At 39.3% G+C, this 144,179-nt stretch overlaps 3 protein-coding genes and 2 non-coding genes across 6 annotated transcripts in view; 3 read left to right on the forward strand and 2 right to left on the reverse strand.

Moving 5' to 3' along the window:
• The first annotated feature begins 26,830 nt into the window (after nt 1-26,830).
• On the forward strand, nt 26,831-60,719 carry LOC133782749 (uncharacterized). The gene is made up of 20 exons (XM_062222117.1): nt 26,831-27,901; nt 28,393-28,867; nt 29,580-29,667; nt 29,809-29,990; nt 30,094-30,230; nt 31,340-31,406; nt 31,488-31,656; nt 31,770-31,878; nt 32,348-32,423; nt 32,503-32,685; nt 44,408-44,568; nt 57,155-57,260; nt 57,685-57,889; nt 57,997-58,283; nt 58,404-58,525; nt 58,870-59,014; nt 59,086-59,178; nt 59,545-59,618; nt 59,764-59,817; nt 59,897-60,719. Exons 1-20 carry the CDS (start codon nt 26,883-26,885, stop codon nt 60,189-60,191), a joined length of 4,047 nt encoding a protein of 1,348 aa, XP_062078101.1. The 5' UTR covers nt 26,831-26,882; the 3' UTR covers nt 60,192-60,719.
• An 84-nt stretch (nt 60,720-60,803) lies between these two features.
• On the reverse strand, nt 60,804-63,197 carry LOC133782750 (actin-related protein 6). Of its 2 annotated transcripts, XM_062222118.1 has the most exons (7): nt 62,396-63,196; nt 62,089-62,305; nt 61,931-61,994; nt 61,751-61,835; nt 61,597-61,647; nt 61,440-61,502; nt 60,804-61,355 (listed from the first exon to the last, which is right to left on the reverse strand). In XM_062222118.1, the coding sequence occupies exons 1-7, from the start codon at nt 63,103-63,105 to the stop codon at nt 61,226-61,228; spliced, it is 1,320 nt and encodes a 439-aa protein (XP_062078102.1). In that variant the 5' UTR covers nt 63,106-63,196; the 3' UTR covers nt 60,804-61,225. The 2 variants fall into 2 exon arrangements, with proteins under 2 accessions (XP_062078102.1, XP_062078103.1); XM_062222119.1 differs by lacking the exon at nt 61,931-61,994 and having other exon boundaries at nt 61,751-61,878; nt 62,396-63,197.
• A 19,710-nt stretch (nt 63,198-82,907) lies between these two features.
• LOC133787659 (small nucleolar RNA R71) lies at nt 82,908-83,014 on the forward strand. Its single transcript, XR_009872665.1, has one exon. It is a non-coding gene; the product is annotated as a small nucleolar RNA R71 (small nucleolar RNA).
• A 20,064-nt stretch (nt 83,015-103,078) lies between these two features.
• On the forward strand, nt 103,079-103,185 carry LOC133787418 (small nucleolar RNA R71). The gene has a single exon (XR_009872442.1). It is a non-coding gene; the product is annotated as a small nucleolar RNA R71 (small nucleolar RNA).
• A 38,919-nt stretch (nt 103,186-142,104) lies between these two features.
• The window catches only part of LOC133785690 (uncharacterized), a 4,799-nt gene continuing 2,724 nt past the window's right edge, over nt 142,105-144,179 (reverse strand). The window contains exons 3-6 of the mRNA XM_062224908.1: nt 143,181-143,345; nt 143,004-143,102; nt 142,781-142,858; nt 142,105-142,699 (exon numbers count right to left, since the gene is read on the reverse strand). Coding sequence (XP_062080892.1) covers nt 142,511-142,699; nt 142,781-142,858; nt 143,004-143,102; nt 143,181-143,345 — 531 coding nt within the window. The 3' untranslated portion in view covers nt 142,105-142,510. The remainder of the gene's footprint in view (nt 142,700-142,780; nt 142,859-143,003; nt 143,103-143,180; nt 143,346-144,179) is intronic.

Consider the following 144,179-nt stretch of genomic DNA (forward strand, 5'->3'; position numbering starts at 1 on the left):
GCCAGTAAGGTTTTAGATGGGTGCATAAGGAATCGTTGAGTACGCTACGGAATTAAGGTATGGATATAATCGGTATCAAGGACATCATGAAGAATGATATTAGCTCAAGAGAAAGAATTAATGATCGAGTTGAAGAAGTATTTGATCCGAGGATTGATCAGATGGAGCATCTCGTCATGGGACACGTCGACACCGCTTGTTAAGAATGAAGGGTTCAATCACTCGGTTGCAAGATAGGACAATGTTCTCAGGAATTGACCTTCAATCTGGTTATTGCTAGCACAGGGTCAAGGAAAGAGACATTTTAGGAATTACTTCTTGCACCAAGTAGGATGTGATGGACTATTAGTGAAGGTTCTTAATTGACTAATGCTCCAACGACATAGGTAAGTTTGATAACCAGAGAGAGTACAGGAATGACATGGACAAGCCATATTTGGATTGATTAAGGATGTGTTGGTTTACTCCCAATTAGAAGCAGAATGTGAATGACCACTTCATTGATAATACTAAGACTAATGAGGCAGGGTTACAGGTAAAGCTCCAGAAAGAGTAAGCTTTGATTTCTTCAAGGGTATTCAAGGTCACGTTATGGGAAGTGATGGGATCATGTATGAAGTAATTAATTTAGAAGCCACAAAGAAATTACTAAAGGAACACCTGAGGGGTGAGAGGTACAGTGAGATCGGTAAGACATATCGGCTACTACTTGAAGCATCTTCGAAGACAGCCACACCCAAGATTGAGGTAATACAAGAACCTAAAGTTTGTCTGAATGGATAGTTTTGTACCAAATTTTCAAAGGATAGAATAAGGATTGGTTAGCACAATATGGTATCAGAATGTGTATGTAGTGGACTGATACAGGAGGACGGCATGATGGATACTATCCTTGCTTAAGACATGAAACTATAGGGTGGTGCGTCGAAGACTAAGTGTACAGATTGAAAAGAATGGTTGTTCGTGCTTCACGGTAGATGAAGGGATAAGAACACAAATGTTCTACACAGGGTGTTAGGTTGACGGTAATGCCAGATAGCCACGGTTAGAGTGCGGTGACGGCACCTATGGAATAGTAGTGCGTGCACTAGTATAAAGAGTTAAAGCGTTTGGTCACCCATAGAGGAATAACCTTGAGACCAAGGCCCTAGTGGGAACTAATGGGTGATTCACATTGGAAATTCTTGATTGCATAGAGAAAATTAACATGGAAGCTGACATCTTGAATTGGAAAGGTCTGTGCCAGTTGGATAAGATGACACGGATTACAGTAAAGTCAGATGAGGTAACGACCAAGATTGGTATAGTATCTGCAGTTGATAGTTGGCAGATATATCTCTATGGACAATGAAATTCAGGGAGAATATCTTGTGGGAATGGTTAAGAATCCTACTATTCTAGTATGAATGGGTTAAGATATGAAAATCGGATGAATGATCCAATGAAACTTGGTGTTGAGGTGGAGATTCTAGATGAGTATTGTACTACCTCCTTATGAATATTGTATCCAAGAATTTGAATGGATGTTAGGATCGAAATTTGTGTATTGGAAGGAAAAAGGGTATAGTAGTGGATCGTAAGAGTGGACTACGTTAGACTGCAAGTAAGATGATTGGATATGAAAAGTTTTGACTCAATAGATTGAGTTAACACACCTCAGCTCGTGTGAAAGGGTATCACAATAATGCGTATTGTAATATCCGTTTTCCTGACAGGGCAATTTTGTAATTTTCCCACTGTGTTCATCCTTGTCATTTTTTTTTCTTTTCCTTTGATGGAATATTAGATATGTATGATTTCCAATGGAAATAAAATTCATGGTTTCTCATGTTTGATTTTTTGTGGAATCACAACATGAGAATAATGTCAAGTGAATAAATAACGGCTCGGGCTAAATTGTTATTTATTTAATTAAAAATTATTATTATTATTATTATGAGCATAATAGTAATAATAATATGCTTGAAATTATTTTATCATATTATGTGTAATTTTTTGCTTGCCATAATATTAACTAATTGAATTTGCAAAAAGACCATAATACCCTCAAGTTTGGGATTGGTTCAAGGGGCATTTTAGAGACTTTATTTCTTCTGATTTAACATGATTAAATATTCAGAGAATGGATCAAATTTTTTAAATTTAACTGATGATATCAGTTGTGGAACCTTGGTTATTTTTTTTAAAAAGAAAAATATAAAGAATTCCTTGAAAGAGGATCTTACCACTTCAAACGCTAACTTATTTTTTAAACCTATTCTAAAACGTGTTTACTATGATAATCTGAAGGAAAGAAATCATGGAAATAGTGAGGGAAGCAAAGGATCGAAGAGAGAGAGGGTAGTTATTGTTTTTATTTTAAAAAAGAGAAGAAATTTTTGAGTTCTTGCACTTGGAAAAATCTAGGCAGTATTGAACATTGTAGAGTCATTCTAGGGTAGGAAATAAACCTTTTGAGTGTGCGAAATACAATTATAAAGTTCTGAATTGTGATTCACCATTTTTATCCAAGAAAATGTATATTCTTGGATAATTTTGGATTTAAGTGTGTTCAAGAGTGTATGGTGTACGTGGCTAGTGACAAACAAGCTTAGGGGACTCCAAGAATCGGTTTTAACGTGAAGAAACAGGCTGAAATAGTCCAGAGCAAGAAAAACCAATTTTGAGCTCCATTGTTGGCGGTACACCAGTGTTGGAGAAAAAGACTTCGACCAAGGCGGATGTGGCGTGATTCTTTGTGTCTTAGGGTCGTTTTGGACTGCTGGAACACGTGTGGGAAGTTTCCAAGTGGTTTGGAACGTTGGGGTAGCCGAAAACGAAAGAAACAACCTCGCCGGCGCCAAAGAAGACGACAACTCCGGCGAGAGCTCTGGCGAACCCAATCTGGGTGTTTCCTGAGGTGTTTTTGTTTTTGTTTTTCAATCTTAAAAATTAGTACATTAATTTTAGAGCATTTTCCAATTGGTTTGATATTTTTTTTATTTTTCTTTGTATTATTATGATTTATTGAAGTTTAAATAAAGATTAATTATGAAAAATATTTTTGTATGATTAATTATGGTTTCATATTTTTGCTGTTCAGAAAAATATGAGCTTCTGTTTGAATGATGTATGTATGATTTAGAATGGCTTTGTATGTTTAGATTTAAGTTTTGAGCGTATTTAATTATTTTCCTTTAAATATGTGATATAAGAAAATAAATATGGAAAAGTTATTTAAAGTATTCTAAAAATTCTGGGAATTTTTGGATATGTTTAAAATGAGATTCTAAGGGTCTCTATAATTTTATTTCGAATTTTCATCATTTATGTAATTTTCATGATTTATTTGGCTTATTTTAAATATGAAAAATATTAAAGCTACTGTTCTGAACCCTAGGTAATTTGTGTGTGTTACTGTAGGATGTAGAAACCGATTTGTAGAGTTAGATTCTATTTTTAATCAATTATGAATTTTTCTTGAATTAATTGTTTTTCTATTAAATTAATTAAGAAAAATAGTTATTTTGCCTAGAAAATTCTAAAATAATTTTTATAAGTTTATTTTGGATTTTTGAACAGTTTTGTATGTTAGTTTGATTTTTGGGCTGGTTGTATATTGATTTTGATTATTTTGGTTTTATTTGGGAAATTGAGGAAAAAATAATTTATAAATGTTAAAAATTATTTTGCTGGTCTTATATGAGTCTTTGCTTATTATTTAGGGTTTTGGAAAGTTGGTTGTTAAATTTTGTTGTCATATGATAATCTTTAGAAATTATTGAGTCTTTTATGTATTTATGATATTAAAGGGCATTTTGGTAATTTTTTACATAAAAAGTATTTATATGAATTCATGCGAAACGTTAGAAACATCATTGTTTATGTATGTGACATGATGGTTTGAACCTTTTGTGAAAAATAATTTTTAATTTACGTGCCATGCACGTTAAAATTTCATGGTTAAATTATTTCAATAATTAGGGTTTTGAAATCAAAACCCTCATGCCTATTTTTATTTTTTTTCCTGAATTTTCATTGTGTAATTGGACGTCTAGGAGCTAGCGGTCGTCGAGGTGATACAACAACTGGTTCGGGACACGTCAGCGGACAACGCACTGCTTAAGGTAAGAAGAGTGGACATTTGCGCACAAGGTGTACGTTATGCGTACAACCTTGTTTTCTTATTTGTTTAATTATGTAATTATATTGTGACTCAAATTGTTGCATTAGGTTGACTAGCATGAGGATAGTGCTAGAGATTTTAGTTAGTAGACATGCTTAGATGATAGAGTAGGCGTGCTACTAGATTTTAGATTCTTGTGTGAGTATAGCACTTGCAGGAATTATCTTGGGTGTGTATAACTCAGGATAATAGGATGCCACCACGGAATTGCCGAGTGTGAGTACAGCGCAGGGAGGGCAACGATGTCTCAAGCGAACGACCGAGTGTGAGTACAGCGCAGGCTAGACTAGGTTCCACCGTGGGAATGCCAAGTGTGAGTACAACGCAGGAATGGCAGAGTACATTTCATGTTCCATCAACATGACTTGTTAGTATTTATGTGTGTGAGTATAACACATAATATGTTAGTGTGATATTCTGTTTATGCATCACACGATGATTATTATGTTTATGATGCTTTTTTTTTCTAGTTTGGGGAGTTATGTCCTACATAGCTCTTCTTACTGGGCGTTAGCTCACGGGTACTTTGTGTGCAGGTAAAGGCAAAACAAAGCAGTGGGTGGTGCGGGCTCGAGGCATGGACGGAACATGTTAGAGGTTGGGCTCTAGTTATTTTATGTTTTTTTAAATAAATGTTATGTTTTTAATTTTTCAGACTTGAATGGTTTTTTTTTTTATGTTGTGTTATTAAACTTAGCATCTAACATTTTTATATTTAAATAATGAGATCGCATTGTCTCTTTAAATTTTAAATAAATATTTTCTCTCAGTTTCTTAAAGTATTTATTGTTTATTATTTTTAAATGGACTCCCTAAGTAACATTTCAGGAAATCGGGGCGTTACGTTATGGTATTAGAGCAAAATGGTCCTAAAGAATCTGTGGTAAGCCCTAACATGTAAAGTTCATCGCTAAGGACGAGCTCAACTCACTGTAAGCGGTTAAAGATTACTTGTGAATTTTTGCTTTTTGATAATGCACATTTACATACTTAGCGTTCTCTTATAATGATCTCTTTACTGCAATAATTCCTCTTTAATTATAAGTTATTTACGTGTGTAGTTTAGGAAATTGAGAATGCGCCCTCGTAGATCAGTCAGAGTAGAACGTGGTCGAGGTAGGGGAAGAGCAGCAGTGAATGTAGCACAGCCCGAACCGCCACAAGGATGGGAAGAACATTTTGCAAGAATGGAAAAGACCATTCAAAGACAGAACGCAGAGATCAATCAATTGAGGCAGCAAGCTGGGCCACCTGTAAGGTCTGAAGCACCAATGGTTAGGCAGCCACCTGCCATTGTAGGGTTACCGGTTGTGGAGAATCGTATGGAGCCCTTGTTTGAAAGGTTCTGAAAGCAACACCTGCCAGTGTTTGAAGGTAGCATCGATCCGATCCAGGCAGAGGAGTGGATCAGTGGGATGGATAGGGGTGGAGAATATTTGGATATGCAGTTCCAAGATCATTTAACTAAACTTGGGATTTTATCACAACTTACTACCCCAGGTACTCCGCAACAAAATGGTGTAGCAGAACGCCGGAACAGAACTTTATTGGAAATGGTTAGATGCATGCTTAGTTACTCAAATCTACCAACTTCATTCTGGGGACATGCAATTGAAACTGCGAATGACATTCTCAATGTCGTGCCGTCTAAATCAATCCCCAAAATACCTTTAGAATGTTGGAATGGTCGTGAACCTAGTTTACGCCATTATAGAATCTGGGGGTGTCCCGCCCACGTCCTGAGAAAAAAGGAGGAAAAGCTAGAACCACGAACTGAAGTTTGCATGTTTGTTGGGTATCCTAAAGGTACTCGGGGTGGACTTTTCTATAGTCATTCAGAAAAGAAAGTGTTTACTTCTACAAATGCTACTTTTCTAGAAAATGACTATGTCTAGAACTTTAAACCTCGCAGCAAAGTAGTTTTAGAGGAGATGGTTAAAGAATTGACTCCAACCAATGTTCCATCGTCATCAACGTAAGTTGATGATGAAATTCCCACTCTTCATGTCCAACCGACGCAAGTCGATTTAAATGAAGAAAGTACAACTGTTCCCGAGCAAACAGTCACGGAGCCTCGTCGTAGTAGGAGGGTTTCTAGGAACCCAATTCGTTATGGTTTGGATGGTGAAACCAATATGGTTTTTGGTGACACTAGTGATGATGATTTGTTGTCTTTCAAACAGGCAATGGCTAGCCCTGAAAAGGAACTATGGCTCAAAGCCATGAAATAGGAAATGGAGTCCATGTACTCAAATTCCGTCTGGGATCTTGTGGAAGCACCTAGTGACTTTAGGGCCATTGGGTGCAAGTGGATCTACAAGAAGAAACGAGGTGTTGATGGAAATATCGAGACTTATAAAGCTCGATTAGTGGCAACGGGTTATACCCAAAGAGAAGGCGTGGACTATGAGGAAACTTTTAGTCCGATAGCCATGCTCAAATTCATTCGCATCCTCCTATCCATAGTAGAAAGCTCTCGACTATGAGATATAGCAAATGGACTTCAAGACAGCTTTTCTTAATGGAAAGCTTGACGAAGTCATTTATATGGATCAGCCATAAGGATTTAAAGTAGCTGGACAAGAAGGAAAAGTTTGCAAGTTGAATAGGTCCATCTATGGACTTAAGCAAGCTTCTCGTTCCTGGAATCTTAGGTTTAATGAAATAATCAAAACCTATGGCTTTGAACAAAATATTGATGAGCCTTGTGTTTACCAACTAAAGGCAAATCAAATAGTGGTATTTCTGGTTCTTTATGTAGATGATATCTTGCTCATTGGAAACAATGTTAAGAAATTATCAGATGAGAAGAATTGGCTGAGCACTCAATTCCAGATGAAGGATTTGGGTGAAGCAAGTTATGTTCTAGGTATCCAAATCATCAGGGATAGAAAGAACAGACTCTTAGCTCTATCTCAAGCAGCTTACATTGATAAAGTGCTTGAGCGTTTCTCAATGACAAATTCCAAGAAAGGGCGTCTACCATCCCACCATGGAATTCATCTTTCAAAGAAGCAGTCTCCCTAGACTCCTGAAAAGGAAGATGCAATGAGAAAAGTTCCTTACGCATCTGCAGTTGGAAGTCTGATGTATGCCATGTTGTATACTAGACCAGATATCTGCTATGCAGTGGGACTAGTGAACAGGTATCAGTCAAACCCAGGACCGGAACATTGGATAGCAGTTAAGCATATCCTATGTCGATGAAAGGAAGTCTACTTCTGGAATGGTGTTTACTCTTGGGGGTGGAGCTATGATTTGGAGAAGTGTAAAGCAGTCTGCAATCTCAGATTCCACCATGGAGGTTGAGTACATAACCGCGTCAGAAGCAGCTAATGAAATAGTCTGGCTAAAGAAGTTCTATTCGGATCTTGGTGTTATTCCAGAAATGGATAAACCGCTTGTGTTGTTTTGTGACAATACAGGAGCGATAGCCAACTCGAAAGAACCTCGAAGTCACAAGAGGAGTAAGCCTATAGAAAGGAAGTATCACATTATTCGAGAATATGTGGCCGGGGGACATGTGAAGGTTATGAAGATTGCAACTGAAGACAATCTTGCGGATCCGTTTACAAAGACACTACCAGAAGCTACATTTGATAAGCATATCAAGGAAATGAGATTAGTAGAATTGATGCATTAGTTTCAATTAGTGCAAGTGGGAGTTTGTTGGGGTTTTATGCCCTAATTAAAACCCAAATTCTCTCTAATCTCATTTTATTATCAATAAAAGAATATAAATCATTTTTTGACTTGGTCAATCACTTTGCTCACATGTTTTATTTTCATGATTATTTGTTTAATATAAACTTCTATTAAATCCGGAGCATATAACTAATCTTATTTATAGTGACGTAATTTCATTGGAATATAAGTATGATTATATGTTCAAAATAAGTTAGTCATAAGATTAGTCAGTGCACAGGATTTACACTGACTTGCTAATCTACGATATGATCTGCTTACACATCACAGTGTTATGTTCTTTCCAGAACATTAGCAATAGATAAGATCGGATGTATTTGTTTCATCGGACAGGACCGATATTGACAGTTGATAAGATAAGTAAACATACCGTTATTATCTATTCTAGTCATATCATATAGTTGACCATAGGTCAATTCAATCTCAATTTAGAGTGGTTAGTATTCTAACTGATTGTATTATTTGAGTTATTTGACTTGTTCGTTACCAGCTTACCCTACGGACTAGCCCATACTTACATCTTGGGAACTCGGTAGTATAATTGAGTGGGAGTGTTAATCATAGATATGAACATCTATAGCTTCTGATGAAGAAGTGAAATGATGGTTTCCTTTTAGTTTGGTTCAAGGTGTTAAATGATAGATGTTGACTGTGTTTTTAGCCAATGACGTGAGAACGTCAGTAACGGCAAACCTTCAAGAGAATTTAAACGACACAGATAGTTTAATCAAGAAAAGTAAATAACACACAAGATTTTATAGTGGTTCAGTCCCGTTCAGTCGGTAATAGCCTAATCCACTTAGAGATTTTATTACTTTATCTACACTCAAGATCAGATGAACCAGTGTCAACTGAGTTTCTTCAGTGTAAATTTTCAGGAATACAAAAAGGGTTCTCTCTCAAGGAAAACGCACTTTCTCTCTCTAGAACTCAGACCAAATCTCAAATTGCCAAAAGTCCTTTTCTGATCCCATCAACCCTCTATTTATATGCTTGGGATCCTAAACTGATATCCCCCTAGGATCGGGATATTTTATTTCTCATATTATATTTAAATTACACAAAATATTCAAAATACAACAGATTCCTCAATTCGAGTGAGGAATGAGAGATTCCCGCGATGCCCAGACCGATTCTTGCTGAAGCCGTTTCTGGGAATTTGACGTAGTTTGGTCCATTTGTTTGATGAATATCTTCTTCTGGTCGAACACATGCATGCTGGACACCTGCATACGGACCATACCCCTTAGACTCTCTTCGAACAAAAATCCGACCAGTCACCTGTTGGGCTCACCTCGGACCACATCCTTGGGGTCTCCTCGGACCAAGGTCCGAACACCTCTCTTGGCTCTCCTCGGACTAAGGTCCGAGCCACACTTCATGGGGCTTCTCCTCGGACCACGGTCCGAGCCACCCTCCTTGGCTCTCCTCGGATCAAGGTCCGAACACATGCATGGGGCTTCTCCTCGGACATGGTCCGACCGGACCTCTTGGAGTGCCTTCCTCGGACCAAGGTCCGAGCACATCACTTGCGCCCCTCCTCAGACCAAGGTCCGACCGGACCTCTTGTGGCCTCTCCTCGGACTAGGGTCCGAGCCCATCACTTGGACTCCTCGGACTAAGGTACGACCGGACCTCTTGGAATGCTATCCTTGGACCAAGGTCCGACCGGGCACACCTTAGCCCAATTATTCTCCTCGGGTGCACTTGGCTTGGTTATGACATCTCTAAGCAGTCCAAACTCTTCACTGATGTACTGGGCTACTGCTAAGCCAGATCACCCAACTATTCCATGCCACTTGTCAATTCTATTGCCACATCATCATTTTCAAATTTTTGGATAACATTTGCCCCCCAAGTTTATTATATGATACTCTCACATAATAAACTTTTTTCTCCACAGTTGACGGCATTATGCAAAAAATAACTGTTCATCTTCTCGCCATGCAGCACAACTTATAGGCCACGATTACTGCAAAAAATTGTCCATGATCGTGGGGAGAAAAAATAGCCCCGGAATGCCAAGGGTCCAAAAATAAATAATAACTCCCACTTTTTTCCCTTTAAATAACCCCACATTTACACATTTTTCTTCACACAAGCAAATCACATTTAAAAAAAAAAACCCTCCTTTTTCTTTCTTCTCTCTTGGCCGAACCCCTAAGCTTCTCTTCTCTTTGGCTGAATCTTCAAGGACTTCAAGGGAGGCTCTCCATTTCTTCAAGAAATTTCCAAGCAAGTCAAAGGTTCTTCAACCTTGAGTAAGTCTTCTTCTCCATGCTTGTTATTTTTTTAAAAAAATTTCATGAAAATCCCATGCCATGGCCGAAACCCCCTTGATAACTTTTTTTTCTTGAGTTAGTTCATGAATCTCATAAGAATGCTTGTATAATGTGTTGGTTTGTTGGGTTTTGAGGATGTTTGTGCTATGGGTAACCCAACATTACCTTTAATTTCATAGGAATTTCAAGAAAAATAGGTTAATTTGCTATAAATCATGAGCATGGGTTTTGGGGTTTTTGATAGCATAGAAAATTTCAAGAACATGAAAAAACCTTTCCACTTCCATGTTTTGATCTTGTATTTGCATGTTTGGATGAAGAAATGTGTTTATGTTAGGGAACCTAGGGCCTTGCTTTTTTGGATTGGGTTTTATGGTTAGGGTTGGAGTATGAAAAATTGGGTATTTTTAGGGAAGTGGCCGATCGGCCACTGAATTTTCTGGGTAAAAATGTGGTCCGATCGGACCACACGGATTCACCTCCTCGGACACCCATGTCCGATCGGACATCTTGGGCGGTTGATGCTGGGCTCCTTGGACGCATTCGGCTCGGATGGAAGGCGTGGCACGCCTCTCCTCGGACGTACTTCTCCTCGGACGCAAGGCACGCCACTTCCCGAACTTCCTCGGACGTCTTTCCGCTCGGACGTAGGGCACTAGGCGCACCACTCCACGTTAGGCATCCCTTGGCTTCTCCTCGGTCACATGGCATCCGATCGGATGCCTAATGACCCTTTGCATATATGCCGGCCAAGTATCTCCTAGGACACGCCCTTAGCCCAAGTTCACATTTGTATGCATGCGGATGGGCACACCTCTCCTCGGGCCTTTGGTGTCCCGTAGGATGCACAAGCCTTCATTGGCATTAGGTAATTTTAACCACTTAGGAAATTTCAAATATTTTTAGGTACCTTTAAGTACTAAAAATCTTTTTTCCATGCATGCTATATTTTTACCACTTAGATAAATTTTTCTAAGTATAAAAATAAATTTTGTTCTTGTTGAATTTTCTCTGTATGGTTACTCACCTCCCCATTTTTTATTTATTTTTGTAGATGAATCGCTCTGATTATAGGGGAGGTGACAACCATACGGACTCCGATACATCCATCCCGCAATCAATAGAGACTCCTCAAAATAGCGATTCCTCATCACACTCTTCCACCAGTTGCACTCCCGAGGATCGCTTCCGTCGCTTCAAGCGGATCCTTCCCCTCTCAGCCTTGTACCTTCTCCACAAGGAACAGTTTCTTCAACAAGCTTCACAGTCGACGATGAGGGTGAAGAAATCTAACAGACTTCCCCAGGATCAAGATCCACAAGTTGCCCGCAGAGCGGTGCAGAAGGTGGTGGAGCGCAGTCACGCCCGCACTGCAGCAACTTCAGGAGAACCCTCTCAGAAGTTTGCCACCGTGATTCAGAACTTGGCCACTCAAAAGCCACGGAAGGGGAGAGAAAAAGAACCTTCCTGGTTCACTGCCGAAGCTTCAAAGCTTAATCCCGGGTCGTTCCACAAACACATCGAGGCTTTGGGTTTGAGTGGGGCGAACGTGATATGCCTGGGCTCTCATCAGAGAGCCAATAGGCCTGGTGGAACATACTGTGCTTGGTCCAGGCATCATGTCCACGCAGGAGCGACACTTCCATTACATCCCTACTTCCGATCTATAGCAGATTATTTCAATGTCTCCCCATTCCAGATCGCACTGAATGGTATCCAGGCATTGTCTGCCCTATATATTCTCTACTTCCTGCATGGTTGGGACGAGCCCACCCCTCACGAGGTGCACTACCTATTTGACTTCAGGACTTATCCCACCCACAACAACACGAGCTTCTTTCACCTCTACCACAGGCAAAGGGGGACTACATACCTTAGTGGTATCTCTCACAAGTCGAACCCCGGGAAGTATTACAAAGAATATTTCCTTACATCGGACATCAAGGCCAACAACTTGGCCTTTACACATGCAGGTCCATTCCAGCGACCCTTGCCTACTGAAGGGATGTTCAAACGAGCAGAGACATTGGCTAGCATGAGTCCTGGGGAGAAAGATGTGAAAAAATTGGTCACTGTAGACTACCTTCAGATGGTGGGCCTGATACCGTGTGACCAAGATATGGCGGTGGAAAGTACCACCGGGGAGAACAACACAACTGATCAGTCCAATGCGGGCACGGAGATAGTGACTGACCAGTTTTCTCCTGGACCCTCTCCGCTTTCTCATAGACCTGGTGACCTTGTCTTTAGGGAGCCTCAGCCTCAGCGCAGACCTGCTATTCCCGCTCAGTCTGGGAAAGGAAAAGCCATCCAGATTGAGGGAGAACTCAGCTCATCTTCGGACGACGAGGACATGTTCATTGACCAGATTCTCAACTCAGGTCTAGTAACCATAGGAATACGTTTAATAACTTGGTGATTCGAGATTAAAAAAGTTGTAGTAGTAATATACTTATCTACATTTTATTATGTTTATATCTCTAACAATTTTGTGTTTTCCTCTTTTGCAGATCCAGATATGTTCAGGCAGTGCATCGCTTCTTCTGCTCCAAAGAGGAAAGCTGGCGATGGAAGTGGCTCCACGCCCCCGTGGAAGATTCTGAAGGCAGTGCCGCCCAGCCGAGGGAGACAACCCGAGGGGTCAACTACACTCCCACCGTTAACTCCTTCGTCACTTCCTCCATCAGTGAGCCTAACTCCCCCAGGCCCGTCTGGCCCGAGCGAGGCACTCCGAGCTACTGATACCAAGCTCAGGGGGGCAGCTGATCAGACCCTCCATGACTCATCAACGATTCAAGGCTTTGAATCTCTTCCTCGACTCAAAGTTGATGCTATCTTAGATAGAGGGATTGCTCATCTGACAAATGTAAGTACTTTACCACAAGATAGATTGTTACTTACGTTAATGCTTTGTAGTAACTTTTTGTTTTTCATGCAGATGCTTATGACCTTCTATCACGCCCAGCAACGGTCAGTTGATTACAAGGAGTTGATCAAGGTACTAAATGATCAACTGGTGGAGGCCCAAGCTAAAGTAGAGACTCTAACTGCCTCGGAAAAAGACTCCAAATCCAAGTTGGAGCAGGCAGAGAAGATCGTGACTGAATGGGATGAGTCTCTTAGGAGACTATCTGATGAGAATCAGCAGCAAGTTTAAACCAACCAGTCCTTGACCGCTCAACTGGAGAAGCTGACCCTTGAGAATAAGGAGTTAGCTCGTGAGAATGAGGGACTAATCAGCGAGAATGAAGAGTTGAAACAAGAGAAGGAGGCTAATTTAACCCGCTACGAGGAGGCTAGCTTCGACTGCTTTTATCAGGTATGGAAACTGAATAAACCTCTCAAGCTCGATTTTTTCACCGAGGAGGTTCAAGTAGAGGAGCTTACTAGATGCGAAGCAAGGGCTGCTAAGGAAGCTACCAATCTTCCTGGCCCTACACCCGCCTCCTCTACATTATCATTCCGAGCGAGAGGAGCAGCTGAAGCCGAGGAGGGGGTTGATCAACCCACCAGAGAAGCACGCCAATGACTCCTCATCCTGCTAGAGCACACCTGCATGACTAGTTGTAGTCTTACTAGTTTTTATCATAGTTTGCTTTATTTTGTATACTTTTGCTCGTGTGATTGAGCATTTTGACACTTGCACTTTACTTTTCTTTTTTTGACTAGCTCTAAACTTGTAAGTCTTTATTGTGAATAGTAAAGTTCCTATATGCCTAAAATTTCACATGAGTATTTAGTTTTCTAACTTAGAAATTCTAAACATTTCATAAGTCCATACTAAATATACTTCCTCATGCTCTTATTGCTCTAACTTTTTATGAGCATAACTTATATTATTACACGAATATCTATTTCTAACTTAAATTTTTTAAAAATTCTAAGTTACTTAAGCTTTGTCAAACAAGTTAGCTTAATGGCCTTTTTAGACTTCCAAATTTACAAGTCAGCCCAAAAACAGATATCTTTGCTCGTGCTCTTATTGCCTGTGTTGAAGTACACACCAGTATACTCTATGTGCCCCCCAAGTGATTGAGGGTTGAAAAATCCTTGATCACTTGCTACTTGACCGAATTTGTCCGAGCAGTTACTACTCGTGAAACACATAAAATATACCAACATATTTCAGTAGTTAACCACTACAAAAACATGCAATTATTTAAACGTTGGTCATTCATCTCATGATACCGACCAGTTGAACACTGTCCGGTATATATTTACACTTAGTTTTAGAAGACCTATTTTGTTTAAATCATAATGACAGTTGAACACTGCCAAGCAAGAATAATCAACACATATGCAAAATTTGAAGCAAGATTCGACCACGCTGCGCGTGATCTCTTTTATTACTCGTAATAATAAATGACAAAACGTGTCTAACAACGAGTTCCAAACAAAATAACATTGTTCAAAATAATGTGACTGGGTAGCAAATAACCAGTTCACAAACAAAAAACTTAAATAACAAGTTAAGCACTTGATACAAAGCTACTACTCTGGAAGCAGTAATTATTGATAATATTTCCTCAAGTGCTCGCCATTCCAGTAGTTCCTGATCAGCTCGCCATTTAACCGAGCAAGCTTGTAGGTACCGGGTGGCAAGACTTGCTCAATTTGATACGGTCCTTCCCAGTTTGGTCCTAGCACACCAGCTGCTGGGTCTCTAACAAACACCTTTCTGAGGACCAAATCTCCGACCTGGAACTTTCAGTCTCGGACTTTGGAATTGAAGTAGCGCGCCACTTTTTGCTGGTGAGCAGCAACTCTCAGGTTTGCCTCCTCTCTTCTCTCCTCGAGGAAGTCCAAGGATTCTGCTAGCAACTGATGATTCTCCTCTTGGTCGTACATGGTCCTTCTATGAGATGGAGGGTGTATCTCCACAGGTATCATGGCCTCATACCCATATGCCAAAGAAAATGGGGTATGGCCAGTTGCTGTCCAAGCAGTAGTCCTGTACGACCAAAGGACTTCTGGTAATTCTTCTGCCCAAGCACCCTTAGCTCGCTCCAGGCGCTTTTTCAGAGTGTCCTTCAATGTCTTGTTTACTGCTTCAACCTGCCCATTGGCTTGTAGATGGGCTACCGAGGAGAAACTTTTTATGATGCCATGCTGAGTGCAAAAATCGGTAAATATGTCGCTATCAAACTGGGTGCCGTTGTCAGACACTATCTTCTTAGGCAGACCATAGCGACATATTATGTTCTTAACCACAAAGTCCAATACTTTCTTCGATGTGATCTTGGCTAATGGTTCGGCTTCAGTCCATTTAGTGAAATAATCTACTGCAACCACCGCAAACTGTACTCCTCATTTTCCTTTGGGCAACTTCCCGATCAGATCAATACCCCACACTGCAAAAGGCCATGGACTTTGCATTTGCTTCAAGACATTTGGGGGCGCTCTGGGCACCTTAGAAAATCTTTGGCATTTGTCACACCTCTTCACGTATTCCATAGAGTCCTCGTTCATGGTAGGCCAGAAAAATCCTTGCCTCAAGATCTTTTTAGATAGACTCTGCCCCCCAGCATGATCTCCACAAAACCTTTCATGCACCTCAGCTAATAGATTCTTTGACTGGTCGGGTGTTATGCACCTGAGTAGAGGTAAGGAATACCCTCTCCTATACAACACCCCATCCATCATGGTGTACCTAGCAGCTTGCCTCATAACCTTCCTTGCTTTATTACGGTCATCTGGGAGGGTCCCTTGCTCAAGGTAAGCAATGATGGGAGTCATCCAGGTGTCGGCTATCGTGATCGGCATGGCCTCTTGTTTATCAATGCTCGGCTCCGCCAAGTATTCTACCGGTACTATATTCAGAGTTTCGGCATCTTTTGCACTAGCAAGCTTTGCTAGCGCATCTGCATTAGAGTTCTGCTCCCATGGTACTAGCTTGATGGTATACTCCTCGAACTGTGCTAGCAGATCTTTGGTCTTGTTTAAGTATGCCACCATGCGTAGGCCCCTTGCCTGGTATTCCCCCAATACTTGGTAGACCACCAATTGGGAATCGCTATTTATTTCCACCGACCGGGCACGTACATCTCTAGCCAGTCGCAAGCCTGCTAGGAGGGCCTCATATTCCGCCTCATTGTTAGAAGCATTAAATCCGAATCTCAGTGTACAATGAATCCGGTGCTTCTCTGGTGTGACTAATATAATCCCAGCTCCTGAATGATGCTCATTCGAAGACCCATCAACAAAAAGTTGCCAAGTAGGAATTTCTTCTTTCTGCCCAGTAACACTCTCTCGCTGGTCGGGTACATCAGCGATTCCGGTACATTCAGCGATGAAATCTGCCAATGCTTGACCTTTAATAGCAGTTCTCGGCTGGTACTTGATTTCAAATTGGCCTAACTCAACTGTCCATTTAAGTAGCCGACCAGACGACTCCGGCTTCTGTAAGACTTGGCGTAGAGGCTGGTCAGTAAGGACCTTAATGGGGTGTGCTTGGAAGTATGGCCGCAACTTTCGTGATGCAAGTACCAAGCAGTAAGCCAACTTCTCGATCACGGGATACCGAGACTCTGCTCCTATCAATCGCTTGCTAACATAATACACTGGGTGCTGCACTCTATCTTCCTCTCGTACTAAGGCAGCACTAACAGCATGCTCCGTGACTGCTAGGTACAGAAATAGGTCTTCTCCATCAACTGGCTTGGAAAGAACAGGAGGTTGGGCCAAATGCTCCTTTATGGCCTGGAAAGCTTGTTCACATTTTGCGGTCCACTCAAACTTCTTGCCTCCTCTAAGCAGGTTAAAAAATGGGACGCACTTGTCCGTTGATTTCGAAACGAACCTGCTTAGAGCTGCAATCCGCCCAGTCAAGTTTTGCACATCCTTTATTTTAGCTGGAGACTTCATTTCAACGAGGGCCTTGATCTTCTCTGGGTTTGCCTCTATTCCTCGGGAGTTCACAATAAACCCAAGAAATTTTCCAGAACCCACTCCAAATGAACACTTGAGGGGGTTTAACTTCATGTTGTACTTCCTCAGTATTGCGAAGCACTCCTCTAAGTCTCGCACGTGCCCTTCCGCTTCCTTTGACTTCACCAGCATATCGTCTACGTACACCTCCATGCTTTTGCCGATTAAGTCACGAAACATACCATTCACCAAGCGCTGATAGGTAGCTCCTGCATTCTTCAATCAGAAGGGCATGACCCTATAGCAGTATAGCCCTATATCTGTTCGGAAGCTGGTGTGCTCTTCATCAGGAGGATGCATGCTGATCTGGTTGTACCCCAAATATGCATCCATAAAGGACAAGGTCTCATGACCAGAGGTTGCATCTACCAACTGGTCTATTCTCGGTAAAGGAAAGCAATCCTTCGGGCATGCTTTGTTTAGATCAGTAAAATCTACACAAGTCCTCCACTTTCCATTGGGTTTGGGCACCAACACTGGGTTTGAAACCCAAGCAGGGTAGTATGCCTCTCTGCTAAACCCATTCTCCTTTAATCGCTCTACCTCCTCCTTAAGAGCTTTTGCTCGATCCTTGTCTAGCAATCTCCTCTTCTGCTGCACTGCTGGATAGCTTTCATCCACGTTGAGCACATGGCTAATCACAGTTGGTGAGATACCCACCATATCCTTGTGAGACCAGGCAAAGACATCTTGATTTCTTCGCAAGAATTCTATCAGGTGTGCTCTCACCTCTGCTTTCAACTTTTTCCCAATTTTGACTCCTCTCGTCGGGTCATTCTCATCTATAAGGACCTCCTCTAACTCCTCGGACGGTCCCACATCACTTTCATAATCCCCAAAGCGAGGATCAAAGTCCCTTCCCTCGCTTTGGGCAACACCCTATTTGGTGACTTCATCACCGGATGGGGTCTTCTGCTCTTCTAAACCAAGAGTGCTCTCCTGGCCAAACTCCTCCAACATCTCTTCATCGGTTACAACTGCAAGACTCTAGTCGACATCCATCTTGTCCACCTCCTCTCTCTCAACACATATAATCATGTTGTTCTCCTTGGATCCTTTCTTTGCCTTAGCTACCGAGGCATTGTAGCACTCCCTAGCTTCCCTTTGGTCTCCTTGGACACAGCCTATGCCAGCACTGGTCGGGAATTTCATGGAAAGGTGCCAGATTGAAACTACCGCATGCAAGTTGGTGAGTAGTGGTCGACCAATAACCACATTGTAGGCGAACGGGCAGTCAACAATCAAAAACTCAGTCATTAAGGTTTCATGCTTGGGAGCTTCCCCCGTCGTGACTGGTAACTTAATTGTCCCAGCTGGTGACAATCCTTCTCCAGTAAAACCATAAATGACTTGAGAGCACGGCTTCAAGTCATTGACAGATAGCTTCACTTTCTCGAAGGAGGACTTATAAATAATGTTTACAGAGCTCCCTGTATCGACTAGACACCTCTTCACCTTCATATTAGCAATTTGGATTGTCACAACAAGAGGGTCATTGTGAGGATACCTCACGTGTTTAGCATCTTCTTCAGTGAAAGTGAGGGACTCACTTTCATATCTTGGGTTCTTCGTTGGCCGTTCCTCCACCGTCATAACTTCAGAGGTGGATGCCGCGCCCAACTCATGACGAAGGGTGCGAGCATACCTCTCCCTCGCCTTGTTGCTGTCTCCAGCAAGATGTGGTCCTCCACATATAGTATCTAGTGTGAAGTCCATAGGTTCGGGTTGCAAAGGTGGGGACCGTTGCCGCTTGAACCCAGGATTATTGTTGCTCCCCTCTCCTTGGGTCTTCTCCGCTCGGTACTTTTTTAGCTTCCCCGACCGGAGGAGAAACTCTATCTCATCTTTGAGATGATTACACTCATTCGTGTCATGACCATAGTCTCCATGGAAGCGACAGAATTTGTTCATATCTCTCTTACTCATCTCCTTCTTGATTGGTGGGGGTTTCCGGTAAGGGACCTCTTGATGACTAGCCAAATAGATCTCCGCTCGGCTCGCCGATAGAGTGGTGTAGTTGGTAAATCGAGGTTCATACTTCGTTGGCTTGTCGTTTGGTCCCGACTTAGCCTTCTTCTCATTGTGGCGATCAGACCCATTATTCCCACGTTTCTTACCGCCATTCTGATCATTCCCACCATTCTTGGGGGGATCATTTGACTCGCTTGGATTGTTCAATCCATTTTCTCCCTTCTCAATTGCATCGTCCAACTTCATATACTTATCTGCCCGGTCTAAAAATTGTTGTAATGTTGAAATTGGATGACGATGGATACTGTCCCACAAAGGACTTCGATAGATAATACCGGAAGAGATTGCCACCATCTTCCCCTCATCTACAACCGTAGTAGCTCGGTTAGCTTCTCTCATGAACCTTTGAATGTAGTTCTTGAGGGACTCATATTTACCCTGCCTAATATCCACCAAGTGATTGGCATAAACAGGAGGGGTTCGGGCAATACTAAACTGCCTACAAAACTCCTTCCTAAAACTCTCCCAAGAGGTGATGGAGTCTGGTTTGAATTTCCAGTACCACTCCTGGGCAGTGTCTGACAATGTGGTGGGGAAGACTCTGCAGCGGTAGTCATCACTCACCCCGAGTAGCTCCATCTGATCTTCAAACTTCCCAACGTGTCTTACCAGGTCTGCCTTTTCTGTATAAACTGGCAGTACCGGTGCTTTATATTTCTTTGGTGGTTGAGCTGCTCTAATTCGAGCACAAAAAGGGCTGCCACTTCTGTGGTCTACCGGATCAATAGCAGCTGGTTGTTTTGACAAACTCTGGACTGCCGTCGTCAAAGCATCAAGCTGGGCTTGGATGCCTGGGGCCACTACCGGGGACTCACTCTCGGGACCGCCTGGTCGGGCACTCCTATTCGGAAAACCATCATCGAGTATTTCTACTCGACTGGTACGACGGATTGGCTCTTGCCCTTTGACCAGGACGGTTCTCCTTCTATCATCAATGACGTCCCTCAGGTCCTTCTGAGCAGTGTGCTTTCCCAACCGATCAAACACCGTACTCCGAGTCTTCTCGGATGGTTTGCTGGGTGGAACGTGCTCCTTGCCATTGCACTGGTTGGGATGCCGTGGTGGCCTTCCTGTCTGAGCTGGTCGATCCTCCCCTCCTTAGTGGTTATTATTATTCTTCTCCTTCGAATGGTTAGTGTGATGACTGTCAGCTTCATCACGCCCATACCCATCTTTGAAGTGGGAAGTCTCATTGCCACGAGGAGCTCTATTGTGCTCCTGCTCAGAAGGTGTTTTCTTACTGCCTGACTTATGACTCCCTGACCTGGAAGTCTCTGATCGGTGGCTCTTTGAGGGGGTTTTGGAGTTCCCCCTTTGAGTTGAGGCAGTGTGCGATTGGACTCCATCCTCCTCATGACCAGGTGGGTTATTACCACCCCTGCCTGGTCTATCAGTTTTCTTACGACCAGCTTCTGTGGTCCTTGCCTCTGGGGTGGCTGCCACTCCAGGTGCCGCCTGGGCATTGGCTCGGATCAGTTGCGTAGCTGCCTCCAGAGCGAGTGCAGCTTCGCGATGTCGCCTATCGGCCTCCTCCTGCTGTCGACGGATCTCCTCACTCCTAGCGTCCATCTCCCGTTTCTGCTGCTCGAATGCGGCATTCTGCCTAGCCATTTCCTCAGCGAATGCCTCCTGCCTGGCGTTGAACTGAGCCATCTCCTCCTGGAATGCGCTCATGGCTTCCTGGAGCTCTTCAACTTCTGGAGCTACGTCCTCGAGCACGACTCTAGGCTCAGTTTCACGATCTTGAACGCTGGGACCCTCTGATCTAGCATGCTCCTTAAAGGAGCCCGTCTTCTTGGAGGCGGCAGTGGTGTTCTTAGGCGCCATATTGCTTCAGGGACTGTCTGTTCTTCTCTTCAGGCTCTCAATGAAAGCACCAAAATGTTGACTGTGTTTTTAGCCAACGACGTGAGAACGTCAATAACGACAAACCTTCAAGAGAATTTAAACGACACAGACAGTTTAATCAAGAAAAGTAAATAACACACGAGATTTTATAGTGGTTCATCCCCGTTCAGATGACCGATGACAAGTCAGTGGAAGCCCAATCTCATGAACTTCAGAAAATCGCTCATGAAATAATTTCTGAAGGTATGTCTTTAGATGAACAATTTCAAGTTGCTGTGATTATTGACAAACTGCCCCCTGCGTGGAAAGATTTTAAAAAATTTCTCAGGCACAAAACAAAAGAATTTTCACTAGAAAGTCTGATCACTCACCTTCGTATTGAGGAGGAAGATTGTAAACAGGACCAGAAAGAAGAAGTGCTTATTGTATCCAGCAACAACAACACTAACAAAAGGTCCACTGCGGTTCTGAAACCCAATGGGAAAATTTTTCAAGAATCAGAATCGAAAGCAAAATTCAAACCGCAACAATCAACCTCAGAACAATAATCAGAATTGGAACCATCAAAGGAACCAAAACAGACAACAGCAAAACCCCCCTAATAATAAGAATGAACCTGCTCCATTTCTGTGCTTTGTTTGCAACAGACCAGGTCATATTGCACGCAAGTGCAGGAACAGGCCAAGCTCTGCTCTGCAGGCTAACCTGACAACTGAAGAGCCTTTCACGGCTATGATATATGAGATCAACCTTGTTGGTGGATCAGAAGGCTGGTGGGTAGACACTGGCGCTTCTCGCCATGTTTGCTATGATCGGAATATGTTTAAGACATATACTGCTGCTACTGAGGATAAGAAAGTGTTGCTGGGAGATTCGCACACTACGATTGTTGCTGGTATTGGAGATGTGGAATTAAAGTTTACCTCTGGAAGAACTGTGATTCTTAAGGAAGTCATGCACACTCCAGAGATGAGAAACAATCTGGTCTCGGGCTACCTTCTCAACAAGGCGGGGTTTACACAGACTATAGGGGCTGATTTGTTTACTTTAACTAAGAATGGGATATTTGTAGGGAAAGGGTATGCAACTGAGGGAATGTTTAAATTGAATGTTGATGTCAATAAAGTGAATGCTTCTGCTTATATGTTGTGTAGTTTTAATACTTGGCATGCTAGACTCTGTCACGTTAACAAGCGCATAATCAAGAATATGAGTAGTTTAGGCTTAATTCCTAAATTATCTTTAAATGATTTTGAAAAATGTGACTATTGTAGCCAAGCTAAGATCACAAAAACACCCCATAAATCTGTGACTAGAGAAACTGAGCCTCTAGATTTAATTCATTCTGATATCTGTGAACTTGATGGGACGTTGACCAGAAATGGAAAACGTTATTTTATCACTTTTATAGATGACTGTTCTGATTTTACATATGTGTACTTGATGAAAAATAAAAGTGATGCTCTTGATATGTTTAAATCTTTTGTGACTGAAATTGAAAATCAATTTAATAGAAAGATAAAGAGATTTCGTAGTGATAGAGGCACTGAATATGATTCGAGCATGTTTATTGATTTTTATAACTCACATGGAATTATACATGAAGAACTGCACCATACTCACCTGAAATGAATGGCAAAGCCGAAAGGAAGAATAGAACATTTACTGAATCAATTGTTGCTATTTTGCTTAATTCTGGTGCTGCATCTTATTGGTGGGGAGAAATATTATTGACTGTTTGCTATGTGCTTAATAGAGTTCCAAAATCAAAAAGCAAAATTTCTCCTTATGAGATCTTGAAAAATAAACAACCAAACATCTCTTATTTTAAAACTTGGGGTTGTTTAGCATATGTTAGAATTCCTGATCCTAAAATGATAAAATTGGCTAGTAGAGCATATGAATGTGTGTTTATTGGCTATGCTGTTAATAGTAAAGCATATCGATTTTTTGATTTGAAAGACCATGTTATTTTATAATCAAATGACGCTGATTTTTATGAACATAGATTTCCATTTAAATTGAGAAATAGTGGGGGTGCATCATCTAGTAACATGCCTGTGATTAGGGACATTGAGCATCATGAGGGGAATGAAACTGAACCTAGAAGAAGTAAAAGAGCTAGAGTCTCTAAAGACTTTGGTTCTGATTTTTGTGCATATACTTTAGAGGAGGATCCTTCGAACCTCCAAGAAGCTATGACCTCATTAGATGCTGACCTGTGGCAAGAAGCCATTAATGATGAAATGGACTCTCTTGAGTCTAACAAAACCTGGCATTTAGTTGATTTACCTCCAGGATGTAAGAAAATAGGTTGCAAATGGATTCTAAAAAAGAAATTGAAACCTGATGGTACTGTTGATAAGTACAAGGCACGTCTTGTTGCCAAAGGTTTTAGACAGAGAGAAAATGTAGATTTCTTTGACACATACTCACCTGTCACAAGGATAACATCTATTCGTGTGCTTATTGCTTTAGCTTCTTTACATGATCTTGTTGTGCACCAAATGGATGTTAAAACTGCTTTTTTAAATGGTGAATTAGAAGAAGAGATTTACATGGACCAACCTGAGGGATTTGTGATCCATGGTCAAGAACATAAAGTGTGCAAATTAGATAAATCTTTGTATGGTTTGAAACAGGCACCTAAGCAATGGCATGAAAAGTTTGACAATCTAGTTATCTCACATGGTTTTAAAGTGAATGAAAGTGACAAATGCATTTATTATAAATCTGAGAATGACATTTGCACCATCATATGTTTATATGTAGATGACTTGCTTATTTTTGGTTCGAACTTACATGTCATAAATGATGTAAAATCTGTGCTATGTGAAAACTTTGACATGAAATATCTAGGAGAAGCGAATGTGATCCTTGGTATAAAGATCACTAGGTCTGAAAAGGGAATTTCTTTGGATCAATCTCATTACATTGAGAAGATTTTAAAGAAATACAATTACTTTAACTGTAAACCTGCGTGTACACCCTATGATCCCAGTGTAAAGCTATTTAAGAACACTGGTGATGGTGTAAGACAAACAGAGTATGCGAGCATCATTGGCAGTCTTAGGTATGCCACTGATTGTACTAGACTCGACATTGCTTATGTTGTGGTACTATTGTGCAGGTTTACTAGTAGACCCAGTGTTGAGCACTGGCATGCTATAGAAAGGGTCATGAGGTACCTTAAGAGAACTATGAACCTTGGATTGCATTATCAAAAGTTTCCCGCTATCCTTGAAGAATATAGCGATGCTGACTGGAACACCTTGTCAGATGACTCCAAGGCAACCAGCGGCTATATTTTTAGCATAGCTGGTGGAGCTGTTTCATGGAAGTCTAAAAAACAGACTATTCTGGCTCAATCTACAATGGAGTCAGAAATGATAGCACTAGCTACTGCTAGTGAAGAAGCAGGATGGTTGAGAGGCCTACTAGCTGAGATCCCTTTATGGGAAAAACCGATACCAGCTGTGTTGATCCATTGTGATAGTACCGCGGCTATTGCAAAAATTTAGAACCGTTATTACAACGGTAAAAGACGTCAAATACGACGTAAGCACAGTACTGTTAGAGAGTTCCTCTCTACTGGAGCTGTGAGAGTGGATCATATACGCACTGATGAAAATTTAGCTGATCCTTTGACGAAAGGATTAGCTAGAGAGAAAGTCCTTAAAACATCAAAAGGAATGGGACTATTGCCCTTAGAATGATGAATCACACATGATGGTAACCCGACCTATAGACTGGAGATCCCAAGAAATAGGTTCAATGGGTAATAACAAGTTATGATGTGATATGAGATAGATCTTGCTATTACTTAAAGTTAACTTGAAGCATGAATTCCTGAAGCGACATAAGGATGAGTTAATCGAAACTCTTAATGAGATCTATACTCTATGTGGAGTGGAGTACCGAGCTACAGGAGTACTCTTGATAGACTCACCTACGTGAATGTGGAAGTGGGGCCGCTTCCTATGAAATTTTAGGGCAAATTTCTAGAGCGTTCACTATACTGGGATAGACGTGCATGGGCTTTTGGACTACACCCTAGAAAGATTGTGCGTGGTGCAATGTTACAGATAGAGTTCAAGACTACGTGTCACTCTAGTATATTCTAAATTGCATTCACTATGCAAAGGTTCAAGTCGAAAGATACCTTTGTTTATGCTCAATCTTATTGTTCTTAGGTTACTGCTCGATGAAAAATATTTTTAAATAATTCAAGTGGGGGATTGTTGGAACTTGTAATATATAATAGTATGAATTATTAAAAATAGAAAAGGTGCTTTGATGACTCCCTAGAGGAAGAGTCCCACATTGATTTAGAATACTCTCTTGTAAGGGTATATAGAGTGTGGACTTCAGCCTTGAGGTTGTGCCCCAAGGAGTACCCACTTTTGTGGGAGAGGGAGGAGTCACACAAAGGCTCACCTGTCCACCACACATGCGCGCGCGCCGCCGCCGCCGTCCGACCGAGCGAGCTGAGCTGGGCTGGTTGGTGTGGTGTGCACCTTATTATTTTTTCTAAAAAAATTATTTATTAAATATTTTTTTATTTAATAAAAACGTGGTTAATAAGTGGTAAACTGAAGACTCAATCTCTTGAGATTTTTCAGGATTCCAACTGCCATGCCTCTCCCACGTTTTAATAAAACGTCTTTATTCCCGTTAATTAAGATCGAATTTTTCTTTAAAAAGAGCGATTACTTTCAGAACGACATATCTCTTTTCAGAAAAAAAATAACTCTCTTCAACATTTTTACGATTAAAAAAATCCGAGCAGTATCATAAGGGTGTGGTATACGACGGTTCTCTACAGTGCAGTGGAGGTCCGATCACAGTTGGGACTGGGCTGTTTTATCCTGGGGACGACGGGGCTGATAGTCTGCTTGCACGAATTCTGGGCAGTGCCGCGAACGTCTTAAAGAGAGCGACCTAGTCCGCGACTCAACCCAGACAATCATTCGGTAATTTCGTTCCTTTTATTTCTGCAGCAACTTTTCACAACATAACCAAACTATTATTTCATTCTCAATTCCATGGTCTCTTGTCCAAGATCAAGATGAGTGTAACAACTTTATACACTTCATCTTAATGGGAGTCTTAGAATTAGTTGTTTAACTAATAACAAAATCTGTTAAACACTCTTATGATTGGTTAAATTTGTTCATTAAGTTAGTTTTTGTTTTTTCCAATTTTACCCTTGTATTCCAACACACACATATATATAAATAAGCTGAATTGTAATTTTCATTCAGAGTATAGAATACAATTTCTTCAAATAAAGAAAAAGGGTTTTACTTCTATTATATATGTCTTCTATAGAATCATTCTTACATTAATTAACTTTGATCTTCACATGTGTTTAATATCCAAAAAAAGATTGTATACAAAATGAACAAGTAAAATATTAAAAATTGCCTCTTTCAAAAAAAAAATTAAAAATTGCGTACCATACTTAATTGTTTAATACCTGTAACTGAAATACTTTCATTTTATATAGGTTTTAAGATGAAAATATTAATATTTATTTTCTCAAAATTATTATTATTATTATTATTATTATTATCATCATCATCTAGCGTAATGAATAATGCGTTATAGTCAACTTTAAAGTGCCAAAACTCAAGTTTAGACCAAGATACCGAAGTTATTGACCCGGTATAGACAAATATTCGGGCTGATTTTTCAACTTCACCAAAAACCGAACCGAACCTAACCGAACCGTTCCTCTTACTCTTACTTACGGATCTTACTTCCCCGCCAGAGTTTCGCGGCAGAAGAAGAAAACAAATTCCACAGTACACACAAGAATTAAAATTAAATAATTAAAAGTCAAGAAAGTAAAATCTTAGACACCAAAAACACGTAAAAATTAACCAAAAAAAAAAAACAGACCTTGAGCTTTCAGATCTCTAATGGGGACTCCGAGACCGGCGACGTCGCCCACGACGACGGCGGTGGCCACGGCAGCACCGCCACTTCCTCATGACTCCTGGGACTGCATGCTCCCTGGTCCACCGAGCCGAAGCAACTTTGGATCCGCTGATTTGAGCTCTTCCGGTCTCATTGCCTTCGCCGCCGGAAGCTCCATCTCCGTCGTTGACTCTCGATCTATGCAGCTCGTTGCCACTGTCCCAATGCCTCCTCCGGCTTCCAATTCTTCTTCTTCGCTCTCCCCGTTCGTTACATCCATACGATGGACCCCAATGCCTCTTCGGCGCGACCTTCTCACTACTGAGCCCTCCAGTTCTCACCTTTTCCTCGCTGCTGCCGATCGCCAGGGTCGAATTGCTCTCATCGATCTTAGACTCAGGTCGCCGGTTCTCTGGTTTGAATCGGACACCGCTCGGCTTAGCGTCCAGGATCTATGTTGGGTTCAGGCGCGACCCGAATCATATCTTCTCGCTGCTATCTCTGGTCCATCGTCCCTCTCTCTATACAACACCACCACCGGTCGTTGCGTCTGGAAGTACGATGCCAGCCCTGAATTTCTGTCCTGCATTCGCCGTGATCCTTTTGATGCTCGCCGTTTTTGCGTTATGGGACTCAAAGGGTTCCTCTTGTCGGTCAAGGTTCTTGGGGAGACCGAAAACGATGTCGTTATAAAGGAGTTTCAGATTCGGACTGATTGTACGGAATTACAGAAGCTGGAGAGGGATGCGGCTAATGGGGGAACGTCGTCTTCGTCACCTGCCTCGGCGCTTTTTCCACTGTATATGGTGAAGTTCGCTTTTTCGCCTCAATGTAGGCACATTGTGTTCGTGACGTTTCCAAAAGAATTGGTGGTGTTTGATTTGCAGTACGAGACTGTGCTATTTTCAACTGCCTTGCCTCGTGGTTGTGGCAAGTTTCTGGATGTGTTGCCCGATCCGAATAATGGGTTTCTCTATTGTGCTCACCTTGATGGGAAGCTCAGTACCTGGCGGCGAAAAGAGTAAGCCATAATTGCAAATATAATTAATTTTTGTTCTTCTTAGTTTTATGATATTGAAATGCTGCTAGAGCCTTGGGCTAAATTTGTACTTTATGAGCTTGAAGAATTAGTCTAGTGTGGAGTCAGAACTGAAAGTATTCTCTTCAATTCAAATTTTTAATCCGTTAGTCAAACCATAACAAAATATTTTCATGAATGCTTTATAATTCAATAACTATAAGTAGCTTGTCTGGTTTGATTTTGGACATGGGAACTCATATTTTGGACATGGGAATTCAATAACAGAAAATTTTCACACACACCAGTAGTGTTAGTAACCACATATTTTGAGATGTGCTCTTCATCGAGCTTACTTCTGGTCAGCATTTGCTAGGTTTTCGGGAATTATCGAAGTTTCAAGTTTAATGCTTCTTACATATGCTACTGGCTTTTCTTATTATAACGAATTTGGTTCTTTCCCGAAGAATATGATTAAGATAGACATTTTACAGAGAAGAACAGGTACACATAATGTGTGCAATGGAAGAGTTGATGCCGTCATTAGGCACCTCTGTCCCTTCTCCTTCACTTCTTGCTGCCATCATCTGCCAGTCAGATTCCACCCTTCAAAAAGTTGGGAAAATTTATTCTGAAATACGTAATTCTCAGGATTTTGATAGTCCGTTTGATTTTTGTGATGAACCTCCACCTGTTTCTAAGACCTGTTTGGTCTCTATTTCTGATGATGGAAAAATATGGAACTGGCTACTGACTATTGAAGGAGTGGAGGATGCTCAGAAGGAAGACAGTAGCATGGGCGTGGTTGCTGATGTAAGTGAAGTGCCATTCTTAGTGGAAAATACTAATGATACAGTTTCATCTGTTAAAGGATCTGCTAGGGAAGCAGGAAAGCAAAAAGAGTATGCGGCTGGTAACAGAAGCCGCCATGCTAAGTCTACCAGCAAGCAAATAGATGTGTCATTTAAGGTATGGTATGTCTTTCTGGAAATTATTTATCACATTTGATTTTGGAAAAGTTTTTATACTTATGATACAAAATCACCCAAGGAGAAGCCTGAAGTTAATACACCAGTAATTATTCAGGGATTCACAATGCTTAGTATATTATACCCTTTTACCTGATTGCAATGTTATCACTAACGTGGTAAAGTGTTTCAAAATTCCAACTGTGAGCTTGTTATCCAACTTATTTTGGGTTTCAAATTAAACAAAAGAGATGCAATAAATTAGATTATGGCCCCATTTGGCTAAGCTTATTTTAAGCTGTTTTTAGCTTTGGATTTAAACAAAACACTGTTGGAAGTGTTTGGGTAAAAATTAAAATATAAAAAAAATCCTTTTTTTAATTCAATATAGGTCCCCTAGCTTTTCCCAAAAGACCATTTGAGAAGCTATTTTCTAAATTAGAATAATTTTTATAATACTTAATTTACTCATATTTTTTTTAATATCCATCCAAACACTTTGAAATGCTGTATCATTAAAAAAAGATCTTTATAGTAATTTAAAAAGAAAAAAAAAATGCTAAAACTTTTACTTGTCTTGTGCTTTTCTACTTAACTGCTCACTTTCTGTGTCGGTGATTTATCTTGAACTGTGAGACCACCATTTAGCATTATATCCCTTTGTACATCTTTAGGCTATTTATGCATACTTACCTGCCAAATAACTAATGCAGATTAGCTTAGTTGGCCAGCTTCAGCTTCTTTCTTCACAAGTGACCATGCTGGCTGTACCATCGCCTTCTTTAACAGCTACCTTGGCTCGTTAGTTCATCTTCTTGCCAATCTGTTTACAAGTTGATTTTATTTTCCCCCCTAATTATTAGTATTCTTTTGTAAAAGCATTAGAACTTGTCAGTAGTTTTGTTGGAAATTATAATGCTGTGTAACTTGATTAATTTGAAGGTGGGGGAATATATCCAGCTGTAGCTGTTCCATTGGTAGCTTTGGGAACTCAAAATGGGACAATTGATGTCATTGATGTTTCAGCTAATGCTGTTGCTGCAAGTTTCTCTGTTCATCATGGTATGGTTAGGGGATTACGATGGCTTGGAAATTCAAGGGTTGTTTCATTTTCATTTAGCCAGGTATATTGAATGCATTTTACCTAGTTTGCAAGGTGAACTATAGACCCTGAATCAATTTTATTAGACTTGCTAGTAATATGTTTTGTAAAATTTGTTGGATTAGGTGAATGAGAAATCTGGAGGTTATATCAACAAGCTTGTTGTGACCTGTCTTAGAAGTGGCCTTAATAGACCATTCCGGGTACTACAAAAGCCAGAACGTGCACCCATAAGAGCTCTAAGGGCCTCTTCCTCCGGCAGGTTAACTTCAGAAACTTTCTAGGTGTCATTTTTCCTCGTTCATTGAATTCTTTAAGTTGTATCTCATAATATTGTTTGTCTTGTGTTTGTGAATGCTCCTTCAGAATGCTATGTTTTCTCATGTGTAATACAAATTCAACATATCATAAACTTGCTGTTGGCATTGGTATTAGTGCAGCTTGGACATTCTCAGATTTTATTTGTATGCTTAAACTAATTCGTTTTAAGACTTTGATTTCTGTTACTTCAGAAGTTTTTTAGTTTGAGGACATTTGGTGCTATTAACTTTTTCCTGTGGAAGTAAGACGTCCATTTAAACTTTGCTAGTAGAAACTATTAAGTCTGTTCTTTCAATACTCCTTAGCTTTAAGATTTGAATGATTCTTGAAGTGGATAATGGAGTTAAATTAGGTAATTTTATCGTAGTGATGTATATGAGGAGAACATAACTATTGAGTGCTTCATGTTTTGGCTTTGTTTTATCTAAAAATAGTCAACCGATCACTGCACCAAATGGGGAGACAAATAATAATGAAATAAATTTGTTAGAGTAATGTTTGAAGAGCTTTAGACAAAATTTCAAACTCATTCCCAACAACAGGGACATTTTTAAGTTGTCTTTGGTGAACATAAATATCATGAGCCATGTTCTGCATTCTTTTCTCCTGACTTGTAAATATTAGCAGGATTATTCTACTTAGGTCAACTTATATCTAGTACATCCTTTCTTCCCCATCATTGCAAAAGTTTATGTGAAATTCAAACATTCACTTCCTCAGCTCGACTTTGTTTTTATTGTTGCTGTGGAAAATATATTCTGATATATTATTTATTTGAGAGCACTGCCATTTAAATAGGCACTTTACAAACTATAGACTAATTTGGTATTAAATACCAAATATTCTAGGGTAATTACAATGGTACTAAATCAACCTAAAATCCTCCAAAAAAGGAAAAAATATATTGTGTACAGATTGGCTTCCCATTCTTGAGGGATACCGAATTAATTAAAATAATAACAGAAAATAAAAACAATATTTTCTACAGTTGCATATTTGAGGTGTATACAAGACATACATATAGTACTTATAGTGTTAACAATTTGGCAGGTACCTTCTAATTTTGTTTCGTGATGCGCCGGTAGAAGTTTGGGCAATGACTAAAAGTCCTATAATGGTAAATTGGTACACTTTTATATTCCATATTTGTACTACACTATTTTATTATTGGTGTTTATTATGCTTGTATCCCATGTAGCTTAGATCATTAGCACTTCCATTTACGGTATTGGAATGGACCCTCCCAACAGCTCCACGGCCTAGTCAAACTGGACCTGCTAAGACATCGTCATTATCCTCCAAAGATCGTGCATCTAGAGAAACAGATGGGGCATCTTCCCCAACAAAGGCTTCTTCAAGTGATTACAGTGAGCTTGTTTACTTGACATGCTTGTATAATTTAGACTGATTGCTTACCCATATGAAGTGGTACTATTTGGATTTTCTACTTGAATTATTGAATGTAAGTTTTTCAATGTAGAGAGCTCAGATGGATCTCAAGATGAAACTTCTGAGAGCTTTGCATTTGCACTGGTAAATGGTGCTCTTGGAGTTTTTGAGGTTCATGGGCGAAGGATCCGTGACTTCAGGTATTGTTTTATTTCTTTGTAATAGGATGCTGTGTGAATATGGCAATGTTATGACATTGAAACATAGTGTTGTGCTCCTACGTCTTAAAGCTGTTATTTTAGGCTGTCCGAGGGTAGCATTGTTTTATATCCAAGTTTGTGGTCATTAATTCTCCATTTGCTAGCTTCTAGTTCTTAAAGCTCTTATCCTTTGGTTGCCCAAGGGTAATAATTTGAACACAACTTTTGAATAACTTGAAATTTCTCTGTGGGTATTAACTATCCTTCTGTAAAGTGCACTTATTTTGGTTCTAGTGACCCCTCAAGTTTATTCATTTCTGTTATTACTTCATTTAATTCCATAAGCAAACTCATCTATTCAGTGTTTTTGAATATTTAGTTTCTGTTAATTGCCTTTGTTGTTTCTCTAAACAAATTAATATTGTTTATGTTCAGTTCTCTCATAAGGGTTAATTTTGCTTATTTTTAGGCCAAAATGGCCTTCATCTTCATTTGTTTCATCTGATGGACTAATAACAGCCATGGCCTACCGCTTGCCTCACGTAGTATGTACCATATTCATCATGTTCTAATATTTAGTATGTATCATCAGATTGTTTCTAAATTTATAGAATTGTTTTTCAGGTTATGGGAGATAGGTCAGGAAGTATTCGTTGGTGGGATGTAACAACTGGACAGTCGTCTTCATTCAACACTCATAGAGAAGGAATCCGACGAATCAAATTCTCCCCTGTTGTTGCTGGAGACCGAACCAGAGGGCGCATTGCTGTGCTGTTTTATGACAATACATTTTCTGTTTTCGATCTTGTAAGTATGAGTATTAAATAATTCTTTTTTATGAAGAAAAAAAAGAGTTACACTGTTTCTTTCGCACTCTAAGAAAGGAGCATTAAAATTTGTGTTTGCAACTGTTCATATAGTCGTCAACCTGTTTTTCCCAAGTTTTAAAGTTGTGCACTAAAATTTGTTGTTTGCCACTTGAGCAAGAGCCTGGTGCTCATTTCTGAGCATTTTTCTTTGTGATTCTGAGATGGGCGACAAAGAATATTTTTGTGTCTGATGTGGCATTGATAAACCTCCTATACGGTACACCTATGCTAGGAGGAAACACAATTAATGGTCAATGGCTGGTTGAATTCTTTATGGAAGTTCAGTGATTTGGTTTGATTTTTATTTAATGGCTATTTCTATTTTAATAGTTTCTGTTTTGGGTTTGTTTCTTGTTTGGGATCAAACGTGTTTGGGTAAGTCAGGGAAATAAAAAGGAGATGAGAATGAGGAGTTAGGCATGTCTGATTTTGTGTAATTGAGCTTTAGCTCTTGGAGAGAAACCAGGTCTCTCGAATATCCTGGATTGTTCTTTTTTATTTCAATAAAATTCTCTCATTTTCCTCATTCTTGTTTTATATTTTCTTTGATATACTATCAGAGTGTATCAAGTGGCGCCGTCTGAGATTCGAATTCATGGTTGTTACTAAGATGGAAACTCGTATGGAAACAGTGGAGGGTTTAATCGCCACTGTACAAGGGGAGTTGGCTGCTGTCATAGAAAAATTGAAAGTATTACCTGGGTTGGAACAAGGAATGGCCACGGTGGTTAGTCGCTTGGATCAGTTGATGCATCGCCAGGAAGACCATCGACCAGAGAATATTGTGGACGGACGTGAGCAGTCTTCGATTTCTGGGACAGCAATTGGGGTTGCCGAGGCGGCAAGAGTGCTACCTAGGGGTAAGTTAGTTGAGATTGGGGGCAGTAGTTGGGATTCCGGTGGACAGCGACATCCACCAGCCACCCCGAGATGGGATATTTGACCACGGCGAATTGAGCTTTCGTCCTTTGACGGTGATAATCTCGATGGATGGATTCTCAAGGCAGAGAGGTATTTTTCTATTCACCATATGACTGATACCGAGAGCTTAGAGACAGCCGTCATCAGCCTGGAAGGGGAGGTGCTGATCTGGTTTCAATGGGAGAATCGACGTCGGCCCTTCACGTCTTGGACCGAATTGAAGAACCAAATGATACGACGGTTTCGACTTCTTCCTGCTGGTTCGATGTATCGAGAATTTCTCGCTCTTAAACAAACTAGTTCTGTTCGTGAATACGTAAACAATTTGAACTACTGGCATCATCACTTGAGGGCATTTCCGAACAGGTTTTGGAATCCACTTTTATTAATGGGCTACAATCTGACATAGGGTATGAAGTTACTGTTTTCGGGCCCAATGGGCTTGAGCAAGCTATGGAATTAGCCCAAAAAGTTGAAACAAAGTTGTTGGCCCAACGTCCCAAGTATTCACGCAACCTCGGTAAGCCGTCTGGTACCTCTTTATCGCCATCACCCAAGCCATTTTCTTCTCGTACGATCGCTGCTCAAGAGAATTTTGGCTTTCGTCGACTATCTGAGGCCGAATTACAACTCAAACGTGCCAAGGGCTTATGCTACAAATGTGATGAGAAGTTTTCTCTTGGTCATCGTTGCAAGAAAAGGGAGTTGCAAGTAATTTTGTTGCAAGATGGTGACCATGATGAGCTTGAAGAGACCAGTGATGAACCTGTTCTGGGAGATGAAGATTCAGAGTCAATTGGCCTTGAGAATCGAGTGGTGGAGGTCTCTATTAATTCAGTGGTGGGACTTACGGCTCCAAAAACTTTCAAATTGGTTGGGCAGGTGGGTTCTCAGCCAATAGTAGTCCTCATAGACAGTGGAGCAACCCATAATTTCATCTCAACTGTCCTCATTCGAACCTTGCAGCTTCCTGTTACAGAGACAACACCTTACGGGATTGTTTTGGGCACTGGCCAAGCTACTAAAACCCAGGGAATTTGCAAAGTAGTTGCTGTGACTTTACAAGGAGTTGAAATAAATGAGGATTTTCTTCCTTTAGCATTGGGTAGTACTGCTATGATTTTGGGTATTCAATGGTTAGAGACTCTGGGAGTCACCCATATCAATTGGAAGTCTCATTCTATGAAGTTTACAATTGGGAACTCATCAGTGACTTTGCAAGGTGACCCAACGCTGCACAAGACACTGGTTTCCCTCAAAACCATGATGCGCACGTTCCAACATGACGATGAGGGGCTGATTATTGAACTTGGAGCGGCTTCGATTTATGAGACTAAGGAGGACGACTTACCTGTTGGAATTGCTATGGTTTTGCATGAAGCTCAGGATGTTTTTGAGATGCCACTGGAATTGCCACCATTGAGAGGTCGGGAACACTCTATCACCCTGCGAGAGGGCACATCACCGATCAGCGTACGCCCTTATCGGTACCCACAAGCACAGAAGGATGCAATTGAACAATTAGTAAGGGACATGTTGACTGCTGGCATTGTCCAACCCAGTACAAGTCCCTTCTCGAGCCCTGTGTTGTTGGTCCGTAAAAAGGATGGGAGTTGGCGATTTTGTGTCGACTACCGTGCTTTGAATCGTGAAACGGTCCCTGATAAATTTCCTATCCCTGTCATTGATGAGCTGTTGGATGAACTTCATGGAGCTACAATCTTTTCGAAGCTTGACTTGAAATCTGGCTATCATCAAATCCGTGTTCAGCCTTCGGATGTGCATAAGACAGCTTTTCGTACTCATGATGGACATTATGAATTTCTTGTGATGCCATTTGGTCTCACTAATGCTCCGGCGACTTTTCAATCTTTGATGAACGAGGTATTTCGCCCTCATCTTCGTTACTTTGTTTTAGTTTTTTTTGATGACATTCTCGTGTATAGTCGCAGTCTCGACGATCATGTTCGCCATTTGTCCACAGTACTCCAACTACTCTCTCAACACAAACTCTATGCCAATCGTAAGAAGTGTTCATTCGCTCGTGAACAGTTAGATTACTTGGGCCATATTATTTCAAGGGAAGGGGTTGCGGTGGATCAGTCCAAGGTGCAAGCCATGTTAGAATGGCCTGAACCTAGAAACATCAAGGCTTTACGGGGATTTTTGGGTCTCACGGGCTATTACCGCAAGTTCGTCAAAGGATATAGTGAGATAGCATGGCCATTGACGGAACAACTTAAAAAAGATAGGTTTGGATGGAATGAGGCAGCGACGGGAGCATTTGAGACTCTTAAACGTGCAATGACTCAAGTTCCAGTACTTGCACTTCCAGATTTCAATCAACCCTTTGTGGTGGAAACCGATGCTTTGGGGTATGGGTTGGGGGCTGTTTTGATGCAAGGGCAGCGTCCAATAGCTTTTTATAGCCAAGTTTTGGGTCAACAAGCGCGTCTAAAGCCTATTTATGAGAAAGAGTTGATGGCAATTGTCTTTGCTGTCCAGAAATGGCGTCCTTATTTGTTGGGACGACGCTTTGAGGTGCGTACGGATCAGCAAAGTTTGAAGTTTTTGCTAGAACAACTGATGAAATGGTGAGGAAAAAACTGTTTCTTACTGTATATTTTATTTTCTGATATATTGTACAACCTAGGACTAGAGGTATATATAGGAAATACATAAGTAATTACATTAGATACAAGAATAGGTACCGATTCCTATTCCCAGGAATCCCAAAGATCAAAACATTAAAACCTATTTTCTTCTAACTGTCAACACTCCCCCTCAAGCTGGACTATAGATATTGATGAGTCCAAGCTTGTTTACAAGAAAATCAAATGTTTGTTCAGATAGTCCCTTTGTGAGAATATCAGCAAGCTGTTGATTAGTATGCACATATCTAATGCTGATAACTCCTCTGTCAATTTTTTCTTTGATGAAGTGGCGGTCAACTTCCACGTGTTTGGTTCTGTCATGATGTATAGGGTTATGTGCAATGCTGATAGTAGATTGGTTATCACAGTAAAGCTGAATAGGGGCTTCATATTTAATCTTCAATTCTTCTAGTAGACGTTTGATCCATATAGCTTCACACACTCCATGAGCCATGGCTCTATACTCTGCTTCTGTACTGCTTCTTGCAACCACAGTTTGCTTTTTACTTCGCCATGTGGTTACATTCCCCCATACCATTGTGCAATATCCAGATGTAGACTTTCTATCATCAATTGAACCAGCCCAGTCTGCATCTGTGAACACTTCAACTTTTCTCTCAGTTGTCTTCCTGAAAAAAGGACCCTTTCCTGGAGTTTGCTTGAGATATCTCAGAATTCGATACACTGCATTGAGATGTCCTTGACACGGATCATGCATGTACTGACTGACTAGACTCACTGCAAAAGCAATGTCGGGTGTGGTATGTGAGAGGTAGATGAGTTTTCCTACCAGCTGTTGGTACTTCCCCTTGTCAACTGGACTTCCTTCAAACATTTTCTTTTTGTCTCCGAGCTCAATTGGAGTTTTGCTGGGTCTGCTTCCGAGCATTCCTGTCTCCTTTAGAAGATCTAGAGTGTATTTTCTCTGTGACACGGAAATACCTTTTTTACTTCTAGCAAATTCCATACCCAGAAAATATTTGAGAGCACCGAGATCTTTGACTTCGAACTCTTTTGCCAACATTTCTTTGATTGAGTTTATCTCCTCAATGTGATTACCAGTGATAATTATGTCATCAACATATACGATTAATACCGCAATTTTTTCACTTCCTAAGTGTTTGACAAAGAGAGTGTGATCAGTCTGGCCTTGTATGTATCCAAGCCCTTTGACAACTTTCAGGAAACGATTGAACCATGCTCGGGGAGATTGTTTCAAGCCGTAGAGAGATTTGTTCAGTTTGCAAACTATGGTTGTCTTGAGAGATTCTTCAAATCCTGGAGGCTGACTCATATACACTTCTTCTTCAAGTTCCCCATTCAAGAACGCATTCTTTACATCAAGCTGATGTAATTCCCAATCCATGTTAACCGCTAGTGAGAGAAGAACTCTGATAGTGTTGAGTTTGGCAACTAGAGCGAATGTTTCCGTGTAGTCAATTCCATAAGTTTGAGTAAACCCCTTGGCAACTAGCCGAGCTTTGTACCTCTCAATAGATCCATTTGCATTGAATTTGACGGTGAACACCCATTTGCACCCTATTACCTTCTTGTCTGGTGGTAACTCTACTAATTTCCACGTTCCATTATGTTTAAGTGCTCTTATTTCTTCAAGCATTGCTGCTTTCCACTGAGGAGAATCAAGAGCTTCTTCGATATTCCTGGGAATCACAATATTTGATAGATTCGAGGTGAAAGCTTTACATGGAGATGACAATTTTGAGTAAGAAATGAACTTTGCCAACATTTCTTTGATTGAGTTTATCTCCTCAATGTGATTACCAGTGATAATTATGTCATCAACATATACGATTAATACCGCAATTTTTTCACTTCCTAAGTGTTTGACAAAGAGAGTGTGATCAGTCTGGCCTTGTATGTATCCAAGCCCTTTGACAACTTTCAGGAAACGATTGAACCATGCTCGGGGAGATTGTTTCAAGCCGTAGAGAGATTTGTTCAGTTTGCAAACTATGGTTGTCTTGAGAGATTCTTCAAATCCTGGAGGCTGACTCATATACACTTCTTCTTCAAGTTCCCCATTCAAGAACGCATTCTTTACATCAAGCTGATGTAATTCCCAATCCATGTTAACCGCTAGTGAGAGAAGAACTCTGATAGTGTTGAGTTTGGCAACTAGAGCGAATGTTTCCGTGTAGTCAATTCCATAAGTTTGAGTAAACCCCTTGGCAACTAGCCGAGCTTTGTACCTCTCAATAGATCCATTTGCATTGAATTTGACGGTGAACACCCATTTGCACCCTATTACCTTCTTGTCTGGTGGTAACTCTACTAATTTCCACGTTCCATTATGTTTAAGTGCTCTTATTTCTTCAAGCACTGCTGCTTTCCACTGAGGAGAATCAAGAGCTTCTTCGATATTCCTGGGAATCACAATATTTGATAGATTCGAGGTGAAAGCTTTACATGGAGATGACAATTTTGAGTAAGAAATGAACTTTGAAATGGGGTGTTGGGTACATGATCTGGTTCCTTTCCTTAATGCAATAGGAATATCTAGATCTGACTGTTTGTTAGATTGGAGAATACCTGGATCTTTTGAGGGAAGCGGTTCCATCACCGGATTGGGCATTTGACTGTGCTGAGGATTCATAACTTGTTTATTTCTCCTGGAATACATCCGAATCTCTTTCTGTACGTTTTGGTCTTGAGGATGTTCTTCTGGTTCAGTGTTTTTAGGAGAGGTTGGTGGATTTTCTTGTTCAGGAGGGAGAGTCTGGATATCTGGTTCAGAAGAAAGTGGAGTGGAAGAGGTAAATGGAAAAATAGTTGTTAAGGGTAATTCTACCCCCCACGACCACTGAGCTTCTTGCTGGTGATGGTTGGACTCCCCCTGAAGCGATGTGGGAGTGAAGTAAGGAGTATCCTCGAAAAATGTGACGTCACATGAGATGAATGTTTTTTTGGTGATGGGACAATAACACCGATAACCTTTTTGGGTAGGAGAGTAACCCAAAAACACAGTCTTAATGGCTCTAGGATCAAATTTACTCCGATGGTGGGAGTGAACATGCACAAAAGCAGTGCAACCAAATACTTTAACAGGTAGAGTATTTGTAGAGATGTGAGGATGTAGAGATTGAAGAACAGAATATGGTGTTTTGAACTGAAGGGGTCGACTAGGGAGGCGATTAATGAGATAAGCAGCAGTAAGGATAGCATCGCCCCAAAGATGTTTAGGGACATGCATAGTGAACATAAGAGCACGAGCTACTTCTAAGAGATGGCGATTTTTGCGTTCAGCAACTCCATTCTGTTGCGGAGTATCAACACACGAGCTTTGATGGACAATCCCATTTTTGAGAAGATAGAGACCAAGAGTGGTATTGAAATATTCAGTACCATTGTCGGTACGGAGTATTCTTATAGGTGTTTGGTACTGTGTTTGGATCATTTGATGAAAGTTCTGAAAAATTTGGCATGTTTCAGACTTACTTTTAAGAAGATAGACCCAAGTGAGACGTGTGTGATCATCAATGAAAGAGATAAACCATCGCTTACTATGAGAAGTATTGACCTTGGAAGGTCCCCATATGTCACTATGAATTAGAGAGAATGGGTTTGAAGGTGTATATATTTTGTGAGGGAACGCAATTCGTGTGTGCTTGGCAAATTGACAAATATCACAATGAAAATCAGTAATATTCTTATTTACAAAAAAACGATGGGAATAAGTGTTTTAAATATAAAAAATTTGGATGCCCAAGTCGACAATGCCATAACATAATTGTTTTTGAAACAGAGTTTGAAACAAACGATGAACTTGAACAAGAATTAGAAATAGAACTTGAACCCAAACGTAGTAGAGAAGAGAGCTCGTTAACTGGATGTTGTCCTTCAAAGAAATAAAGTCCGTTATGAACCCTAGCACTGCCAATCATCCTCCCCGATGATAGATCCTGAAATTGACAAGAATTTGACATGAATTTAGCGAAGCAATGATTATCACTGGTTAATTTTTGGACAGAGATTAAATTGCATTTCAAAGAAGGAACATAAAGTACTGATTTAAGAATGAGGTCAGCAGATAATTTAATAGTGCCTATTCCAACAATAGGAGAATGGGTGCCGTTTGCAATTGTGACACTAGATTTAGTGGAACATGGAGAATAAGTATCAAACAAATGTGGTAAACCTGTCATGTGATCAGTGGCTCCTGAATCGATGATCCATGGTGTGTTGGAGGTGGAAGAAAAATTACCAGAGTGTGCAACAGATGCACTATGAGTCTCAGGACCGGAACTGGGTTTTATGGATGATTGACTCAAAAGAGTGTATAGGTGGGCAAGTTGTTCCTTACTGAATGAAGGGGTACCAGCACTATTCTGATCATTGGTACTCTCAGTTTGAGTTTGATAGGCCTTTCTTTCATTTTGGCGGCGAGGGGTCCAATTGGGTGGTTTACCATGAATAACCCAACAAGTAGATCGAGTATGACCGTGACGTTGGCAGTGATCACACCAAGGTCGATCACCCTTACGATTAGGTCGAGGGTCGGGAGTGGATCTGCCATGTGGTGGAGGGCCAGATTTTGATACGAGAGCGAGCTTTCAATGGGCTGCAGGTCAAGAGTAGTGAGCATGACACGACGACGTGCTTCTTCACGTCTAACCTCAGAGAAGGCTTCTTCAGTGTCAGGAAATGGGGCACGACCTACCAGACGACCTCTAACTTCATCAAGATTACTGTTTAACCCCGTAAGAAAGTCAAAGACCCGTTCTTTCTCTAACTGCTGCCGCTGGATTGTAGTGCAGTTAGCACATAGTGGTGTGGTATCCAAATACAAATCGAGCTCCTGCCACAAGTCTTGTAAGTCGGAAAAATATTGGGTAACAGTTTGATTACCTTGCTTGATTTCTTTAAGCTTGGTACGGATTTCGAAAATCTGAGAGGCGTTACTAAGGTCAGAATACATTTTTCGGGAAGCGTCCCACACCTCCTTAGCAGTCTTAAAGAATAGATATCTGCGGCTGATTTTTGAGTCCATTGAATTAATTAACCATGCAAGTACAATAGAATTTTCAGCTTGCCATACCTTGTATGTAGGATCATTGAAAAGAGGTGTAGGGAGATCACCAGTAATGTATCCTAATTTACCACGACCACAAATAACAAGTTTGACAGATTGGGCCCATTGTAAATAATTTTTGCCATCAAGTTTATGGGCTGTAATATTAAGTGAACCACTATCAAGGTTATAAAGAGAGCCCATAGACCCAATGGGCTGACTTGGCTGAGTGTGGGCTGAGTTGGGGTTAGGGTTACCTTCATTGGGCTGGGTTGAGTGAGGCCTAATATTTTGAGAAGTAACCTCCTCACTGTTCGACATCACAGAGAGACTGTAGGAGGGCTACGGGGTTGAGAGCTTCTGTGCCGAGAGTGGAGCCGAGAGCTGCTGAGGGCTATGGGGGTCCGACTGTAGCGCCGCCGGACTGGACTGCCGCCGGAATGGACTGGCCGAGACGCTGGAGATGACGCCGGAGAGGAGCGACTGGAGGTTGAGCACCGGAGCAGGTGCCAAATGACTTCGCCGGAGGCCTGGAGTGTCGCCGGACTGGTTTGCGACTGGAAGGAGGGACGACTGCCGGAAAAAATGGAGGAAAGCTGAGAGGGGGACAGAATCGAGCCTTACAGCTCTGATACCATGATGAAATGGTGAGGAAAAAACTGTTTCTTACTGTATATTTTATTTTCTGATATATTGTACAACCTAGGACTAGAGGTATATATAGGAAATACATAAGTAATTACATTAAATACAAGAATAGGTACCGATTCCTATTCCCAGGAATCCCAAAGATCAAAACATTAAAACCTATTTTCTTCTAACTGTCAACAACAACGTATAGTCGCTCCAGAGTACTAGCGTTGGATGGCCAAGCTCATGGGCTATAGCTTTTATGTTCAATATAAACCAAGGGCTGGTAATAGGGTGGCAGATGCACTTTCGAGGGTCAATCTACCAGCTGAATGTAAGAACCTGCTGCTTTCTCAAGGCATAGATTGGGAGGCTTTGCAACAAGAGCTGCAACAGGACATGTTTTTGGCTAAACTTACTTCTGATTTGCAGCAAGGACGACAAAGAGCTGCTGGGTTTTCTTTGGACCATGGCAGATTGTTGTATAAAGGGCGGTTGATGTTGTCGAAGGATTGTTCCCCTGTTTCTACCATTTTACGAGTGTACCACAATTCTCCTGTTGGCGGACACTCGGGAGAGGACAAGACTTTCAAGAGAATTTCTGCTGATTTTTATTGGGTGGGAATGCGGAAATCAGTGGCGAAATGGGTACGTGAGTGTGAAATTTGTCAAAGAAATAAGACTTTGAATCTATCCCCTGCTGGGTTATTACAACCCATTGCTTTGCCTTCGCTGGTTTGGGACGCTTTGACTATCGATTTCATAGAGGGGCTGCCCCGATCTCATGGAATGGATACGATTTTGGTAGTGGTGGATAGGTTCAGCAAGTACGCTCATTTTCTATCGCTGAAACATCCTTTCACTGCTCGTATAGTGGCTGAATTGTTCTTGAAGGAAGTAGTGCTGCAGGAAGTAGTGCGTCTTCATGGGATCCCTTCGTCTATCATCTTAGACAGAGACAAGGTCTTTATGAGTCATTTTTGGCAAGAGTTATTCAAGTTACAAGGTACGGAACTTCGCCATAGCACGGCCTATCATCCCCAAACAGATGGACAATCAGAAGTGGTGAACTGTTGCTTAGAAACGTACTTACGATGTTCTGCTTCTGAACAACCCCGTTCTTGGTGGCGCTGGCTGCCGTGGGCAGAGTACTGGTACAATACTTCCTTTCATACAACATCCCAACACACTCCTTTTAAAATTTTATATGGTCGTGACCCTCCTGCCCTTATCCGCTATAAGCAAGGAACCACTCAAGTATCTTCCGTGGATGAGTTGTTGGAAGAACGAGATGCTTAGTTAGACGATCTTACTATGCATTTGCTTCGGGCTCAACACAAAATGGACTCTGCAGACAAGAAACGCAGAGATGAGCAGCTTGTGGTTGGGGAGAAGGTATTTGTTAAGCTCAAGCCTTACTGACAGAAATCTCTTGCTGCTAGGCGCAATGAGAAACTTTCTCCTCGTTTTTATGGACCATTTGAAGTGTTGGCTCGTGTAGGGGAGGTGGCCTACAAGCTGCAACTGCCTGCTACTTCCTCGGTTCACCCTGTCTTCCACATTTCTCAACTTCGTCGGGCTCACGGGGTCACTCACTCTTTGTCAGTGCTACCTCCGCAACTCAGTCCTGATCTGGAATTACTGGTGGAACCATCTGAAGTGTTGGGAGTTCGCAACAATGACAAACTAGAGGTGTTAATCAAATGGAAGGACCTGCCATTATTTGAGGCCACCTGGGAGAACTACGACACCTTATTGTAACAATTTCCTCAGTTTCACCTTGAGGACAAGGTGAAAGTTTTGGCGGCGAGTAATGATAAACCTCCTATACGGTACACCTATGCTAGGAGGAAACACAATTAATGGTCAATGGCTGGTTGAATTCTTTATGGAAGTTTAGTGATTGGGTTTGATTTTTATTTAATGGCTATTTCTATTTTTATAGTTTCTGTTTTGGGTTTGTTTCCTGTTTGGGATCAAATGTGTTTGGGTAAGTCAGGGAAATAAAAAGGGGATGAGAATGAGGAGTTAGGCATGTTTGATTTTGTGTAATTGAGCTTTAGCTCTTAGAGAGAAACCAAGTCTCTCGAATATCCTGGATTGTTCTTTTTTATTTCAATAAAATTCTCTCATTTTCCTCATTCTTGTTTTATATTTTCTGTGATATACTATCAGAGTGTATCAGGCATCAACTACTTTTATTTGTTTTTCTGAAGCAGTAAGGAATTATTAGTTTCTTGATTCTTGCTAAGTTCCTAAATGCCCACTCCTCTCTCTCTTTCTCTATTTATTGTTTACTTCAACTTATATGGATGCTTTTGGTTGCACCCCTTATGATTCTTTCTATCCTTCTCTCACTTTCCCTCTTTTAATTTATTCTAATGCTCTTCTTGTTGTCTATCCTTTTCCTATTTTTATTTTGGCAGGACTCGCCAGATCCATTGGCAAATTCTGTTTTACAGCCACAGTTTCCTGGAACTCTTGTTCTAGAACTTGATTGGTTACCTCTACGAACAGATAAAAATGATCCATTGGTGCTTTGCATTGCCGGAGCTGATAGTAGCTTCCGTCTTCTTGAGGTTAATGTGTAAGTTCAAACTTCATTTTGAATTACTGATGTCTTTTTGTTTTTTGATAGATAATTAATGATCACATGAAAATGAAGACGGTTTGAAGTTGAATACCTTAGTTAATCTTGAATAGTGAAAGTATTGTGGAAAAATAATTATGAGGCCTTTTGGGGGCTAGTTAGGATCAGATGGTGTAATGTGATACCTTCTGTATTGCTAGTAAAGGATTATTCTGATGATGTTGAAGTTTTACTTGAATAGAGCGCAGGGACAGTGTTGCTGTTTGACACTTCATAATTGCACCAAATTCTTCTTTTTTGTTTTTTTATTTATTTTCCTCTTTTTAGATTATGGAATTGAACCATATCCACTTAAGGGACCTTGATGTGTCCACAATAGATAGAGAAGAAACTTCTAAACAGGATGAGCCATGGGGTAACTGCTATGGTGCGGAATTGGAAGAAGACAAGCTAGAGGAAATTTCCAGTTTATACAATGTTATGATTCTTTGGGTGTTTCGTTAAAATCTAATGATAAGGGGGAGAAGGAGAATTGTAGTTCTTCAACTCTGTCTAAAAAGAGTCATCGTGAACTTAGGAAGCTAAGCTTTAATGTTAATTATGATAAAAGGACGAAGAAATGTGAGGGAAGCCGGAGTGTTTTATGAAGATATTATCCTGGAATGCAAGGGGATGTGGCAACAAAGGAAGCAGAAAACTATTTGTAAAATTAATTCAGATTTAATCATTCTACAGGAGGTGAAAAAGAGAACAATAGATAGGAGGTTTGTGGGCAACATTTGGTGATCCAGATTTAGAGCTTGGATTTATCAGCAGGCTTTAGGAAGATCGGGAGGTACCTTAGTGGCTTTGGATACATGGATTGTTATTGTTATTGATTCTTTGGTGGGTGACTTTTCGGTTTCTGTTCGTATTAAGGCCGAAGGGAAGGACTCTTGGTGGTTTTCTAGTGTATATGGCCCTGTGGAGTATGGAAAAAGAGATAGTTTTTGGGATGAAATAGCAGAGTTGAGTGCTATTTGTGGTGATCAGTGGTGCGTGGGGGGTGACTTTAACGTTGTTGGGAGAGTTGATGAGAAACTGAATAGTGTCTAACACTAGAAGCATGAAGATGTTTGATGCTTTGATTAGAGAGTTAAAATTTATTGATTCCAAACTTCATAGCGGCCGATTCACGTGGTCGAACTTTAAACAGAGGCCTATTTGTTGTAGGTTAGATAGATTTTTGTTCACTTCTTCATGAACAAATATTATTCCTTTGTCCGTCAGGAGGTGGTGGTTCGGGTTGTGTCGGATCATAGTCCCATTGTGTTAGCTCAAATCCTCCCTCGTGGGGGCCAAGCCCATTCAGGTTTGACAATTCTGGCTTGAGCACAAGGACTTCTCTGGTCTTTTTCAGAATTGGTGGAGAGCAGCTAAGGTGTTGGGTTGGCTGGGGTATTGTTTTATGAGTAAATTAGCCTCGGTCAGATATAAAATCAAGGAGTGGAGTCAGGAGATTTTTGGGTCAAGGACAGTGCTTAAACACTCTTTGGAAAGACGACTGTTCCATTCGGATGGAATAGAGGAAGGGGGCCTATGAAACGAGCAACTTCATATGGAGCAGAGTAAGGTTAAGAATGAGTGATATCAGATTGTTTTTGAAGAAGAGGGCGGTGTCTGGCTTAAGTTGAAATGTCAATGGGCCAAAGAAGGGGATGCTAATTCTAAGCCTTTTCATAGTATTTTTAGTGCTCGAAAAGTCAGGAATTATATTTTTAGGATTGAACAAGAGGATGGCACTATCCTTGATAAAGATATTGATGTCGAGGAGACTATTGTGTGTTTTTATTCTACTTTGTACTCTTCGGTCCATAGGGATTGGATAGGTGTGGATGGAATATCTTGGGACCCTATTTCTTCCTTGGCTTCTCTTATTGAGCGACCTCTTACTGAGGAAGAGATCAGACGGTCGGTGTTTGATTGTGATGGTTCTAAAGCCCCGGACCGGATGGGTTTTCTATGGCAGTTTATCAGGACAACTGGTACATCGTGAAAAGTGATTTGTTGGCTGTCTTTGATTGTTTCTTCAAAGATGGTGATATCCACGGGAGAGCCAATGAAACTTGTATTTGCCTTGTCCCTAAGAAAATCGATGGTTTTCGTGTGTGGGATTATAGGCCTATTAGCTTGGTCACTGGCCCGTATAAAATTATTTCGAAGGTGTTGGCTTTCAGACTTCGTGGTGTTGTTCAGACATGATAGCTGAAACTCAAGGAGCTTTTGTGGAGGGTAGGCAGATTTTGGACACGAATTTGATTGCAAATGAGGTGGTGGAGTAGTATCATAGTTAGGGTAGAAAGGGGTGGATGTTCAAAGTTGATTTTGCGAAAGCTTACGATTGTGTGGATTATGGCTTTATGGACTTTGTTCTCGATAAGAAAGGGTTTGGAGAAAGTGGATGAATGATTGTTTGTCTTCTACGTCTTTCTCTGTGTTCTTAAATGGGAGACCTAGGGGAAAATTTAAGGGTTCTAGGGGCCTTCGTCAAGGGGATTCCTTGTCCCCTTTCTTGTTCACTTGGGTGGTTGATATCTTGGGTAGATTGGTGGATAAGGCTAAAAGCGCTTTGGCCTTTAGAGGTTTTACAGTGGGCAAGGATAAAGTTGAGGTTAGTCATCTTTAGTTCGTTGACGATATGATCTTCTTTGTTAACGATGAGAAGTCCTTGTTAGCGCTTCTTGATATTTTGAAGGTTTTTAGTGTTGTGTCCAGTCCATTTATTAACCTGTAAAAATGTCAGTTGTTGGGAATTAATTTGGCTGAGGAGATAGTGGACCATTGAGCCAGAGAGATCGATTGTGAGATGGGTCAATGGCCTATAAAGTATTTGAGTTTACCTTTAGGTGCGTCCCCTCGTTCCAAAGGTTTTTGGGAGCCTGTTGTTTCTAGATGTGCTAAACGTTTGGATGGGTGGAAGAGTGCTTTTTTGTCTCGTGGTGGGAGGTTGACTCTTATTCAGTCGGTCTTGTCTTCTATTCTGGTGTATTATATGTTGCCTTTTCGGATTCCTAAGAGTGTAGTGGGGTTTCTTGAGAAGTTGATGTGAGCTTTTCTTTGGGAAGGGGCAGATTTGTCTGGGGATGGGAGAATAGGATTCGTTTTTGGGAGGATGTTTGGATTGGTGAAGCTCCTTTAAAATCCCAATTCCCTAACTTATTTGTGCTTTCCATGGTTGAGAACTGTTTGATTAAAGAGTTGTTTCTGAAGGGGATGGGAGCTTGGGTGGCCTAGGGTGAGATTTGCATTTCCGAAGGAATTCGTTTGATAGGGAGATGTCTAGTCTTGCTCAGTTGTTACATTTGCTTCAGCATGTTGCTCTGTCGATGATTTTGGAGGATATGAGAACTTGGATTCCAGACAATAGTGAGATGGTCTTTTGTAAGTTAGCCTTTCACAGTTTGAGTTACACTCATCTGGGTCTGGAGGAGAATTAGGCTAAGGTTTTGTAGAATAGTATTTCTCCTTCTAAAGTTAAATTGTTTGGTTAGTTGGTTTTCATTGATAAGTTAAATGCCCATGATAACCTACAAAAGAAGAGACCCTATCAATGCTTATCACCAAATTGGTGTGTGTTGCAAGAGTGCAGTGGAGTCGGCTAGGCATTAATTCTTGGAGTGTAATTTTGCTAGGGAGGTGTGGTTTAAAGTGCTTGCCGAGTTTGGAGTCTCTTGGTGCATGCGCCCCTCTCGTTCTCAATTGTTCCTTTGTCGTTTAGAGGGTCACAAGAGGATGGCTCGGTTGTGGCAGAGTACTTTGTTGGCGACTTTTTGGGCTATTTGGCTTGAAAGGAATAGTGGGATTTTTGAAGATGTTTATAGTTTTGTGGAAATCATTTGGGATAAGATCAAATTTTGGGTTGCTGCTTGGGTGTATAGATCTAAAAGTTTTGAAGGGGTTTCTTTTTTGGATCTCTGTAGGGGGTGGGGTAGTTTGTGGCCTTAGTGGCTTCGGGGCGGGGAGTGGGATTTGTTGTTGGTGTTGTGAGGTTTTTTCAGAATTTGGGTAATTTTCTGATATTTTATTTCACCACATTTAACATATATTTATACAAGGCTTGATTACCTAATTGTGAAAGAAAGAAACCCTAGAATTAATACAAAGAAATCTATATAATAACTATTTTCCTATCATAGACAATTGCTAGAATATTCTACACTTTACTGCAAATAAACTAAAAACAGAAACTTCCTAAAGTAGTTTGATTTTTTTCCAACATTCCCCCTCAAGCTAGCTTGTAGATATTCTCCATAGCCAGCTTGCTACTCAACAAATCAAACAGTTTTTTGAACAATCCTTTTGTAAAGATATCAGCCACTTGCTCTCCAGTAGGGATATAAGTCATACAAACTGATCCATCTTCCATCTTTTCTTAATGAAGTGTTTATCGACTTCCATATGCTGTGTGATCATGAAGAATTGAATTATGAGCAATCAAAATAACAACCTTGTTATCACAATACAATCTCATAGGAGATGATGGTGATATCTTCAATTCTCCCAACAATCTTCTATCCACAGAATCTCACACATACCATGTGCTACAGCTCTAAACTCTGATTTGGCACTGCTTCTAGGTACCACATTCCGCTTTTTACTTCGCCATGTAACTAAGTTGCCTCCAATGAATGTGCAATAGCCCGAGGTAGACCTTCTATCAACTACACTTCGAGTCCAATTTGCATCTGTATAAGCTTCAGCTTGTTGATGTCCCCGAGGTCTAAACATAAGGCCTTTCCTAGACGTTCCATTTAGGTACCTTGGAATTCTGTAGATTGCCTCGAAATGAAGTGGTCCAGGTGAGTGCATAAACTGACTCACCATACTCACTGCAAATGCTATGTCTGGTCGTGTGTGAGATAAATAGATCAGTCTCCCAACTAATCTCTGATAACACTCTCGGTTCTTTACATTTGCCAATGGCGCGGGTTGCAACTTCACATTTGGTTCTACTGGAGTTTCAACAGGCATACACCCTAACATACCTGTCTCCTTGAGTAAATCAAGAACATACTTACGTTGACTTACGAAAACACCTTCCTTGGGCCTAGCAAACTCCATTCCGAGGAAGTACTTCAGCGTGCCAAGTCTTTTATCTCAAATTCTTCAGCAAGTCTTCTTTTTAACTTTTCTAGCTCACCATGATCACTCCCAGTTAACACAATATCATCTACATACACAATTAAAATGACTACTTTACCTTCTTCTTAGTGTTTATAGAACATCGTGTGATCAGCTTGACCTTGAGTGTATCCATGGCGTTTTATCACCCTACCAAAGCGCTCAAACCACGCTCTAGGAGACTGCTTGAGTCCATATAAGGACTTCTTTAGTTTACACACTTTCCCTACTCCAAAACTCTTCTCAAATCCAGGTGGAGGACTCATGGATACTTTCTCTTCTAAGTCTCTATTAAGGAAGACATTTTTCATATCTAGCTGGTATAAAGGCCATCTTGAATTAACAACAAGAGATAGTAGCACTCTGATGGAATTTATTTTTGCTACAGGTGCAAATGTCTCTTGGTAGTCAATCCCATAGGTTTGAGTAAAATCTTTTGCAACCAATCTAGCTTTATATCTTTCAACATTTCCATCAGTTTTGCTCTTTATTGTAAATGTTGGAAAAAATCAAACTATTTTAGGAAGTTTTTATTTTTTGTTTATTTGCTGTAAAGTGTAGAATATTCTAGCAATTGTCTATGATAAGAAAATAGTTATTATACATATTTCTTTGTATTAATTTTATGGTTTCTTTCTTTTACGATTAGGGTAACCTAGCTTTGTATAAATATATGTTAAATGTGAAGAAATAAAATATGAGAAAATTACCCAATTTCTGACTTGGTATCTAAGCCAACCCTCTCTCCCCTTACCTTCACAATGTCTGAAATCCCCATTGAATCCGACACCGACCCAGTCAATGCCACTGTCACTCCTAACACTAACAAAAACCCTAAAATCACCTCTGAATCTCACCCTGTTCAAATTACCACCATTAGAATTGATGGTGATAATTTTTTGTGATTGTCTCAATCGATTTGGATGTATATGAAAGGACGTGGAAAGATGGGCTACTTCACTGGCGAGAAGGTGGCTCCTAAGGAGGATGATCCAGCGTTTGCTACATGGGATGCAGAGAATTCTATGGTTATGACTTGGTTAGTCACTTCTATGGAGGAGATTGGCTCGAATTACATGTGTTATCCAATTGCCAAAGAACTATGGGACAATGTGACCGAGATGTACTCTGATTTAGGGAATCAATCTCAAACTCGGTGATGTAAAACAAGGTGAGGATAATGTTACTAAATATTTTCTTTTGTTGAAAAGAATATGGCAGGATCTAGATTTGTTTGACACTTATGAGTGGAAATCTGTTGAGGATGGTTGTCACCATAAGAAGATTGTTGAGGATAATAGGATTTACTAGTTCTTGGCTGATCTTAATGTTGAGTTTGATGAAGTAAGGGGGAGGATTATTGGTAGGCAACTTCTGCCTTCCATTAGTGAAGTTTTTTCAGAGGTTAGACGAGAAGAGAGCAGAAGGAATGTTATGCTAGGAAAAAGAGTTGCTGGAACTACTGCTGAAGGATCGGCCTTGGCATCTTCAGGAGGTTATAGTAGGATTGGCTTACCAAGATCTGATGAGAAGCCAAGGGTCTGGTGTGATTTCTGTAATAAGCTACGTCATACCCGTGAGACTTGCTGGAAGATTCACGGGAAATCAGCCAACTGGAAGAGCAAGGCTGACAAGGCAGGACGTGGAACTCCTACAGCCAATGAGGCCGAGACAAGCCCCTTCACCAAAGAGCAGATGGAGCATCTTCAGGTGCTGCTAAAGTCCAACCCACAAAACAGGTGGAAGATGGATTAGTGTGTATGACTTATATCCCTATCGGAGAGCAAGTGGCTAATATCTTCACAAAAAGATTGTTCAAGAAACAGTTTGATTTGTTGAGTAGCAAGCTGGCTATAGAGAATATATTCAAGCCTGAGGGGGAGTGTTGGAAAAAATCAAACTATTTTAGGAAGTTTCTGTTTTTAGTTTATTTGCTGCAAAGTGTAGAATATTCTAGCAATTGTCTATGATAGGAAAATGGTTATATACAGATTTCTTTGTATTAATTCTAGGGTTTCTTTCTTTTACAATTAGGGTAACCTAGCTTTGTATAAATATATGTTAAATGTGAAGAAATAAAATAACAGAAAAATTACCCAATTTCTGACTATCAAGACCCATTTACATCCTACAACCTTCTTTTCTTTTGGTAACTCTACAATCTCCCAAGTATCATTCTTCTTCAAGGCATTCATCTCTTCAAACACTACTAACTTCCAACTCGGATCCACCAATGCTTCTTGTATATTTCTAGGCACAATAAGATCTGAAATATTAGTGGTAAATGCTCTATAATTTTTGACAAATGGCTGTAAGAAATGTATTGGCTATAGGGTATTTGTTGTTTGTCCGAATTCCTTTTCTTAGGGCAATTGGAAGGTTAAGATCTGATTCAGGGCTGTTTCTAAGACAAGTTCAGGTCCAGATTTTTCAGTGTTGACCATCGCTCAGGGCTTCAGTTGGAACATGTGCTTGAGTGATTTGGTGGTCTTTACTTCTTTCATTAGCATTTTTTCTAGAATAAACCACAGGCTCAAGATTTGTATGATTTTTAATTAATCGTAGTATTTCTTTTTTTGATAGACCAATTTCAGATTCACACTTAGTAGGCTGAATTTCTTTAGAAGGAATAGGAATATCAAGAATAACATTGGGTAAAGGGTCAATTTCCCAAAAATTTTTAGAGGTAAGTCTGAATAAATTCTTGGACGTGGAAAATTTGTTTTCAAGCATTCTAAGGGAGTAATGTACTGCAAAACACGAGTAGGCATTCTATTAATAAGATAAGAAGCAGTGAGAACAACGTCTCCCCACAGATTTTTAGGAATGTTCATATGAAACATCAAAACAATAGCTACTTCTAGCAAATGTTTATTTTTACGTTCAATCAAGCCATTTTGTTCAGGGGTATCGGGACAAAGTGGATTGATGTAAAATCCCTTTTTCTGTTAAAAAACTGCCTAAGATTTTATTATAATATTTAGTCCTATTATCAGATCTTAGAATTCTCATTTTGGTTTGAAATTGGGTTTCAATGAAAGATTAAAAATCTCGAAAAATTTGTGCTACTTCAGATTTTTCTTTTAGTAAATTAACCCAACAATGACGAGTATGGTCGTCAATATAAGTAACAAACCATTTTTTACCGGAAAGAGTGGTAACCTTAGAAGGTCCCCAAACATCACTATGAAAAAGATAAAATGGTTGTGAAGGACGATAAAGTTTGGGAATATAAGAGTTACAGTAGCTCTTGGCCAATAAACAACTATTATAAATGAAAAGATAAATGATTCAATTTTTTGAATAATCTAGGAAACAAATGTTTTAAGTAAGAGAAATTAGGATGACCTAATCTATAGTGCCAAATCATTGTTTGATCATAAATAGAAAAAGAACTGATGCTACTAAGTCCTTGAGCATTTTTATCACTAGATAAAATATTCCTAAAATAATAGAGACCATTAATCATCCTAGCACCGCCAATCGTCTTCCTTGAGTTCAGGTCTTGAAAAATGCAATGAGATTCATAGAAAACAACAGAACAACTAGAATCTCTAAATGATTTACTAACAGATAATTGGGGAGTAGATTTTCAGTTCGTGGTCCGTGGAGAGACATTTCTTTGTTGTATGAGGAGTACAAGCGTAGGGTCTTTTTCAAAGTGGGGAGGGGTGACAGGATTCGCTTCTGGGAGGATAAGTGGATTGGTGAATGTTCCCTGAGCTCACGGTTCAATGATTTATTCAGGGTGTCCAAGGCAGCGAATGTTTCGATCAGAGACTTGTTAGTGGTTGATGGTGGTATTAGCTACGAAGGTGTCGGCTGGGATTTCCGATTTAAAAGGAATTTATTCGACAGGGAGATTCCTAGCTTGATTGAGATGTTAGATTTGATTAAGGATGTGCATCTGCCAGAAATTTTGGAAGATAAAAGGATCTGGAAACCAGACAGTAGCGAGGTTTTCAATTGCCAATCGGCCTTTCACAGCTTGGCCTATGATCAGTTAGGGCCAGAGTGGCCGTGGGCGAGGAGGTTATGGAAAAGTGGTGTCCCCTACAAAATTAAAGTGTTTGGATGGTTATTATTCCTTGACAAGTTAAGTGTCCATGAGAATTTGCAGAGGAGGAGACCTTTCCATTCCTTGTCGCAAATCGGTGTGCTAACTGTAATAACAATAGCGAGTCAGTGGGCCATTTGTTTCTTCGGTGCTCGTACGCCGGTATTTTTTGGAATAAAGTTTTACAAGAATTCGGGGTCGATTGGTGTATGCCTTCCTTCTGTGCGCAATTGTTTCTCTCTCATTTGGAGGGAGGAAACAGGGTGACGCATTTATGGCAGTGTACCGTCCTCGCTACATTTTGGGCTATTTGGTTGGAGAGAAATTCAAGGACTTTTGACGAGTCCTTTTCTTCAGTGGACAGTCTTTGGGATAAAATCAGGTTCTGGGTTGCCACTTGGGTGTATAGAACGAAAGAATTTGAGGGTGTGTTCTTTTTGGATCTTCGTAGGGAGTGGGTGCATTTGTGGTCATAACTTTTGTTTTTTTTTTTCCCTATGTTACTACGGTATTCCTCCGCCATAAGTGAGGGTTTTCAATATTATTGAGAGGAGGTCACTTCGACCTCTTACTCATTTTTCAAAAAAACATTTACTAACAGATAAAAGATTACATTGAAGTTGAGGAACATGGAGAACAAATTTAAGATCTATTCCCTCGGATAATGTAACTAAGCTTTTTCTTGAAACATGTGAGAAACTACCATTAGCAATCCTAACTTTTTCAGTACCAGGACATGGATGATAGGATTTAAATAATTTAGGTGAATTGGTCATATGATCAAAAGCTCCGGAATCAATGATCCACGATGTGACTGGTGTAAAAAAAACAGTTGAGAGCATAAATTTCAGTACCTGTATGTGCCACAGAAGCAACAGAAATACCAGAGGATTGTGGGTTGGACTTTAGCAGCGCCTGAAGATGCTCCATCTGCTCTTTGGCGAAGGGGCTTGGCTCGGCCTTATTAGCTGTAGGAGTTCCACGTCTTGCCTTGTCAGCCTTGCTCTTCCAGTTGGCTGGTTTCCCATGAATCTTCCAGCAAGTCTCACGGGTATGGCGTGGCTTATTACAGAAATCACACCAGACCCTTGGCTTCTCATCAGATCTTTGTGAACCAATCCTACTATAGCCTCCTGAAGATGCCAAGGCTGATCCTTCAGTAGTAGTTCCAACAACCCTTTTTCCTAGCATAACATTCCTTCTGCTCTCTTCTCGTCTAACCTCCAAAAAAACTTCACTAATGGAAGGTAGAGGTTGCCTACCAATAATTCTCTCCCTTACTTTATCAAACTCAACATTAAGACCAGCCAATAACTTGCAAATCCTATTATCCTTAACAATCTTCTTATGGTGAGGACCATCCTCAACAGATTTCCACTCATTAGTGTCAAACAAATCTAGATCTTGCCATATTCTTTTCAACAAAGTAAAGTATTTAGTAACATTATCCTCAGCTTGTTTTACATCACCGAGTTTGAGATTTAACTCAAAGATTTGAGATTGATTCCCTAAATCAGAGTACATCTCGGTCACATTGTCCCATAGTTCTTTGGCAGTTGGGTAACACATGTAATTCAAGCTAATCTCCTCATCCATAGAATTGACCAAGCAAGTCTTAACCATAGAATTCTCTGGATCCCATGTAGCAAACGCTGAATCATCCTCCTTAGGAGCCAACTTCTCGCCAGTCAAGTAGCCCACTTTCCACGTCCTCTCATATACATTCGAATCTATTGAGACCATCTCAAAAAATTATCACCATTAAGTCTAATGGTAGTAATTTGAACAGGGTGAGATTCAGAGGTGATTTTAGGGTTTTCGGTAGTGTTAGGAGTGACAGTGGCATTGGCTGGGTTGGTGTCGGATTCAATGGAGATTTCAGACATTGTGAAGGGAAGGGGAGAGAGGGTTGGCTCTGATACCAAGTCAAAAATTGGGTAATTTTCTGATATTTTATTTCTTCATATTTAACATATATTTATACAAGACTAGGTTACCTAATTGTGAAAGAAAGAAACTCTAGAATTAATACAAAGAAATCTGTATAATATCTATTTTCTTATCATAGACAATTGTTAGAATATTCTACACTTTACAGCAAATAAACTAAAATAAAAAACTTCCTAAAATAGTTTGATTTTTTCCAACAACTTTGTTGGCGACTTTTTGAGCTACTTGGCTTGAAAGGAATAGTAGGATTTGTGAAGATGTTTATAGTTTCGTGAAAATCATTTGGGTAAGATCAAATTTTGGGTCGCTACTTGGGTGTATAGATCTAAAAGTTTTGAAGGGGTTTCTTTTTTGGATCTCCGTAGGGAGTGGGGTAGTTTGTAGGGGTGTTCATATAAACCGCAAACCGCGGTTTGGAACCAAACCGCACCGCACCAAACCGCCAAAAACCGTAACCAGTGAAACCGTTTTTCGATGGTTCGGTTTAACTGGACCGCTCAACTTTAATGGTTTGGTCACGGTTTCTAATTTTTTAAAACCAATTAAACCGGACCGGACCGTGATTTTTTCTAAAAAAATAATTTTTAGAAATTATGGTTCAAAGGTTTGAACCCCTACACTTAAGTTAATATAAAGTCTACCAAACCATCCACGCCAAACAATTTAATTGTTTAGGATATGTTTTTAGTGGTATTTAATACATGCACAAGTTTCTAAAACTAAAAAAAAAAAAAAATGTAAAGTCCCACATTGTTTAGAAAGTAAACATTTTTTTTTTCTCACTTCTATAAAATGATTCAAAATACTTAAACTTACAACAACAAAGACAATAAGCTTTTTGTAGACTTTTATGGTCTTAAAAGTAAAGCTAAAACTATTATTATTTAAATATAATTATTTAGTTAATTATTTTATAATAAAAAAAGTTTTAAATTTTAATAATTTAGTTATATGGTTAAAAACAAACCAAATCGCACCAAACCCCGCATGAGCAGTTTGGTTTCAAAATTCTTCTAAACCGCACCAAACCAAACCGTGAACACCCCTAGTAGTTTGTGGCCTTAGTGGCTTCGGGGTAGGGAGTGGGATTTGTTGTTGGTGTTGTGGGGTTTTTCTTTGCTGTTACTTTTTGTTTTTGTTTTGTTGTTGTGTGTAACCACGGTTTTTCTCCGCCCTCATCCGCCACAAGTGAGGGCTCTGAAACTATTTGGGAGGAGGTCAGTCTAAGACAAAGCCTCTGTCTCTTTTTAAAAAAAAAAGGTTAAGTTAGCCTTAAGTGGCATAATTGTACCAACTGATTAAATCTTTGTACTTGGATGTCATTGTAACTCGGATATAATTTAACATTCAATTGGGGTCTTTGTTCCACTATTATGATATCCATGCCTTTGAAACTTTGCTCATCAATGCTTGCAGAATTGACAAAAGACTTGGTTATGTGCCCCAACTGAGGTCTACAAAAGAACGGTTCCGGCCAATGCCTTTGTGTTCTCCCATACTACTGCCAACACCACATGCCTTGGTAACCTTGACTTGAATTTTCTGCTTAATTCAATGTCCTAATGCATATGTTAGTCTGTTGCACATAATGCCATTCTGATTGAGTTTTGATGGTCGATTATGCTCGTATATATCTTCTTTGGGGCCAAGGAATATGCAAGATTTCTTTGGCGTCAATGAATAGGAAAGTGAATTTCTTTGGTTTAAAGAAATAAGCAAGAGATTTTATTTGGTCAAGGAATGTGCAAATAACAAAATTGCATGTCTAATTTGGAGATGGATGGCTTGCTCATCATCCCTGCTTCTCAACACAGATAGAAACTACTGGAACTATTGACCAATTAGTTTCATTTAGTCTTTGATTGATCAGACAAGAATGTGTGAAGATTCATAAAAGTATTTTTTGAATTTGCCTAATCTTTGCTAACGCAGCTCTGTTCATGCAGGCATTACGGATGATCTTGCAACTAGGTGTAAGACCCTCTTGGTTTAATACCTGCAGTACAACTTTAGAAAAGAGACCTCACTTAATTCCCGGAACTCCTTCATCCACAGGAGACCTTCGAAAGTACTTGATTGATTTACCACCTATTGGCGACCCTGTAGTGCCAGAGTTGCTACTTAAAATATTAGAACCTTATCGGAAAGAAGGTGAGTATTTAATCCTGTTTATGATGTTCTCTGTGGATTAAGGAGCTCAGATTGAGTGTTTGATTCATGTTTGTCTGTTGCCCGTTATGAATTTTACCCTGTTCAAGGCTGCATTCTTGATGATGAGAGGGCAAAATTATATTCTAAAATGGTCAACAGAGGTTGTGTTATGAGGTTTGCTTTTGCTGCTGCCATTTTTGGTGAATCCTCTGAAGCACTTTTCTGGCTACAACTGTCGCGTGCTCTCAACCATTTGATGATGAAGTTAGTAAATAAGCCCCCCCAAAAAGCTCCAGCATCAATATCTAATCCTGAGCTTGATGATACATCTATCCTGAGTAGGATATCTTCAAAAGGGAAATCAGTGCCTGGGGCAAAAAAGAAGGATGCATTGGTAAATCACATAAATTATTAGTCTTGTCAAATGCTTCTAGGTCTAACTTGTTATTCTAGGTGATTGTTCCTCCATTTGAATGAGGTAACATTCTTTACACTTGTGATTTCGCATGAGCAGAGTCAAGGTAGCCTCAGCTTGATGGCTTTTGAACAAGAAGAGTTGTGGGCAAATGCCAATGAGCGTATCCATTGGCATGAGAAATTGGAGGGAGAAGAGGCTGTTCAAAATCGTGTACACGAGTAAGTTTTTCCAGTGTCTTTTTTGTTTGTCAGGTGATTAAATGCTTGTTAAGGCTACGTGTTGTGTAAGCTTGCATGTGACTAGCGGTCTTTTTATGTGATTGTATTGGTGAGCTTGCTAGAACTTGATACTTATATATTATATATATAAGCTTAGCATCAAAAATGGAAGAATTTTTATTAGCTGTTTTTCTGCTTATGGTCAATGTAGCCGTATCTTAGATGCCTAAAGTTACCATCACCTCATTTTTTGACATTTAGCCTATTAATGTTGAAAAATGCTAGAGACGGCATTTTCTAATATCTCTCTAATATTGTTTATGTTGTATGGCTTAATGATCTAGGCTTGTGTCCGTTGGGAATCTAGAAGCTGCAGTTAGTTTATTGCTTTCAACTAATCCTGAGAGCAAATACTTTTATGTGAACGCTCTACGTGCAGTTGCTCTTTCTTCTGCTGTTTCAAGTTCTCTTCTTGAACTTGCAGTAAAGGTGAGTTGTCTGCGGGAACTACTTGTGTTTGTATCTATATGAATTTGTATCCTTATGGCCTTCCAATTTAGGTTGTTGCAGCCAACATGGTCCAGACTGACAGGTCACTGTCTGGCACTCATCTTCTCTGTGCCGTTGGAAGGTATCAAGAAGCTTGTTCTCAGGTTAGCGTCTGTTATGTTAATAGATATATTGTTTCTTTTATATCTTTTGCGAACTAAATTATACTCTGTTTGTAGTACAAATAATAGCATTTTCAAGATTTTCCTCGTAGACTAGTAGTTGTATCTGCTGCTCTATAATCTTAAGCATGCATCCTGCAATGGTTGTTAGATGATATGAAGTATCTGTAATTAGGGACTGGCCTTTCTGATCTGAAATCCCTCCCCTGGTATTCGGCTACTTAATAAAGATCTGGGTGCTGACTTTAAAAATTAAATTGATAGATAAATAATGGCTTGAGTGCTTCTTTTCCCACACCTGAGAGCACTGATTTTGTGCGACTAGTTATAACATCATCTATTGTGCAGCTTCAAGATGCTGGTTGCTGGACTGATGCTGCGACTTTAGCTGCTACTCATCTAAAGGGGTCTGATTATGCAAGGTATTTAATTGTTTTGGTCAAATTCAAAACAATTTCCTTCCATTACTTCCATATATGCATTGCGTGTGCATGAAATCAAGTAATATTTATACCTAGTCCTTCATCATGAAATTTTGTTTCATCTTTACGCTCTATGTTCTTACAGGGTATTGCAAAGATGGGCTGACCATGTCCTTCACATTGAACACAACTTATGGAGGTATCACTATTTTACTATTTGTTTTCACGCTAGATTCTTCTTTCAACATGAATTCTGAGCTTATCAAGGTCCAATGCAGGGCTCTGATCTTGTATGTTGCAGCTGGAGCACTGCCAGAGGCATTGGCAGCTCTTCGTGAATCACAACAACCCGACACAGCTGCCATGTTTGTCCTTGCTTGCCGTGAAATACACTCTGAAATCATCTCCGGTTTAGACTTGGATGATGAAACTAGTCCTACCAAAGAGAAACTGCTTAAGTTGCCTGGTTTGGACCCAGAGAATGAAGATGTAATTGCAGTTTGTGAATATTATGGACAATATCAAAGAAAATTAGTGCATCTATGCATGGACTCACAGCCGTTCTCAGATTGAGCATTGAGGACATGGGGTTGGTCGCTGTTGTGTATGTCAAGCGTAATTATTGTGCTTTCACAGTGAAATTCAACAAACTCTTGCTCAAATCAAAACAACATTTGAAGGGGCTATTTCTACATTAAAAGGCTCTACAGTTTGGCTCATGGGTGGAGAGCAATTCAGATTAGGGGTGGTTGACAAGACTAAAGAGAGTGTTTTTGGACAACTAATATTGAAAAAGAAGATGCAATATATGATATAAGCATATTCTTAGTATTGTATCTGCTTGTTTGCAAAAAAACGGCTGCCTGGCAAAAGTCGTTCGTTGAAGGCTGCATCTTAAGCTGTGTTATATTAGCTAATACATCAAATTTTGTCACAAGTATATGCTGAGTGTAGGATAGAAGTGATTTGTTTATTCATAGTTTCACAGGTTGACTGATCACATTCACAATAATTTTTTTTTCCCATCTGCTTCTTGTGACATTCCATAAAACGTATTGACAATTGAAAATTACAATATCATCATTCTATTCCATTTCTCAATTGAATTGTTATAATCTCCTTCTTTTCCTTTCATTGGGTTGCACATTCTGCCCAAATGTACTAAAATATATTTGAGAGCAAACATGATACTCAATAATGTTTCTTTTGTTGCCAACTCTTAACTGTACTCCATCATAGTAAAGTAAGAACAATGCTAATCAACTAAAATTTCTTTCTTTCTTTGTATGAACATAACAAAGTAGAATAAACATGACACATTTTCCTCCCTGCTAATTGCATATTGCTGATTTGGTCTCGGCCACACCATCAATTAGACTCTTCATTATCAAAGTTAGGCGTTCTACCGTTTTTCTTTGAGACCATCTTCGAAGAAAAAGGCATCAATGGATTCACTTGTTTTCTTGAGCTTCTTCAATATGAGAAGACTGAAATTCCCTCTCAAACTTTGAAGTGCGTTTATCAGTGAGAGGGTCTAAGATGGCAAGGACAGGGAGTAGCACTTTGATACCACACCGATTAGATGATAAAGATTCCTTCACATGAAATCAATGGAAGAATCTCCGACGACATCGGGCGGATCCGAGCTCCTCGTACTCAGCCTTAGTGACACACATTCCTTCAAAATCAGGACTAGAAGCCAGAAGTGACCCTCCTCGCCAAACACCAAGAATGGGACTGGACAAATGTGAATACTTGTCATTGAAATGAAAACAAGATCTTTAATATTATCAACTGAACAAGAGAAAAGAAAAACTTTACTCTTCTTGAGCGGTTATCTTCACTTGATAATCATCAGGAACAAGCGGCCGTAGCTCCCTCTCCCTGCAACATTAATACAAAGTAGCATAATTTTTTTTGCTCCAGTAGTACTAACTCTGACATCGTATAACTAAGAAGAAATGAGAATAGAACATACAGTCTCTGAGCAAATCGAGGGAACAATGTACTTCCACCAGTTAAAAGAATGCTGCCCAAAGCACAAAAATATAAACTCACGGCCAATCTTTAAAACTACAAAACAAATATCTACACCTGTAACGTGAAACAATCTTCTAAACTAAAGAAAACACCTTTCATATAGTAAAGGTTGAAGATGAGGATGACAAGAACTGACAGCTCGAACTATGCACTCTGCCAACCCAGCTTGATTCATTCCTAGTAAACAAGCCCAAGTTAGGCATTTTTCATTCAGCAGAAACTGCATTGAATTTTAATAAATTTTTTACGTAAGTGGGAGTTAATAAACTGACCCAAATCAGCTGGATGGAATATCATTTCAGGGACAAGGAACCTTTCGTTAGTCAAGTCAAATTCCTGAACAACAAAATTAGAAGAAAACAAGAAAAAACTAGTAATACCAGTTCAACTTGGTTGAACATAAGAAAAAGAAGAAGAAGAAAAAAGGTACATTTTTATTCAAGTCGGTTTTCTTTCGGTCCTCGATTTTTTCTGTAACTTGAGGCTGATCCAAATCCATGTCCATCCCCAGCTTCTGAGCCTGGTCTACATCAATCAAAGACTTGTATCTCTGCGCTTCATCTGGGTCTTTAACAAAACCCTTGGTATGCACAATCCCATCCGGAAGCACATACGTACACCTAAAGAGGTTCTCTTTTCCAGGCTTCCTTCAAAACCCAATTCAAAATATCATTAAAAACAATCAAATTCATCAAAATTATTCCCAACTAATACCCAGATAAAAAATATTCACATACTTAGCAATCTGAAGGTCCCGAGAGACATCCGTGGAGACAAAGCAGAGCTTCTCTTTCACATCGTCCATCAGAAAAGTCTCATCCATAACATTAATAGATCGATACGAAACGAGCTCTTTGAGGTAATTGGTCAAGGCTTTCCCACCCAAATCGATGCGTTTGGCAGCGTAGTTAATGGTGAAGTTCTGGAACACCGGAGCAGCGTGAGTGAACGAGAAGCCACAGTCAACGACAAGGCTACATTGGGCCTTGGAGATGAGGCCCGTAGGCCGGCGACTGGCCTCGTAGAGATGGGTCAGAGAAGGGGAATCGGCGACGTAGAGGGCGGAGAAGTTGAAATCCTCGAAGACAAGCTCGTCGGTGGCGCGCTGGATAGAAGGGAGGGTGAAGAGGGGTTCGGTGAGGAGGAGTGAGGACTGGGCCGGGGTAACGTGGAGGATAGAGGAGAAGAGGTGGGCCCAGATGTCGCGTTGGAGGTCTGGGTTGATGAGGTAACCACGGTCGATGGGGCGGCGGACTGGGGCGGAGGTGAGGTCGATGGGAACGGCGGTAGTGGTGGTGGTGGTAATGGGAGATGGGTGAATCCACTTTTTGGAGGAGAGTGGGCGGTAGAGGCAGTTGGGAATGATGGTGGATGGGTCACGGTCGCCGCCGAGGCCCGCCTTAATTAGACCGCCGCCGTTGTCTAAAACGACGACGTTCGGCTGCATGTCGTGGTGGTGAATCGGTTGACTCGGTGAGTGAGTGAGAGCTTTCTGATTTCAGTTCCCGCTAAATCTCGGTACTTCTCGAATTCTTTCCTCTTCTAGGTTTATTAAAGGGGTTTTACACAAAATGAGAAATAATAAAATTGTCGTTTTCCATTATTGTTGTAGTTTTAGGAGTTTCAAATTTTTTTTTTTTATCAAGAAATGAAATTTTAATGATCAAACAAACTGAAACATCCTAAAGGCTGGAGCAAAACACTCCCCCTCAATTACAAACTAGAGAAAAAATGGATCATCAATTTCTCTCTAAAAGTCTTTTTAGCTCTAATACTAAGGCTAGAAACTCTAGTTTTAACTGATTCTTTTATCAGGTAATCTAAGTGATACACAGAATAACAGCTACTATCAAAACAACATTTATTTCTATTAAGCCAGAGATAGTAAACAGAAGCAGCCAAAGTAGCTAAAACTACTCGAGCCATGTAACCTTTCCTGGTATCATTCAGCCAGCTGCACCAATCTTTAAACTTCTCAGGCCAGATTAAATCTCCTAGCCAGATAGCAACAGCTTGAAGCACTATCTTGGACATTATACAGTCAAAAAAGAGGTGGGAGTGGCTTTCCAACTCAGACTCATAAACCGGACAAGACAGAGAAGTAATTGGTATGACAGTGATGCAGCAAGTCCCTAGTGAGTAATTTCTGGTTGGTTACCTGCCAAAGTATGAATCTATGTTTGGGCACTGAAAGTTTGCACCAAACAGCCTTCATACTGTTAATGGGAGTACCAGGAATTGATAGTAGATACAATTTATTCAGCTGGATTTTCCCCTGTATGACAGCTTCATTCAAGATCGAGTTAGACAGAGTTTTACTCATCTTAATCAACTTTTTCCAGTACCAACTGGAATCTTTATGCAGATCATAGTCCCAATTCTGGTCCCCTTTTAAATAGATACAGTTTACCCATTTAACCCATAGGAGGTCCTGCTTAGAAGAGATAGCCCAAATGTATCTTGCAAGGTTGATTTTATTCTAGAGAGGCCCCTCCTTAAAGCCTAAACCGCCATGACTTTTAGGCCTGCAAACTTGATCCCAGGAGGCTAGATGAAACTTACTTCTGGTGCCTTTACCTCCCCACAAAAAGTTCCTGCAGAGACAATCTATTTCCTTGATGACCCTTTGAGGCAAAAGAAAAATGCTCATCCAGTAATTCCTTGTCCCCAATAAGACAGACTGGATAAGTTGCACACGACCAGCATAAGACAAATTTCTACTAGCCCAACCATGTAATCTTTGCCTTATTTTCGTAAGAATGATATCGCAGTCCATAGTTTTCCATTTGGTAGGTCTCAACGACATGCCAAGATAAACTAAAGGGAAAGTCCCTTCTGTCATTTTAGATAGATTCAGCAGAGAAGCCTTCTCAGAGTCTGAGATGCCTCCAAAATATATTCGGGACTTGAAATTGTTGATGTACAAACCAGATGCAGCAGAGAAGGTTTCAAAAGCCTTTTGAATAATCTGAATAGAATTAGCATGAGCTTTGCAAACAAGGAGTAAATCATATGCAAAGCAAAGGTTAATAATATTCAAGGATTTGCATAAAGGGTGGAATCTGAATTTTTTATCCTTAGAAGCCTCATGAAGGGCTCGAGTAAGATATTCCATAACTAGAACAAAGAGTAAGGGAGATATAGGATCACCTTGACGAAGCCCTTTACCTCCCTTAAAACTTCCTTGGAGCCGAGCATTCATGAGTAAGCAATACGAGGAGCCTCTAAGACAGATCATAACCCACCTAATGAATCTGCCAGGAAATCTGAATGCATTCAGCAGATTCTCTAAAAAATCCCAGTCAATGGAATCATAGGCTTTGCTGATATCTATCTTCATGAAGCAATGAGGAGAACTTTGTTTGCGATTATAACCCTTAATTAGATGTTGAAGAATAAGGACATTATGGGCAAGAGATCTATTCTTAACAAAAGCCCCTTGATTTTGATTGACCAGCTTAGGAAGAATAGTAGTCAATCTGTTACAAAGCATTTTTGAGATGCATTTGTACAAAGTAGTACAACAAGCAATTGGTTTATACTCTGTGGCATTTGTAGGATGACTAACTTTAGGAATGAGAGTTAAAATAGTACTATTCAAATACTTCGGAATATATCCTGTGTCAAAGAACTCAAGCACTGCTTTAGACACCTCTTTCCCTATGTCAGTCCATAAACTTTTGAAGAAACCAACTCCAAACCCATCTGGACCAGGATTTTTAATAGCATTTATACTGAACATGGCTATTTTGACATCTTGATAAGAAAAAGGCTTAATCAGCTCTACTTGGTCTTCAAGGTTCAAAATCAGACCTAAGTTCATTACTGAAGAGTCTATATGACCTGAAGCTATACTAGAGCAACCCAAGAAAGATTGAAAGTGTTGAATAAAATGATTAATCACCTTTGGGTAATCGTCTTCTACTCTGCCATCTTCAGAAACAAAAGAGACAATTCTGTTACTGGCTTTCCTTTTCTTCATACTAGCATAAAACATGGATGAGTTTTCATCACCAAACCGGAGCCAATCTATCTTACTCTTCTGATAAAGAAAACTAGCATAAGCTTCCTCTTGTTTCTTAAATTCCAGAAAGGAGGATCTCTCAGCTGCACTCAAGCTCTGATTATTTGGATCAGAAAAAAGAGTAAATTTAGCTTGTTGATAAACTCTTTTGCTTTCCTCATACTTCTTGACAATATCTCCTATAACCCTCCAATTAAACCTCTTTAGCTCATACTTAAGCCGAGACAGTTTCCTAGAAATCTGCTCCAGACCTCGACCCTCAGCCTTTAAAGGCTTGTACCAGCTAGTCAATACTGTTGTCTTGAAATTAGGATGGCCAATCCACATATTGTAGAATCAAAATGGACGTATGCCCTCTTTCTGGACTGGAATATGCTTCAGTATTATAGCACAATGATCTGAAACTACCTCCCAATTCGTTATGGCACTGACATTAGGAAATGAATCAAGCCAATCCTCATTAAAAAACACTCTGTCTAACTTGGAAAATATACGGTTGCTCCCATCTTGATTGTTCGACCAAGTATAAAATGAACCCATAATCTTCATTTCTTCCACTGTACCAAGATCAAGCCATTGTCTTGCATCTTCTAACTCTTTTATTGATATGGCCTTACCTCCCATTCGATCTGCTGAATCAAAAACAACATTGAAATCACCTACAACTAACCAAGGCTTAACTGGGAAAGTTAAATTGGATAGTTCAGACCAAAAGAAATCTCCTGGCCTCCAGCTGGTTAGAGCCATAAACTACTTTTAGGCAAAAAGATTGACCTGTAGCCCAAATCTGAACCTTGCAGTGGAGAAATTGAACATGATCCTTTATTTCTTCTATTTTAACCCAGCAGGCCTTCCAAATTAAAAGAATTCTACCCTCCAAACTCAAACTACTATAGAAATCCCAACCCAGAAAACTAGAACTCATAACCTCCTTAAGTCTCTCTCCTTTAATTTTAGTTTCTAGAAGAGCCCCAATACCAATTTTATTCTACTTGCAGATATCTAAAATGGATAACTGCTTATTCCTCTTGTTTAACCCTCTAACATTCCAGCTCATTAAGTTGAAACTTTCCATTCAAGTTCAATAACGGGGACGGGTCAGTGAGAACCTGCTTTTGTTCTTGAAGAACACTGAATGAGTTCCTTGTTTTCTGGGAAGGAGCTGGATGTTTTGATTTCAGATTCCCTGATTTTTTCGGATAAGCCCACCCTTGATCCTTTGGGTACTCCTCAGGTTGAGACTCATCTTCCTCCTTTGATTGAGCGTGAGCTGAGGGTGTCTGGGCAGTCTTCGACATACTATCAATCTCTTTAGGATCAAAACAGTCAGCTACTGGTGCTTTCACAACCTCCTTCTTTCTCCAAACGACTCCATCCACAAACTTGCATGAAGTAGCTGTATGCCCCAGCTTTTTACATTGAGAACACTTCGTAGGTAGCCACTCATAGTTAATCGATTGATCCACTACTTGACCTCTCTCATTGATATAACTAATATATTGAGGTAGTGATTCTGATATCTCCATGTCCACTAAAACTCGAGCAAATTTTATCATCGATTTGTCTTTGGTGATCTTATCTATCATTATAGGTTTTCCTATTGTACTAACCAGTGCACTCAAACAATTGATTCCCCAATACTGTAAGCCAAGATCTGGAAGCCTGATCCAAACTGGTACCGATTTAATCGATTTCAAAGAATCAATATCAGTTGTCCATGGCCGTAAGATTACTGGCTTCTTGTCAAAAGGTACCACCCCTGATTCTAGGACCAAATCACGAGTTGCTTCATCTCTGAATTTGACCATAGTAAAACCGGAATTCATTCTTGCCACTTGTTCAACCCCAAGCTTCCCCCAAATGTGATTGATAAAACCTTCAAAAACGGGTAATGGAGGATTGACACCAATAACCACACATATCAATGCAGACTTCTAGAATGAAGCTTCTACTGCAATTTCCTCAATATCCAACTGAGTAATTTTTTGACCATCCTTTTGAAGAGGTTCCTTGAATTGCAATTTTGTACACCCATGTGAAGGCAGAGATTCCCTAAATCGAGACCAGGCTTCCTTAGCAGCTTCTTGGAATGATTGGGTCTCTACCTCCTCCGCCCATGATGAGGAACTTAATTCAGGAGCAGATTGATTTACCTGAGAGGGATCTATCACCTCCTTACCAGCTTTCTCAGGGATCTCTGAAGTCATATTCTCTACTGCAACAGACTCACTATCCATCCCGGACGGAGGCAAGACAGTTGAATCTTCATTGGATGAAGGGAGCTCCTGCCTAGCATCTTGCTGAACAAGCTTCTACACCAGTTTTCGTCTCCGCGCCATGGCAGAGAGAAAGATGAGCTTCACGCTTTTTGACTAGGATTCCACTCACTTTCTTCAAAGTAAAAAAAAGTAAGAAGCCCCCTTGAGTTTCAATTTTTATTCATTAAAAAAAAAGACGGTTATATTAATCATATTAGTCATTAGTGGACTGGGAGTATCCTGCAAGATCAAATTTGGTTAAAACATTATAAATATAAGAGATTTGAGCATTTGAGAAATTGGATACAAGATGTTTGTTGATAGTGGTAAAATTGGAGGGCAAAATCAGAAGCGTCTTCAATCAACTTTGCCTTGAAAGAAACTAGAACTTACTATTGCCTGTGAGGAATAGCTTGTGATTAATCAGAAGCAATGATGTCACTGGTAGATTTAATACTTGGTTGCCAAGCTTATTTCCATCTATAAAAGGAGAACTCACCTCACCACAAAGGAGACGGAGAGAAGAAAGGAAAGAGAACTAACAACAAGGCCACTAAAACCTTCACAAGCCAGAAAAGTTATTATCTTTGTTTTAATCTCTCTACAATAATACAAAGGCAAAAAATCTGTCACCGTGGAAGTAGGCAAATATACTTTGCTCAACCAAGTAAAAAATCGTAAGTAAAAAATCATGTGTTCTTTATATTTTATATTGCATAAATATACTATAGGGGTATTAATTTATATTCATAATATTAAATATTTAAATCGAACCTGAACATTTTGGCAACTCAAGAGTACATTCCTTACTAGTAAAATATATATGCATATAATATATATATATATATACATATACTGGAGGTACTATTTAGAATACAAAATCTACCACCTTCACGGAAGCTCAAGATCAAGTTACTAGGAATCTGTTAGAGAGCTCACAAGTTAGCATTAATGTTGCCTTAACAGCTGCCAGTACCAATTCTATGTAGAACAATGCGTTGTTGGCAATCCTTGAAAGGCTTAAAAAAAAACTCAAGATCCCATGTTGCGGTTACTAAGTTCACTTTTACCAACACAGCAAGAAGTTACCATGGAGCATATTGGTCTCCCAGATCAAGGGATAAACAACTCTCCACCAAGGCACATAGCTTCTGTCGAACAACGTGCCCAAGTTGTGCCTGACAATGCCAAAGGAATGAGAACATTTAAAACTATTGAGGAATTGATGAGGAGGTCGGATCTATCCCTGAATTTGTAACAAAAGAGTAGCTGATTGTATTTCTTAAAGGTTAAAGAAACCAATCATCATCAAAGGTTATTTCATTAGATTTTCACCCTGTTGAAATTTAATAAGATTGGTGGAGGCATTCAATTATAAAGATAATCTCTACTTTAAATTCAAAATTTTCATAGTTGACTATAGTTGGTAGCATTATCATTTCCTAATTTTGTGCTAATTGTTGTTGTAATATTCATGTATAGAGATAAGTTACTTGAATGACGAGTGAACAAATATTTTATTCTCCCAATTTTTTTCATGGTATCAGAGCAAACGTTCTTGGGAAAAGTTCTTACTCAAAATTTTATTTGACTTTTTCAAAATGTATACCGCATCTTCTCCATCCAAATAAAAAACTATTATTGATCCCTCAGACCCATACCATCTCCATCCGTCAGATCATCAATGAATCAACCTAGTCACCAAGCAATTAAATGGTAAAAATTATGCCAATTGGAGTAGATCCATGAGCATAGCACTAAGTGCGAAAAATAAAACAGGTTTTGTGGATGGTTCAATAAAAAATCATCACAAACTAATGAAAAATATGCTACGTGGAAAAGATGTAATGATATGGTGTTATCATGGATTCTTAATTCTATTGATGCTAACCTTGGTGATAGTGTGTAATATACAGTGTTTGCATCAGCATTTTGGTTGGATCTACAAGAAAGATTTTCTCAAAATAATGCTTCGAGAATCTTTCAAATTGAAAGAGATATTACTTCTTTGCATCAAGGAAGCATGTCTGTTGCATCTTACTACTCCAAATTGAAGTGATTATGGGACGAGCTTTCATCTTACAATGATCTTCCTATTTGTAGCTGTGTGTGCCAAAGAAATGTGAAGAATGAGAGCAAATGAGTAAGGTAATGCAATTCCTCATGGGCCTTAATGATACTTATTATGCTATTCATAGTCAAATCCTTCTCATGCAGCCACTTCCCACCATTGGAAAAATTTATTCTATAGTTTTTCAAGAAGAAAAGCAACGAGATTTAACTATGGCCAAAGAAGTTCTATTGGCAAACTTACAAAATAGAAATGACACAACCAACAAAGGCAAGGGAAAACTCCACTGTAGCAACTGCAATGGGAACAACCATACCATTGATAGATGCTTTCATTTGCATGGTTTTCCACCAGGTCATAAGCTTCATAAGAAGAATGATAGAACTTGTAACGCCTTGTTAGCCAAGACCGTTGCAATGTGTATTTAAAATGGTGCATAACTTGCTAAGCGAGTCATTTGGACTTAAATGTGTAATTAAATACTAAACCAAGGTTAGGTATAAAATTTTTTGGTGAACGAAGTAATTATTTTTCATTAAAAGTGTTTTAGTTTATACATGGGATCCCAAAAAGTGGTTACAGACTGATAAAAGACAAATAAAATACACACTAGCCGTCTTAGGTGTCAAAACAAAGTTTTTTCAGCCTACTCAAGTCCAAACCGTTGGGACCCCTTAGAGGTTCTAACCAGGGAGCTCGTAGATCCCAAAAAACGCATAGTTTCCCCTCCAAAAATAACTTCCCTGTCGTCCATTATAGAATCATGAATAATCATTGGTTCGGTTAGTCCTTAGTAAACTATACTTTTTTTTTTCTTTCTATATGAAATATAGTATACCCTAGTTCCTCCCAAGCTATCTCAGTTGTGGTGGTCGAGTAGGCTGCATATGTACACACTACCCTCGAAGCTCTCCAACTTATGGCTGGTCCAGCTTTCCTTTTCCCTTACCTTCACCACATAGCACCCATGAGCCAAGGCTCAGCAAGAAAACTTAAATCAACAGATTCAAATAAGCAATAGCATATGAACAATAAGCTTAGCAGTAAAAAAAAATATGCTTAAACAAACACATAATTCAATTTAGCAATCAATGAGTTAGACAAGTACAGTCGACACTTCTAAATATTTAGGTAGCGTTCAGGCTCGACTCTCTTAGGCCAAGCTCTCAGATCTTATTGCCGACCTTGACTCTCTTAAGCCGAGCTGTGTTCCGCACGCTTATTACCGCCCCGTCGCCCTTAGTCTGAGCTTTCAGATTAGATATAATCAAGCATATAGATTTCGTAACACACAATTCGATGCAACATATACAAGCATGCCTAATCAAATAATCACATTTATAACCATAGTCACATTCAATAATAAGGGTCCGAGCCCCAATTACAACCCGGGTGCAATTTTTTTACCTTGAGTTCCGAGCAGATAGCGTATAGCGACCTCGAGCATGATCCTTACTCCCAAGCCTAACGGTATAACCTAGTCACAACAAAATAATGGACAACCATCAAACACTTAGACTATTTAAGAGCTACAAGGTAAATTTCCAGCCTTCAGGATCTTGAATTCTACTAAACTGGGTTGTAGAACCCCTCCCGAGCCTTTAGGTTTGAGTTCCCGAGCTTAAAAACCCTAATTGACCACAGTTTCCATTTTGAGCCTCGACGCCCCCACAAGCGTCGCGACCCTCTACAAGTTAGAGAGCCTATGCTTGCTTTTTGCGTCCTGGACGCGTGCCGCGGTGCAACCCACCTAGCGCTGCGACGCTGAGGAAATTCAGAGAACCGCTGTAGTCCCTGAGTTCATGCAGGCCGTGGTGCTCCAAGAATAGTGCCGCGGCGTGACCCCGCAAGCCTAGAAATCACAGTCTCTCCCCAAACCCCTCCAAACTCAGTTTTTACCCCAGATTGACTAACCAAACTATTCCAGCAATTCAGATACACAATAAACAAACAACTTAAAACCTCTAAAACACACTCCATCACCAAGAAACAGAAATTCCTCAAGGACTCAAAACTTATGAACTCACCAAAACATCACAGAAAATACTAAGGACAGAACTGTTAGGAAAAATTATACAGGATCTTTATTTATTTTCATGTAGATCTAATATTAAACAAATTAATATGAGATAACCTAGAACATGTTTCTAAAATTGAATTCAAAGAGAAACAAAGATAAGAATACTTACAGTATACGCAGCGGAATGAAAGAGTCATTCCTTCAGTTTCTCTAACTCTTGTATCCTTTCTGTCGCATAGGATTATCAAGAAACTGAACCATTCTTTTAATTTCTTCACAGTCTTCCAATGTATCCTTGGAATCACCTAGACTAGTGTGGGCAATTCTCAACACATGAGATAGATACAGAGAGAAGAAGAGAAAATAACAAAGAGGCTTAGAAAAAGACTTGTGTTTAGAGAGAATCTAAAACCTATCAGAAAATCTGACTTGTGACTTGTGAACTTGTTAGAACTTGTATTTTTGACTTCTCTCTAAGCACTCATTTTATAAACTCAATTAGTGATGGACCCAAAACGGGTATGTTTTAAAAATTTATAACTCGCAAGCGTACGAATCTTTCATATAGAATAGTGATCGTGTAAGCAACGATGCCGAACCCAAAGGAGTTGTCTAAAATTAAAAAGAAAACTATTTTAAACCAAAATTAATAATTTCTAACCTAGCTCCAAATATTGATGAGATTTTTGTATAATGAAAATAAAATAAAAGATAATAATAAAGAAATTAAAGCAATAAAAATAAATAAGATAGGAATTGTAAACAAGTTGGTAAAAGAAGATTATTAAGGTATTAGAATCCACGAAATATAAGTTCAATAATATTTATAAGTACATTGATTCCCAAGTTTTAGTGATAGTTAAAATAAATCAAACTATCATTTTCCAAATAGATTTATAATTTTAAGCACAAATTACTTCTAAAAGATAAGATTTTTCTTCACTTTTCATAAAGTATAATTTCAAAGTATTTAATGTGAATCAACCTAATGAAACAACAAAAAATCAAATAACATTATTTATAAGGCAAAACATAATATTTTTGTTCTAAGCATTAGATGTGTACAATTTAATGACATGTCTACACAAAGAATATTATGTTTTTACACTAATGAAGAACAAATTGTAAATATGTTCTAAAAACTAAAATACAAGATATTTAAGATGAAAGAAAATATTTGAAGAATAAAATCCATAAACTTTATTGCACAAAAATGGGAAATCAACACACAACATAAATACTATCTAGTTATATATTGTTTCATCATCACCTTAATAATCTTAAAAAGATTAGAAACTCATAACTAGAATAGAAAATACAAACAAAACTTAGGAAAATTTGGAGGAAAATCCCCAAATTGTTCCTCTAAAAATACATAGAAAATTAACCAAAAAGAAGAAGAAGATGAAGAGAATAGAGAGATTTGAAAGTGTAGAAACTTTGTGGTATGACCTCCCTTTCTAAGCACACCCAAAATGGTCTTGAAAATTCCCTATTTATAGCCAAAATGAGAGTATTAAAATAATCAATTTAAATTAATTAAATTGATTAAATTAATAATAATATGGCAAATAGGGGTAAATTATAGGGTGTAATAATGATTTTAGGGTAAAATGTATAGAAAAGTTTGGGTAAAAAAATGGTATTTTTGGACATTGTGGGACAAGGGGACAATGTTGAAATAATTGGGCTAAAAAATAACACAAAAGGGGCTATTAGTGCTGGCAGGTGGCACAGGTGGGCTTATGGTGATGATGGGCCGTGTGGGAGGCTGAGGCGTTGAGGAAGGCCCAGGCGAGTGGGCTTGCTGGAGGAAGGGAAGCAGCAGGGGCTTCAGTTGGCTGGGGGAAAGGAGCTTCAGGTGGTTGGCATAGAGGCTTTGGCTGGAGTGGCTCGGTTGGAGGCAGAGCTGTGATGGGCCGAATGGGTATTGCTGGCCCGTTGGAGTGCCAGGCTGAGCTGGAAGGATGGGCCGAAAGCAGCAGGGAGGAGGCTCGAGTGAAGCTTGGGCCTGGTTGTTGGGAGATGCCACTTTCCTTTGTTATTTTTCACAAAAATGCCACTTTTTTTTCATCATTTTCCTTGCTTTTCAAGAGCCCAAAAACAACATTGTTTCCTACAAAATAATCATAAACTAAATTAAAATTAAATATTTTCACTAATAAAATATACTATATAACTTCCATGAAAATATTAATTTACATAACATTTAATTTCAATAAAATCATATTTTTAGCATTCAAACTAACAACACTAATTTTAAATAATTAAATTACAACATAAAACAATAAAATATCTATAAAAATCTAAAAAATTTAAAATAAACCTAATAAATTCAAAATTACTTAAAAACTTAATAAATCAATTAAAAACTCAAGAATTAAGTAACAATTAGCACATAAAAAGTGGTAAAATAACTCTATTTTGTAAAGTTATCAATTAGACCATTTAATTTAATTAAAAAATCAATAAAACAATAGCCAATTTGAAGCCCTAGGTCGAAATTATCACGGGCTTTAGGCCCGTGAAATTTCCCATTTGATTATATGCCCATTGGACTTAAAATCAATGCCCGTATTATTTTCTATTGATTTAATTAATTAAATAATTATTTAAATCCTTTATCAAATTAATTATTTATAATTTGAACCTTGATTTAAACTTATTTATTAATTTGGATACCAATTTATCTTAATTAATAAATCTGCCCTAATTTATATTTTCTTCTCTAAATTACATAACTCTGTGAAACTATCCAAAATTGACATTGTCAACTTTGATAATTCTAATTGATAATTAAATTAATCAATTGAGACTGTCTAGATGATTTTATCCAAGGTACAATGGGGACCGTGGGCCTATGAAATCAAGCTCCAATAAGTTATCATAAATCTAACAAATAAACTTACTAACTTATTAATTCCTCGTGACTCCACTATAGACTCGGAATTGCACTCTTGAATTCATAGAACGCTCTATAACAAATATAGATACGCTATTAATTATCCATTGTTACAACCATAATTGTCACTCAATCCTCTATAGACGGTCTACAATGAGATAGGACTAAAATACTGTTTTACCCCTCATTGTATTTTATCCTTAAAACACTTAGTTCCTTGTAAATGATATTTCAGTAAACTAATTTAATTACTGAAATGAGATCTCTATCATTTAACACCTTGAACCAAACTAAAAAGAAACCATTGTTTCACTTCTTCATCAGAAGCTATAGATGTTCATATCTATGATTAACACTTCCACTCAATTATACTACCGAGTTCCCAAGATGTAAGTATGGGCTAGTCCATAGGGTAAGATGGTAACGAACAAGTCAAATAACTCAAATAATACAATAAGTTAGAATACTAACCACTCAGAATTGAGATTGAATTGACCTATGGTCAACTATATGATATGACTAGAATAGATAGTAACAGTATGTTTACTTATCTTATCAATTGTCAATATCGGTCCAGTCCGATGTAACAAATATATCTGATCTTATCTACTTTGCTAATGTTCTGGAAAGAACATAACACTACAATGTGTAAGTAGATCATACCGTAGATTGGCAAGTCAGTGTAAATCTTGTGCACTAACTAATCTTAGGACTAACTTATTTTGAACATATAATCATATTTATATTCCACTGTGATTACGTCACTATAAATATGATTAGCTATATGCTCGGTGTTGACCGCGTTTTTGGCCAACGACGTGAGAACGTCAAAAACGATAAAGCCTTCAAGAGAAATAAAACGACACAGACGGTTTTTGAACAGAAAGTAAATAACACAGCAATTTTTATAGTGGTTTAGCCCCAATATGTTGGTAATAGCCTAATCTACTTAGAGTTGTGATTATAGATCGGTACTCAAGATCTGTTGGACTGAGCCAACTGAGTTTCTTCAGTACAGATTATAAGAATACAAGAATTCTTTATGATACCAGCACTTTCTCTCTCTAGAAAACTCAGACCCAAAATTTCCCAAAAGTCTAAAAAGAAGAAGAAAAACCCCTTTCTGATCCCACAAGCCATATATTTATAGGCTTAGGATCGTACATCTGATATCCCCTAGAATCGGGATATTTCATTATATTTATTATATTTAAATTACAAAAAACATTCAAAATGTAACAAAACCCCCAATTTGTGGGAAAAATGAGAGACTCCCGCGTGTGCCAAGACCGGTTCTTATTGAAGCCGTTTATGGGAATCTTGACTTAGTCCTCCTCTATCTGGTCGACCCATATCTCCTACTGACCATTCATACAAGTGCTGGTCGGACACATGCATGCTGGACAAATGCAAGTGCTGGTAGGACATGCATTTGTTGGTAGGACATGCACTTGCTGGTAGGACATGCATTTGCTGGTTGGATATGTGCATGGTGGTAGGACATGCACTCCTCTCGTCTAACATGGCACTCTCCTCTAGCATGCCATGTCTCTCCTCTAACATGGCACTCTCCTCTAGCATGCCATGTCTCTCGTCTAACATGACACTCTCCTCTAGCATGCCATTTCTCTCTTTGGACAACCATGCACTTGCTGGACATATGCATAAGGACCATACCTTTTGGACTCTCCTCGGACCACACCCTTGGGGTCTCCTCAGACCAAATTCTTGGGCTCTCCTCGGACCACACCCTTGGGGTCTCCTCGGACCAAATTCTTGGGGTCTTCTCGGACCACACCCTTGGGGTCTCCTCAGACCAAATTCTTGGGGTCTCTTCGGACCAAGGTCCGACCACACCTCTTGGCTCTCCTCGGACCAAGGTCCGATCACACCTTGGGCTTTCTTCGGACCAAAATCCGACCGGGCACACCCTAGCCCAAGTACTCTCCTCGGGTGCACTTGTGCACTTGCTTGGACATGACACCTCTCAAGCAGTCAAAACTCTTCATCAGTCTACCGGGTCACTTTATCACAACTCTGAGGAGTCAATGTATTTATTGACTATTAATGTGTCTTTTACTGCCACTTGCCACCTCTATTGCCACGTCATCGTTCTCCAATTTTTGGAGATAACACTCGGGATTTAATAGAAGTTTATATTAAACAAATAATCATGAAAATAAAACATGTGAGCAAAGTGATTGACCAAGTCAAAAAATGATTTCTATTCTTTTATTGACAATAAAATGAGATTACAAAGAATTTGGGTTTTAATTAGGGCATAAAACCCTAACAAGAACTCCATACCTCAAATCCTTCAGCAAACTCGAATTCCTCCTAGCTGCCTAAATCCCATAACCACAAGCCCTCAATTTTCCTAAGCAAGCCTTCTCCAAAAATGCCAAAACTCTCCAAGTACTTCAAGAGAGAGGGAGAACGAGAGAGAGAAAGGGAGGGAAGTAATGTGTCATCTAATTTCCTTACTCTGAGGGTTTGGTTTGACTAGGCTAACCTTTAGGCATGAAAAGACTAAAATGCCCCTAACCTTTACTTAGTTCTCTAATGCCCCCAAGAGCAATAACGTCACTTGCCACATTTTCTCTCTAAACCTCAAATTCCACTTAAGATTCCCAATTAACCCCGACATACCCAAATAATCACCAAATAAATTCCCAATCCCCGGTAAACCCTAGTAATGTACTAAGTTACTAAAATACCCCTAGGCTCATCCCAAGTCGGGTATTAAACTTTGTTGTGACTTTTTCGCTAAATTGCTCACTAGGATCGCCTCGGGCCACATCTCAAATGTATCCAATACTGTGGTCTCACCCACAAAGCATATATAATACAAATATACCCTCATCATGTCAAAAATTTACAAAAATGCCCTTTTTGACAGAATCGTGCCTATAAGTGATCTGTAATTTCCTGTACGCAAGTATACGTAGTCTTGTCAAGTAGTAAATTCCGGAAGAACGGATATCGTCCCACAGAGACTATCTCCCAAGTACCACTAATTGATTTTCAAATTCTATTTGGTTAATTAAAATTTTAGTGAACAATTAAAAATAAAAGAAATACTATAAACTACGAACCAAAATTAAAGAACTGGAAACAAAACAATGAATCATTACTTGAAAATCAATAATAAAATCCTAGGAATTAATTTCATCAATTGTTCATTCTATTAGTTTTAATAATCAATTCTAAATCTCTTCTTTCTATTCTAATAGCAGGTTAATATAATCGATTCCTATTCTTTTTCAAGATATAAGATCTCAATCTATATGCAGGTTTTCTACATTTCTGTGATAAACTTGAACATATAAAAGGCATTAAACATGGAAACCTAATTACTACACAAGTCATACAGGTACTTTCGTCCAATATGCACCCTATATCTATACAATGATAGCATATTCAATTCTCATCTTTCAAATTTTGAATCAAAACCATTAAATCAAGCAAATAATGATCAAGTATTTACTAGCATTAAACACACATCATATAGATTAGAATAGAAAAGAAGTATCAATAGAAAATCATAATAAAATTAAATAGAATCTCAGTGACTACATTAATTCCTAGATAAAAGAAATTAGTTCATAAATACCATGATGAAAATAAACTGCAAATAATTGTTCATAAAATTAACCTAAAGAATTCAAATGAAAAATAGAGAATAAATACAACAGCCTCTTTTAATATAGGGTTTTTAAAACTGAGACTGCTCTCCAAAATCGCAAAATAATGTTCCTTAAATAGTCTTCCAAGATTCCCAAGTGAATAGACCATTTTGCCCTTCAAAAAGTGGTTTAAAATCTGCAAACGCATTGATAGCGCTAGCTTTTGGGCGCTGTAGCGCTATTAACAGTGCCAAAATGCCTCAAAATTTGGTGCACTAGCGCTGTAGCGCTACTCTTCAGTTCTTGATAGCATTGTAGCGCTCGTTTTGTAGCGCTGGGGCGCTGCTTCCAGAATAGAATGAAAACTCATTTCGAACAGCCTACAACGTTAGCTCATCATATTTTGATCATAACTCCTTCGATATAACTCCGAATTGAATGATTCAAAAAGCTATGGAAATCCAAGAGAAATATCTATAACTTCCATTTATAGAAGTGTTTCTAGAAAGTGAATAAATCATGGTCAAAATGCGGCTTTAAGTCTTAGACTTGTGTTATAGAGCATAAACGACGTGTGTTGAGCATCTTCAATGTAGTATTTTCCACACATAATGTCTTGAAACTCCACAATCAACACGAAATCCATCTTATTTATCATATTTAACATGTTTCTTCTCATTTCACTCCATATTATGTACTTGACCATTAAAACCTGAAACAAGAAGAAAACAAGCATAAATCTGCGCTAAACAATCCTAAATAACTAAAAACATAACATAAAACAATCTCTAAAACAAACCTAAAATGAACCTAACAAATTTCCCCAAACTTAACCTTTACTCGCCCTAGAGTAAATAATCTAACTAGACTCAAACCTAACAAACCAAGTTGACATAGCTAACTAATTCAAACACTCAAGACTGTTATGCATATATAATTCTCAGGAAAAACAATCATGCTATTTAAAACATTAATCTAGATTTTCAGTCTCAATTATTCACCCTTTCACCACAATCTATCAACACCAAAGCTCATTTACTCATAAATCACAAATAAAATAATTGAACCACTTTATGCACATCAAATTCTCACCAACTAACCACAAACTCAAATAGTCCATATGCCTGCATTACTTACTATTCTCCATTAATATAAACAAATGCACAAATAAGAATCAATAGGACTTTATAAGGGTTGTAATAAAAGGCTTAGGTATAGGTAGATAAAGAGACAATTTTAAGCTTAATCATACCACAAGCATTCCACTAAACAAGCTTTCCCAACAATTTCACACCACTCATCCCTTGTTACCCCTTTTTCTGTGCAATGATTGAGAATATATATATATTTTTCAATAAACTCCCCCAAACTTTGATTTTTCAATAAATAATTGTTTGGGAGCGTAATCATTTTTCACTTTCTTTTCCTTTTCTTTCTTTAATTTTTTTCTTTCTCAAGTAATTTTCCGAATAACACATAATACAAACATCCCATTACACATTCACTCCCCTCATATAATAATTTTCATGCTCATGGTATGGGTCAAAAAGAGTAAATGGTATTTCATTTTACAGTTAGGCTCAAAAGAATGTGTTAACAAGAAAACAATTGTAAGGCTCAAAAGGGTTGACTAAGGATAAAATTTAATAGGGTTAGCTTGAAAGGCACAACCAATCCAAAAAAAACTGCCTATATCATTTTCCTAAATGTGCATTGTTTCAAATTTCATCTTAAATAGTAAGCAAGCAGGTTCTATAATTTTTTTCAAACTTTTCAATCCATAATCCAAATTTGACATGCATAAAATAACTTAATTATAACATTTGAAATTTATGAGCAATAGATCTCTAATGTCAACAAATCACAGTGAAAAAAAAAGTAATCTAACCAAGCACACAGATTATTTTTAGAAGCACATCAATTTTTCCTTTGGATTATACTACAAAACAGTCAATCATATTTAAATGGAAATTATTATCAACTTATTTATACTCTAAAACATGACTCAAAACGAAAAACTAATTAAAATAAAAAAAAACAAACAAACCGAAAAAAATGCATCAAAGAACACCAGAAATAAATCTCTCCCCCAAAATTAAAACTGAACATTGTCCCCAATATTAAGTACATAAAGAATGAGAACAGAGACTTACTTGACTAGCCAGTATGGCAGTGGTGGCGGCTGAGACGAAGGTCCCTCGAAAGGTTGAGACTGCCATTGCTGTGGCGCTATAACCACCTAAACTTCAATTTTTTTCACGTTTTTCATGGGTTATGAGTTACAACACAATTGTTCCAGAATAAAACTAAAAACAACTAAAACAAAATCTCTAAAAACATTGTTCCAATAAAAAAAATAAAAACGAAAAAAAATATATCATAAAATTAAAAATTAAAAATAAACATAGGAATGCCTCCTAAGAGTGCTGTCTTTAACGTTTTTTAGCCGGACTCTTGTTTTCATTCATATTCAATCTTGGATCAAGTCCTCCCCTCATGTCCTTGAGAGCCATAGTGTCATGAGTTGGCCCTCGTTTCTTGTGATTAGAAATTGGTGGTACCTTCCCCCACTCATATATTATTCGAATTCTTTCACTAAAGTACTTTTTTAATCGGTTTTGCCCCTTCCTCATTCTGGTTTTCACTATGGAGCTTGTCTTAGAGCCTTCCAACTTGTTCTCTGCTTGGTTCACCACTTCAACTCTACAACACGTTAGAATTTATATTGCTGCAAAAACTTTAAATATAAAATCCTCTTTTTGCACTCGCAACTTTAATTCACCTTTTTGTACATCAATTAACACCCTACCAGTCGCTAAGAATGGCCTTCCAAGTATTATTGGAATATTTTCATCTTCCTCCATATCTAAAATAATAAAGTCCGCATGAAAGATGAATTTACCCACTTTTACCAATACATCCTCAATAACTCTATGAGGGTGATTAACTGATCTATCTGCCATCTGCAAAGACACTGTAGTTGGCCGAACTTCGCCCAAATTCAACTTCTGAAAGATTGATAGAGGCATTCAATTCACACTAGCCCCTAAATCACATAAAGCCTGCGTTTCTACTAAACCCCCTATAGAACATGGGATATTGGAACTACCAGGATCTTTAAGCGTTGGAGGTAGTTTCTTCTGTAGTATTGCGCTGCACTCTTCAGTTAATGCAACCATCTCATAATCCTCTAGCTTCTTTTTCTTTGACAAAATTTCCTTCATGAACTTCACATAGCTGGGCATCTGCGAACGTTATATTAATATGTAGCTTCTTGAACACCTCTAAAAACTTTGCAAACTGCTTATCCAAATTATGCTTGCGAAGCCTTTATGGATATGGAATTCTAACATGGTGGTCAACGCTCACTGGTGGTACCACTTCTTTCTTGTTAAGGTCTTCAATAACCATTTCTTCATTAGACTTCTCTTTCTTTAGAAAATCTGCAGTAACCTCTTCTTGTGCTGGACTAGTGACATATCAATCCTCAATCTTCTTGCCCTTGTTTTCTACTATAGGCCCCTCATACTTAGTCCCACTCCTCAAGGATATTGCATTACACTGCTCTTTAGGATTAACTTCTGTAGTACTAGGCAAATTTCCTTGAGCTCTATTAGACATTAAAGTAGCCAATTGCCCTATTTGAGTCTCTAAACTTCTTATGGACGCCCTAGTTTCAGTCATAAATTGGTTAAGTACATCAGGTTGGGGTTCAGCTAGTTTCATTGGCATTGGGTGAGGTGGTCTATTTTGTGCAGGTTGATAATATCCGGGTGGAGGGTTTTGGTGGGTATGTTTCTGTGGATATGGTGGTCTATTTTGTGAAGGTAGATATTGTGACTGGGGTTAAGGGTAAGGTTGTAGAGTATTTTGATAATTTGACCATGCAAAATTAGGGTGATTCTTCCAACCTGTGTTGTAGGACATGGAATTGGGGTTATTGGGTTGTCTTTGGTAATTTCCTATAGCTTGTACTTCTTCCATGGGCATGTTATTCATATCTATAGCAGGGCATTGGTTTGGTTGATGGGTTGTACCACACACTTCACAAAGGTTTTGAACTTGCATAGCTTGAGATGGGAGTGTAGTCTTTTGTAATTGCTTTGTCAAGGCTGCTACTTGAGCTATAAGCATGGATATAGCATCCAATTCCATCATTCCAGCCACCTTCTTTGGTTGTCCCCTTTCAGTTGGCCATTGATAATTATTCATCGCCATCTCCTCTAATAGCTCATATGCCTCATTAGCACTCTTACTCATAAAGGCACCTTCCGCTGTAGCATCTATAATTGTCCTAGTTGTTCCATTCAACCCATTGTAAAAATTATGCACCAACATCCACTTTTCTATTCCATGGTGTGGACACTTCCTTAACAACTCCTTAAATCGCTCCCAAGAATCATATAGTGACTCTCCATCCAACTGATAAAAATTATTAAAATCTCCCCTCAATTTTGCAGCCTTTGCTGGAGGAAAGAACTTGGCAAGGAACTTCTGAGCTAACTCCTCCCATGTGGTGATAGAATTTGCCTGTAAAGATATCAACCAACTCTTCGCCCTGTCCCTTAGTGAAAATGGGAATAACCTCAGTCTTATAGCATCATCACTCACCCCATTCATCTTGAATGTAGCACATAACTCCAGAAAATTAGCTATGTGTAAATTGGGGTCCTCCATTGGCATTCCTCCAAACTGAACAGTTGTTTGGACCATTTGAAGGATGGCTAACTTAATCTCAAAATTGTTTGCAGCAATGGTTGGAGGTCTAATGCATGAATGCACTCCTGTAACAGTAGGAAGTACATAATCTCTCAATGTTCTTGGTCCTTGTTCCCTTGGAACTTCTGCAGTCCCTTGACCATTATTAGCACCATTTCCCAAATTGTCAGCCATGGTAAAATCCAATCTCCTCTTTGTTTTCCTGTTTTGTCTGCACGTTCTTTCAATTTCCTGATCTATTGGTATAATCTCTGTTTGTCTATTGCTTCGCATATACCAACAAGTCCTGAAACACAATAGAACCTTGATCCAAATAAATGTTAACAGAAATAAAATAAAATAAAATAACCAAATTAGAACAAATAACAATAACTGTAATATTGGAATATAAGTCCCCGACAACGACGCCAAAAACTTGATCTATAATTTCCTGTACGCAAGTATACGTAGTCGTGTGAAGTAGGAAATTCCAGAAGAACGGATATCGTCCCACAGAGACTATCTCCCAAGTACCACTAATTGATTTTCAAATTCTATTTGGTTAATTAAAATTTAAGTGAATAATTAAAAATAAAAGAAATACTATAAAATACGAACCAAAATTAAAGAACTGGAAACAAAACAATGAATCATTACTTAAAAATCAATAATAAAAGTCCTAGGAATTAATTTTATCAACTGTTCATTCTATTAATTTTAATAATCAATTCTAAATCTCTTATTTCAATTCTAATAGCAAGTTAATATAATCGATTCCTATTCTTTTTCAAGATATAAGATCTCAATCTATATGCAGGTTTTCTACATTTATGTGATAAACTTGAACATATAAAAGGCATTAAACATGGAAACCTAATTACTACACAAATCATACAGGTACTTTCGTCCAATATGCACCCTATGTCTATACAATGATAGCATATTCAATTCTCATCTTTCAAATTTTGAATCAAAACCATTAAATCAAGCAAATAGTGATCAAGTATTTACTAGCATTAAACACACATCATATAGATTAGAATAGAAAAGAAGTATCAATAGAAAATCATAATAAAATTAAATAGAATCTCAGTGACTACATTAATTCCTAGATAAAAGAAATTAGTTCATAAATACCATGATGAAAATAAACTGCAAATAATTGTTCATAAAATTAACCTAAAGAATTCAAATGAAAAATAGAGAATAAATACAACAGCCTCTTTTAATATAGGGTTTTTAAAACTGAGACTGCTCTCCAAAATCGCAAAATAATGTTCCTTAAATAGTCTTCCAAGATTCCCAAGTGAATAGATCATTTTGCCCTTCAAAAAGTGGTTTAAAATCTGCAAAACGCGTTGATAGCGCTAGCTTTTGGGCGCTGTAGCACTATTAACAGTGCCAAAATGCCTCAAAATTTGGTGCACTAGTGCTGTAGCGCTACTCTTCAGTTCTTGATAGCACTGTAGTGCTCGTTTTGTAGCGCTGGGGCGCTGCTTCCAGAATAGAACGGAAACTCGTTTCGAACAGCCTGCAGCGTCAGCTCATCGTATTTTGATCATAACTCCTTCAATATAACTTCGAATTGAATGATTAAAAAATCTATGGAAAGATAAGAGAAATATCTTCAACTTCTATTTCTAGAAGTGTTTCTAGAAAGTGAATAAATCATGGTCAAAATGCGGCTTGAAGTTTTAGACTTGCGTTATAGAGCATAAACGACGTGTATTGAGCATCTTCAATGTAGTATTTTCCACACATAATGTCTTGAAACTCCACAATCAACACGAAATCCATCTTATTTATCATATTTAACATGTTTCTTCTCATTTCACTCCATATTATGTACTTGACCATTAAAACCTAAAACAAGAAGTAAACAAGCATAAATCTACACTAAACTATCCTAAATAACTAAAAACATAACATAAAACAATCTCTAAAACAAACCTAAAATGAACCTAACAATAAGCACATTTAATACACCTAAACATGCATAAGTTGTCATATCATGATATAACTCATATAGTTCAAATAATCATAGATGTATTTAATCATAATTAACACATAAAAATCCGATTATGCCCTCCTGGCACAGTAATCAAGGCGCTAAACCTTATTAGTGAATTTGGGACATTACAACTATCCCTTCCTTATCGAAATTTTGTCCTCGAATTTTTTTCAAACATCTAGGGATACTAATCCTACAAATCTGACTCTAACTTCGAAGTCAAGTCCTTTACCTTGCTATTTCTTTGTAACACCCCCACTAAAGTGACAGTCTTGTTCCGTAAGACTTTATCTCTTCTATCCAGGATTTCCACAGGCTTTTCCTTACACAATAAGTCCCACTGAAATTCCAGGGTCTCTTCACCCAAACAGGGGTAGTACTCTACACCTCTTTCCTTAGTATTGGCACCAGAAACACCTTATGAGCCTCTACCCATGCTGGGGTAAGGCTAATCTGTAGGCCATTGGCTTAATCCTTGTTAGGATCTAAAAAGTCTAACAAACCTAAAGTCAAATCTCCTCTTTCTTTCCAAATTATCTTATCTTTTAATTAACAATACTTCAAGAGGCACAAGGTCTCCTATTCTGGAACCCCACGTTCCCATATTAAAATTTGTGAACTCTTATGTCTTTTCAATAAAGCAGACAATCCTGCCTTAACAATCCTTAATAACTTCATTGATCCTCGACCAATTCTGAACCAGAATACTTCCTGTATCCCATTTCATTCCCTAGAATGGGAAATCCTCACTTCCTACCTCACAATATCTTATCCAGAGTCACTTTGGCCATCGACTGGCATTCATCATCGTGACAATATAATCAAGGGACCGTACTTGCTCGAATGTCCCAAAAACTTACATATTTGAAGAAAAATGCTTCAAGTTTAAGTTGTTCCTTCAGGTTGTCATTCTGTTTGAAGGTAACCAATAATTCAAGATCCCATCATTATACTCATTGCCCTCTATGACTCTTTCTAGAACTTGGGAAATAAATAAAGGGTTTCAATCCGACACTATCGACTCCGGTGCCCTATGGAGACGTACGATCTCCTTTCACATATACTCATTCTTATGATAACTCGCTCATACATACAAGAGCATGTTAACTTAATATGTCGAGTCACAACTTCTCATACCCGATCATCTTACCCACAATTTAAGGTGATCCACCCATACGGTTCATAATTATATCCCTCCATACTAACTCAGGGATGCCCTAGAGTCATAATAGCCTCTCTGGCTTTTGATATTCATCTCTCACTTGCTGAAAGGTTAGGCTGTCAGCCCCCTCGATATACAGATTTTAGGTCTTAACACACATTCAAAATTCCTGGCTACAACAAGCATAAGGGGTGGTATAAGACTCATCCAGAATCTCCATCTTAATGGCACCATTCATTGGAACACATATCCGATCCTCATATCTTAACCTATCCATGTTAAAATAGTAGGGTTCTTAGCCATTCCTACAAAATCTTCTTTCTGTATTCCATTGTTCGTAGATGTATATTTGCCAATTATCAATCATGGATCCTATACCAACCCTGATCGTTACCTCACCTGACTTTGCTGTATTCCGTTGCGAATCATACAACTGGCATGGACCTTTCCCACTCAAGACATCAACCTCCACGTTAGTTTTCACTGGGTAATAAAGGATCTCACTGTGAGTCCCTCACCAGTTCCCACCAATGCCTTTGTCTCATGGTTAACCCCTAAGGGTGACAAAACACTTTAACTTTTTATTCTAGTGTATGCACTTCTTTCCCATAAGTGTCGTCACCTCACCCTAACCGTGACTATTTGGCAATATTGTCAACTCAAAGTCCCGTGTAAAACATCTATGTACTGTGAAGCATGAACAATCACCCTTTTCAGTCTACACACGGGCACACCCTAGTCCTTGATGCACCACATTATTAGTTCCTCGTTTTAAGCAAGAACAATGTCCACCATACCGTCCTCCCATATCAGTCCATCACATGCATATTCGTCAGTCCCACAGTACTTCTAACCTCTAAACGTTCCTTTAGAAAATTCCTTACTGCCTCTATCTTAACTAAATCATGCATGATTCCATCACTTCCCATAATGTGACCTTGAACATCACCTGGAGAACTTGGAATTCATTCCTTTCGGAACTTTACCTGTAATCCATGCTTCCTTAGCCTCAGTAACATTAACGAAAATGTTACTTGTGTTCCATTTCTAACTGGAAGTAGTCCAAAATATTCTTGATCGATCTGAATATGACTTGTCCAAATCATCCCTGTACTCTCTACTTGTTGAATTTACGTTGGCCGCTGGAGCATTGGTCAGTTCAAGAGCCTTCACTGAAAATCCATCACATCATACTTGGTGCGAGAGGTAATTCTTGAAAAGTCCCTTTCCTTGATCCTTTGCGGTAATAATCAGATTGAGGGTTAATTCCTGAGAGCAATGTCTTACCTTACAACTAGAAAAATGAATCATTCACCCTTGGCAATGGGTACCAATTCTTAACAATTACTTTATTTGGCTATCCATATACGATACATGTTCTCACAGACTTGTCCTTCTTCTTAACAAATGGTTTTGACATATCCCATGGTGAGAAGCTCCGTCTAATCAATGCCCAAGTAGAGTAACTTCTTCGACTGAACTTTTAATTCTTTCTACTCAGCTAGTGCCATTCTGCATGACGTCTCAGATACCAGTTCTATCTGTGCATTAGTCATGTAGCACACTCAATTCCTAGACACGATAGCAATCCCAATGATTCCTCATAAATCCATCTGAAACCTCACTTTTCAACCTAGTTTCCCTCTGGTCTAACTGATATAACCCGATGGTACCTACCATAATAACTAGGAATCTCGTGAACGCAACCAGATCCTTTCCTTTTAAACTCACGAGTCACCATCTTTTCTTATGGTCCATGGTTGTCCCTTATTTGGCAAACTAATCCATACTCAAGATCATATCAAAATCCTCATATAACCACCTCAATAAATTTTATTGCTAACTTTCTACCAGTAGTACTCTGACCCATCTTTTGGAAACTACCAACTTTCCCCGGAAGACACTAAAAATCTCAGGCCCATAGCGTAATAATCATATAGTATGTACAGCATATCTATGCCTCTACTAAGAGATATGTAGTACCAAACTCAATCAACACAATATAAAAGATCAAGAACTAGAAAGCTGACCTGTCGCCTCTAAGGGACTAGCCTCAGGCTTTAACTTTGTCGAGAAGGACAATCGAGCTGGAGTCAACCTATCTGTACTCCTTGGTTCTTCCTTCTTTGATCTCGGGCAATCCTTCTTGAAGTGCCCAACTATTCCACATAGAAAACATGCCTCGCTCGACATTCTCCCAGATGGCGTCTCCTGCACCTGACACATATTGGATAACTTTTCCAGGCCTCGTTGCCGCCCTGGTGGCCACTCTAAGTACCCTGACCCCTCCTGTCAGAAGCAGGGGTAGTAGAACTATCAAGGGTCTTTCTTTTTTGGTTGCTAGGGCCTCTACCTCTACCAGATCCTGCAATTAGGGGTACCATTGTCTGAGCTTCTTGCCCTACGACGCTCCCACTCCATATCTCATCTCTTGTGTTCTCAATAGGCAGAGCCCTCCCTATCGCCTGAGCGTAGCTAGAAATCTCATTTACTTGAGTGATCCTAACGCTTTGGGCTATCCCAAAGTTCAACCCTCGAATGAATCGCTCCTTCCGAGCCACATCTGTTGGTACCAAATTAAAAGCGAATTTGGCCAACCTATCAAATTTTTTGACATATTCTGTCACTTTCTTACTACCCTGAACCAATTTCATAAACTCATTGGTCTTTGTAATTCGAAATGCGTCACGGTAGTACTTCTCACGGAACAATTGTTTGAATTATACCCAACCCATCACAACAAAATTTCAGGTTTGGGATACCACTTCCCACCACGTTCGGGCATCTTCCCGCAACATGTACGTGGCACAAGCCACTCTATCATTACCTACCACTCCCATATAATCAAGGATTGAGCTAATCATGCCCATTCACTATTCAGCTCTAAACGGATCTAGGCCTCCCTTAAAAATTGGAGGATAATGCTTTTGGAATCTTTCATACATAAGTTCCCATCTGTTCCCACCCTCAAGGTTAACCGAAACTGGTGCCATTGTTGTCAAAACATATGGAGCAGCGTTCCCTGGTTGAACCTGCTGTTTCAACAACTTAATCTCTTCCTCCTACCCTTACAATCTTGCTAGCATGCCAGCAAACATCTGCTGCCAATTCCAGGGGGCAGATGGAGGGTTCTGGCCCCGACTATCATCTGCAACCCCAATATTAACAATGCTTGATCCAATTGTTTTCCTTGGATACATAACTTCTGAATCTGTCTGCAGTCAATGACTTAACCTATCAGGCATGATAATCATATCCCGAATAATCCCACAAGCATAAACAAACAACCCAAAAACTGCACACATCAATTAATAGGCCTTACTCCCACAAGATATATTTATATATGTCATGCTCTCTATTCTAGCATGCAGATGAGGCACATATGTTAAATTAAATAGTTATGCACATTACCACGTTATTAGATACCAAAACATGAATCAAGCTTATATTTAGCGGCAAGTGTACATGCCCAGCCAATCTTCATGAACCCTTAACCCTAGATCGCTTTGATACCAAGTTGTAACGCCCTAGTAAGCCAAGACCGTTACACTGTGTGTTTAAAATGGTGCTTAACTTGCTAAGCAAGTCATTTGGACTTAAATGTGCAATTAAATACTAAACCAATGTTAGGTATTACAAATTTTGGTCGACAAAGTAATCATTTTTCATTAAAAGTGTTTAGTTTATACATGGGATCCCAAAAAAGTGGTTACAGACTGATAAAAGACAAATAAAATACACACTAGCTGTCCTAGGCGGCAAAATAGAGTTCAAACCTAATCCTCACAAGCTATACCGACCGTGGCGGTTGAGTAGGCTGCATATGTACACATCGCCCATGAAGCTCTCCAACTCATGGCAGGTCTAGCTTTCCCTTTCCTTGACCTACATCACATAGCACCCATGAGCTAAGGCTAAACAAGAAAACTTAAATCAAATATTCAAATAAGCAACAATATATAAACAACAAGCTCAACAGTAAAAAAAAATCTGCTCAAACAAACAAATAACAAATTTACCAATCAATGAGTTAGACAAGTGCAGTCGACACTTTTGAATATTTAGGTAACGTTCAGGCCCGACTCTCTTAGGCCGAGCTCTCAGATCTTATTGCCGACCCTAGCTCTCTTAGGTCGAGCTGCGTTTCGCACGCTTGTTGCCGACCCTGATGCCGTTTGGCCGAGCTTTTAGATTAGATATAATCAAACATATATATTGCATAACTCACAATCATATGCAACATATAAAAGCATGCCTAATCGAATAATCACATTTATAACCATAGACACATTCGTTAGCAGGGGTCTGAGCCCCGATTATAGCCCGGGTGTAGTTTTCTTACCTTGAGTCCCGAGCAGATAGCGTATAGCGACCCTGTGCACAATTCTTACTGCCGAGCCTAACAATATAACCTAGTCACAACAAGATAATGGACAACCATAAACACTTAGAATATTTAAGAGCTTCAAGGTAAATTTCCAGCCTTCGGGATCTCAAATTTTACTAAATCGGATAGTAGAACCCTTCCCGAGCCTTTAGGTTTGAGTTTCCAAGCTTAAAACCCCTAATAGCCAACAATTTCTATTTTGAGCCACGACGCCACTCACAATCGCTGCGACCCTCTACAAGTAAGAGAGCCTATGCCTGCTTTTTCCTAGATGTGCAATGCGGCGCAACGCACCCAGCGTTGCGACGCTAAGGCAATTCAGAGAAGCGCCCTAGCCGTTGAGTTCATGCGAGCCGCAATGCTATAAGAATAGCGTCGCGACATGACCCCTCAAACCCAGAAAAACAGTGATTTTAGAAATCGCAATCTCTCCCAAAAATCCTCCAAACTCAGGTTTTACCCCATATTGACTACCCAAATTATTCTAGCAATTCAGATATACAATAAACAACAGCTTAAAACCTCCAAAACACACTCCATCACCAAGAAACAGTAATTTCTCAAGGACTCAAAACTTATAAACTCACCAAAACACCACTATAAATACTAATAACAGAACTCCATACCTTAAATCCTTCAACAAACTCGAATTCCCCTTAGCTACTTTGTAATGACCCAACTATTTCTAAGACCTTAGACCATTTAAACTACTAGACATAGCTACTATTTTGGGAAAAACATACATAAGGAATAATATAACTTTATTTAAAACCCAAAATATGGTACCAATACATAATAATATAAAATAAAATGTGATATGGTATGGGATCCCATTGTTTACAAAACATAAAACATAACTTTAATTTCTTTAAATACTAAATGCAGAAATACATAAAAACATAAATAAAAAGACTTAAAAAAAACGTCATTCTTGATCGTCACGTAGTCCATTCAATCCATTCATCCTTAACACACAAGCCAAGCTGCCACGAATCTTTCCGCCTTTCATAAATCATTTCCCTGCATCAAGCTAAAAATAAAGGAATGACCCTAATGCCCAGCAAGGAAAATCTACTAACAACATATACATCATAAATCATAAACATACGACTATAACATATACTATAAAACATATGACTATAAAAACATATATCATATAGGACTACAATATTAATGGCCATTAACTCATTAACATGGCATGTGATAAACCATCTAGGTCTCGTGTCTACTAATCGAGGTAGGTTAGATCACATGGTAGTATATGATAACCCATCTAGGTCCTCTGTCTACTAATCGAGGTAGGGTAAATCATAACTCTAAACTATGAAAATGATAAAAATTCTTGGGGCTTGCTGTCTAAGCAAGTCATATGCCCAAGCGACTATAAAACATATCCTTGGGGCTTGCTATCTAAGCAAGTCATATGCCCAAGGACTACAAAACATATACATAAAACATATCATAGCATAAACATATAAACACATATAGTCTATCCTATTTTCCTTACCACAAACCGGAATATTTGGGAACAAGAACGGAATTAGAACACTCCTAAAAACTAATAGTAAGAATGGTGAGTATCTCTAAAGAATAAAGTTGAAAAGAGAACTAAACCATCAAGAAGAAACTTACCAAGAAGAACCTTAAGTTTCAAGAAACTTAAGCACCTAACCATTTTCCCGAGCCCCGTTCGAATGTTCGTGCAAAGTCGACGTGTTTACCGTATCTTCCGTAGGCGATATATCGACCCCTATAGCTGCGATATATCGACATACGTTGATATATCAAACACGTATTTGCACTTTTTCAACATATTTTGAATTGAGTAAACAACTTTGACTGAGTCATAATACGATCCTAACCGTTTCTGGAAGGTTCTAGAGCTTCTAGATCTTTCTTTTGATTAAACTATTCATCAAAATACTTAAATCCTTAATAAACATGATTATGACAAGTGTCATGCTCTTAATAGTTCTATCTAAACCTTAGGTTATAAATAATATATTTCTAGAACCAACAATATTAATCAAACCTTATGTTATAATTAATATTCTTAAACTATAGGTTGAACTTATAAAATCCCTAAATGTTGCTATGAGTGTCCAACTAAGTCCTGGATTGAACCAAAATCCACAGAATCTAACATACTACAAACTAATACCAACTACTACTACTATCTAGCTAGCGTAGTAAATATTCTGGGACACTACAATTCTCCCCTACTTAAAAGAATTTTGTCCCCGAAATTTACTTACCAAACAATTCTGGATACCGTGCTAACATGTCTTCCTCCAACTCCCACGTTGCCTCCCGTTCAGAACTATTACTCCATAGGACTTTGACTATCGGAATACTCTTAGAGCGTAATTCCTTCATCCCTCTATCTAGGATGCTAATCAATCGTTCCTCGTAACTCAAGTCTTTCTGGAGTGCTATCGTATCGTACTTGAGGACGTGAGATGGGTCTGACACATATCTACGCATCATCGAGATGTGGAACACATTGTGGCTATCTGCTAGAGCTGGCGGTAGGGCTAATCTATATGCAACTGTTCCCACCTTGTCCAATATCTCAAAAGGACCTATAAACCGGGGACTAAGTTTGCCTTTCTTCCCAAACTGCTTCACACCTTTCATAGGAGATATCTTTAAGAAGACTTGATCTCCGACTTTGAATTCCACATCACGCCGCTTGGCATCTGCATAACTTTTTTGTCGGATTTGAACAGCGAGCATACACTTTCTAATCAGCACTACTGCATCCTGAGCCTCTCTAACAGCTTCGGGGCCAAGAAGTTGCCTTTCTCCTACCTCATCCCAATGTAATGGCGATCGACACCTCCTTCAATAAAGTAAATCATAGGGTGCCATTCCGATCGTTGACTGGTAGCTATTGTTATAGGAGAATTCTATCAGTGGAAAATACTTACTCCATAATCCCCCAAAATCAAGTACACAAGCGCGCAACATATCTTCTAAAATCTGTATAGCTTGCTGCAAGCTTTCCCATAGCCTGGACTGACCATCGGTCTGAGGATGAAATGTCATACTAAGACTTAAGTTGGTACCCATAGCTTGCTGCAAGCTTCCCCAAATCTCGATGTAAACACTGATCCTCTATTGAATACTATGGTCTTAGGGATTCCATGCAGTCGTACTATTTCTCGGACATAAACGTCTGCGTACTGATCTCCTGTGTACATAGTCTTAACAGGCAGGAAGTGAGCTGACTTGGTTAGTCTATCTACTACTACCCAAGCCGAGTCGTGCTATTTATTTGTTCGTGGTAGTCCTGTCACGAAATCCATGGCTATGTCTTCCCACTTCCATTCTGGGATACTAAGCGGTTGCAATAAGCTTACTGGCCGCTGATGTTCTGCTTTCACTTGCTAGCATACTAAGCATTTAGACACATATTCTGCTACGTCTTTCTTCATTCCTGGCCACCAATACAATGCCTTAAGGTTGTGAGTCATCTTGGTTGACCCTGGGTGAACTGACTATGAGGTATTGTGCGCTTCTTCTAAGATCTTCATCTTAATACCATGATCATTTGGCACGCATACCCGATCCTTATACCTTAAGAAACCCTTGTCTAGATATAAAGAAATCTATGGCCTTGCCTTCTTTGACTACAACTATGTAAGATACTAATGTATCATCATGCCCTTGTCCGATCCGTATATCTTCTAACAGACTTGACTGGATGGACAAGTTAGCCAGTTTACCAATGACTACTTCTATTCCGGCATTGATCAGCTTTTGCTGAAGCTGCTTTTCTATTCCAGATATTGCTGCTAGATTCCCATAACTCTTTCTGCTTTGCACATCAGTAACTACGTTTGCTTTTCCCAGGTGGTATAGGATTTTGTAGTCATAATCCTTTACTAATTCTAACCACCTGCGCTGCCTCATGCTGAGCTCCTTCTGCGTGAAGAAATATTTTAAGCTTTTGTGGCCTGTATAAATCTCACACCGTTCTCCATAAAGATAGTGGCACCATATTTTCAATGCAAAGACCACCGCTGCCAACTCCATATCATGTGTTGGATAGCGTTGCTCGTATTCCTTCAGTTGCCTTGAGGCGTAGGCTATTACTTTGTCATTCTGCATCAGCACACAATCCAAACCTTGCTTCGACGCATCATAGTAGACTACAAACTTGTCGTTGGGTGTCAGTAGTACTGAGCATAATTTATCCTTAAGCAACTGGAAGCTCTCTTCACACTTATCTGTCCAGTTGAACCTTTGATGTTTCCGGGTCAAGTTGGTAAGTGGAGTGACTATCTTAGAAAAGCCTTCTACAAACCTTCGATAATAGCCTACTACCCCAAGAAAACTTCTAACCTCTGATGCATTCTTAGGTCTTGGCCAATCCTTCACAGCCTCTACCTTAGTTGGGTCTACAACAATTCCATCCTTGGATACTATGTGGCCGAGGAACGCTACTTGTGAAAGCCAAAATTTGCACTTCTTGAACTTGGCATAAAGTTGATGCTCTTTCAGTTGCAACATGGTCATCTTTAAATGTTCCTCGTGTTCGACTTCGTCCTTAGAGTACACCAAAATATCGTCGATGAACACTACAACGAATTTTTCCAAGTAATCCTTGAAGACCCCATTCATTAAGTCCATAAATACAGCTGGAGTATTGGTAAGACCAAAAGACATAACTAGAAACTCATAATGTCCATATCGAGTTCTAAAAGCTGTCTTAGGAATATCCTCTACCTTGAGCTGGTGATACCCAGACTGTAGATCAATCTTGGAAAACACGGTAGCTCCTCAGAGTTGATCAAACAAGTCATCAATCTGGGGTAGCGGGTACTTATTCTTAATTGTCACCTTATTTAGCTCACGGTAATCTATACACATCTGCATGCTTCCGTCTTTCTTCTTCACAAATAGAACTGATGCTCCCCATGGAGAATGGCTTGGTCTAATGAAACCCAAGTCTAAGAGTTCATCTAACTGTGTCGTTAACTCCTTGAGTTTGGTAGGTTCCATTCGGTATGGTGCCTTTGAGATAGGCTCGGTGCCTGGTACTAGCTCGATCGTGAAGTCAATTTCCCGAGTTGGCGGCAATCCTGGTAAGTCGTCAGGAAATACTTTTGGAAATTCTTTTATGATGCGGACGTCTCCAACCTTTAGTGGTGTTTCCTTTACCACATCCGTGACGCTGGCTAAGAATGCATGACATCCTTTCTCTATCATCCTCTGAGCTTTGAAAGATGAAATAAGCGGTGTTCGTAGTCCTGAAATTTTTCCCTTAAAGCATATTGTCTGACCATCAGGAGTTTCGAACATCACTTGCTTGCATCTGCAGTCGATGGTTGCGCCATGACTTGCTAGCAAATCCATGCCCGATATCACATCGAAGTCTTTGATCTCTAACTCTATCAGGTCTCCTTCTAGTTCTACATCCTCAATTTTGATCGGTACGCCTTGTACTATCCTTGATGACAGGACTACTTCTCCCGAAGGCAATTTTGTCACAAACCTAGTTCTAAATCTTTCACAAGGTTTGTCTAATTTCTCTATCATTCCTAACGAGATATACGAGTGTGTTGTTCCCGAATCAAATAATACTGAACATATTTTATCAAGGATAGGAATCTGACCTGTGACCTCTTTATTATTAGCTTCAGCTTCTCCCTGGGTCAAGGCAAAGACTCTGGCAGGAACCATCTTGTTGCCCCTTTTCTCTTCTTGCTTGAGCTATGGACATTCTCTCTTTCGACGACCTTCCTGACCACAATTGTAACATCCCTTGGTGTTGGCACAACATTCCCCAGGATGTTTCTTTTGGCATTTGGAGCATTGTGGGTATTCTACATAACCCGACCTACTACTTCCATTGTTAGTCCGTGCTCTTTTGTCATTGTCGGATTGCCTGTTGTCAGGGTGCCTTCTCTTCTGACCATTATTGTTGCTAGGCTGATGGTTGTTGTTGTGGTTTCGACCATTCTGAGGCTGATTCTGCTGCTTAGGTTCAGGCTTACTGGCCTCCTCCTTACTGACATTCGCCTGAAGCCTTTCCACTTCTATAGCCGTTTCTAGGGCATCAACATAAGAAGTGGGTCCAGGAATTGTTAGCTTGACTCCAAGCTCAATCTTCGGTCTAAGTCCTCTAACGAGCTTGGTAACCCTCAAAATTTCTGTTGGAACCAACTCTGGTGCAAACTTGGCTTGTCGGTCGAACTGACGAGCATACTCTGCTACCGATAAGTTGCCCTGCTTCAAACTAGTGGACTCTTCTACCCTTGTGGCGATGACTACAGAGTTATAATACTTCTTGTGAAAGATCTCCACAAATCTAGTCCATGTCATGGTGGTGACATTGTTAGTCTGCTGTACTAAGTCCCACCATATTCTAGCATCTTTCTTTAGAAGAGAAGAAATGCAGGATATGAGATTTGCGTTGCTGAGATTCATGTGTACTAGGATCGGCTCTATATTCCTGAACCATTCTTCCGTCTCGAAGGGGTCCGTTGTCCCTTCAAAGTTTGGAGCATGTTTCTTACGAAACCGCTTGTAGATTGGCTCCATGTACTGAGCTGGGTAGGGCGCATAGTTCGCCATTGGAGAATCCACATAAGGACCTACTTATTGGGGTGCTTGAGCCATTTGTTGAGGTTGCAGTTGCGGCTGAGGCTGTGGCTGAGCCTATTGACGTTGTTGCTGAAGTAGTTCTTCCACTAGTTGCCGTAGTCAAACAATTTCAGCGGTGTTGTCAACCGGAGGCGGCGGTGCGCTTATGTTAGCAGCAGTATTGGTAGCATGCACTCCCCTTCTTCGTATTGGAGGGGCTTCACTAGTCTCGTGGGCAGTGCTAGAGGCATTGGCATTTGTGCGTGCAGACCTTCTGAGCGACATCTTCAGCAAAGTTCTAACAGTCGAGAAAAACATGTTAGAACTTACCCTAATAGGCTCTAAGGCAAAAACTTAATCTAAGAAAACATAACTCGGACCTATTAGTTATGATTTCTTATAAAAAATTATATAAGCCTTCTTTATAATTAGGGTGCGTTTCTATACATAGAAAAATAAGTCATCTTTATTATTTCCTAAGCCTGTTTCTAATCATTCTATATGACTTAATTCTCAGGCTCGAAACTCATCGTTGTTCCAAAGTTAACCATATTGAGGGAGGGCTGGGATCAGTAAAATTGTTCCCACTACTATGGCCCCCTAACTCTCAGTATAGATACCGGTCCATTGATTTGTATCCACCCTCACCGAACTCAGTCATTATTTATTTATTAAAATTTATTATTATTGTAAAAAAAATCAAACTTATACATGTCATTCAAAAATAACAATAATATTCATTTGGAAAAAGGTTTTCACTAAGTACAATCATAAATGCAAAAATAATAAATAAATAAAGAAATAAACTAAACTAACATAACTAGGGTGAATTTAAAAATTAGGATCTTCTACATCTGACCCTTCATCTAACATATCATCATCTATCTCCTCATAATCATCATTATCTTGAGCCTCAAAATTTCCTCAGGGAAGATTCATAAAGATTCTATGTTTTTGCTCATTAGTGAATTGGAATTCCAACTTAGAGGTGAACCTAAGTATGAGAAAATAACATGGCTACTGGTAAATCATCTTCATAATCTATAGTCCCCCACATTTCTTCAAATGCTGAAATTACAGAAGGATAATCCTTAAAAAGCCTAATTACTAAGACATATTGCTCTGTAGCTCTCATCATAATTTGCTTGGTAGTTTGGAGGTGAACTATCTCCTTGTGGAATAAAATCAATCTCCGAGTGATTCTTTCTAACAATCCTATGGTATTCCTTGGCTCTCTAATCCTTTTTAATGCCTTAATGGCTCGGACATCCTCATAGGTCAACGATCCATCCATTCTTAACTGAAAACACAAGAGCTAAAACGTTAACTATAAAAATAATAAACATAAACACTTACATTGACGATTAGATTAAGAGCTTGTGCGTGTGTATCAATGATAACTTCATGCATATGAACTGTGGCTCTGATACCAAATGTAATGACCCAACTATTTCTAAGACCTTGGACCATTAAAACTACTAGACATAGCTACTATTTTGGGAAAAACATACATAAGGAATAATATAACTTTATTTAAAACCCAAAATATGGTACCAATACATAATAATATAAAATAAAATGTGATATGGTATGGGATCCCATTGTTTACAAAACATAAAACATAACTTTAATTTCTTTAAATACTAAATGCGGAAATACATAAAAACATAAATAAAAAGACTTAAAAACAACGTCATCCTCGATCGTCACGTAGTCCATTCAATCCATTCATCCTTAATACACAAGCCAAGCTGCCATGAATCTTTCTGCCTTTCATAAATCATTTCCCTACATCAAGCTAAAAATAAGGGAATGAGCCTAATGCCCAACAAGGAAAATCTACTAACAACATATACATCATAAATCATAAACATACGACTATAACATATACTATAAAACATATGACTATAAAAACATATATCATATAGGACTACAATATTAATGGCCATTAACTCATTAACATGGCATGTGATAAACCATCTAGGTCTCGTGTCTACTAATTGAGGTAGGTTAGATCACATGGTAGTATATGATAACCCATCTAGGTCCTCTGTCTACTAATCGAGGTAGGGTAAATCATAACTCTAAACTATGAAAATGATAAAAATTCTTGGGGCTTGCTGTCTAAGCAAGTCATATGCCCAAGCGACTATAAAACATATCCTTGGGGCTTGCTATCTAAGCAAGTCATATGCCCAAGGACTACAAAACATATACATAAAACATATCATAGCATAAACATATAAACACATATAGTTTATCCTATTTTCCTTACCACAAACCGGAATATTTGGGAACAAGAACGGAATTAGAACACTCCTAAAAACTAATAGTAAGAATGGTGAGTATCTCTAAAGAATAAAGATGAAAAGAGAACTAAACCATCAAGAAGAAACTTACCAAGAAGAACCTTAAGTTTCAAGAAACTTAAACACCTTACCAAGAATCATAAACAAGAGTTAGGATCTGAAAGAAAGAAAATAAAGAATCATAAAGAACTGAACTTAAGGATAAGAATACCTTGAATGACCTTATGAATTAATCTAATCCTTGATACCAAAATCTCACTATATCTCACTTCCCAAGTGTTTAGAAAAGCTTAGAATGATAAAGCTTTTAACCCAAAACCTAGTGTTTCTCTCTATAGTAACACTAGCAACTTGGAGGCTTTGAACAATTGCTTGAAGAATAAAAAAAATGGCTGAGTACTAGGTCCTATTTATAGAGTTCAAGGATTGAAACTAACCTCTTTTAATTTGAATAAATAAATGAATATAAAATGAAAAAGATTTGAATTTTCGTTCAACAGACGCCCAAAACTCGGTCAAAATCATTCAAAGGCAGGTCCAAATGGTTAAGGCTATTTTTAAAATTTAAAATCCAAACTTTCAAAAATTAAAGCACTAGGGGCGATATATCGCCTACCCTGGGCGATATATTGGTTGGTCCATTTTCCCGAGCCCCGTTCGAATGTTTGTGCAAAGTCGATGTGTTTTCCGTATCTTCCGTAGGCGATATATCGACCCCTATAGCTGCGATATATCGACATACGTTGATATATCAAACACGTATTTGCACTTTTTCAGCATATTTTGAATTGAGTAAACAACTTTGTCTGAGTCATAATATGATCCTAATAGTTTCTGGAAGGTTCTAAAGCTTCAAGATCTTTTTTTTTAATTAAACTATTCATCAAAATACTTAAATCCTTAATAAACATGATTATGACAAGTGTCATGCTCTTAATAGTTCTTTCTAAACCTTAGGTTATAAATAATATATTTCTAGAACCAGCGATATTAATCAAACCTTATGTTATAATTAATATTCTTAAACTATAGGTTGAACTTATAAAATCCCTAAATGTTGCTATGAGTGTCCAACTAAGTCTCGGCTTGAACCAGAATCCACGGAATCTAACATACTACAAACTAATACCAACTACTACTACTATCTAGCTAGCTTAGTAAATATTCTAGGACACTACATGCTGGTACTCCTAGCTGTCTCAATCCCACAACCACAAGCCCTCAATTTTTCCTATGCAAGCCTTCTCCAAAAATGCCAAAACTTTCCAAGTACTTCAAGAGAGAGAGAGAGAGAGAAAACGAGAGAGAGCAAGGGAGGGAAGTAATGTGTCATCTGGTTTCCTTACTCTGAGGGTTTGGTTTGACTAGGCTAGCCTTTAGGCATGAAAAGACTAAAATGCCCATAACCTTTACTTAGTTCTCTAATGCCCCTAAGGGCAATAACGTCGCTTTGCCACATTTCCCGCTAAACCTCAAATTCCACTTAAGATTCCAAATTAACTTTGACATACCTAAATAATCACCAAATAAATTCTCAAGCCCTTGTAAACCCCAGTAATGTACTAAGTTACAAAAATACCCATAGGCTCACCCCAAGCCGGGTATTAAACCTCGTTGTGACTTTTCCGCTAAATTGCTCACTAGGATCGCCTTGAGCCACACATCTCAAATATATCAGCATAATACTGTAGTCTCACTCACAAAGCATATATATAATACAAATATACCCTCAACATGTCAGAAATTTACAAAAAATGCTCTTTTTAACACAATCGGGTCTATAAGTACATTTAATACACCTAGACATGCATAAGTTGTCATATCATGATATAACTCATATAATTCACATAATCATACATGTATATAATCACAATTAACACATAAAAAATGTGATTATTCCATAGGTTGAGTATCAAGAACAATGAAGTCAACAGGAAAATAAAATTTATCAACTTTTATCAAAACATCCTCTATAATGCCTCTAGGAATTTTCACAGAACGATTGGCTAATTGAAGAGTTATAGAGGTAGGTTTTAGCTCACCAAGACCAAGTTGCTTATAAACAAAATAAGGCAACAAATTCACACTAGCACCCAAATCAAGTAAAGCTTTGTTAATAAAATGATCACCAATAATGCATGAAATTGTGGGACACCCAGAATCTTTATATTTAACAAGACTCTTATATTGAATAATGGAACTAGCTTGTTCAGTTAAAAACGCCTTTTTAGGAACATTAATGGTTCTTTTAACAGTACAAAGATCCTTTAAAAATTTAGAGTAGACAGGAATTTGTTTAATGGCATCTAAGAAAGGGATATTGATACTAACTTGTTTAAAAACTTCTAAGATGTCATTATATTGGCCGCCTTTTTTAATTGGAAGCAATCTTTGTGGGATTGGGGCTTTTGGAATGAAAGGATGGATTGGAATTTCCTTGTTTGAAGATTCATTGGCATTAGAACTAGAAGGCTGACTCTTTTCTTTTTCTTTTTCGTTTTCAACCTCGGGTATGTAATCGGGTTTGACAATGTTATTTCCAGACCTAAGAGTTGAAATTGATTTGAATTCTCCATTATGACTAGACTTTCTTATCTCATATTGACCTTTTGGATTAGGGATAGGTTGACTAGGGAATGTTCCTTTTTCTCTATCAGCTAAAGCAGTGGCGAGTTGTCCTACTTGTGTCTTGAGTTTGGTAATTGATTGAGATTGATTTTGTAGGATTTGTTGAGTGGATTGCATAAATTGTTGTAAAGTATCTTCTAAGGAAGGTTTTCTTTGTTGAGGATATGGTTGATTTTGTGGGGCATGAGCTTGGTTTTGTGTGTTGTATTGGTGCCCTTGATTCATTTGAGGTTGGTTTTGTCTCCATGAAAAGTTTGGATGGTTTCTCCAATTTGGATTGTAGGTGGATGAAAATGGGCTATCATTTGGTTTCCCATAAGCATGAAGAGCATTGGCCTCCTCAGAAAAGGCTTCTTGGTAGGAAGGACATGATTGGGCATTATGGCAAGGACTAGAACATATAGAACAAACATCTTTTCTTGGTTGTATTGGAGAATTTATAGTTTGGCTTATGGCTAAAGCTTCTACTTTTCTCGCTAATTTGTCTAAGGATGTTCTTAAGTCTAATTCATCTTTTACTTCATACCTTCCTCCTCTTTTTGGTGAATTAGTTGACCTAGACCTAGGATCAAAATAATTCCATTGTTGTGAATTGACAGATAAATCTTCAAGGGGGTCCCACGCCTCTTGTCCTTGAAATTTTAAAAATTTTCCAGTATGCATAGATTGAATCATTTGACGATTAGAGGGAGTCAAACCATCATAAAAATATTTTACAAATCTCCATTTTTCAAAACCATGATGGGGACATTTTAATAATAAATCTTTAAATCTTTCTTAACATTCATAAAACTCTTCATTATCTTTTTGAAAAAACTCGGAGATTTCTCTCCTTAGACTATCAGTTTTAAACATAGAAAAAATTTCAGCAAGAATTTATTATAAAGTTGATCCCATGTAGTTATAGACCCTGTTGGAAGGGAATTTAACCAAGATTTTGATTTGTCTTTTAATGAAAAAGGAAATAATCTTAGTTTGACCGACTCATCAGAATTTTTTTGAAATTTAAATGTTAAGCAAATTTCTAAGAAATCTTTTACATGCATGTAAGGATCTTCTCTATCTAACCCATAAAAAGATGACAACGATTGAATGATTGCTGGTTTAAGCTCAAAATGAGTAGTAGAAGTTGTAGGAAAAACAATGCATGAAGGAGCATTAGATTAAATAGGTGCAAAATATTCAAGCAAAGTTTTTTCAGGCACAACATTTTCATCAACAGGATTAGCAATAGGTTCCATGATGCTCAAATTTTTACTAACACTGTCAATTTCAAACAAAGATAAACGTCTTTTTACTAATCAATTTTTAGAGTTACGTTCCCAATGATGCATAAAATTTTAACAAACAAAACAACAAATATGATCTCAAACAAACAATTTTCTGATGTGGAAGATCAGTTAAAACCGCAACCACAGAGCATACTTATAATTTTTAGAGATTTCACAACAATATAATTCTTATGGTTTACTTGTCCCTAGGCCTATTTGATTCCACTTACTTGCGCACTACTAACAACTCCCCGAGGTTAATTAGTAGAGGTGGATTGAGAATTTTGTTCAAATTTCCTTTAAGCAAAAATTGCTTATGGTGAAAGGACAAGATTTAGGTTTTTTTTTTCTTCAAGTATTTTTCACAATGTTACACTAAAATATTATAAAAGACAAATAAAAATAAGGCAAAAATTAAATAAGACTAAAATTTAGGCAAGAGTAGGGAGGCATAGCATGCCATCAACCATAACAAAATTAAGGTAAAAATTAGGAGGCACAAGTGCCATCAACTAAAACATAAGATAAAAGACTAGGAGGCAAAATTGCCATCAACTAGCTAGGAGGCAAAATTGCCATCAACTAGTAACTTGCAGAAATTAAATAAAATAAAAATTACAACAAGATAAATAAAGAAAATTATAACAAAGGTTAGGAGGCACAAATGCCGTCAACTAACAAAGATATAAAGAAATAAAATTACAACAAAATTAGGAGGCACAAGTGCCGTCAACTAAAAAAAATTAAAAAGATAGATAGGAGGCACAAGTTCCGTCAACTAAAAAAACAATAAATATAAATATATAAGTAAGTTTTTTTTAAGGATGGTAGAACCGTCCCAAATTTTCTTTTTATTTTTTTATTTTTTTAGTTTTTATATATATATATATATATTTTTATGTTTTTGTATATATAGTTTTTTTTTCTTTTTTTTTTAAGTGCAAAATATTAAAATAACTAGTAGAAAAATTTACTAACCTTGAGATAAATTTTGTTTCTTTTCTTCTTGCAACTCCCCGGCAACGGCGCCAAAAACTTGATGGACCCAAAACGGGTATGTTTTAAAAATTTATACTCGCAAGTGCATGAATCGTATATGGAATATAGTGTTCGTGTAAGCACGAGATCAAACCCAAAGGAGTTGTCTAAAATAAAAAAGAAAACTATTTTAAATCAAAAGTAATAAATTCTAACCTAGCTCCAAAGATTGATGAGTTTTAATATTATGAACATAAAATAAATGATTGAAAAGTAAAGCTATTTAAGAGAACAAAAATAAACCAATAATGATTTGAAAATAAGTGTTAAAAGAAAAGATTATTAAGATACTAGAATCCACAAAATGTAAGTTTAATAATATTTATTAGTATATTGATTCCCAAGTTTTAGTGATAGTTAAAATAATTCAAACTATCATTTTCCAAATAGATTTATAATTTTAAGCACAAATTACTTCTAAAAAGATAGGATTTTTCTTCACTTTTCAAAAATTATAATTTCAAAGTATTTAATGTGAATCAACCTAATGAAACAACAAAAAATCAAATAACATTATTTATAAGGCAAAGCATAATATTTTTGTTCTAAGTATGGATGTGTACAATTTAATGACACATCTTACACAAAGAATATTATGTTTTTGCAAAATGAAGAACAAAGTGCATATTATCTAACAATCCAAAATATGAGATATTAAAGATGAAAGACATATATGAAGAAGAAAAATCCATAAACTTTGTTGCATTACAAGGGAAATCAACATACAACATAAATATTACCTAGCTACAAGTTGCTTCATCATGATCTTAATAATCTTATGAAAAAGATTAGAAGCACATAACTAGAGTAGAAATTACAAAATAAATGACATACATACTTGAAAATGCTCTTGAAAAACCCAAAATGGAAGAGAGAAAATGGTAGAAGAAGATGGTAACCCCAAAAATTAAGCACCCCAAAATGGTCTTGAAAACTCTTATTTATAGCCAAAATGAGATTATTAAAATAATAAATTTAAATTAATTAAATTAATTAGATTAATTAAATTAGTACTAATATGGAAAGTAGGGGTAATTTGTAGGAGTGATGATGATTTAGGGTAAAAATTGTGGGTAAAAAGTTGGCATTTTGGACAAGGGGACAATGTACAAATTGATGGGCTCAAGAGGGGGCTGTGGCAGGAAGGAGGTGGCTGTTGTCTTGGATTGGGCCCAACTGGGCTTCGGGTGCAGCTGGGCTGAAGAGGAGCTGCTGAATGGTTGGTGGCATTGGGCCTTGCTGGGCCTGGGCTTGGCGTTTGGAGCAGGAGGCGTTGGTGAGGCTGGGGTATGCTGCTGGAGGCATTTGTTGAAGTTAGGCGGCTGGGCGTGCTGGGAGGTTCGGCTGGTAGGGAGGAGAGGCTGATTGGAGGCACGGGCCCAGGAGGTTGGTTGCTGAGGCTAGGAGAGACAGGCCCAGGTGGGGCAGGCGGGCCCAAGCAGGTTGGAATATGTTTTGCACTTGGAAAAATGCCACAATCTCTTTGTTTTTCTCACAAAAGTATCACTTTTCTTTTCTTTTCTCTTCTTTTTTTCAAGCATAAAAATTGTGAAGTACATCCTACAAAATAAGTAAATATTAAATTAGAATAAAATATTTTCAATTATAAAATAACTCATGTTAAGTCCATGAAAATACTAATTGAAATTTAATTTACTTTGGCAATTAAGTTCAATAAAATCAACTTTTTTAACTTATAATCTAACAACACAAATTTCAAATATTTAAACTATAACATATTATAATAAAATATCTATAAAAACACACAAAAATATATAAAATCATAATAAGACTAATAAATTCAAAATTACTTAAAAACTTAATAAATCACTTAAAAACTCAAAGACTAAGCAACAATTAACATAAAAAATGTGGTAAAATAACTCTATTTTGTAGAATTATCACCCATCTCCTGGATACCACTAACTCTCCAGTGGGTAACAAAGTTCCAAACCCCACAACATAAAAATCACAGGGTCTACACAGTCTATCAATAATACTACTAGCAACAAAAGAATGTGTAGCACCAGAATCAATCAATACATTGTAAGGGGTTCCAGCACTAAGAAGCTGACCTGTAACTACTGAGGGAGAAGCCTCAACTTCTGCTTGTGTCATTACGAACACTCGAGCTGGGGCTGAGCTGTCCGCTTTCCTAGGTTCCTCTTTTCTTGCCTGAGGGCAATCCTTCTTCAAATGACCTACTGCTCCACACAAGTAGCAGGACTTTGCCCTACACTTTCCCAAATGATGCATATTGCATCAAGGGCATTCAGGACGAGTCTTCCAAGCTTCACTACCACCTGAATGACCCATTGTAATACCATGGGGTCGTCTATCAGAACCTAGAAGTGGGAAGGTGTCAGGAACCTTACTCTTCTGATCACTGGGGCCTCCACCCCTAGTTGAACCCACAAATGGAGGACCTGTCCTCCTTAAATCCTTTCTGGCTGCACTGTCACGCCAGATCTTGTTCTCTGCACTCTCAACTGTGAGTGCCTTCTCAACCACCTGTGCATAGGTAGTAACCCCAGCCACAGTGGTGATACGTACATCATGAGCTAATCTGGGATGTAGCCCCTGAAGAAACCTCTCTCTTCTGGTCCCATCAGTGGGCACCAGCTCCATGGAAAATTTTGCCAAACGATCAAACTTTAAGGCATACTCAGTGACTGACAAAATTCCTTGAAGTAGCCTAATGAACTCCTCAGCTTTTGCTGCCCTGATGGCATCATTATAATATTTCTCATTAAACAGTGTCTGAAACTCTTCCCAACTCAGGGCATTAACATTTCTGGTCTGGGTAATAACCTCCCACCAAATCCGGGCATCCTCCCGAAACATATAAGTGGCACATGCCACCCTTCATTACCAGTCACCCTCATGAAATCCAGGATGGTGGTAATCATACTCATCCATTTCGCTGCTTTGGCAGGATCTGCACTGCCCTCAAATACTGGAGGTTGTTGCTTCTTGAACCTTTCATAGAGAGGCTTCCATTTATTTCCAACCTCAGGCAGCTGCTGGCACTGACACAGGAGGTGCCTCTGATACACTGGCCACTGCAGGTGCTTGCTATTGTCTTAGGAGATGAAGTTCTTCCCCCTATCTCAACACTGTTGCTTGCAGATCACTGATTATCTGCTGCCAATTTACAGGAGCTGGTTGTGGAACCTGACCTTGGTCATTTTCTTGACTCCAATTATTATTATTCTGGCCTTGATCACTCTGGCTAGCTGAAGCATCTATCTGCCCTGGATTCATTCTTATCACTTATACCTTGCTTAAACAATGATCAATACGGCTAGTTAGGTAGTAATAACTAAACCTCTTACTGCTTTACGGTCCAAGAACAAGCAGACAATTATCATATTCCACAGTCATACAATTATTCAAGCAGATACATGTTTATAGCATCTACCACTTAGCATGTATCACATAATAGTTCACAATCAAAAATACTAATAAGTATGTTCCAGCAATTTCAGTACTAATTAGCACACGGTTGCTGAGAATGTATTATTCAGGGCACAAGTTTAACATGGTGTCTCATGCATACAGGTAAAGCATATATAATATATTTAAGCAGTTATACATATAACTACATAAATAGTTACCAAACCATGAGTCGAGCTTGAGTTCAGTGATGTGTGTACATGCCCAACCAGTCTACAGGAACCCTATCCTTGGCATGCTCTCATACCAAGTTGTAACGCCCTGGTTACCCCAAAACAGTTACGGTGAACGGTGAACCATAAATTTAACTCGCTACCCGAGTCCTTTGGTTAAAAACGTGCTTCTAAGTGTTATTAACAAGCTAAGGTGGAAAACCAATCAGAAGGAAAGGATATATTTTATTTAATACATAAAACTGTTCATGGGCCCATCAAAACTTTTACAAGTTATTTACAACTCAAAATGGTCATTACTGTTTCAAATGTACAAACCCGCCGACATAAGCGGCAAAAATAGGGTAAACCCTCTAGTTCCTCTGAGAACTCCTTGGCCGTGGTGGTCAAGCGGCCGCATATGTACACATCACCACCTAAGCTCTCCACTCAAGGCTGGGTGAGCATCTCTTTCCCTTTACCTGCACCACATAGCACCCATGAGCCAAGGCCCAGCAAGAAAACACAATATAGCATATAGATATTAACAACTGATTATTATTATAATCACATAGAGCTTATAGATCTTAAACAGATGAGTGAATATCACTTGAGGTTCTGGTAAACCATAATGAGTGACTGACAAGGAAGTCACTAATTTAAATAGATGAGTGACTACTGGGTAAGTCACTAACTTAAACAGATGAGTGACTACTGGGTAAGTCACTAGCTTAAACAGATGAGAGACTGATGGGTAAGTCTCTAACTTAACAGATGAGTGACTGATGGGTAAGTCACATAAGCGCTTTTAGTTTTCATCGAACTTAAGGTCGGTCCGACATTAACGCTCTTCTGAGTCATTTAATGCAGATATCGATTAGATCTAATCATTATCGACTTGCGTTGAACACGCTAAGGCCGTCCTGACTTATGAGTCAGCACTATGTGACCACTGCCCAGTACCACTGCCGAACTTGACTAATAAGTCCCAGCTTCACAGTTGATACTGACACCTTTGTCAATTCTGACTAATTAGTCAGTACCATGCACAAGTGAGCAAGATTTTCCAAGCATTCAATAATCAATCCATGTCCACATTTAAACATTCAACATGCCTCATGAATAACCATGCATGTCACATATGGGGTGTAGTTTTTTTACCTCTGATCCGAGCGAGAATGAATAAAAGAACGACCCTTGAGAACGATCAACCTTTTAGCCCTTTAACGGTCACCTAGTCATAACCAAATATGGGACTCCATCAACAAAATGAATAATAAAAGGTTCCCAAACCAAGACCTAGCCTCCGGGACATCGAATCCTATTAAATCGGGTAGTAGGAATGATCCCGAGGCCTAAGGTTTGAGTTCCCATAATTAAAACACAATTTTGGCTAAAAATTCCCTTAAGCGCCACGACCCTACACCAGCCTTGCATCGCGGCCTGCCCCCTAACAGAAGCCAAACCCACCTCTGCCTGTGCCTAGCGCCGTGACGCTCCTCCTTGCACTGTGGCCCTAACTGCTCAGACAGCAAGCCACCTCCTACATCGAGCCTAGGCCGCGACGCCCTAGAACAGAGCCGCGGCCCTACCACGAACCCAACCAAAAACCTCATTTTTCCTCTTTTAAATCCCTCCAAAAACATACTTAAACACTTCCAAATCCAAAAATCAAAGTTCCCAAACTTCCCAATGATCCAAAACCATCAAATCCCGAGGCTCAAACGAACCGAAAACTCAACAATTCACAAAAACCAATTCGAAGCTTAGAAACTCTAAAAACTTAAAACTTAGATTACCTTTTATTGGGTTGTTTCTTGTCAAATCCTTCGGTCAAGAAGCTTCTAATCTTTCCTAGGATCGCTATGCCTCAATCCTCGCTTGATTCCGACTCCTAGAACTCGAGATTTCTTCGAAAGTGCCTCGAATGATAAAATGAACTAACGGGAAGAGAACAAGAGGTTTTCTAACATGCGGTTCTATCTGAAAAGCTACTTCAAACTTAAGTAACCTCAAATAAAACCTAGTGCTCGGGGTCCCAAAAACACTCCTGGGGACATTATAGTCAAAACTTCCAGAATTTCCTCCTGATCTCAATAACTCCCAATTTATCATCAAATAGCATTCTCATTACTCAATATCCCAATAAAAGACGCCCGTTATGACAAAACCGCTAATTTGAAATATAAGACCGTCTCATGCCGAATAGCTCGAATATATCTCCATAATAATGGGATCTCATTCACAAATCACAATATGCACCCAAATATACAAACATGCCATCAACGGGCCAAATTACCAAAATATCATAGTAACCAAATGTGGACCCACATGCATGCATACATATAACATCATATTATAATATAATTCACATAGACATGCATATATTCATTTAATGGCATAATTAAATAGTTATGGCCCTCCCGGCCTACTAATCCGACCATTAAACTGCATTAGGGATTTCGGGGCATTACACTAAGGGAGGGAGATTGTGATAGTCAAAATCCCGTGATCCGTAGGGGAAAGACCGAGTAAAAAGCTGTGCAATCCCACATTGCCTGGGGAAGGTCAAGTATGATGATTCTAAGACTGTGTAGGTATGGGACTACACAGTTGAAGAAGACTTAAATGGATTGATGGGTACTACCTATGCAAACAAGATGCATCTTCTTTTTGGTAGCCCATCACTTGAGAACTCCAAAGTTAAGCGTGCTTGACCTGGAGTAGTCTCATGATGGGTGACCTCCTGGGAAGATTTCCTAGGAAGCGTGCGAGTGAGGACAAAGCATGTTGGAAAGACTCGTGTTGGCTTGTAGGGCCAGTCATCATTCCAGGAAGCAACCATAGTGACATGGGGCATCACATAGGTACTCTATATTCAACCACCCACTTATAATCATTTGCGTGTGTTTGGTCATTTATGTTTTGCCACTAATGTAAAATATGAACATAAGTTTTATCAACGTGCCCAAAAATGTATATTGGTTGGTTATCCTTTGGGACAAAAAGATTACAAAGTTTATGACTTAGCCACAAAGAAAGTGTTTTCTAGTCGAGATGTTATATTTCATGAGAACATATTTCCCAACTATGCTGTAGGAACAAACACACATAACAACTCACGGGTCTTGCCATTACCCATTACCAATCAAGATGTCGAGATCACCTCACAAAAAAATGATCTCGAGTTGTAACCCACCAATTCCAACATTGATCAATATTGTTCCAATGAACCTGAATCCATTTCTACTCAAGATATCAATGAAACAATGCAGCCACCACAACCTATTCCAATCATTAGAAGGTCAGATTGTATTAAACAACCTTCCATTTGGTTTTGCAATTTTCATTGTTCACAAGCCACTTTGTTGTCTAGTAGCTCATCGTTGAATTCAAAGCCAACGCTAGGCAAAGGTACACGCTACCCCCTTTCTAATTTTGTTTCCTATGACCATCTTTCAACTTCCCACAAAAGTTTTCTTACTACCATTTCTAGTGCAGTCGAACCTGTTACATTTGTATAGGCTGAGCAAGATCCTAAGTGGCGAGAAGCCATGAATTTGGATATTGAAGCTCTTGAAACTAATGGCACTTGGACATTCATTACATTACCAAAGGCAAGTAGCCAATTGGTTGTAAATGGGTCTATAAAATTAAGTACCACTCAGATGGAACCATTGAACGTTACAAGGCTCGTCTCGTTGCGAAGGGATATACTCAAATTGAAGGGATGGATTACAAAGAAAAATTTACTCCTGTCACAAAGCTTGTCACTATGCGATGTCTCCTGGCCATTGTTGCAGCTAAAAATTGGTCTCTCCATCAATTAGATGTACAAAATGCTTTTCTTCACTGTGATCTAGATGAAGAAGTATATATGCTTCTGCCACCTGGATACCGTCGGCAGGGGGAGAACATGGTTTGTTGACTACATGAATCATTATATGGGTTTAAACAAGCCTCGCAAAATTATTATTCTAAATTCTCTATGGCCATTTGCAAAGATAATTTCAAGCAATCATTGGCAGACTACTCTTTATTCACTAGGGATCATGGAGAATCATTTACAGCGACGTTAATATATGTTGATGATATGATAATCATAGGGAATGATCTTGTGGCAATAACGAGACTCAAAAATCTTCTTCATGAACACTTTCGAATCAAGGATCTTGGAAAGCTAAAATATTTTTTGGGAATAGAAGTTGCTCATTCTAGAAAGGGCATTTCTATTTCCCAATAGAAATACACATTGGATATACTTGATGACATGGTACTTCTTGGGGAACTTAAAGCTTGTTCCATATGAAGGTGATCCTCTCAAAGAACCATCAAGATATAGAAGGTTGATTGGTCATCTCATATATCTAACAATCACAAGGCCTGATATACAATACTCAGTGCATCTTCTCAGTTAGTTCATGATTTCGCCACGCAAGCCTCACCTTGATGTAACAATTCGAGTTCTTCGATACTTAAATGGGACACCAGGACAAGGATTGTTCTATCCAACACAAAATGAATTGAAACTAATTGGCTATTGTGATGTAGATTGGGGAAGTTGTCCTACCACAAGAAGGTCAGTTTCAAGATATTGTGTTTTTCTTGGTTCTTCTCTCATATCTTGGAAGACTAAAAAGCAAACGACAGTATTTCGATCCTCATGTAGAGTCCAAGAACTTTACTTAGCTAATTAGATAGTAGTATTATAGTATGTATAGTATTATCTTTGTAACTGTGGATTTTTGGTTCAGACCGGGAATTATTTGGACACTCATAGTAGTACTTATAGATTTTCTAAGTTTAACCTATAGTTTAAGAATATTAAATATAACCTAAGGTTTGATTATATGACTGATATTAAGGATAATATTTGTTATACTATAAGGTTTAGATGAGGACCAATAGGATTTTAAGCACAAGTTATGAATGGATGATTAAGAATTAAGTATTTTGAGGATTAAATTTAATAAGGAGTAAAGTTTGAATGTTATAAGGTCAGTCAGCAGCTTTGAATACGTTGAGGGCTTAGTCAAGGCTGTTTACTCCATTCAAACTTAGCTAAAAATGTGTAATTTCGTGTTTAAATATTCAGCGTGTGCCGATATATCGCAGCTATAGGGGGCGATATATCGCAGCACGTAGATACGGAAAACACGAAACGATGCACGGTCGCCTCGGGCATACTGGCCCAGGTGATATATCGCCTACAGGGGGCGATATATCGCCTCCTTCAGCATAATTAAAATGTTTTTGAATTCTTTTTCCTTTCAGCCATTCAACTTCTTCATAAGTCCAACATCTTTTGAACGAGTCTTCAGCCTCTGCTGAACGATTATTCAAATTATTTTCACCTAAAAAGCTATTATTTTTATTCAAGTAAAATTAAGATTCCTTCATTCCCAAACTCTATAAATAGGACCTAGTACCCAGCCATTATTCACCTTTTACTCTAAGTTCAGAAGCTGCAAGTGCTAGGAGAGTGTGAGAGTTAAACACTTGGGTGGGGAAATCATAAGCTTAATCATCTTAAGCTTATCAAACACTTTGGGAAGAAAGATTTCATAGTATTTCGGTTCGAGGGTTAGATTGATCTACAAGTCCTCAAGGTATTCAACACACTCTAGTTCATTGGTTTTATGTTATGTTTCCCTTCTCTTAGTCTTTTACTCAGTCTTCTAACCTCATTCTTATTTTGGTTAGGGAATCTAAGTTCTTGAGCACATAAGTTTTGGTAAGTGTGACTTTCAATGGTTTAGTCTTTCCATCCCTTTCATTTCATCTCTTTTTCTTCATTAGACTCACCCTGTTATATATGGTTTTAGGAGTGTTCCAAAAAGTCCCAACGCTGTCCTCTTATCCCGGTAACTTTGGTAAGGAAAATAGGATAGAATCTATATGTTTTATGCTTGTGTTATCTTATGTGATATGTTATGAAATATGTTATAAATATGTTATGAAATATGTATGTTTGTAGGCTTGGGCATATGACCCATATGACTAACAAGACCCCAAAAAGATTATGGGCATATGACCTACTTAGCTAGTAGGACCCCACTAATCTCATGGGCATATGACTTGTTTAGTCTATGGGACCCCAAGTAATAATGGCCATTATAATAAGTGTATGTAATACGTGTTATGATATGTCTTTATGTTTATTATGAAATTTATGTTTATGACTATGTGTTAGATTTTCCTTGCTGGGCATTAGGCTCATTCCTTTTTGTTTTATGTGCAGGAAAATAGCTTTAGAGGTGGTAAGATTCGTGGACGCTTAGAGAATGTGTATCGATGGTGAATGGAGTCAAGGAGCCGAGCGTTATTCGATTCGAGGATGTAGTTTTGTTTTATGTCTTTTTACATGTATTTTCCGCACTATTTATGTAATGTCTTTTATTTTAAATTATGTTTTGTTTTTAAGACAATGGGATCCCATATCCTACTTATTTTATGAAAGTAACTCTATTTCTACAAGTTTCCAATAAAGTATGGTATTTTCGCAAAAATGTAAGTTTTATGTATAGTTTCGTTAATGGTCCAAAAGTCTAGAGTAGTGGGTCATTACACCTCAACAGGGGCAGAATATAGAACCATGGCAGGCATAACTTGTGAGCACAGATGGATAAACTATCTCTTCAAGGATTTGCAAATTAAAATCCTTACTCCAGCCAAAGTTGATAACCAAGCGGCGTTACACATTGCAGCAAATCCGATGTTTCATGAGCGTACAAAGCATATTGAGATGGATTGTCATGTTGTTAGAGAAAAAATTCAATCAGGGCATATTGTTACTGCCTTCACGCCATCATAAACTCAGGTTGTAGATTTGCTGACCAAAGCACTTGGAAAGCCATCTTTTCATACTCATTTTCGCAAGTTGGCATCATCGATATTCAAGCTCCAACTTGAGGGGGAGTGTTGAAATTTAACAAGATTGGTGGAGATTCTACTTGATTTTAGGCATTCAATTGTAAAGATAATCTCTAATTTAAATTCAAATTTTCCACGGTTGACTATAGCCGACAGCCTAATCATTTCCTAATTTTGTGCTAATTGTTGTTGACTATATTCATGTACAGAGATACGTTACTTGAATGAAGAGTGAACAAATATTTTTTCATTCAATTTTTTTCATACCCACCTTATTCCATCAAGGTTACGTCTAAATCATATCCACGAGGCTATGCAAGCCCAACATTTTGAAAATATAATGGAAGGTTTGGTAATGCCAAATAACATATAATCTAATTTATTTATGATTTGGGAGTCTACGCACATGACTTTGAGCTGAGGCTTCGAGAATTCTCAAAATCCCTGACTAAACGAGCTTATTCTTGGTATGCAAGTTTGACACCGAGAAGTTTGAAAAATTGGGACGATTTAGTCTCCCAATTTTGTGCCAAGTTCTTTTTTATTGAGGATAAATGGAGTATAGTTGATTTATCAGGAGAAAGACAAAGTTTTGGAGAAAAGACTTTTTGTTACATCATAAAGTTTCATGAGAAGGCTCTAGATTGTTCCAAAACTATGCCTCAAAGAGATCTCATTAAGGGAATGCATGATGAATATGGTTGCCTATAGATAACCATATAATATACAACTTCCCTGAGCTAATTATAAAGTCCAAAAATATTGATGCCACTATGGCCCGCCATTCTAAACTATCAAACCATAATGAGAAAATTCCATATTCATTAATGAGAGTATGATCTTGTATGAGTACGAGATGATTGAAATCATAATAATAAAAAATAATAAAGAGTGAATAAGAATCGATTAGGAAAAGAAAAATAAAAATAAATATGTAGCACTGTAAAATTTCGAATAAAATTATGTGCTTTGATTAGCGTACCAAGAGGGCACGTGTGGGTAATTATGTGTGAATTAATTGATTTATGTGATTTTTATTCTTATATGATTGAGTATGCATGATTGAGTGAATTAAATGTGTTTACCACTTTTGTTAGAAATGAACATTTTTCGTAATTTTGACTCGTTGAAGGTGTATTTCATATTTATGATATTCAACTTGAGTGGGTCCTTTTGAGCAATTTTAGCGAAAAAGTCACAACGAGGGTAAATGCCCTGCCCGGGTCGAGCCTAGGGGTATCTTGGGATTTTTTTTTATATTTTTGGGACGTATTGGTAAATGGAATAAATTGGTGGAATATTTGTGTTTAATGGACTAGTGGATTAAATTGGGAATTTGAGGTGTGATTTGAGGTTTAGTGAGAATTAAAGCTTAATGACCAAATTGCCCTTGGGGTGTGCTAAAGGATTAGTTTAATGGAGGGGTAAAATGGTCTTTTGACCGTAGGAGTAGACTAAGTGGTTGATTGGTTTGTGATTGAAAAACTCTAATTTTAAAAAGTATGATTCTGAAATGAAAATCTGAATTTAGTAACTGGAAATATATTTATGAAAAAAATGATTGGTTCAATATCTTGAAACTGTTTTTGAATTTTAAAAAACTGAATATGTGATTGATAGAGAACCTAAAAATATAACAGAATTAGAATATGTGATTGGTTCAACTGAATCTGAAAGCTAATTTAATTTGATCTTATAACCAAATGTTGTATGAAATTAAATTTTAATTTATCAGTAAATTTAGTTAAGTAAATTTAAAATTAGTACATTTATCAAATTCATAATATTTAAAGTTACATTTTTTAATTTTGCTAACTTCCATTATTATTATAACTAAGCTTCATTTGTCCAGCCATGTCATCTCTAACATTTTCCATTTGAGCCATATAAGCTTGACTAAAATTAATCTCTGGTGTTTCAGAAATTTCTGCTTTCATCTCCTCCTTGTTGGTTTTGTGTTTCTTCAATATCTTCTAATGGTGTGGCATCAACAAAATATTGGTCAAATATTCTATCACTAATAGAGTGCATTCTAATCTAGTTGTGGATAGGCATAACATGCTATTGGTATTCGATGTTGCTTTCCAAGAAAATATGAAGGCATTAACTTCAAAATTGGGAACCTAGCTTTCAGAAGTGCAAAACAACGTTCAATTACATTACGCAATGATGCGTGCCTATAATTAAATAACTCCATTGCACCTCTGGATGATTCCCCCTTCCTCAAAAACGACGTAGGTGATAACATTCACCACAATATGATGCTATAAACCCAGCATATTTGGATAGCGAGAATCAACAACATAAACTACTCACAACATCCAAACTAGGCATAATTACACATAAAGTCATCAAAAGAATAATGCAATTTATACCTATATTACATGCATGATCTTTCTATAAAAATCATATGGTTGCATAATAGGCATATTTTTTAACGTAAAAGTACATTTGCATGCGACATGCATACGTGGGAACGTTGTTATAAAAATGGCATTAAAAACGATAATTCCTACGTGCTTATTTCTATCGTTTTAAAAGTAATGAATTTGTAACATGCTTTGAGTACCATTATTTATCTTTTTAAAATTACTAAGTTGATTAAACCTCTTAAGACATTATTTTATTTCATAAAATAATTTATTTAACCATTTAAAAAATATAATAATTCCATTATTTACTTTTAAATTCCATAAAATAATAAGGACTAAAAATTATGTAAAATTACTTATAATTTAACATGTTTTCTTAAAACAACTTTATATTCCAATTAACAAATTTACATACTTAATGTGAGAAAAAGTACAATTTTAGATTTACTTGTATTATTTTTAAGACTTAATTTCTAAATAGAATTTATTCATAAGTGATAATTCAATAATTATTTTAAAAATATTTTAATAAACATTCAGCCACCATTTGATTCACTTAAAAATTTACAAGTAAATTAAATTCACCATTTTTTCTTAATTAAAATAAAGAAAAATCATAACTATTAAAATGAATACTCATAGCTATATTAAAAATATCACTTTTAATATTTTCATACTTTAGGGCATTAATTTATTTAACATACACATCAAATTTCTTTTATTAAAAATACAATCTCACATTTTTTTATTAAAATTACAGCAACTAAATATATCCTCAAAATCACCATTTTTATTTTTAAAAACTCGTATTTTCATAAAAAAATATATAAAAAAATTGTAGGTAATTATTTGCACAAAACTATCATTTCAAGGCATCTTAAAATCTCCCTTTTAACTTTTTAAAACATCAAAGCACTTGCAAAATTTATTTAAGCATTCAAAAATATTTTTCTCATCATTTTGACACCTTTTATACCCAAAAATCAGCAAGTACTATAAATCATGAAATTCATTCTTTTCATCATATTTCACAAAATTCATACATATTTATTTAACAATATTCCAACACAAACCCTAGCATGTTTCTACACATCTTTAATCATTTTAATGTTACCATTAGCATACAACAATTCATCAAATCACCTTAAAACATTCTCACAAATCATAAACAAATAATCATCTTTAACCTTGTCTTGATTATAATCTCTTGACATATTACTATTATGCAAGTATTCCAAGGAAGAACAAAACTAATATATATCCTTTTAAAATATTACAAACAACCTATCATGTTTCTAAGATTTTTAATTGACATAAAAACATAAAAGAAAATAACAATCATGCTTAAATATCATCCTTAGGCCGAAAATCCCATAGCAAAAAATAATCAAATCCTTTCATGTTATTTCAAAATTATTCATCATCCTTTTTAATAGATCACAATTTAAAACCTTTACCAACCCTTTTATACATGACCTTTTTCTAACATACAATAATAACCTTACAAACAAAACAACATGAAACATTTAACCATCAACCAATTCTACAAGATCAACAAGGATACCAACAAGACAACATCCCCCATCATCAACCTATATTGACCACAAACCCAAAACACCATGAATACCCAAGATAACATGAAAATAATAGGGCTAAAGATTCATTACCTCTCTTGATTGTGAAATCAAGAATACACAAGATGACCAATACTCAAACTATATCACCCCTTGTTCAAGCCTAGGGTTTTCAAAAACCAACATGAGGAGAAGGAGGAAACCAACAATCAAACTCTAGTCAAGAATAAAAGAATCAAAAGAAGAGAAATCAACAAACATAAACATAAGAGACATACCCTAGAATTGATCCCCTCTTCTCCTTCTTCTTCCTTTCTTTGTTCTTCTCCTTCTCTCTCTAGCTCACGCCCCTCTCTCTCTCTCTTCTTCTCTCTAGTTTCGGCAGCCCAAGAGCATAATGTCTCTCTTCCCTTTTTCCTTCCCTCTTTATTCTAATTTACTCATAATAGCCTAATAAAATAAAAGGGTAAGTTTCCTATTACTAATTATTTTCTCTTATTTCTTATTTTTAATTGATATGGAGTTAAGATGACAACATCTCTTCCATTTCAACCAATATTCACCCAAATAAAATAGGAAAATAATTTCCCATTTCCCACTTAGGCTCACACGTTCAAGCTCTTGTTTCCCCTTTCTTTTATTTATTTATTTATTTATTTTTCAAATAAATAATTAAATTTAAATAAAAGGAAACTACAAGTGTGTAGAAAATTCTACACATGTGCACCATGCAACCATGCACATGCACACACTCAATAACTAGGGTGCATCACTACCTACCATGCACCTTATTGCATTCAACCAAAACTCAATTAATCACATTTTAAAAATAAATAAATAGCATTTAACAATTAAATTCACAAAATTCTACCAAACAATTCTAACAATTAATTTAAACAAACAAAAAATTAAATAAAATAATTCATAACACTTAACAATTAAATAAAATAAAACACAAAAATTTAATAACTAATTTTTTTTTGGTGCACTACATTTCCTATATTAGAAGAAATTATTAATAAGAACATTTGAAAGAAAAATTATAATGTATTAAGATTAGTGTATTTTAATACCTTATGATGGCATAGGAAAGTTATCATCTTTCTCATTGCATCAAGTAGCACTCGGGAATCATTGATCGTTCCTTCCCTTCCAGCATAAATATAAGTAAACATCATATTAAAAGAGCATGCAACCATTACATTTTGTGTTACATCTACTTTTCTTCCTCTGTATGCAAGTTGTTTTAAAGTTGGTGCAACTGCACTTACATGAGTACCATCAATTGCTCCTATACAATCCTATAAAACAAAGCAGAAAAATCATTACTAGCTTCAATTAAATTAGTATCAATTATAACTAGTATTATATTATATTAATAATAAAATTGACCTTAAACCATGAGAAATACTTTGGATTATTTGTAATTTCTAGTTGCATGGTGTTATAGTCTTGAGGCTTTATGACTTCATTTCCCAAATAACATAATGCATCTAACACTCTACTAAATTGACGACAAACAGTTTCTACTGAATGTTGATATCTTTTAGCCACACTCCTAACTCGTTGATTGTGTGTTACAATCCATAGAAACATGACAACAGTCTCTTCAATGCTAATTACCCTATCATGTTCTATCACTTCCATTTCAACTAATCGACGACATAAGGATCTAAAAGTATTACTATTCATTCTAATTATATAAAATGATCTATCAGGATGTCCATTTAGCAGTTCAATCAAATATTGACGTCTAGACATATCTGAAGTGTGTAGTGGTCGTCTAATTTCTTAAGATTTGTGCATTTCATGTAATTTACTAACCATGAGAACTTGACTAATTAATTCCTCGCTTGATGAAGAAGTATCACCAAATAATATTTCAAACTCCTCGTCAGAATCATCCAGCTTAGGTACCAAATTAAAAGAATACAAGTTCAATACAAAAGTCCTTAAATAAATAAATAAACACATAAGATAGTTCAATTATGAAAACAAACACCAAGCCAAGTTCATTGCATAGCAAAAAAGCACACACACACAACATTATTTAGTAGTTCATGACAAAGTCATAGAAAATAAACAATATTAAGTCACTCCAACAATGAATCAAGATATGCTCGTCGACATTGCTCATTCATTCTCATGAATATTCCACGCCATTCTAGGTTTGCAACAAACTCATGCAGGGCTTTGAGGTATTTTTTGTCATCTAGATCTGGAATACCATCTAGTATTTTTTGACAATCTTCCAGATTAAATGAATCAGTAACATTGCTAGTTTCCACATTGATTCTCTTTTCTCTTGATTCAATATACTTACACATACTCTCACTCCATACTAGTGATGCCTCAGTCTTAGCACTAATACTTTTTGCAAGTTCCTCCATCACATAGTCGAAAGCAGACTTAGCCCCTTTGTTCTTTTTATCTTTTTGTCTTGGTGCATCAGGTGGAGCAGAAGTAGCTCGACGACGTACACCAATAGCTTCTTCTTCCTCTCCAAAATTTTCATCATCACATTAAACACCAACATCAACATGTGCTCCAGTGCCAACAAAATGACGCTCTTGTTGGCGTTCCTCAACTGAAGTAGGCGAAAGTTGAGTGGAGGCATAACTCATCCCACCAGTGGCTATTGTGTTATTGAATGTTTCTCCAAGAATGTCATAATGTTTCAATCCTTTTTTTCGATATAACTTTGCATTTGGATATTTCTACAAAAACCAAAACACACAACATTAGTATGTAACATGAATTTTAAAAAATCAAGTAATTAACAACACAAGTATAGTATAAGTGTATTACCTTTAGATAAGTATCCCATACTTCATCACTTGCTGTAACAGTATTTGTTTGAAGATCCCATCCCATACCAGTTTCCAAAGAAAAGAAAACTCTCGATTTGCCTTTCTCAACTGATTGAATTTTGATTTCAATTTATTTGATTTATATCTTTTTCCAAAAGTGTTAAATATTGTAATGACCTGACTAACTTAAAGACCTTAGACCATTAAAAACTACTAACAATAACTACTATTTTGGAATACATACATAAAATAATAGAACTTTATTATAAAAATCCAAAATACGGGATCCCATTGTTATTACATAAAATCATAAGGAAAACAAAATCTTTAATTAATTGTTCAAATACTAAATGCAGAAATAAAACATAAATACATAATTAAAAAACTTGAAATAAAACGTCATCCTTGATCTTTCCCATTAGTCCATTCATTCAATACTCTCCCAATACACATGCCAAAGCTGCCATGAAGCCATCCCGCCTTCCAAGCTTTATTTTTCTGCACCATCTAAAATAAAAAGGAATGAGCCTAATGCCCGGCAAGGAAAATCTACTTAAACATATCATAAATCATAACACTAAAAACATAAATCACAAAACATATGACGTAAAAACGTAAATCATAAAACATAGGACTACAATATTAATGGCCATTAACTCATTACCGTAGTATGTGATAGAAACAATCTAGGTCCTCTTGCTACTATTCGAAGTAGGTTTAAACACAATATAATATATGATAAACCATCTAGGTCCTCTTGCTACTATTCGAGGTAGGTTAAATCATAACTATAGTCTACGATAATGATAAAAAACTTGAGATTTTGCTTATTTGCTATCTAAGCAACTATATTTCCCAAGTGAATACAACATAAAACATATACATATATGTTATCCTCCTTTCCAGGCTTGGGCTCGAGACGGTGGTTTAGGCCCATACTTTGGGCAATTGGATTTGGGCCCAGTCCAGGCCCACTTAGCAGGGGAATGACCGGGAACGACGGTCCAAGTGTTGTCCAAACCCGGACAGTGTCCAGGATGTATGATCCAAGACGATAGTCCGAGAGACCTATGGCCAGTTGGGTTTACGGCCGAGGTGTACGCAAAACGGTCTCGGAGCTTGGTAAACAGTCCGGGCCTGTAGTAAACAAAGAGGGACAGAGGTAAATTAACCCGGGTCAAGTCTTCCCGATTGGCAAGAAAAGGCATCTGTGACCTTGAAGCCACCCCACGACGCATGGGGGTTGTCCCCACTTTTCACCTGCAGAAAAGGCCACCTCGGGATTGCACTTCGCTGTTTCAGACCTGTGCTGCCAGTGCACTGACTGGCTTTGTCCCCTGAATCTGCCTCGTAACTCGGAGTGCCCAGACCGAAAGCACCATTTTGTCGGGCGAAACATAGTTCTTGGGCCGCCCCATTGGGCCTTAATAATTCTTGGACTTGTGTATTTTTATCCTTTGTATTGGGCATCCGCCAGAGAAGCTTCCACCAGAGAAGCCAAGGGTATCCATATCTTTGATGGGCCCGAGTCATGCCTGGCCCAGACCCAGTGTTCCTATGAGCCTATAAATATAGGCGATAGAGCACTGGAGAGGGGACTCTACCTTCAACTTGTATACAGTTACTCTGTCAAAACATAGATAAAAATGCCATTGTAAAAGACTTTCCAAGCTCTAATACAACTGCCTCGTGGACTAAGGCTCATTAACGCCCTAACCACGTAAAAACCCTGTTTTTATCTTTCACATTCAGTATCATTAATCTTAGTTAATATTCGTTAATATAGTTGCCGAAAATCTCGGTTAACATTTTGGTGCTTTCATTGAGAGCTGAAGAAAGCTAGCACTAACGTCAAACCTATACTACAATGGTGAATACAAGACACACCACTTTTGACCCTGCTAACCCAGAGCAGGGTAGCAGAGAGCCGTTGCCTTCCCGGCCTCTTCCTCCGAATCCTCCTGAGAATGCTCCTCCTCAAACATCTCACCTTGACGAGTCACAAGACTATGAGGGTGGGACAGAGAACGAAGAGGAGAACGAGGACGAATATTATGAAGAGGAGGAGATTGAGGGGGAATACCACGAAGAAGCTACGGATCCCGAGATCCCAGGAGGAAATCCCAACCAGCAGGACCTGGAGGTAACTAGGCGCAGGCAGCAAGTCCTGGACCAGGAGGCCAAGATTGCTGAGCAGGCAGAAGCGCATCGGTGGATGCAGGAATTCCTCCGGGCCCTGCAAGCATTCATAGCCGCGCAGGGTCCGGTGACCAGTCTCCTAGTTGGCCCTCTTCCGGGAGCGCAACAGCCCGCTTCACAAGCCAGAGCCGGAGTCCCCGAAGACGTGAGGCCGGCCCCTACCCCGGAAGAAGTTCTTGAGCCAGCTCCATGAAACTCGGACAGGGAGAAAAATAAGATTGGTGGAAAGACCCGAGAGAAAAACACCCCCGTCACGAAAGCCGGGACACGTTCTCACCCGCTCCCTAGGAGAGAGAAGGTGCGCCCCGTCCCAGGACGGGGCCACCCGACCGATCCACAAGGGACGCGACCGCGGGATGCACGGCCCCGTCACACCCCAGAGCGAGACGGACGGGAAAGGTCTTTGTATCCAAGCGCCTCGGTAAACAAAAACCGTTGGGAACGCCCACGCAGCGAGGAGCATCATGCCCTTAGTTCGGGGGACGACACGTCCCGAGTAGACCTACGTGATGGGCTGAACGCTCAGAAAGAGCGGGCCCGTAAGGAAAAGATCCTCCCCCGAGGTGGCGACCTCAGGACCAACATCAACGACAGGAGGAGCGAAAGACTCCCCCTTGGAGGATGGCACGGCCAGGCAGCTCATGGAGCATCTGGCCGCTTTGAAAAAGGTCACAGACCGTTTGGTCCGCAAGCAGGAAGGAGCGGATACTGACTCCGATGAAAAGGACAAAGAACCCTGCGCGAGGCACATCCTGGACGCTGTACTCCCCAAGGGGTTCAAAATGCCAAGCCTCACCACCTATACCGGAAACACCAATCCCAGGGATCATCTGTCCCGGTACAACCGGCTTATGACCGTGGCCCACGTCAGTGATGACGGCAAGTGCCTCTGTTTCTCGATTACTCTAGGTGGTACCGCCGAGGAGTGGTGGAAAAGACTTAAGCCGGGATCCATCCAATCCTGGTCAGGACTGCAGACAGCATTTCGCAAGTAGTTCATGGCTGCCATGAGGATGGACATGCAAATCAGCGCCCTCGCAAATATCAAACAGCTCCCCGCGGAGACACTGAGGGCCTACATCCAATGCTTCACTGAAGAAGTCTCCAAGACAAAGGTGGATGATGGACAGCGCCTGGTAGCATTGCAGCCCGGAATCCAGGCCGGATCCCTTCTCTGGGACGACATAGAGCGCAGCAAGGAGGCCACCCTGGAAGAATTCATAAGGAGAGCCCAAGGATTTATCAATTGGGAAGAGGCTCAAATCCAAGCTTTCGAATGGCCTCTAGCACCACAACCCAGTGCCCAAGCGTTCCTGGGGTACGAGGTGCAGTTCCCGGTGCAATCCTACGTCACGCCCCCGATCGCTCCGGGATCGGCCGTCATGCCTGGAGTCACCTACACCCCTACGGTGTACGGTCCTGCCTCTTCAGGGTATGCCCCGGTCCAGTTCGCCCACTTTTCCAGATACAGAGCCGCGCCGGCGGGTCACAGGGTTGCCCCCGTCGGGGCCCAGCAGTCGCAGGCGGGAGTGACAGAGGCAAGCGTAAACCCCTCCCGGGGGAAGCGATCTGGCAAAGGCCAAAATCGGCCTAAGCCGGCCAAGAAAGGAAAAAGGGGCTACGAGCCCCAATATTCAGAATACACCAGTCTAGTGGACACCAGGGAGAACATCTTCCTAGCCACAGAGAGGGAGGTTCACTACCGGAAGCCTAGCCCCATGTTCAAGGGGGGAAGAAATCTGAGGGATACCAACAAACGGTGCGCCTACCATAAGGATGTGGGCCACACTTCCAAAGAATGTCGGTAGCTCAAGGACGAGATTGAGAATCTCATTAAGCTGGGGCATCTCCACCAGTGGGTCAGGATGTCCGTGGGAGTCCCGGGCTTGTCAGCAGGTCCTGGCCAGCCCGCGGTCCAGGGCGCGCCCAGGGCATATCCGTCTCTGGGAGGATATTCGCAGGGTCCAACGGTGCAAACCCCTCAGGGGGCCCCCGTTGCGCAAGCACCCGACCCTGGAATGCCTTATCCATCCGGGACAACACCCCCTCGAGTGGACGGACATGTGGCCACCATCTCGGGCGGACCTCACCTAGGAGGACCGTCCAGAAACGACCAAAAGCGATACCTAAGCGAGCTGGACCACGACCAGGAGATGTGCACCCTAGTCCAGGCCCCAGCTCAACGCCCGAAGCTGATGAACCTCCCTATCATCTTCACGGAGGACGACGCCCGCAACGTCCATTTTCCGTACCATGACACGCTGGTCATAGATGCGCAGATCGCCAACAAGTTGGTGTCCCACGTGCTGGTAGATGACGGGAGCTCCGTCAACATCCTGTTCAAGCCCGCCTTCATTGCGATTGGCCTGACTGAAGCAGATCTGGCATCGTGCTCAACCCAGATCTACGGCTTTAACTGGGACGCGTTACTCCCCATGGGGAAGATCCAGTTGCCCGTGACATTGGGGAGTGAGTTGCAGCACTCGTTCAAGTTCTGCACCTTCGTAGTGGTGGACTGTCCCACTGCCTACAATGTCATTTTCGGTCGGCACGCATTAGTCAAGTTCGGGGCTATCACCTCCATCCGTCATCTGTGGATGAAGTTCCCTTGCGACAGCGGAGGGGTAGGGACGGTCCGGGTAAATTAGAAAAGCGCCTGGAAGTGCTATCACGTGTCCGCTCGACCAATATACATGGTCCGGGATGAGCCCTTTGAGGACATCGTCGACCCGGTTCCTCCCCCACCTGCTGAGAGAGTGATCTGGGAAAAAGATGATCTAGACCCGAGGATAGGGGACGACCGCGTCCTGGATCCCGTGGATGAGATTGAGGAGGTGTGCATTAGTAGCACCGATCCGACCAGGGTCATCCAGGTCGGGAAAAATCTACCGGCAGAGGTCCGAGCCGCCATAATCGCCCAAGTTAAGGACAACCAGGATATTCTGGCTTGGTCTCACTCGGATATGATGGGGATCGACCGCAACATCATCTGCCATGCATTGAGCATAGACCTGAACGTGACCCCGGTCCGCCAAAAGCGAAGGCCCTTGGGGACGGAGAGGGCCGAGGCCCTTAAGCTGGAAGTAGAGAAGCTGTCTTCAATCAACTTCATACGCGAGGCTATATACCCCGTGTGGTTGGCCAACCCCGTTCTGGTGCTGAAACTGAACGGAACATGGAGAACATGCATCGATTTCACGGATCTCAACAAAGCTTGTCCGAAGGATTGTTTCTCGCTAGCCAGGATTGACCAAATGGTGGATGCGACGCCCGGGTACGAGATCTTAAGCTTCATGGAAGCTTACTCCGGCTACAATCAGATCTCTATGCATGTGGCAGATCAGGAGCACACCAGTTTCCAAACCGACAAGGGAATATACTGCTAGATCGTCATGCCCTTCGGACTGAAAAACGCCGGGGCAACCTATCAAAGGCTTGTCAATCGAATGTTTCGGGCCCAGCTATGGAAAAATATGGAAGTCTATATCAATGATATATTGGTCAACTCCAAGACGTCCGAGAAGCATTTGGACGACCTGGCTGAAGCTTTCGCAGTCATTCGGAAGTACAGGATGAAGCTAAATCCCAAGAAATGTACTTTTGGCGTGGCCTCCGAGAAGTTCCTGGGCTTCATAGTGAGCTTCTGGGGAATAGAAGCCAACCCGGATAAGATCAAGGCACTGGTTGATATGCCCTCTCCCCGAAAGCATAAGGACATGCAAAGTCTGACAGGTCGGATAACCGCTTTAAGCCGTTTTGTCTCCAAGGCCACGGACAAGTGCATCCCATTCTTCAATGTCCTTCGAGGAAGCCAATGTTTCGAATGGTCAGCCGAATGCGAAGAAGCTTTTCAAAAACTGAAAGAGCACCTGGCCCAGGCACCGATCCTGGAAAAACCAGTGGACGGGGAGCCTCTATACCTCTATCTGGCAGTGATCGAACACGCGATCAGCGCCGCATTGGTAGGGAGGAGGAAAGGACCCAGCTCCCGGTGTACTACGTGAGTAAGCAGTTGTTGGACGCTTAATCTCGGTATCCACTAATCGAAAAGCTGACCTTTTGCCTGCTGATGGCATCCCGAAAACTCCGGCCTTACTTCCAGGCCCACGCCATAAAATTCCTGACCAACCACCCCCTGTGACAAGTGTTACAGAAGCCTGAGTCATCGGGAAGACTCCTAAAGTGGGCCATGGAACTAAGTCAGTTTGATATAGCCTATGTCCCTAGAGTATCCATCAAGGGGCAAGCCCTAGCCGACTTCATCGTTGAGTGTTCCAGGATATCCCAGGAAGATGATCCCGAGGCCCCCGCGGCGCCCGTATGGAAGGTCTTCGTGGACGAGGCCTCGAATGAGAATGGGGCTGGGATCATCTTGGTATCACCACAGGTACACCAGTTACAAAATGCCATGCGTTTCGAGTTCAAGGCATCGGACAACGAAGCTGAGCATGAAGTTGTCTTAGCCGGGCTGCGCTTGGCCCGAGAAGTAGGGGCCACGAACCTGGAAATCTACAGCGATTCCCAGCTGGTCGTCAGGCAAATCTCGGGGGAATATCAAACTAAAGGAGAGAGAATGGCAGCTTATGTGACCCAGATGAGAGAGATGCTGCAGGCGTTTAAAAAGCACTCCATCTACCTGTAATGACCCAACTACTCTAGACTTTTGGACCATTAACGAAAACTATACATAAACACTAATTCTTAATAACACTTAAAAGTGACAAGATCATAACTTTATTAAAACTTAAAAATAACAAAAGTCAAACTTATATAAAATTGAAGTTAGGATATGGGATCCCATTGTTTTAAAACCAAAACATGGCATAATGATAATTTAAAAAAAAGATTACATAATAAAATGCGGAAAAATACATATAAAAACCATAAGAACAAAAACTACATCCTCAAATCGAAACTCTCGGCTCTTTGAATCCATTTCGCCTCAATACACATTCCCCAAGCTTCCAATAACCTTTCCCGCCATTAGAACTATTTTCCTGCACATATAAACAAAAAAGGAGTGAGCCTAATGCCCAGCAAGGAAAATCTAGCATATAGCCATATACATAAAAATTCATAATGCAACATAAAAACATACCATAAGACTTATGTTACATACATACTATAATGGCCATTATTACTTGGGGTCCCATAAACTAAACAAGTCATATGCCCAATAGATTAGTGGGGTCTTGCTAGCTAAGCAAGTCATATGCCCATAATCTATTTGGGGCTTGTTAGTCATATAGGTCATATGCCCAAGTCTACAATCATACTTAACATAACATATTTCATAACATAAAATCACAAGATAACATATAAATTCTATCCTATTTTCCTTACCAAAATACCGGGATATGAGGGCAGAGTTGGGACTTTGGAACACTCCTAAAAAACCATTTATAATAGGGCGAGTAAATTGAAGAAAAGGGATGAAAAGAATGGAAGGACTATACCATTGAGAAAATACTTACCAAAAACTTATGTGCAAGTTCTTAGATTTCCTAACCAAAATAAAGAATAAGGTTAGAAGGCTGAGTAGAAGACTATGAGAACTTAAATAAAATAATATCAATTGAACTAGAGTGTGGAAATACCTTGAAGGCTTATAAGACCAATCTAAACCTTGAACTGAAATGCTATAAAACCTTACTTCCCAAGTGTTTGATAAGCTTATGATGATCTAGCTTATGATTCCCAACCCAAGTGTTTACACTCTCAATATAATAACCTAGCAACTTGCAGCCTCTGAACTTAGAGTAATAGATGAATAATGGCTGGGTACTAGGTCCTATTTATAGAGTTTAGGAATGAAGAGATCTTCATTTAACTTGAATAAAAATAATGGCTTTTTAAGTGAAAATAATTTGAATTATCGTTCAGCAGAGGCTGAAGACTCGTTCAAAAAGATGCTGGACTTATCAAGAGGTTGAAGGTTTGAATGGAGAACGATTTTGAAAACTTTCAAAATATGCTGAGAGGGGCGATATATCGCCCCCTGTAGGCGATATATCGCCTGGGCCAGTATGCCCGAGGCAATCGTGCATCGTTTCGGGTTTTTCGTATCTTCGTTCTGCGATATATCGCCCCCTATAGCTGTGATATATCGGCATACGCTGATTATTTAAACACAAAATTACACATTTTTAGCTTAATTTAAATTGAGTAAACAACCTTGACTAAGCCTTCTAACGTTTTCAAAGTTGCTGACTGACCTTAGAGTATTCAAATTTTAACCTTATAAAATTTAATCCTCAAAATACTTAATCATTAATAATCCATACATAACATGTGCTATTATCTTATTGGTTCTTATCTAAATCTTATAATATAATAAATATTACCCTTAATATCAGTCATATTAATCAAACCTTAGGTTAAAATTAATATTCTTAAACTATAGGTTAAACTTAGAAAATCTACAAGTACTACTATGAGTGTCCAAATAAATCCCGGTCTGAACCAAAAGTCCACAGTCATAAAGATAATACTATTATTACTATTATACTACTATCTAACTTAGCTAAGTAAAGTTCTTGGACTCTACACTGCCAGATCCCCAGAGAGAAAAATGTCTTCGAGGACACACTAGCAAAGCTGGCCACCGACGCCGAAGCAGAACTGGCCGGGCTAGTCCCCGTCAACCATCTCCCCGTCCCAAGCATCCGAGCCCCCGCGGTCCACACCGTCGACCACTCCGCGTCTTGGATGGGACCACTTATCCGCTATCTGATAGCCGGGGAGGTGCCAGCAAACAGGGTCACGCCCAGGAAGCTTCAGTACCAGATCCACCGATATGTCATGATGGATGGAAAACTCTATGCCGGGGTTTGTCCATGCCTTACCTCAGGTGTGTGTCCGGCACAGAGCTAAGCGCCATCATGCATGAAGTGCACGAAGGCTTTTACGGAGATCATACATCCGGGCCCAGTCTATCCAAAAAGATTCTACGCCAAGGATACTTCTGGCCGATCATGAAGAAAGATTGTATCGATTACGTCCGCAAGTAGGAACAGTGCCAAAGATACTCGAAGGTCCCACGGGCCCCACCGACGGAGATAACCTTGATGACTAGCCCCTGGCCTTTCGCGGTGTGGGGGATCAATCTGGTAGGGTCGCTCCCGACCAGGAAATGAGGAGTGAAGTACACCATCATGGCCGTGGACTACTATACCAAGTGGGTTGAGGCGGAGCCCATGAACACGATCAGTTCGAAGTAGGCCTTGGATTTCGTCATCAACAACATAGTGTGCCGGTACGGCCTCCCTTATAAATTGTGTCCGATAACGGGAAGCAGTTCGACAGCATCCACTTCACAGATTTTTGTGAGAGGCATGGCATCGTCAAAAGCTTCTCCGCGGTTGCCAGGCCCCAAGCAAATGGGCAAGCGGAAGCCGTCAACAAAATCTTGAAAGGGACGCTAAAGAAAAAGCTCCAGGCCTACAAGAGAAAATGGCCCAAAGAGCTGCCCCGCGTGTTGTGGGCTTACCGGACAATGGAGAGGACTTCCATCGGGCACACTCCTTACTCAATGGTCTATGGGTGTGAAGCCGTCATCCCCATCAAAACGACCATCCCGTCTCACCGAAGAGACACATATGACCCCGCCCAGAACCACGCCTTACTCCAGGAATCACTAGATCTCATTGAGGAGATCCGGGAGGAGTCGCAAGTGCAGCTGAAGATGTACCAAGGCAAGATCGTACGACATTTCAACTTGAAAGTAAAAAGCCGAAGATTCAGAACTGTTGACTTAGTCCTGTGAAGAGTCTTCCCTGCTACTCAAGATCCGGGAGTGGGGGTTCTGGGCCCGAATTGGGAAGGGCCGTACGAGATCAAACATGAAGTGTGCCCCGGAACATACCACTTAAAGCGGCTAAATGGTTCGGAAGTCCCGAGGGCCTGGAACGCGGAACATCTCCGTAAATACTATCAATAGTCAGGAGAACGTGCTCCAGTCTTGTATTTTCGTTGTAAATAATGTACGCCTCAGGGCGACCCCCCTTGAATAATAAAAATGGCGTGTGCAAAACGCCATAAAGAAACATTATCAAACAATAAAAATCTTACTTAAGTGACCCCAAACCAGTCTCCGCTCACTTGTGGGGGGTATCCCGGGTATGAGCAAATGCCTGGCGGGGCGCAAGCTCAGGCTAGTCACGACCCGGACAAATGATGTCCGGGGGATACAAACCCCGTGGGACCAAGCCCAAGGCTGGTCCCACCCCGGACGAACGATGTCCAGGGGTATAAATTAAAGAGGACCAAGCCTAAGGCTGGTCCCATCCCGGACAAACGATGTCCGGGGGTATAAATTAAAGAGGACCAAGCCTAAGGCTGGTCCCACCCCAGACGAACGATGCCTGGGGGTATAAATTAAAGAGGACCAAGCCCAAGGATGGTACCACGACGGACGAACGATGTCCGGGGGTATAAATTAAAGAGGACCAAGCCTAAGGCTGGTCCCACCCCAGACGAACGATGTCCGGGGGTATTAATTAAAGAGGACCAAGCCCAAGGCTGGTACCACCACGGACGAATGATGTCCGGGGGTATAAACTAAAGAGGACCAAGCCTAAGGCTGGTCCCACCCCAGACGAACGATGTCTGTGGGTATAAATTAAAGAGGACCAAGCCCAAGGCTGGTCCCACCCCGGACGAACGTTGTCCGGGGGTATAAATTAAAGAGGACCAAGCCAAAGGCTGGTCCCACCCCGGACGAACGATGTCCGGGGGTATAAATTAAAGAGGACCAAGCCTAAGGCTGGTCCCACCCCAGACAAACGATGTCCGGGGGTATAAATTAAAGAGAACCAACCCTAAGGCTGGTCCCACCCCGGAAGAACGATGTCCGGGGGTATAAATTAAAGAGGACCAAGCCTAAGGCTGGTCCCACCCCGGACGAACGATGTCCGGGGGTATAAATTAAAGAGGACCAAGCCCAAGGCTTGTCCCACCCCGGACGAATGATGTCCAGGGGTATAAATTAAAGAGGACCAAGCCTTAGGCTGGTCCCACCCCGGACGAACGAAATCCGGGAGAGAAGAGCATCCGGTATGCCCCAGGGCAAAGCCGTGGCCCGCGACTGGTAGAGCGAGGGAACTAGGTTTCGCAGTAGACTATTTGATCCTCATTGGCCCATGCCATCAGGTTTTCGAAGTTAAGTCAGTGGGTCTAGTCCTGGCCGTTGGAACCGGGACCAAACCCTCAGAATCAGTCAGGCACGGTAGTAAAAGGAAATTTCTATTTAAGGAGTAAAAAATATAAGATAAACCGAAAAAAGCAATACAAATTGTCTTGGACGCGTACTCATCTGAAAAAGTTACAAAATTATAAAAAAGAAAGAAAAAAGAGGCAAGGCGAAGATCCGGGCCTAGGCTTCATCCTCCAGAAGCTCCACGTCTTCCTTCTCCTTGGCCTCAAATTCAGCCCTCTTTGATTCCGGGTCAGGAAAGATCAGGAGGTTCATGCTCTTGTCCTTACGCCAAGCCATGTAGATGGCCTCCTCAAAAGTGACTTGCAGCAAGTCATCCGCCTGCTCCTTTTCGCGGCGGGCCTCCTCGTGCGCCGTCATCTCCTAGCGAAGAAAGCTGTCAAGCTCGTGGACCCGAATCTCCAAGTTTTGGACCTTCTCCCCATCACGGACAGACTGAGCCTCAGCCGCCTCTAGAAGGGCTGCCCTCTCGCTGGCCTCGGTTTCTTTCCGAGTCAAGACCTCTTCAAGCCCGGCCTTGACTCGGTTGAACTCTGCGCGGTTCGCGTTTGCCTGAGCAACCTCTTTGCTCAAAGTCTCCCGAGCCTGGGCCGCCTCCCTGGCCAGGGCCTCCTTGGAAGCCTCCCTCTGGTTCACGGCCACCTCCAACTCCAGCTGGAGCATCTTCATCTTCATGGCCGCCTGGCCACCAAGTCGGCATTCCGATGGGACAGCAGAGCATCCTGGAACAAAGAAAAGTTAAGAGGAATCCTTATAGACAAATAAAAAGAAGGGAGAAAAAGACAAAGCATACTTACTGCGGTGACCTGATGGCGGAGAGCCTGGGAGATGAATAGCATGTTCGTATTGGCGATGGTGGCGTACCGCTTGAGCTGGAGGTTAGACATGGTGTTCCCCACCTGGTCCAGCAGGTCCGCCGCGAATGGGGCTATGTCCTGCCCCAGCTTTGGGCGAAAGCCCGCCTCAGCAGCTGACCGATCCACGATCGGCTAGGGGACGCTAAATGCCGCTGGACGCTCAGCGAACTCAACCTGACGACGAATCGTCAGGGCCTTGTACGTCTCATCTCTCCAGTCCCGACCACTCTCCCAGGTTTGGGAAATTAGCTGGGACTGCTCGTCCCGCACAACGGCTTCCCCCTCCTCAGGTAGCGCCAGGTGTACGGGGAGGGCTGGTAAGGCGGGAACCTCCTTCACGGCAAGGCGACTTTCCCCTTGCGACTCACCGGCCGAGCCAGCCCGCCTCGCCCGGGGCCTCTTCTTCCCGGTGTCAGCCTCCGTAGCAACCTAATCCAGGGCCCTCTTCCTAGAACTTTGACTTACCGTGGGTTCCGGCTCGAGATCGATGACCGAAGTTTGAGCTAGGCCGGGGATGGAAACCGGGTCCACGGCCGCAGTAGGGTCCGCAACTAGCGCATCCTCACCGGGTCGAGTTTCCGCCCCAGGCGTCTCCTTGTTGAGGGATGGGTCTGGGCCCAGCGCCTCTGAAATCTTCTTGGCAGCCTTCTTGGCCGCCCTCACGGCCCAGGCCTCGACGATTTGCCTCTTTTCATCCATAGGGGTAGACATGTCAGAGTCTCCTGCAACAAACGCAAATAAAAAAAGAGTTAGCTGATGGACCCAAAACGGGTATGTTTTAAATATTTATACTCGCAAGCGCACGAATCGTATTTATAGAATAGTGTTCGTGTAAGCACGAGGTCAAACCCAAAGGAGTTGACTTAAATCAAAAGAGAAAACTATTTTTACCAAAGTGAAATAAATTTCTAACCTAGTTCCAAAGATTGATGTGTTTTGTTTTAAAATAAAGAAAGAAAATACTAAAAAAAAGTTAAAATAAATAAACTAAAAAGATTTGTTTTTAATAGTTATTTATAAAATTATTAAGATTTTAGAATCCACAAAATATAAATAATAATATTTATTAATATGTTGACTTCCCAATTTTTAGTGATAATTGAAATCAATCTAATTACCTTTTCCAAAACATTATACTTCCTTTAAGCTCTCTTTAATTCAAAAATATAGATTTTCCTTCACTTCAATAGTATAACTTCAAAGCATTAGTTGTGAATCAATTTAATGAAACTACAAAAAAATCAAATAATGTTATTTCTAAAGCAAAATATAGTATTTTTGTTCTAAGCATTGGATGTGAACAATTTAATGACACATCTTAATCAAAGAATACTATGTTTTTGCACAATTAAGAACCAAGTAAAATATGTTCTAACAATCTAAAATACATGATATTATAGATGAAAGAAAAATTTAGAAGAAGAAAAATCATAAACTTTATTGCTCATTTTGGGAGGTCAACATAAAATAAACACTATATAGTTATGTCTTGGTTCATCCTCCACCTTAATAATTTTAAGTGGATTAGAAACCCATAACTAAAAAAAACAAAATAAAAATTACAACATAAATAGGAAAATTTGGAGGATGAACCTCCAAATTATTCCTCTAAAAATACATAAAAACTAATCTAAGAAAAGAAAAAGATGGAGAGAATAGAGAGATGGAAGAAGTGGTGTAAGAGAAGGTGTGCTTGAAATGGTGAAATGAGACTCCTATTTATAGATAAATTCTTTGGTAAAGGATAACACTCCTATTGGTCTAAAAAAAAAGCACATGGATTCATGTTCAAAATTGTCATCTTTTCCTATAGTTACAAATCCAATGGTGGAGAAAGAAGCACATGAATTGATGACATGGCATTGTCAAGAATTGGATTGGGCCTTTCATTTTGGGCTTGATTTCTTCATTTCATTATACCAACATTTCATTTTGCCCCAACAAATACACCTACATAAAGAAATTAAACACACATAAATTAGTAACAACATAATTAAACAAAATAAATACAAAAAATAAATAAAAATACATAAAATCAAAATAAAACTAATAAATTCAAAATTACTTAAAAAATTGATAAATTAATTAAAAACTCAAGAACTAAGCAACAATTGGCTTATAAAATGTGGTAAAATAACTCTATTTTGTAGAGTTATCATTAGCACAGTTAAACAAGAAAATCGAAATCAAAATTAAGAGTGACCCGGGATGAACCCTCATCTAAGCCCCGGGCATGGCTCAACTCATCTAGCGCGAAGGAATAGACTCGATCCCCCATGTCATTCGGGTTCAAGAAATTCCCATATTGAAGGAACCCAGACAAGAACATGAGGACTTCCGAGCCTACGGGGACGGGAGACGAAGGTCTCATCTCCCTGTCAGCCCTGAGCGCGGGGCCTCGAAGTGATAGCCTATCCCTAGCTAAGTCCCCAACTTGGGGAGCATAAGTTAAGAGCAAAGGTGAGTTACCTCGCTCTGATACGCCAACCCCGAGGGTCCCCGTGTTCGGTAGGGTATCCTCGAAGAGCTCTTCCAGCTCCTCCGAAGCGGCCGCCTTCGTCTGGGCCAGGTCCCTTTTCCGCTTGGCCGCGTCGGCTCGCGCCGCTTTCTCCACCTCTGTGATATGATCCAGGGCCAGCTGCTCCCTGATGGCGACAATCTTCTCGCACTGGATTCCCTGAAGGTTCGGGATGACAATAGTTTGGTGGGCCGCGAGCATCCCGATCAGTCGGAGGTTTTCTGTATTGACGTAGCCCCCTACATCCAGGTCTTCCGCGCTCAGCCCAGAGTAAAACCTCCTCCGTTCCAAGATAAACTGGGTGAGGGGAGTTTGAGTGAAAGGTCCTGCCACTCGAAGTAACACGGTGAGAAAAAGAAAAAAGAGGAAAAGAGAAATCGGCCAGCTAAGGGTTGGGGAAGCACTTACCCACTCGATGGAAGTCCAGCAGCAGCGTGGGGTTCTTCTCCACGAGGAACCCGGACGTCATGAACCAGTAATGACGAACGTCTGGGGGATGCTTCCATGAGCTTGTGGGAGCAGGGTAACTACTTCGCGGCTTCAGCCTGTAGAAGCCGTCCAGGGTCTTGTCCTTGGCATTGACCTGCGGTTCCATCTTGTAGAAATACAAGATCTCCGCAAGGGTCGGCTCTGCGATCTCCTTCACTGCGTAGAAGACTCGCCATTCTGCAAGCATTCGGTAGGCTTAGGGCAGAAGCTGGAAGGGTGCGATTCCCACGTAGGTCAGGAACCGCACGAAGTAGTCGTGGAGCGAGAGTGTGGCTCTCGCAGTGATATGGCCAGCGCTCCAGGCCCCAAACCCTTCTACGGACGTGTGTGCCTGCTCCTCAATCCTGACCAGGCGGTTGTAGAAGAGTCCGGGAGTGGACTCTATACCCAAGCGCTTCTCCAGGACGTACATCATCCGGTAGTTCCGGAACAGATTTGGTAGCACGTCCATTTCCCATCTGTTGCCTTTGGGGGTCCGGGACCCGGAGAGGACGACGGGGGCCCTATTGACTTCCTTCTCTGAATGAAGGGTGACGCCGGTGCCATGACTGATGATCTGGGAACAAAGAAAAGAAACCAAACAGTTAGTACCTAAACCCAAGAAAGTCGGTTAAGGTACGGGGGCCTCCTACAGACTGCTTGGAGTCCCCTCCGGATCAGGCCCGGGTTCACCAGAGAACCACGAGACCCAGATTGGGAACGAGGAATGGGCTACTAACTAGGTTCCGTCTGCCCAGGAAGCATCCTGACCCAGAGCAACCCGGACCAAGCGGCCGTCCTAACGCTACTCCTAAGCATGGGCAAGTTCTAGCAACCTAAAGCTTATGAACAAAAATTCAGCCTACGTTCGTATATTTGCCAGGAAGGATAAGAAGACTTACTGTGAGTAGTTGGCTGTGAAAGATGGTGGTTGTTCGACGGTAAGGATGGCAGAACCTCATTCTTAAAATGGTAAAGGAGGTTCAACAACTCGTCAATAGGGCAGGCCCAGGATGTACTCTCAGATAGAGATGCAGATACTTGGACTGCTGGAAACAAGCGACGGCGCAGGGTGAGCAGGCGGTGAAAGATGTCGTCGGCTATATCGGACATAAACAACTCCTCAGTTCTTGAAATGGATAGAGAATGTAAAAGTTTCAAATGAATGTCCGAGGAGTATTTATAAAGACCCAAATCCTGGTCTCTGATCCAGTGGATAGAAATTTCCCCATCGAACGGTCCAAAATCGTGCAGGGGCATTTATGAGCACTCTTAAGCTGGATCCTTGACATTTCAGATCCAACGGCCTAGGAGAGGCGAATGTCAAAGGTCGCCCCATCCTACGGTCCACCTCAGTATAGAAGCATTAATGAAGAACCCCCGTGCAGATGGGACACCTCGGAATCTGTGCTGACGCACTAGCCTAGGCCTAGTGACCTTTGAGGTGGTTAGGTGACCTCTCGAGGTCAAGTGCCATCTTTGTAGTAGTCGCTTGGTGACACGTGTATCCCTCGCCACGAAGCAAGACTTAGGTAAACAGACTCGGACACTGGTAAATGGTCTGGGCCCCGCGTGCGGCCAGCGTCATTGCCCTTTGCCACGAACCCATGATTCCAAAGCAGAAACTGGGAAGGCAACCGTGGAGTATTCGGGAGAAAGACAAGCCTCCACCTTGCAAACCTAGGTGAAGGCTTGGGGGGGTAAATGTTATCCCCATTTCCTGCCTTGGGCCCGAGACAGTGGTTCAGGCCCATACTCTGGGCAATTGGATTTGGGCCCAGTCTAGGCCCACTTAGCAGGGGAATGACTGGGAACGATGGTCTAAGTGTTGTCCAAACCCGGACAGTGTCCAGGATGGATGATCTAGGACGATAGTCCGAGAGATGTATGGCCATTTGGGTTTACGGCCGAGGTGTACGGAAAATGGTCCCGGAGCCTGGTAAACAGTCCGGGCCTGTAGTAAACGAAGAGGGATAGAGGTAAACGAACCTGGGTCAAGTCCTCTCGATTGGCAAGAAAAGGCATCCGTGACCCTGAAGCCGCCCCACGACGCGTGGGGGTTGTCCCCACTTTTCACCTGCGAAAAAGGCCACCTCGGGATTACACGCCGCTGTTTCAGACCTGCGCTGTCAGTGCACTGACTGGCTGTGTTCCCTGAATCTACCTCGTAACTCGGAGTGCCCAGACCAAAAGCACCATTTTTTCGGGCGAAACATAGTTCTTGGGCCGCCCCGTTGGGCCTTAATAATTCTTGGACTTGTGTATTTTTATCCTTTGTATTGGGCTTCCGCCAGAGAAGCCAAGGGTATCCATATCTTTGATGGGCCCGGGTCATGCCCGGCCCAGACCCAGTGTTCCTATGAGCCTATAAATACAGGCGATAGAGCACTGGAGAGGGGACTCTCCCTTCAACTTGTATACAGTTACTCTGTCAAAACATAGAGAAAAACGCCATTGTAAAAGACTTTCCAAGCTCTAATACAACTGCCTCGTGGACTAAGGCTCATTAACGCCCCAACCACGTAAAAACCCTGTTTTTATCTTTCACATTCCATATCATTAATCTTAGTTAATATTCGTTAATATAGTTGCCGAAAATCTCGGTTAACAATATATATACATACATACACATAGCATATAAACATAATCATAACACATAAAATCTAACCTATTTTCCTTACGTTGAGTGTGGAGAGAAAAAGAAAGAGAAGAGATTGCTTGCTATAGAAAACGTCCAATAAACCTTAAATACAACATAAGATATTTATATTAGAGCCTTATAATAAAACTATACTTTCAAGAATTTTCTAAACCTCATAAAGTCATACCTTCAACCTACCAAAATGATGAAATCCCGAGTCTTCTCTCAAATGTCTTTCTCCAACAACAACACCAAGAGTTTGGATACTTGGGTATAATTTTGGCTATAAATTTACTTGATGGGGGTTCAATATTTTGGCTATAATAGGGTTTAGAAAGACAATAGTGTTTAAGACAAAATAAAGAAAATTGAAGAAAATGATCCTGAGCACTACAAGGACTTGTGTTTTGGCTATGACTATGTAGATTGTTTATGGCAAAATGGAGAGAGCTTTTGGAACTATGGATTTTGATATGAGAGGTTTTTGAGAGCTTTTGAGTGTGAGAAAAATGGTGAAGGGTAAGTCTCTCTTTATAGGCTTCAAACCCCAACTCCCTTCCATGATTTTCTCCAGACTATTCAACTTAAATTTTAAAAATAAAACCTTCCCTCCACTATATGGTTTTGGCCAGCCTAGTATTACTCCCTTCTTGTTGCTACATCATCTCCAAGAATGCCACATAGTCTCCATTTGGTTCAAACTTTAGTCAAAGTCCAAACTACTATCCTATATCTCATAACTCTAGACCCTTCTGTAGTAAATTAGAGTTGTATAAGTCCAATATAGGTCATTTTTATACCGTTGGATAGCTAATTAAATTATCCATAACCTTTTAGAAATACTATTTTTCCAAAATCATAATATAAATACGTTAAAACTAGGTCCAAAGTGACAGCACCCTAAAGTTACGAAAATTGCATTTACTTACCTAACTCTTCTTGACACATAGTCACTTAATTCAAATAGATCTAATCTTGTCTATCTTTAAAATTTAAAAAGAGTCAATTCTTTCATATTTTTGAGCCAAACCTATTTTGGTTTTCATTTTAATTCTAATACTTGGACTTAGTTTAATGCCACATGTTCACTTCTTAATTCATCAAATAACATGTGCATTTAATACTTAATAAAAATATACACTAATTTAATCATATGCTAAAATAATTATAATTACCCAAACTATAATTATTTCTAAGTCATTATATCATAACTTAAATAATTTAAGCTTAAAGCAATCTTTATTCCACAACTCAAGTCATAACTAAATCTAACCCACTACAAGAAAAATGCTTTTAATAACACCAAAAATGTGTTATCAAAACATACCATAACACTTTTTGATGTGTTAAGACCGACTATGTTATCGTAGGTCAGGGTACTTTACATAACACTTTATCATTGTTATACAGATGTGTTATTATACTGTCAACGATAACACACTTTCTGTGTTATTTGAATAAACAGATAAGTGTTTAATTGTATTATTTATAGTCGATTATAGAACACATTTCAATACTTATAAATTTGTGTTATATTACTCTTTAGTATAACACATTTTTTGTGTTATACTACCCTTTAGTATAACCCATTATTTGTGTTATATAATGAAGTTTGCATAACAAAATTCTTTACATAAAGTGTTATTGTAATAGATATTATAACACATTTTTTGTATTATTTTAATATTTAGATAAATTTAAATTCTCATTATATATTCATTTATATAACACTAATTTATTCTATTATATTTTAATTTTTTTATATAATTAAAATTAGCTTTCTAATATATACTAGCATCATCAAATGAACTTGATTTTCAAATAACAAAAAGTAAAAACATTCAACATTGTATTAACAATCCACAAATTAGTTTAAAATATTCAACACTGTCATCAACAATTCAAGTAGTCTTAAATATTCAACATATTGAAAAGTTACTACTTTCAGCACAATATTCTACAGCTGCCCAACACAAAGCCTTCAAAATTAAGTATCCTTTTCTCCTCCAATTGATGGAGAAAGAGACATTTTTCTCCTGCAATAGTAGATAAAAGGTAAGGTATATGCTTCAAAAAATTAAATAATATGAATCAAATAATAAAATTGTATACAATATAAGACCTAAGCAAGCAATACCAGGTAAACATACTTCAAAATTCAAAATACTGTTATCACACAGTGAATAGATACATATTACAGTAAACAAACATTAACATTTTCAGGTTAAAGGGGCCTCAATTTCACCCTAAAGACATCTCTGGTTCAGGTGCTTAATTACTGAGACAACATGTTAAAAGTTTGGGAAATTTGAGTTACAAAAGCATTTAGAATGATACTATTATTTCTAGGGTAGATCCATCGAATCTCATATTTCATTTAAAGGAGAGGTGTAATAGAATATGGAGCTCAAACAGGTACTAAAATCTAGACCTTAAGTTATTTGGGCACTAACAAGTAATTACAAAACAGTGATACAGATTCGCAGTCAATTACGCTGATATAGTACAGTGTAGTGTTTACAAACGTACAGAAATTACTGTAGAATCCTCAACCCAATGCAAAGAAATAAAGAAACTTACACACATTCTGCTGGCCAAGTTCCTCTAGATAGGGATGATAAAAGGCAAATAAGTTCCATAGTCCTCAAAGAAGACACCGAATAGGACCATCAACAAAACTTTCTCTGTCCCAAAACTGACGGCAAAGTGATTCCTGAAAAATTTAAAGCAATAAATCCAATAAAAAAACTACGAAGGAAAAGAAAAATGTCAACTTTAATAGAACCACAAATGAAAAATCAACAAAATAATCAATAAATGATCCTGAAAGACAATCATTATGCATCCAAACCTCTCCCCGATAAACTTTGCAAAGAATATCCAATATCAAATTAAGGGTACTGTCTTCCAGCTGCAACATAGACAAAACAGAAAATATTAATATAAATAAAATAAAAAACTTGAGGTCATTCAAGATACTTAATCTAATTACCTGAATATTGATCTCATAAGATGCAATAAATGCAGAAATAAAATTTCTCAATACACTTCGATAACCAGCAACAGGACCCTAACGAAACAAACAAATTGAAAAAAGATCACGGACTTGAAACTAATATTAAACTAATAAAGTGAGGGAAAAAAAAATTCGCATATTAGGTAACTAACATAGTTCAACTATTACATAGGAACCTAGATAAACTAAAATAACTTACATCTGACTCATTTAATAAGTCACTCTCGAGGATCTCAAGAAAAAATCTCAAAGATGCAGCTTCAAAAGCTTGACGAACATAGCTAATATGATCAATCTCCTGCATATACACCATTAATTAAATACTATAACAGTATAGTGCAGGGGAGAAAAGAAAAAGCCAAACTGAAATGCATACCATTAGAACATTGTTTTCTTCTTTTCTCGGAAGTGATGAAATCAGACAAAGAAACACTGCCCATGTTAGAATTAGTGGGCCTGCTTCCTTAGTTTCAAAACCATTAAAACTTGACACTATTGCATCCATCTCTTGGACATCAATTACGGAAAAATGAGAAGAAACCTGCCTGAAGAATAGTGCAAGTGTTTTACAATAATAAGAAAAACAACAAGAATTAGTCTGACCGTTCTGTTACATAGAGGATGCTATTGAAAGTGATTGAACTCCTTAAATAATCTGCCAAGAACACCAACAAAACGAACCAGAAAAAAGAATAAACACAAACAAGAAATAATGGCAGAAACATAAACAAATCACAAACTCTAATGAATGATAGAAACAATAGTCAAAAGAACACCACAATATACATGGTTCGGTGGAATTGGCCTACGTGAGTTTTCACTATGATCAATCTAGAATAATTACAAGGCTTCAGTATAAAGAGAAAAGTTCTCAGTTTTAGCTTTCTTTGAACAAGCTTCTCACAAGAACTCCAACCTCTATAACTCACTGAACTCTCTCTTTCTCTCTTCTTTTTCTCTTAGTGCTCTCTAAATCTGTGTACATAAATAATGATGCATGGTTCACTTATATACGTGCACCAAAATATGGATATTTTGATTAACAAACAATCACTTTTTCACAGAATAGTTGCAATTGTGAAATTTGAATTTTTTTTGCATGAACTCAACAAATGTAACCAGTCCAGGACAGAGAAAAAAGAGCTGAACTGAGTGTAATGGGATGAGACAAAAACACACTAAAACAAAAACTAATAAGAAAAAACACTTGCCCAAAAAGGAGCAACTCAAACCATATTTTAAACAACTCAAATATTAAGAAACAAAAACTGGGAATAAGAAAATATTATGCAGGCACCACATCACTTCAAAAACATAAAGCATACATAAAGTACAACATAGTATTACTGTCTCATGAGCAGTCTCCTGAAAGAAA

The sequence above is a fragment of the Humulus lupulus genome, chromosome 6 (genome assembly GCF_963169125.1).
Source record: "Humulus lupulus chromosome 6, drHumLupu1.1, whole genome shotgun sequence".
Taxonomy (NCBI): domain Eukaryota; kingdom Viridiplantae; phylum Streptophyta; class Magnoliopsida; order Rosales; family Cannabaceae; genus Humulus; species Humulus lupulus.

Bases quoted from the DNA above. Each gene is read 5' to 3' on its own strand.
- LOC133782750 (XM_062222118.1), bottom strand. From the start codon at position 63,105: ATGCAGCCGAACGTCGTCGTTTTAGACAACGGCGGCGGTCTAATTAAG. The intron at 61,995-62,088 runs GTACCTTTTTTC...TTTGTTGTTCAG, and splicing joins AAACCGACTTGAATAAAAAT to GAATTTGACTTGACTAACGA. The intron at 61,503-61,596 runs GTATGTTCTATT...TTAATGTTGCAG, and splicing joins CCTCGATTTGCTCAGAGACT to GGAGAGGGAGCTACGGCCGC.
- LOC133782749 (XM_062222117.1), top strand. From the start codon at position 26,883: ATGGGGACTCCGAGACCGGCGACGTCGCCCACGACGACGGCGGTGGCC. The intron at 31,657-31,769 runs GTGAGCTTGTTT...TTTTCAATGTAG, and splicing joins GGCTTCTTCAAGTGATTACA to AGAGCTCAGATGGATCTCAA. The intron at 58,284-58,403 runs GTAAATCACATA...TCGCATGAGCAG, and splicing joins CAAAAAAGAAGGATGCATTG to AGTCAAGGTAGCCTCAGCTT.